The sequence below is a fragment of the Pogona vitticeps genome, chromosome 4 (genome assembly GCF_051106095.1).
Source record: "Pogona vitticeps strain Pit_001003342236 chromosome 4, PviZW2.1, whole genome shotgun sequence".
Classification (NCBI taxonomy): Eukaryota; Metazoa; Chordata; class Lepidosauria; order Squamata; family Agamidae; genus Pogona; species Pogona vitticeps.
Genome location: NC_135786.1, coordinates 48,027,720 through 48,171,898, shown reverse-complemented (window position 1 = coordinate 48,171,898; position 144,179 = coordinate 48,027,720). Strand labels below are relative to the sequence as shown.

Here is a 144,179-nt window from a genome sequence, read left to right as displayed (position 1 = left end):
TTTTTCAGCTTTGAAAACACAGGACACTGATTCTTAATTATCACTGTTTAGACACTTATTTTTACATATCAGCACCTGTATGGAAGGTTAGAACCAAGATTATTTTGTGGCACCTTAAAGATCAACAAGTTTTATTTAACATAAGCTTTTGTCAGAGCTTGGAGAAATTACTTTTTAGGCTACAAATTCCAGGGACATACTTGCTCACAGGTCCTGATGAGTTAAATGGGGCTTACTCTTGGGCAGGTTGACATGGATACTGCCTCAGTTATCAAGGGGACAGTAGCTTACACAGTGAAGCCCAAGAGATGATATTCACTGAAAAAACTGCTCATTTTTAGTGTATCACAGAAAGTAGCAGAAAGGTTTACATGCAAATATGGACCAGAGGAAATGAAGTTGCTTGTTCAAGGTCATATTACAAATGAATTGCATGACTGATATGAAAACATACAAGCACACACAGAACAAGGTCCCCTGACTCTCCTATTGGAGCTTTGCCCACTAGGTGAGGCATCATTTCTAACTGTGAGCATGTCTCTTTAAGCAGTCTGACACAAGACAGGAAGACTGGAGAGAGACTGATTTTAAGAGTGGGTGAGCTGTTCGAATAACATCTTTTGTGCTTTCAAAGCATACACACATACATTTGGTTCTGCCATTTTTAAATGTTTCTTTATTAGTGTGATTTCCAGTTGAAATCAGTGGCTTTTTAATGAGTACCTATATGACATTGTGGAGAGCCAATGCAGTGCAGAAGGCAGAAGGTTGCATTAGGACCCAAGAGACCTGGGTTCAAATCTTCACAGGGCGGGGTGTGTGTATGTGAATAAGAGGTAGTGTTTTCAAGATTCCTTGAAAATCACACATACCTTGAATAAGAGTTTTATAGGTTGCTGTATTAGGTCTTACAAGATATAGATACATGCCACAAACCTTACTGGGTGACTTTGGGCCAGTCACTCCCTCTCAGTTTAACCTACTTCACAGGATAATGGTGAGGAAAAATTCAGGAGAGTAGAACTATGTACTCTGAGCTTATCAGAGGAAATGTAAGGTACAGATGTAACAAAGAAAAGCTTCAGACAGTTACAGATGTATTCTAGGATTTCATATGTTTTGAGGTGCAAGTGATACCATCAGAGCTATAAAAACAGCAACATTAGGAAGAGCATACATACTGCGCCAATATTTAACTGATTATGATGATGTCTAAATATTTCACAAGAATATGTAACAATAACAGAACATACAACAGAAAACAAAACATAACATTAATACAGTATATGGTATCTACATCTTCTCTAAGAATAAAATTCCTAGAGGGCCAAACCAATTGGCAAAGTAGGAATGGCTTCAACCAGAACCTACATTTTAAAAAAATTATCAGAGTGTTCTGTATAGAAGATGCCACTATATTAAATGCCCTCTTTAAAAAAATAGTGCAAAGGAGGCACCAGGTGGGCATGGCACTGAGCAGGATAACTTCTCTAGATTCTAAAAAGAAAAACTGTGTTTTTTATTTTAGTCAGTTCTTGGTGGCGTTCCTGACCCAGAGAAGATCCTCTTTCTCTTCTTGTTGTTCCTCTCCCACTAAAGATGACCAGTTACAGTATTCTGATTTTGGATGCAGAAGTTCTGAACAAGCATTATTTCCTCAGCCGGTAAGTTCTTCTCCTCTCTGCAGTTCTTCTTCTATTTATTTTATGAAAACAGAACAATAGAAGTCTTGTTTCTGTTAGCTTCCCTCCTCTCCTTTAAGCCTCACAGTGACAGCAAGCTCCTCCAGGGGACCACAGAAATGCAAATGTTGGCATTTACTATCATGTGGAAAGCTTGAGCTGGTCTTTCCCTGCAAGGCAAATGAACTGCTCATGGACCACTGCCAAACTGAAAAATGCCTAATTTTTGGTCTTAAGAAAAGAAAACAAAACCCCTGGAACTTTTTTTTCACATGTTATGGCAAACAATGGTGTTCCATTACTAATCAGTCTTTGGTGGTGGAGCCATAGTACTGGATATTGCCACCCTGATTTTGCAGACACAGTAGCCATTTTGAGTTTGATTGGGAAGAACCATTTCTTTCTCTGGCGGCTTATTGTTATGGGCATATATAATTTCATTCTTACTGGAGGAAAGTGCTTATCCACAGGGTTGGGAGGAAGATATAGCTTACTTCATGGATAGATCCACATGTAACTTACTGTGCAAGGATTTCTGATTTTCAGTTGTTTAACCACAGCTGCCACAAAATAACTCCTTATCAACCACCTAGATAAGGCTTCTAAACTGAAAGAAATTTTGGTTGAGCAAGAACATGGTAGGTCCATGAATTCCATTCAGTTCTTGTACTCAGAATAAAATTCTGGACTCAGACCTCTGTGATTTTGTGTATCTTTTGCACCAGGCTTCAATTATACATCTCAGGGATCCGGGGGGTGGGTGGTGGGTGGGAAGGAGACTCTACAAGCCTGAATTTTGTCCACCCCTGCATTAGCAAACAGTTGTAATCTGAAAATGGGAAAATTATTCCCTATTTCCTTTAAAGAAGGTAGCCACAAAGCCTACGTTACAAAGGAGACCTCTTTATGTAAAAGTATTCTCAATGTTTGAAGTGTTGTCCTGTCAGTTTAATGTCAACTAGTATAGGTGGGCACAAATTGAAAAACAAATTGCAAAATTAATCAAAAATCGCTAGTTTGTCAATTTGTATTCATCTGAATCAATGCCCCCAATGAATACAAATCAATACATTTTTAGCCATTTTTGATTCATCAATTCATTGGGCTATAAAAAGGCCCCCCTAGGCACCTAGAGATGCCAAAATCATAGGGAAGCTTCCCGTGACTATCTTTTACAATCCTTCCAAGTTTGGTGAAGATTGGGTTTCACCAAGCTAGCTGCTGAAGGGCACTTTCCTAAAGGGAACCACCCTGTGGATGTATAACTTGGATGTGTGAAACTCAAACTCCACCAAATTTAGAGGGATTGTACAGGAGAGTCATGGGAAGCTTCTCTGTGATTTTGGTGTCACAAGGTACCTGAGGGGGACTGTTCTGGAGGGGCCTATTTGTGGGGTGTATAATTTGAACATCCAAAAGTCAAACTTCTCCAAGTTTTCAGGGCTTGCGGAGGAGAGCCAGGGGCAAGCTTCTCTGTTATTTTTGTTTCTCTAGATGCTTGAAGGGGGGCATTTAATTGGGCTTTAAAGCCAAAAAACAAATAGAGAAATTGATTCATCAGAAAAAAAATCATAAATTTGTTATTTGCAATTCATTGGCTTTGATGAATCACAAATCAAACCAAATCACCATTTTTCTAATTCAGGCTCATCTCTAGTAACTAGCCATTAAAAGGAAGGACAGGGGCTTTGGTAGTGCTCATGAAGTTAACATCAAGAACAAAATGTGAGCAGGCATGCAGACAGAGATGTTATATCTTGTTGTTTAGTCATGTCCGACTCTTCGTGACCCCATGGACCACAGCACGCCAGGCCCTCCTGTCTTTCACTGCCTCCCAGAGTTGGATCTCATCCTCCAGCACAATTCAAAAGCATCAATTCTTCGGTGGTCAGCTTTCTTTATGGTCCAGCTCTCACTTCCATGCATCACTACTGGAAAAACCATAGCTTTGACTATGCAGATTTCTGTTGGCAAGGTGATGTCTCTGCTTTTGAAGATGCTACCGAGGTTTGTCATTGCTTTCCTCCCAAGAAGCAGGTGTCTTTTAATTTCATGACTGCTGTCATCATCTGCAGTGATCATGGAGCTCAAGAAGGTAAAATCTGTCAGTGCCTCCATATCTTCCCTTTCTATTTGCCAGGAGGTGATGGGACCAGTGGCCATGATCTTTGTTTTTTTGATGTTAAGCTTCAGACCATTTTTTACACTCTCCTCTTTCACCCTCATTAAGAAGTTCTTTAATTCCTCCTCACTTTCTGCCATCAGAGTGGTATTCTTTTCCCGGTCTCCAATTAGAGAGAGGAAATCAGGGTAAGCAACAGCAGAGTAGAAATTTTTGATTTTTATGTGACACGTGGCGTTAATTTTACCCATTTCCAGCTGACACTGGGGTTTTGTTGGCTGAGCATGAAGATGTTTCCTTGAATGTTGTCCTTGGGCAATATTGATATGGCAAATAGCCAGCAAAAGGGGAAAGATACTCAGAAGAGTGGGGCATCAGGATTGAATGTGTGAGGCTCCAGGATTGCACAAAACCCTGGAGCCAGGAAAAAGACTCTTGTGAGCAACAACATGGGACCTGGAACAGACCTCTGTGCCATCAAAAGGGCTGTTCCATGGTTGAAAATTTTGTCTCTGCCACCTGCCAACCTGACAATTTTATACATACTGTCGATCTCCACAACAAAGAGTGAGTCAAATTACTTTTTTCCTTTAAATTAAAGCAATTATTCTTTATTATGAATCTGTACATCAGGATCAGCATATGCAAATCTCTATCCCATTTTGTCTCCTTGCTTGGTGATGTGTTACCTTGTTTTTGACAATGGGTGTACACGAAATATAAATGCATTCAAAACTATCTTTCAAGAGATGTCCAATTTTATTCCCCATTTCTCCATTACTTTCTTGTAAAGCAGTGGTGCAACTTCAATTATTTGAACAAAAGGCATCATATACATGTTGGTTAATAAAAATTCCCAATGAAAGGTGTTATCTAATTAGATCAGCTCTAGTTTCTGAAATATGAAAGGCAACCATGAAAATTCAGACCGAGGAAGAGAAAAACCATATCAGGATGGATATTTCTCACCTGATTGCTTAAAGAACAAAGGAGGCCTCTGCTGGCTAGACTCTGTTAATTGGATTACAGTTCAAATTTGGCCTTGCCCAGAGGGAGATAGTTCAGGGCTCAGATTTCAAGCCATTCATTAATAATGCCTGAGGCATTTTATTCGCCTTGCAACACAGACTTAATGATCTACAGTTGATCTCATTAAGAAATTTCCCCTTTATCTTGTCTCTCATAGTTAAAATTCTTATATTTACTCAGAAGATCTACTATACCTAGTAGGACTTATTCCGTAATAAATGTATCCAGGTTTGCAGACTGCTTACGTATCCATGTAACACCTACACTAATTTGTATTAGTTACTGCTAAAGAGGCACAGAGCCCCCAAAACCTACTGGTAGTCATATCCTGTAATAATTTGATTAGGAAATTCTCTTTTTGCTTCCCTCAGTCCACCTGCCTGTTTGTTTGCTTGTTTGTTTATGTTAGGTCTTTAAGAAGAAGAATGTAATTAACAATTGGTTAGTGCAGGTGGAGTTATTTAGACACTGCCTACTTGACAAGAAGGACACAGCAGTGTGGAATTAACTACCATGAGGTGAACCACTAATTTGATTGGTTGGAGGTAGTGTAAATTAAGAGGCTGGCTAGTGTGCCCTTCACAGTTCTGTTTTGACTGTCATTTTTTATTTTATTTTATTTTATTTTATTAGATTAGATTTATGCCCCACCCATCTAGACCAAAGGTCTACTCTGTCATGCTTACGTTCTGTCTATTTGACTGCTGAATGCCTATGTTTATGTTCCTGTGAGCACTATGTAAATATGCACAGCAAGTAAATATTCTCTGGTGTCTTCCTGTGTGCCTTACTACACTGGAGCTTCTGGTCCAAACCTTCGTCAGGAGAAAATTTTCTGCTGTGATTTAAAACTGCTAACAGTTTGTTTGTTTGTTTGTTTGTTTGTTTGTTTGTTTGTCTATCTATCTAAAATGTGATTTATACTGCCTCTTGAAGGAAAAAAAACCTTTTGGAGGTAGTTTGCAAACAAACAAACAAACCAGTATTAAATGCCTTTAAGTAATACACTATTAAGTGGTATATTAGTTATACCACAATATGTTATAGTGGGTAGAGTTATATGCACTGGGGCTCAGGAGACCTGAATTCTTCTTGCTCAGCCATAGAAACTCACTGGAACTAGTAAAAACTCTCCTAAATATTTCACTTACCTTAATAGCCCTATTAGGTTCTGACTTGACAGCACATTGTGCACACAGCTCACTAATGTCCCTCATACTTAGCCAGCAGCTCCGCTCATCTGCTTCCCTTTTCTTTGCTGCCTTGTTTTCATTTTCTCCAGCTGTGTACATCTACAGCTTTACTGTCTAACCAGCTTCTTCTCCCACACATACTGTACCTATGCAGTGCACATTTAAGGAACAGCAGCAGCCACAACTTCCGGCCAAAACAAAACAACAACATCTTTACTGTGACTATATGGTGAAACAGGCATGCAAAGAAGTGCTAGATGGACTGGCGCACCAAGGTTCACATGAGAGCAGGTTGAGGCTCATAAAAATTGACCCTGGTCTTCCATTACAATAGCAAAGTAAATTTTCAAGGTCCAACTTACTGGCAGATTGTCTTTTAAACTGGACTTTCTGCATGCAGAACATGAAAATGTCTCCAATGTACAGAAAATGTTACTGTGTTGGAGGCAAGGGCATCCTATGGCAAGTCACTGGCAACCCATAATTCAAGTTTTATCTAAGGCTCTCCAAACATGTGTGCTCTGGAATAACAGTTCATGCACATCAGTGATGATGTATACGTTAAATCAGTGACTTATAGGTTGAATTGGACAGAACACATTCTAGCAAGATAATGCTTTTCCTCCTCATTTTTCAATGTGAATAATGCATAGGAAGGATAATTGGGATAAAAGCAGTTCGCAGTTCTTTTGATCAAAACATAGTGAGTGACTCAAGACAAACAGCAAGGAGTGTGTTTGCAGAAATGCCTGTAAATTCCTCATTTATTACACACAGAGATGTTTTCATCTCAGAAGACCAAGCCTGGGAACTAGATCAAGTGACCAAACCCTGATTGGTCCCCTCTCATATAGCATAAGTATGTCTACAAGCTGCTTATATTATACCTCCTGCACACCTTTTCCTGAGCAGAAATGACATACAATGTGGGGTATGTATGTGCAATATGTGATTCTGATAATATATATGGCTGATCATACAGAAACAGCATTTTTAAAACAGCTGTTTTATTTGAGAGATAGTGTTGCCTGTGCTAAACTGAGCTGACAGTCAACATGTCTCTGGTCTTGCAGTGTCCTGCAAGTCAACTTATCATAGTGAAGCCAACATGTCAGTCAAGAATAGAGATCACTCAATTACACAGGCTTCCGAGATTATGAAGGAGGGCCTGGCTAGCTGAGACGTTTTGTTGCTTGAGGGAGAGCAGTAAAACACATTTGTCCCTCCCCCATTCAAGCCAGATTCCTAGTCCCTAAATCCAGCCAAGTTACATGAAGCAAAAAACCCATAAACACCTCTTTTCATTCCTGGGAGGAAAAAAAGACAGCAAATCAAGTAAATAGCATTTGCTTCCCATCACTGATACCCTGCATCTACTACCTAAAGCAGCAGCTTCACTCTGCCTAATGGTGAAGCTGGGTGTGGTACTGAAAGGTCAACCAGCCCCCCCTGTATTCTTGGTCAAGCAATTTCGGTTTCTAGAAATGTACCATGCACCTCAGACATGAAAGAGGCAGAATGTTTGCTTATGAGTAGAGATGAGATTATTACACAACCTTTATGGAATTACCAGACTTTTATCAGCCAAACAAATAAACCTGTTCCCCTGGTTAGGATGTTATTGATTCTGGAAAGGTGTCCACCACCTCTGCAAAGGGTTGTGAAGAGTGAAAAGCTGCTTTACAGATTTACATTCGCCTCGTGATAAATCAGTCTTCAGCCTTCACTGCTGTGCTCTTTCAGACTGCATTCTTAACCTCTGCCTCCTGCACCTTTTAAAAAACAAAACTGGAAAGCTTTCACATGCCTCACATCATTTTTGGTCACCTTTCTCTCCTTTTAGCAGGACTGCAATGTGTGAACTATGTCTGCCAAAATCAAAACTACATAATCCACTGTTAATGAGAGATGTTTTATTAAGCTTTTAAAATGTTCTCTCCCTTGAGTCAGTGAGGATTCATTAAAACACAAGCCACCTCTGGCAGAAGCTTATCTGATCTATTTTAAAGATATAAATCATGGTGGCATATGACATCTTATGAGCTTAGCTCTTCAGCTTTGATATACATAAGAAGGACCATATCGGATCAAGTCAAAGGCATCATTAGTCCCAAGTTCTGTACCCAAAGCTGGACAGGAGTTTGACAACCCTGTCCTAGTCTTGTTCCCTACCAACAAGTATTCAGAGACAGACTGTTCCACATAGTGTAGATAACCTACAGCTGTCCTTACCATTAACTGCAATAGCTTTATACCTCATGAATTTGTCTTGTCTCTTTTGAAAGCCATTCTTTTTTACAGTCATTGCTATGTCTTGTGGTTGCAAACTCCACAGTATGACCATCATCTTGTGTCAAGAAATCCTTCCTTTGATCTGTCCTCAGTCTCACATCATACACAGCATTAGTGATGACCTGCAATGAAAAAGGAAGAAAAAGTGCTCCCTACCTAATTTTTCTTCCATGTCACATATTATTTATACACTTATTGTTTATTTTATTGACTTACACCTCTGTTACGCACCTTCCTTGCCTTTTTTACTTTGCTGAAATCTGCAAATACTATTGTATCCTTCTCTCATAGAGGAGTTGCTCCATCCCCTTCATCATTTCTGCTGCCTTTTGATAGTCTTCCTCGGAGTCTACAATAGTCTATTTGACATGCCTTGACCAGAACTTTACTTAGTTTCCTTCCTAATAGCTCTGGTTGATCTCTTTCTAGAGCAAGGGAAAGAAATGTCCTGATCATATACTAAAGAAGACACATTGGATCAGGTTGATTGTCAATCTAGCATCTGATTTTCATAGTGTCCCATCAGATGCCCATAGGAAGGTTACATGCAGGTCACCATGTCTTCATTAAGACAGTGGCTGACCATGAGAAAGCAGAAAGGATCCTGTAGGAAAGGAGAAAGCACTTCCTCAGACATCGGAATGCCCATGTTAATGTGCCATATCATGGAGATATCTTCTCTATTCACACATCCTTTAAGCTGCCAAGAAGTCCTTACTTATACTGCTATTGACCAGACTGCACCTTAATTTCAGTATGCTGCTCTCGTGTATCTGCAGGGGTGCCATTGTTTCTTAATAAGTAGCAGCCGGTTGTTGTGAGTTTTTCGGGCTCTTTGGCCGTGTTCTGAAGGTTGTTCTTCCTCTGTGGCCAGCATCTTCAGAGGACAGCACTCTGTGCAGATATAGTTTGTGCAATGCTGGAAAGAAAACAACAATTTCACAGACCTTGACTGGAGACCTGTTCATCTACAATCTAAAATAGGCAATTTAATATGAAAGGAGAGATCTGGGTTCAGTGATACAGAAGCAAGGGTGAATAAAGTGAATAAAGGAACAGACGTGATGACACTGGCATACATGTAGGATTTTCAGAGAAATGGTTTAAAAGGAACAACTGAGTTGGCTTGCAAGAAAGGGAAATGTTCCTTGCAGAGAACCTTCCTCTGTGAGATCAGAGTGAGAGAAAAGAACAAAAGAAGGGTGAGACTACAAAGGATAGAGAATATGAAATAGCAGGCGCACAGGCCTAATGCCTGAAGAATACCTTGGGGATAGCCATAGGCACCTTTAACAACTGGGTATCCAGAGTAAGGGCCAAATTATACTTTACAGGCAGCCCATGACTATTAGGGGAACCCTGTTAATGTTGTAGAGATGTAATTAAGGTAGACATCACAACTTGAGCAATCATGCTGGCAGAGGAAGCCTGTGCTGATCTCCTCATGTTCAATCACATAATAAAGCAAGCTAATTACTGTGCTATTAATCACCAGGAAGTGGCCTGAAAAAGATAGGTCTCGACCTGAGGTCTCTGTTGTCCATGGTGTGATAAACCCCAGTCTGATGGCATGGTGGCTGCACATAGTGGCCAGGGAGGGTGCTGGGCATGCTGGGAGGCTGATGTTGGGGGAGGTCACAGTGGTGCTTTTGGGGGGGGGGTTGCAAGTGTTATACACAGATTTTGAACTACACAGGTGGTCTAGTGCCCCCAACCCCAAGGTTTTTGAAGGAAGAAAATACCAAATATTTTTGTGTATACGACCCCCCAATGTATAAGATGACCCCCTAATTTTGACCCTTGCCGGAGGCAGAGGAGCAGTTAGTGGGCGCCTCCACCTCCGTCTCCTGCTGCTGCTGCTGCTGCCTCCACTGCCCGATCACCTCCTCCATTGCGTCTGCTGGGGCTCACCTCCAGCTCCTGTCATCACCACCTTGTCCACTGCCTGAAGGGAGTGCTGGAGGAAGAGATGTGGTGGCAGCAGTCAATGGGCAGCAACAAGAGGTGCCTGAGCGCACGCAAGTGCTCCATTGCTGCCACCTCCTCCTCCTGCTGCTGCTGCCTCCATCACCAGATGGAGGTGAGCCCTGGCAGTTACACTGGAAGAGGCAATGGGTGGCTGTGGCGGCAGCAGCAAGAGGCGCCCAAGTACACGTGCGACTGCTCCTTTGCCTCTGCCTCCTTCCGTGTATAAAACGACCCTCAGTTTTTCCCCTAACTATTTTAAGAAAAAGTGTTGTTTTATACATGGAAAAATATGGTAATCTGGTTTCTCTTAAAACATTTTGGAAATGCATACATAATTAATAATGAGGCCATTGTGCGAAACTTTCACAAGTGTTGCTAACGCTTCTGTTTACATTTTAAATTAATATATGATTGCTGGCATTTTTGAGGTTTTCACAACCAACAGAAAAATGCAGCTGATGACTATTGATGGCAACCTCACAAGGCATACTGGGAGATTAGATTTCCTGTATGGCACATTTCCAGATTTACATTTCCAGTCATACCCTATGTTCCTTTCCTTATCTTATTCTTTATTGTGACAGCATTTTCAGCCCCAAATTTGCTTGACAGATTGGCTTTGATTATTACTTGTTCATGCTTGCTAAGTTCGCAGTGCCGAATAAAAATAATGGTTACTTAACATCAAAGGCAATATTGGCAACTTTACACACTTTTTATAAACAAACAAAAAACAAACAAACAAACATGGATCTCATTTAGGAGTAAGCATGTCCCCCACATGTATAATCTATAGATGACAAATGCACATTTTACTGCATGTACCTACACTTTATGTATACGTTCTTCCAGTGCTACATGCACTTTTTTTTACTCAATAAATATTAATATAGGAGAAGCATTGTTTCTAAAAGCAGTGCTGAAAAAACGTACCTTTGAAACTTTTATATATAAAGAAAACAAATACACAGGTTCACTGTTTGCTTGTACTCCCGGATTCAGCCCTGAGCTTGGATGCCCAGATCTTGGCAGTGGTCAGGCATGTGTTTGCACAGTTCAACCTAGTGTGGTAGCTGTTCCTGTTCGTGTTCTTGCAGAGATCTGATCTGGCTATAGTGAGTCACGCCTTATGTTCATCTCACTTGGACTATTGTAATGTGCGCTACACGAAGCAGTCTCTGAAGCAGGTTTGGAAATTTTGGCTGGACCAAAATGCAGCAGCACAATGGCTGATCAGGGCAAGTAATGGAGAACATATAGCTTCCTTGTTACAACAGTTGCAATGGATGTCAGTCCATTTCAGTCCATGGTCAGAATCCTATTAGTATGCCAGCAGAAGGCGAATTGGAGCAGTGAATTGCTGCTAGTCAAAATGCCAAGGCTTGTCTTGCTCATCATGCACCAGTTACATGACTTGGCACACAATGAGTAATACAAGCATCAACCTCCTATGCTGTGTACTATCAGGTCACATCTGACATACAGCAACTCTAATAGTGTTTTCAAGGTATGTGAGATATTTATGGAGTGATTTTATCAAGACCCACCCTCCCAGTGAATTTTCTTGACTGGACAGGAGTTTGAATCCAAGTGTTCTGATCTTTAGGACCTCTCCAGATGGCAAGTTACAGCTTAAAAGGTTATCTTTAGTGCAATCTATTTTCTCACTTGAGCGCCCCTACTATTTGCACCAATGAATGTTTCTTCTGCCATGAGAAGGGTTCAGAAATATCTTTGGGTTGATCCAATTTGTCCCCCTTTCAATTAATGACACTCCCTTTCCTGCCCCTTTCCCCGCCTTTTCCCATGTTTTTCATTGAGTAAACAGTGACAACTTTTCTTTTCTTTTTATTAAATAAAGTGATAGAGTGAAACAGTAATTCATCTACCAGGCATGCTACACATAATACTGCGAATATATCTTCTTTATTGTTCTTATTTTAAAGGAGGGAAGAGTCGGAAGGGGAGAGCACATGCAATTCATCAATAGTCTGAGTTGAGAAGAAAAGAGGCAGGCAAATCCCACCCTTCTCCAGCAGGCTATAACCAGACCAGCTATGCCAGCGTAAACTTGAAATGCACTGGTAAATCATCCACAGAGACAGGTCTAAAATCCCTTTCAATTGTGGTCCCTGACCATGATGCAAATGCAAGGCACTGTGATTTCAATGTGGGTAATCAAGTGTTGGTCTTTGGTCTAGTGAAACAGTAGTAATCTCCAAACGAGGTTCTTTTGTGGTGAAGAAAAAATACTTAGTGCTGTGAATTGCTTAACTGAAAGATCTAGACCTGGACGTAAGCCTAAAGATTATGATGCCAATAGTTTAAAACCGTATGTCATCAGAAATACAGTGGAACCTCTACTTAAGAACATCCCCACTTAAGAACAATCCAACTTAAGAACAGCTCCATTCGCTAAACTTTACTTCTACTTGAGAACGGAGCTCCAAGATAAGAATGAAAAAAAAAACTTTCCTGCTCTTTTTTTAACATTAGGTCATCTTAGGTTAAAAAAATTAACCGGCTTTGCATTAGTTCCTATGGGAACTAATGCTTCAATGTAAGAACAAAAAAACAGTCGGAACGGATTAATTGGTTTTCAATGCATTCCTATGGGAAATTTTGCTTCAACTTAAGAACGTTTCAACTTTAAGAACACCATTCCAATATGGATTAAGTTCTTAAGTAGAGGTTCCACTGTAAAGTGACTCCTACATGCATTACTTGAAAGTAAGGGAAAAGAGTAATGAATAGGAGGGAGAAAATGGTGATCCTGTTATTTGTTCAGGGAACTCTTTATTTCTTATTCCTAAGCACATATGCTGACTGCAAGTAAAAACACCCCTAACACAACAATTTCCATATTGACAAAGTTGGAGATTAAATTTAGGTGGCATGCTAGGCAGGAAGAGCCAGCTGAAGCAAACTATGAGTATTACCTAATGATTAGAGGATAATGGAGTCCTCTGTGTAGTGCAGTCTCTCTCAAGTAGTAGTAAATCTACTCAAGCTGGTGGTAGAATCTGCCCCAGTGGCAATTCATGGCAAAGAAGAAAAAGTGAGAGCAGCAATAATAAAGCACATATGACTCATGAGGAAAATCCAAAATCAGAATCAGATACCTTTAATGAATCTCTAGGATACACATGAAGTTGTTGTTTCTGTATTTTGGATTCTGCTCATGCACAGCTTGCTTGGTTTCTCTCTCTCTCTCTCTCTCTCTCTCTCTCTGTTCGTGCGTGCGTCCATGTGCATGCATGTGTGCATGCATGCTTGTTTGTTTGTACCAATATTACGCTGACTGGAGGATGTTGGATGAGACAGGGTTTTAGTTTGATGCAGCAGATCTCTTTTTACATTGTTTAATAATGTTATTCACTCCTTGCCTTATATGCCTGAGAAGAGGATTTCCTCCTCAACAGCTTTGACCCTCTGGAACACACAAATGCCATATTATCTTTGATTTTTTTTTTTAAATTAAACACAGAGATCAGAAGATGACTGAATAAATATTATCACTGCAAAGAGTAGGAAAGTGCAGATAAATTTATACTATGGGAAAACCTCTGAGTATTCTTCAAATTACTAAGGGGAAAGACATTTTTAAAAAATCAAGGGATCAAACAGGAGACAAATATGATTCAGGAAAACAAACTTCTCCAGCCAAAGAATGTAATAATTTTATGGCAGAATACTTTGCTATAAAAGTGTATTTTCTTAATGAGGAGAAGAGGGCATCTCACTGATGAGAAAGATCTGTAGAATATAGGCCAAATGTTGTCTTTAATCTTAAAGAACCTTCTTACACTACATTGTCTATGATAATCAAGACATTAATGACATGCCAGGTTTAGAATAGCATCACTTAGTGGTTACTATGATTGCTTCTTTTCTTTACTAACCTATCTGCCTCTTCCACTGAAACTCTCAGTGAAGATTACAGGAGAGTAAAACAAAACAGTACATTAACAACAAGAACAACATGCTATCAATTCAGTTTTGACTGATGGGTTTTCTAGGTAGTGAGTGCTCAGAAGTGTTTTACCCTTCCCTTCTTCTGGGGGTGATTGGAACTGAACAGCTTGCCCATGACCACACAGACTGGGTCTTCCCCTAGGAGGCACAGTGGGGAATCAAACTGCCAACCTCTGGCTCAGCAGCCAGATACCTAACTCACTGAGCTGTCCAGCTAAGCTACATAATGAAACCAGAGGTGAATAAAATATCAGCATAGGACCCAATCCATACCGACAATCCATTTAAAGCTAAAAGCCCAGGGAAAATATGAATGTTTTCACTAATAGTGAAAGGAGAACAGGTACAGCATCCGATAATCCTGCCTGGGGAGTGAATTCAAAATTGAAGCTCTGCCTCCGGTCAGATCATCAGCAGCAGTAGAACCTGATAGGAGTGACTGACAGGAGGCAGAATTTTGCTTGCTGTTCACCTCTTGCTCGACACTCATCTGTCCCAGCGACCCGGTTCTTCCAAGGCTGAAGACAAGTACTGGTCCGTGGCCTAGGGGCTGGGGACCCCTGGAGTAGTCCCTTCTTTGGGTTGTGTTCTGGGACCATGTTCCTTGCAGCAGTTTGGAAATATAGGATGGAACCTGCCAACATGCTCTTCTCATGCTTAGAGAGGGACTAATTATGTTCCATGACATGTACCTTCACTTTTTCTTTCTTTATACATCCACCACCTAACATAATATACTTTGCTGTCTTGCCTGTAAACAAGCAACAGGCCTGTGACAGAGGAACACTGTGTTTCAAGAGTGGCATGCATTCACATGCTGTTAAGTACTAGTCATGATTCCCCATCCAAGAGAAAATTCCAATGGAGGTGCTTGTCAGGGCAGGACTCTGGAACAGAAGAGAAGCAGGAGGATTCCCAGTCACGGCAGGTCTGGCTGAATGTATTTTGAAGCAAGTGAAGTAATACACATTCACATCGAAAGAGAACCCATAGCCCTGGAAGACAGTTGACTCTATAATGTAAAATTGCACAATTACTTACTGTTTGATTTCAAGGTCATAACAAGGAAATAACAAAGTTGCAGAGAAGTCTTCCCTTTAGGAAGATTGATTGATTGACTGATTGACTGATTGATTGACTGACTGATTGATTGATTGATTGATTGATTGATTATTGATTGATTGATTGATTGATTGATTCATTCATTCATTCATTCTATTTGTACCCTGCCTATCTGGTCAATACAACCACTCTAGGCAGCTTTACTGCTCCACGCCTACCTGCTTGCTTCCTATTTGTTCTCCTCAGAGCCTCTGTGGGGCAACTGAGAGTAGGTCAAAGTGGCTTCTAGCTGCTTCTTTGCACCAGCCTGGGCCTTGGGCCAATCTAATTTTACAGAGTTTGTGCTGGAGAGCTCTGCACTCCCGCCAAAGCCTCCTCACACAGCAGCTGCACACAGCCGGAGAGAAAAACAAAAGTCTCTGAAGGGAACACACACATACACACACACATACACACTGCAGAGCCTGTGGTTTACTCTCTGCCATGAATCTTGTTTGGTCCCCTTTGAACAGCTAAAAGGGAGACTGAGTAGAGCAGGAAGAGCAGCTACACAGAGGACCACCCCAGAGGGTGACGCTGATAAATTGAGAGAGCCTGCCCTCATCAGCTATGCCAGCTGTTCCAGTTCTCAACTGTAAAAAGAAAGAAAGAAAGAAAAAGCTTGCCTTGTGTCCTAACAGCCCGAAACATGGGTGGCCAAGCTGCAGCAGGCATGCCAGAGACAGCAAATTAAGTGGCACACCTGGACAGGCATGGGTAGGGTTGCCAGATGCCTGGCAAAAGGAGCACGTGTCCTCCTTTTTAGCCTAATGTCCTCCGTCCAGCAGGCAAAGCTAAAAACCTTTAAAATGTCTGGCTTTTGCAATATTTTATGTTATAACTTTGAATGAGAGTGGGAGAGGTGGAACGTGGAAAGCAGTCCATCAGAGACTGCTGATGTCTCTTAGTGAACCGACTTAGTGAACCATGTCACAATCTAAGACACCACTTCGGACTGTAAATCAGCCACGCCCATGTGGAGCCTTTGATTATGGAGATGACTTCCTGCTTCGTTTTGAGCAAGCTGCGTGTAAAGATTAGCAAGGAAAGGAGAGCAAGATATATACATACATATAGATACAAACACACCACGAGTGAGAGGGAATGGGCCAAACAAAAGGAGAGAGTTGAGAGACAGCGGCACCCGGAGAAGGGCAGGATCTTTTTATTTTTAAGGGGGGGAAGTTTGTGGGTTTACCCGGAGGTGTTCGAGCGAGCAGCAGGAGTTTAGAAAGGAGAGACGGTGGTGGCTAGAAAAGATTGAGGAAGGCTGGCAGAGAAGTGAATCTGCAGGAAAGGGGAGCCAGAGCAAGAGCGGGGCTCCGCGCCCAGCACTTGCCAGAGGGAGAGGGAGAAGAGGTGGCAGCCGCCACCACTGCAGCAGCAGCAAAAGGAGGCAGGAAAGAAAGGGGAGCCTTCTCGCAGAACTCAACTTGGTGCAAGTGAAGGAGCAACAACAGCAGGTGCTGGGATATGTTGTGTAATTAATAAAGATTATAAGGTAATAATTGTAGAATTGGCTGTTTAAATGTACCTTTTTTGGTACAGTATTTTGGAAAAAAGCCTCCATTGAATTTATTTATATTTTTTAACATGACTGTTTCTTGGTCAGTTAACTAGGAGACATTTATTGGCAGCTATTGTAATAAAATTGTATTGATTGTGGGTTTAATCCGGAATGATTCAAATGAAACATTCAAGATGTCCTCCTCTGTCCTCTTTTTTGTCTTTCTATGTCCTCCTTTTGGTACCCATGTATCTGGCAACCCTAGGCATGGGAGAGCCTATGCGACTAACTGCAGCACACTGTTGGTCCCATGGCAGCACATCCAAGAAGGCGAGTGGGCTGCTGTGTGTTTGAATACCCAGTTTTGCCTTTGGCTCTGCCCATTTTGGTTGTTGTGCCTTCCATATCACTAAGCATTTTGGTGACACTACAGCTGCTCCTGTTGTGTCAGGCTCCCATATCAGAAGGACCTGGTGGATCAATTTCCTCACATGAATCTGCCTCTGTACTAAAAGAGACATCCACAGACCTGCTTTGATGCCAATGCCTGCTTTACAAGGGCAGTTGTAAAGTTGACCTCAGCACCAACAGAAGGATGACAAATGTCTTTCTTACCCATAAGCAAACACAGGCGGACATGTATACGAACGGTTAAATTTTGCCTGAAGAATATGCCAAAAGGAAAGAGTTAATCATGCCTCTACCACCTGCACAATCTATTTCCCCTTTTTAAAATCCTGAAACAACCATGTGAAGTTTGAGACTCACCTCCCTGCACACCAGGGAGTGTATGAGTGGTGAATATGAGTGGACTGATGAATATGAGCCACCAGTGCAATGTGGCTGCAAAAGGGGCCATTGCCCTTTTAGACTGCATTAACAGAAATATAGTCTGCAAATCATGTGAAGTACTAGTCCCCCTCTATTCATCAATGGCTAGGCCTCCTCTTGTGTACTGTGTCTGGTTTGGGGCATCACACTTTAAGAAGGATGTAGACAAACTAGAACAGGTTCAGAGGAGGCAACAAGGATGATCAGGAAATGAAGTCTGTGAGGAAAGACTGAAAGAACTGGGCATATTTAGCCTTGAAAAAAGAAGGCTGAGGGGAGATATGTTAGCACTTTTCAGATACAGGTACTTGAAAGACTTTCATACAGAGGAGGAGGACCTGTTCTCAACCACCCCACTGAGAATCTTCACAGATCCCGAAGTGCAGGACACGTAATGATAGACTCAAGTTACAGGAAGCCAGATTTTGGTTGAATATCAGGAAAAATGTCCTGTTACAGCCGTATGACAATGGAACCAATTACCTCTGGAAGTGGTAAACCCTCCAACACTAGAGGCATTCAAGAGAAAGTTAGAGAGCCATCTATCAGATATAGTTTGATTTGGATTTCTGCATTTAGCAGGGGTTAGACTCGATGACTTTATGGGTCCCTTCCAACTCCATTATTCTGTTATCATAAAACAGCAGTAAGGTTGTGAGCAGTTCCTGACTGGGAGGAAAGCGATATGAAAAGATAGGCTGCTTTCAATAGGCTCCTAAAATATACTAAAGCCGGAGTCCAATGTACACCAGACAGGAGAACATTCCATGGGACAGGTACACCTGTGAAGAAGTCACATCTTTGTGTCACTGCCAAATGGAAATCTATAAGCTGTGGTACAGGCAACCTTGTGACCAAGGAGATTGGTACTGTACAGTATTAAGAACCACTGAAGTAATTCCTATGTGCACCTGAAACAGAAAGAGAAGACTCAGATCAGGAGAAAGGCAGACTATCCACAAGCTGAAATTCCTACAACCATCTAAAGAAGACTGGAATGGGAGAAGAGGTCATCTGTCTCTGCAGCTAAATTCTTTTTATTCCTCATATTATCATCATCAAGAAAAGAAGCCACTGAGTGAGCTTAATTTTTTCCCGTGAATCACTACTGGATATAAAAGCATGACAGAAGATGACATTTTAAAAAGTAGGACTAGAATGATACACATCTAAACAACCCAAAGACAGAAAGTTCACCTTTTGAGCTTGCTTTGTACAAGTCCTCTGAGATTTTATTACTGCCTGCATAAGCATTGATGAGATAGGTAGGCAATTTCCCAGGTCTGAGACCCTCTATGTGGAACACTCATGATAGGGCTGCGCTGCTCCCATACTGATGAAATTTTGAGGTTGCCAAGGAATTGCCACCAAAAGACCCTGATAAGTGTGGCAGCTCCCTGTGGGATAAAAAGCATCACAGACTATCCTTCTGAACCACATAATCCTGCAAGAAATACAGGAAAGAACAGCAAGAAAAGACAGACCATATGGCAAAACAAGCAAAAACCGAAGGCAAGAGGCCACGTTTGCTAATACAGCTTTGGAAGTGTAGATGGAGTGGGAGTACCACCAAGCCTGTCAGAAAGAGGCACAAGGGCTCACACATCTGATTGATAAGAAGATTTCCCGTAAGACTGTGTGAAAGCCCCAATACAGTGGAGGAACCAAGCCACCAGAGGAAGATACAAATCAACCATACTGCTGCTCAGGGAGTCATCCAAAACTTGCCTACAAATGATTCCCATGGTTGGAAACATGGGGTCGCTTATTTCTTATCCTCTGTGAATTATAATCCCCCAGTGCCCAAGTATTAGATCATGGACTGAGGGAACAGAAGGCAGGGCTCATGTATCACATCTGTTTATGTATGGAAATGATGGAATCGTGTCCTGAGCCACCTCCTCTTTAGAAATCATTAGCGTGCTAGTTGTCCCTTGGAATCATGGAGTTACATCATTACAAGGCCAGGACCTTAGAGAGGCAATAAACAAGGACATAGTTGCAGAAGCTACCCAGTCCTTGAAAAAGAAAAATGAAAAACATTTTGCAGTCAAACAAAATGTTCTAAACCCATATTTGCAATTCTGGGCCATCTGCTACATTATCTTGAGTTTTTTTACACATGTATCCCAGACATAGATATGATGTTTGCTTCAGGTAAACACTATGAGCCTGTTTATTGGAGTCAGTACAAATATTTCTCACTATGTTTATTCAGAAACATTTGCACCACATAAGCAGGAAGTGGTTGCAGAAAGCAAGACATTTCAGCAATAATGATCATTAACGTGTTGGCTCAGGCTCACTGTGAGAAATCCTTGGTGGATTAGAAATCAATATATTCCTCTCTGAGACCCTTCAGATTGCTGAGGACATTGCAGAATCTTTTCTGTTTCACAAGCACCATCATGCCCCATGAAGCCACACTGACCAACCACAAGCATTGTTCCAAAATGTGAAAAGAATAAACAAAAAGGAGGTTGATTGGTGGATGCTAACTTGGCACTAGTATATGCTGTAGAAACAAAGCCCGAGTCCTGTCACCAGTGAAATGCACAATCAGATAGCATATGACAAAAAAGATTTGCTATTGCCTGAGTTTATGATAGTAAGAATGACAAGACTTATTTTCCACCAGCCTCCCATATCAGTCTTTGGTACAATATTCTAATCTGAGGCAATTACAAGGGTGTGAAGGTACTATATCAGATTATACATTTCTAGTGAAAGACCTGTACCACATTGTTGTTGTTGTTGTTTCTTTCTTTCTTTCTTTCTTTTTGATAAAGATTAAAAAAAAAAAAGAACTCGTTGGTCTTGAAGGTGCCACCAGACCATAAGTATCAGCAACTCTGTGGATGGAAGAAGGATTGGTAAAAGAGGTTTTTAACCATGCTCCAATGGTTTGAAGCAGCTTCCTTTGACAAACAGTAAGTAAAATATTGACCCAGCCTTGGCTAACCTTCTACTCTGTAACTTCCTGACTGAATTGCTGTCTTAATTTTCATAAGACTCGTTAAACTTATTTCCCTTTTCCTCTTCCAGCCTTTCCTTCACATTCATTACCAGTATTTCTATGCTGCCCATAACAAATTTTTCTGCATGGCTTACACTGACAATAAAATATAACCAGGAAGTAAATTAACAATTAAACCTGAAACCTATTTAAAGGCCCAGGGAAAATGGTTCCAGATAGGATCAAAAAGACTACGAAGTCAGCCAATTTAGTACCTCAATAGAGGTTTATCTGTTGAGACCTTCAGTAGTAATTCTAGCCTACAAATAATTCTGGTCATTAAGACTAAAACTTGGAATACCCTCCCTCCTTCCTTCCCTTCCTTCAGGCCTGCCTATGGGAAAGAGATTGCTTTGGTCACCTTGGTGGATGACCCACACTAGGAACGGGATGGGGGGAGTGTGTCCCTATTGGTTCTGCTGGACCTCTCAGTGCATTTGATACCACTGACCATGATATTCTTCTGGGCTGTCTCACTGGGATGGAATTGGGGGGGGGGGGCAGTGTTTTCCAGGACTCTGGTCCTTTCAGGAGTGGAGATCTCAGAAAGTGTTGCTGGGGTGCTTCTGTTTGCCCTGGCTGTTGGCCTGTGATGTCTTTCAGGGTTCTGTTTTGTTCTCCATAGCTATTTAACATATTGTGGCATCCACCCTCATGCCCTTTTGCTTGACCTTCAAGCCCCAGAGCACACAAAGGCAAACACTCTCTTCCTTTACACTTGCTGCCACCAGGTGATCTCTAAATCACCATTTACTTCAGAAAGATTCAGGTCCACACTTCAAGTTCTTTTAAATAAAACTTTGGTTTATGGATTACATAGATTGATTCATGAATATCTTCAGTAGTTAATCATTCCTCAGAATTTCCCCAAACTACACACTCTATTACTCTGTCTGGCTTTTCCCTCCTGCCTGACTCTTACATTTCTCTCACTGACTCCATCTCACTGACTCCATCTCCTCCCTCTCTCTCTCTGACCCCGCCTTTTATAGCATCTCTCTCAGCTCCGCCTCTAAGCAACATGAATATTCATAAACCATTACCTAATACAACAAGAACCATAGATCTAATAAATGGAGAGCGCTACACATATATATGAAATACTTCCCTAGAAACCACAGGTGCACAGTTGAAGTGTGCTCCTGTATTCATCCCTGAGCCTGAATCGCCAGGAGTGCATTTGCACAGTTAAAACTGGTGCATGAGCTGCACCCATTCCTGGAGAAATCTGATCTGGCCACAGTGATATGTGCCTTCGTCACATTTCAGCTCAACACGCTTTACCTGGAGTGGCCTTTGGAAAGTGTTTGGAAATTTCAACTTTGATCCTTTTTAGGAAATAGGTGAGGTGAAAATATTTTAAATAAATAAAACAAACAAGCTCTCACAAAGCTGATTGGGCTGTTCTGAGAGCTGTAGTCCAAAACCATAACTTTTCCAAGCTTTGCATAAGACGTGGCGTTCTCAATTAACCACATAATAACAGGACTGGTAAACTATTGACTGTCATTGACTATATTATGTTAAACTACAGGGGAAATATATTTTAAATGGTTGTTGTTTAGTCGTTCAGTCGTGCCCGACTCCTCGTGACCCCATGGACCAGAGCATGCCAGGCCTCCTGTCTTCCACTGCCTCCTGGAGTTGGGTTAAATTCATGTTGGTCACTTCGCAGACACTGTCCAGCCATCTCATCCTCTGTCGTCCCCTTCTCCTCTTGCCTTCACATTTTCCCAACATCAGGGTCTTTTCCAGGGAGTCTTCTCTTCTCATGAGATGGTCAAAGTACTGGATCCTCAGCTTCAGGATCTGTCCTTCCAGTGAGAACTCAGGTTTGACTTCCTTTAGAATTGATAGGTTTGTTCTCCTTATTTTAAATGGTACCTGTACATAAAAAGCTCTCTGGATACAAGAAAGTAGCGAGCAAAGTTTAGCCTTTCTATTGTTTACTACATGCAAGCAATGTTGCAGTGGCAGTTCCAAAACGTACAATACCATTTCTCCACTGCCTCTGAAATGATGCAGTCGAAAATTGTTACCACTTAAGTCTATCACCTCATTCTATACAGACTTTTTCATCACTCAAAATTTGTGGCTACGCTGGCACAGGACAGAGATGAGTCATGAATTCATTCCCATTTGACAGAGGCCTTATAGCTGCAGCCTGCAAAGGAGCAGCAAAAGTGGCTCTCATATTCCAAGAGTAACTTCAAGACAAATCTTTGATTGTAAGCTCCGGAACTGAAAAACAAGTTAATCATTTCAATCTCAAGCCAGAATACGTGGATTCGGCATGGCAGTTCTAATTCAGGGCAAGATGGATCTAAACCAGGAACTGGATTTGAGGATCACGTTTTTAATAAGCTTCAATGCAAATATTTAACCATACAACAGATTCCTCTGCTTCTCTTAGACCACTTTTGTGAATTGTTTAATCTATTCTTCCAGTACTTCAGTATCAGGTAAAAGGGTGAAGCAATCAATGCTGTACAGTAGTAAGTTTTCCAGCACAGAGGAAACATCGGGGTCTCATCGAAATCTCTGATTTGCCTGCCAGAAAATGGCAGTTGTGTGTCCGATTGCAAGCAGCTGTACTGTGCAGTATGTGGACCAATTAAGGCTTTCTCTTCCCCACAGCTTTCTCTATAAATACATTCAGGGAGGGAATCTAAAAATTAGCCATGCTTCCTGATCTAATGTAACCATTATCCTAGCTACGTGCAATCTGACTGGTGTTTTTCATGGAAGATGGAGAGGTATTACTCACTCGTGATGCTATTCTGTATCACTTCTATAAATTCACATGTTCCAGGGCTGAGCCATGTCAGAAAACAACAAAACTTTTCCAGCTCTGAACCTTCACTCAAATTTAGCTTTGTCAAAAAAGAAGATGGTGGGTAGAGGAAGGAATAAGGTGCCCTAAATTGTATGGTGCAGCATGGTTATATTTTTAGCTGAAGCTTTGCAATTATCTGTAACAAACATCACATCTTTTTAGATACTGTTTGGTTATCAGAGAATAGGGAATATGTGTGGGGCAGAACCTTGAACATATGCCCATAATCTGCAAACCTCTTGAGGATTCATATCCATTTGGTGGAAATTTATGTCCCTTAATCATATAATGAAGTCACTGTTGGCTTTGGGACACAGCAATAACAAATACTAACCATGCCACAAGCAGAATTATCTCAATGTTGGCTAAATTGTGTTTAAAGATAATGCAAAATATATGTCTTCTTTCTTTAAAGCAACTGCTGGGTTGTTGTTGTTTTTTTCCTTTACTGGAAAAGTTAGTTTGCAGAGCTCTCCCAGTTAAGACAGGAGAACATTTCTATATACTCTTAAGAAAGTGTTCAGGAAAACAATGTCTGAAACACCCAAAAATTCTGCTCGAATTTGCTTGGACTGTCAGAATGGATCAATGTAATCATGAAGGCTCCCAGATGCTTGCAAGATGCAGGTCTCATACAGGCACCTTCTAATACCATCAGCTATTTCTTTGCATGTTTTAAAAGGCAGTGTAACACCAAAAGCAGCCTCTCCTTTCCACAGTCTGCTTTGGTGCATTTGCCATGCATTCACACTGGATAAATGTACATGGAAAGAATGTAAGTTTTGCCCACAAAGACACTCTGCTTTTTCCTGCTCCTGAGCAGCAAGGAGGACAATGATTGTGTGTATGCACATGCATGCATGTGAGCTATGTGTAGAGCATTTCATGCTTCATGGGAGTAGTAAGTGGACAGGAGAAATTGGGTAAAAGACACAACGCCAGAAGACAGGCAAGTAAGGACTGTGAATGATGTGAGGAGTGTGCAAACACTGTGAATTTTATGGCTTTGACCCACCCCACCACTGGCATGTCAGCTACCCACAAGAGAATGTGTCATGAGGATGAAATATGTTCCCCACCCTTGTCCTGACATCTTGTTTCTGGGCCTAGCCTTCAGTGTTTGCACTGATTCTCAGGTGTGTTCCTCTTTCTGTAGAAAAGGGTCACGTAATTGTTTCACAAGACTCTTGAGAGAATATTTGTAATTTGTTTGTTAAATGTCTGTTCCCACCTTTCTTACAGAAAAGGTGGGGTAGGGAGCACTCACGAAGACAAACTGTAATAACATTTATAAAAAGGAATGCCATTTAAACGTAAATGCATGATTAAAAACATATCAATAAGACAGAAACAGGAGGAAAAACCCCAAAACATTGATAAATGACCACTACTCACCTTTCTTCTATGTTTACTGTCTCAAAGGATCTCCACATAATTCTCCTTTTCTTTTCACTCTTCCTCTGGTGCCTTGCCTGCTTGCACTGCCATCAGTCTTCCATTCATTTGCCAAAGCTGTTTCCTTCTTCAAGGCAGATCTACCCGTTGTAAATCAGCCAAAAATTCTGCTCAGTCCAACTCTCACTCAGAAAAGCAAACTCACTGTTAAACTAATGAAGCTTTTATTCAGATTTATTTGCAACAAAGAGCAGCTAGGGTAGAACACATATAAGTGAAAGATTAAACCTCACTTCTCCTTGCAGCACAATTCTAATGGGAATGGATCCCTTTTGTGGTGGCTTTCTTTTATAAAGCAAGGGCATGTTTTCCTAAGCATGTACTATGTAGTTCAGAACAGAGGCTAGAACTGTTTCCCTATCTTTTTATATGCAGATGCACAGTTTAACAATGTATGGAAACAGGCAGCTCTTAAATATCTAGTTGGCCCAACATTGTATAACAATCCTACAATTTATAAGAAACTTCAAGCAAGGAACTTGAACTGAATGTCAGTGGACTGCATTGTGTCTGGGAAAAGTAAGGCAGAAACAATTACAGTGGTGCCTCGCATTACGATTGCTCCATTTGACGATGAAATCGCTTTACGTTGATGTTTTTGCGATCACAAAAGTGATCGCAAAACAATGTTCCCTATGGGGGAATTTCGCTTTGCGATGATTGGTCCCGTTTCAGTAACCGATCATCGCAAAGCGATGATTTTTGCACAGCTGATCGGCGGTTTCAAAATGGCCACCCGCTGTTTTCTGGCATGGATTCCTCACTGCATGGGTAGCGAAAATGGCTGCGCTATGGAGGATCTTCGCTGGACGGTGAGTTTGAAGCTCTTAGGAATGCATTAATCGTGTTTTGATGCGTTTCTATGGGCTTTTTAAAATCGAATGACGACGTTTTCGTTTCACAGCGATTTTCGCGGAACGAATTAACGTTGTCATGCGAGGCACCACTGTACTGGAATTTATAGGAAGAATTTGGTTTAGTTACGCTGTTTGTTGTTAAAGTAAATGGGGGATTTGCATGCTCATGTCCTAAGTCTTCATTCCAGACAAACTTCTTTTGTAATGTCTGTAATTGTCTATGGCTATAAGCCACCCCTTCATGGATCACTGTCTTGTCGTGGCAAAGGGGCTTGAGTAATTAAGAGAAGCTATGGGCTAGGCCGTGCAGGGAAACCTAAGATGGACAGGTCATAGCGGAGAGTTCTGACTAAACATGATCCACCTGGAGCAGGAACTGGCAAGCCACTCCAGTATCCCTGCCAAGAAAATTCAATGGACAGAAACAAAACGCTAAAAGATATGACGCTGAAAGATGAGCCCCTCAGGTTGGAAGATGTCCAACATGCTACTGAGGAAGAGTGGAGGACAAGTACAATTAGCTCCAGAGCTAATGAAGTGGATGGGCCAAAGCTGAAAGGATGTTCAGCTGCGGACATGCCTGGAAGTGAAAGGAAAGTCTGATGCTGCAAAGAAAAATACTGCATAGGAACCTGGAATGTAAGATCTATGAACCTTTGTAAGCTGGATGTGGTCAAACAGGAGATGGCAACAATAAACATTGACATCCTGGGCATCAGTGTACTAAAATGGACGGGAATAGGCAAATTCAATTCAGACGATTATCATATCTACTATTGTGGGCAAGAATCCCGTAGAAGAAATAGAATAGCCCTCATAGTCAACAAAAAGTGGGAAAAGCTGTACTGGGATACAATCTCAAAAATGATAGAATGATTTCAATATGAATCCAAGGCAGACCTTTCAACATCACAGTAATCCAAGTTTATACACCAACCACTGATGCTGAAGAGGCAATTCTATGAAGACTTACACCTTTTAGAACTGACACCAAAGAAAAATGTTATTGGCATTATAGGGGACTGGAATGCTAAAGTAGGGAGTCAAGAGATAAAAGGAATAACAGGTAAGTTTGGCCTTGGATTTCAAAACAAAGCAGGGCAAAGACTAATGAAGTTCTGTCAAGAGAACAAGCTGATCATCACAAGAGGCGACTCTACACGTGGACATCACCAGATGGCCAATACAGAAATCAGATTGATTATGTTTTCTGCAGCCAAAGATGGAGAAGCTCTATACAGTCAGCAAAAACAAAACCAGTAGCATGTTGGACAAGATTGTGGCTCTGATCATCAGCTTCTGATAGCAAAACCAAGCTTAAATTGAAGAAAGTAGGAAAAACCACTAGGCTAGTCAGGTATAATCTAAACCAAATGCCTTAGGAATACACCGTGGAAGTGAAGAAAAAATTTAAGGAACTTTATCTGGTGAACAGAGTGCCTGAAGAACTTTGGATAGAGGCTCGTAACATTGTACAGGAGGCAGCAACAAAAAACATCCCAAAGAAAAGGAAATGCAAGAAAGCAAAGTGGCTGTCCAACGAGGCCTTAGAAATAGCAGAGAAAAGAAGGGAAACAAAACGCAAGGGAGATAGGGAAAGTTACAGGAAATTGAATGCAGACTTCCAAAGAATAGCAAGGAGAGACAAGAGGGCCTTCTTAAATGATTTCTGAAGGAAATCAACCCCAAGTGCTCACTGGAAGGACAGATCCTGAAGCTGAAGGCTCCAATACTTTGTCCATCTCATAAGAAGAGAAGACTCTCTGGAAAAGACCCTGATGTTGGGAAAGTGCAAAGGCAAGAGGTGAAGGGGACGACAGAGGACAAGATGGTTGGACAGTGTCATCGAAGCTACCAACATGAATTTGGGCTAACTGCGGGAGGCAGTGGAAAACAGGAGGGCCTGGCGTGCTCTGGTACATGGGTTCACAAACAGTCAGACATGGCTTAATGACTAAACAACAACAAATAAGCCACCTTTCCATTATTTGGTACCCTCCATATGGGTTCACCTCCCATCATTATCCAGCATGCAGTCCCACTGACCATACCAACTGGAATATGGTGGGAATATAGCTCAACACATCTGGATGGCATCATGTTGAGAAAGACTATGCTCTCTGGCCAGTATCCTGCTATGTAGCTTTGCCAAAGTGACATCACCAGCCAGGGAAGACTGCTACTAATTAATTCCTTTTATTATTTCATGGTGCACATGACAAGTGTGCAATTATCCAAGATCACACACACCTCAAAATTAAAAAAAAGAAATTATTTAATTATCATTAGTCTTCCATGTCCCATGATGCCGCTTCCATTCCAGGTGGAGCTATGCAGCAGGATACTAGCTAAGGTATTTTATTTTTGTTTATTCAGGAAGAATGGGAATGCACAGATTGTTAACTTGAGAATCAGTGCTTTAGGTCATTCGAACAAGACAAGCCATTGGTGAAGATCCTCTAGAGACAAGACAGGAAAATGTTGGCTGTCAACATGACTTCTTTTGTTCAGAGAGGATACAAGTCAGAGCTGCATTATATGTTCCAGAAAGATGACTTCTATACACATTTGTTTGATGCAACAGTATATATTCAAAATACTACTTGCTACTTACTTGGTGTTGGTCCCAGGATAGTTTCTCAACCAGACATAACCTCTGCTTCTAGTTTCAGCCTAAAAAAACGATCTTGAGTTGTTCCTTGGCTGGTCAATCCCCTCTCCAGTCACATCTGTTTCCTTTGCTTATGGCACAAACCACATGGAAAGCAGGAATTGTGAGGAAATTGTGCCTTAGAATTTGTAGGGCTTTCCTTAGAAGGTTGGGGGTGGAATAGCCATGCTATTGTATTGTAACAAAACCAAAAGTTTAAAGGCCAATTAAAAATGAACCGGTTTTTGGCATAAGCTTTCTGGACCTGATACAGAGCAACTACAGTTTGCTAGTAACTTAGTACTCAATAGGGAATACAGGCTGATTACCCCAGATAAGCAGCAGATTATAAGGTTTACATAATAAGCATTCGCCTTTGCCCGTTCTTCATATAACCATAGTGATCACAGTAAGGGATTTTCTGAGGTTTTACTTTTCATGTAGAGGTATCATGTACATGCACAGATGATCAAAATGCATTTTAAGTATGCACCTCAGGGCATGATCATGTGCCAAACCTTTTAGTTAAGTCATGGTTAGTGCAAAGCCTATCAATTAAGAAAGAATATACTTTAAACCTTGAATAGAAACCTCATTGCTTGTCAGATGGAAAATCAAGCATGTGGCTGAGTCAGATATCTTTCAGAAAACCAGGTAGTGAGAGCAAAGATAGCATCAAGATGTGGGTGCTTTCACAACCTCCCTTCATATGTGGAGATTTAAAGAGGCTCCATTGTTACAGTACTTTGTGGCAAAAATATTTTCGCTTACATAATCCAGCCCACATATATCTGACCATGTCCAGACTGGTGCTTCTGGTGATGACTGGTACGATCTAAATAGGGCAGACCTGGGCAAAATGCGGCCCTCCATTGTGGAACTGCAACTCCCAGCAATTCTCACTATTGGCTGTGTGGACTAGGATTGCTGGGAGTTGCAGTTCAGTGACATCTGGAGGGCCGCATTTTGCCGAGGTCTGAAATAGGGTCAGCTGAGATTGGGGCAGGTGGGGAGGAGTGATATGCCATTTGGTGTGATCCTCATGTCCAAAAAGCATATTGACCTCAAGTGGCTCTATTTCTGGTATCCTGAATTGGCATGTTTGTGCAAATCTGGATTCTGGGAGAAAGGAAAATGTGGTGGGTTCGTGTATGGCTGGGGAATGGCACACAGCCAAGATGGAGGATGAGAGAGAGGCAAGCTACGTGTGGTGGCGGCAAGGGGAGAAAAGCAGCCAGTCACTGGCCAAGAGCAGACACCTGTCCTCCTTTGGCTCTCCTGAGAGTTTGGAGAGGGAGAGGCAGGCCGCGGAGGTGGAGAAAAAGAAGCAGGACACCCAGAGTGTGCCATCTCCCACTGCCACCCAGATCTCACCAGGGGAGACAAAAGAAAGGGATCCCTCCTCTTGCACTTTGTATAGTAAAACATGCACACACAAGCACCCAAAGAAGAGACAGGAATTGCTTGAAGGGCGCAAAGCAGTTTTTTTTTTAAAGGGTGTGTGCATCCGAACAAGACACCTCCCCAACAGGATTGCTGTGTCCATGTAAATAAAAAGAGACTCTGAACACCCTGCTGTGGACCCACTTGCCCGTCTCCATTCTCACTTTGCCTTCCAGTCACACTCACCTTTCCCACCTCTCTTTTGCAAACCTCCCCTGAAAAAAAAGAGGAGGGGGGGGGAAACAAAACATGCCTTTCTTTGCCTTCTTAAGTTTTCAATCTGCCAATATCCTAAAGCAGCCCGTTTATTAAGCCACTTCACCATACTGGAAATTCAAACAGGAAGGAGCTCTGGCAGCATTAGCAGCTGCAAGAATTGATTTTAGCGACTGTGTGTGCTGAGAATGGACAAAACGAGGGCACAACAACCCACACCAGAATTGTCGGAGCTCAAAAAGATGGGGACTGACGTGCCCTGGGGTTAAAATGAGGCAAAATAGTCCACTCATAGTGTGGTCACTGGATAAAAAGCAGACCAATCCACCCAGGAATGCACCAAATGGGACACAAATGCCTCTCTGGACATGCTCTAAGTCATTAAAATGTTTTCTTTCAAAGATAATGACTGTGAGACCCTGGATTCTGATAAAAAGAGGAACACCTACAGACTGTTCATGCGACACTAACCAGAGAGGTGGCCATATTTGTTTGTAGCAGCCTAAGACACTGAAGAGTCTTTGGGGTACTTGGAAGCCTAACACATTTATTATGTCATCAAGGTTTCAAGGACAAAAATGTCTATTTCACTTGAAGCATGAAGTCACCCAAATTGGTAAGTTCTCATGCACACAGAAGAGGGTGGAAGACAATGAGATCAGAGGGAAATGAAACACAGATGGTACAAACTGTAAGCACTACATTATCAGCACAGGCCATTCACAATGCATTCGCTGGTGGGAACACAAACATACTGGCACAAGGCAAAAAAACAAATAAAAAGTGGAGCCTTGATTTGATAGAATTAAGCCTCTCTGTAGCATTGCAATAACTTGATACAATGGTCACTGCCAGACATGTATTTCATTTCCCTTTTGCGCCTCCATTTACAATCCCATACTCCTCCAACACAGGACAATATTCCATGTGTTGAATGAAACAGACTGCAACCCAAACTTTTTTTTTTACTTTTGTATCCCATCTTTCCTCCAATGAGTTAAAGGCAACATACATAGTCACTCCCCACTTTATTTATATAGCCTAACAAGGTAGTGGAAGTGAGAGAGAAAAACCCAAAGCGACCCAGTGAATTTTATGTCTCTGGAGGTGTATTTTCTATGTCCTCATCCAAACGTGTACCTACCACACCAAAACATCATCCAACCTGCTATATTTTAAGACACACAAGATTCTCTCTTGTGGGGCTTTTATTATTATTATTATTATTATTATTATTATTATTATTATTATTATTATTATTATTATTATTATTATTATTATTATTATTATTATTATTATTGTAGTACAGAGAACTACATTTATTATTGCAAGAGACAAGGTTAGCCACAAGGGGAAAAAAATCCCAAATCTGTATTGTGATAATGCCTTTATTAGGTTAACCAGAATAATACAAAATGTGTGCAAAACTTGTCCTCCAGGAGGACAAGGGCCGGAATTGAGAATCCAGAGGTTCCTTTCCAGCTTTGCAGTTCTGAGATTATAACATCTAAAATGTCCTCTTGAAAGTGAACACTCTGCAGGGCCTGGCATCTGAGACTAGGCTTTCTGGCCCATCACTAGCAAACATCTACAGTACATGGCAAGCAGTAGAGCGGGATGTATGTATGCATTCATTCATTTATGGTGGCAACAACACATTTTTAGAGTTCTGCTCTTAGGAAATCAGTCACGCTTAAATAGTTGCTGAAAACATCTCATTCCACAAGGCATTTTGTAACTGTTTTTAAGTTTTTCTTCTGGTTTTGATGGCACTTTGGTTTCCATTTAAAAAAAAAGACAAAACTTCGTTTCACCTACTTTGCTATATTTTATATTCTTTTAAAATTAAAACAAAATTCATCTCATTAAGCTGAGATCTTTAAAACAACAACAATCAGAATTGCAGGGATGGACATAAAACTGGTCCTGGACTTCTGCATTCTGGTTTCAGAGGATTATTACCTTCCAAAACCTAAAACTGTATCTTCATGATGAGAGCATCATATAGGTATGTCCATTTGAAAAAGCATCACATTTCAGTGTCGTTTCATCTCTTTCCTTTGACAGTTGAACTTCACATTGATCTTGCACCACTAGAGACAAAGGCAATCTAGTGTTCTGGACTTTTGATAGCAAACCAGGACAGGACAAAGCAATACATTCAAGGCTATCCCACAAAAATTAGGCAGAACAGTTCTCATGACCCACAAGGCTCTCATTCATTAAAGTTGTTTTGTGGGTGTTTGGGGGAGGAGGGCAGAGAAGGCAAGTTGCACAGAACAAACCAAGACCAGTAGAATCTCTTAAGTGATCCTGCAGCACTTCAGCCAAGGCCAAGCGTCCAGTACAGGGAGTGGGTGAGAGAGGAGATGCATGCTAGCATGACAAAGGAAATTAATTACTGCTGGGAACTGCATCTTATCTTCTATAAACACAAATGACATTGCTATTCAGCATGAAAGAGCAGGATTATTTGAAACATAAAAGAAGCTTCCTATTTTTTACAAAATATGCACTGAAGTCAGATTCCCCACCCCCAGCTATCATTAGTGGAGTAATCATTTGCACGTTCTCGCCTGCATCACACTCCACTTAACTGGGTATCATATTCAGTCAGACACAAACCAGAAGGGAACTACATACACAGACATAGAAATCTCTCTCTCTCTCTCTCTCTCTCTCTCTCTCTCTCTCTCTCTCTCTCTCTCTCTCTCTCTCTCTCTCTCACACACACACACACACACACACACACACACACACACACACACACACACACACACACACACACACACACACACACACACACACACACACACACACACACACACACACACACACACACAAGGTCCATGACTGCCTTCTCAAAGGAAATCCCAGAATGCAGGCAGCCATAGTCATCCATCTCAATAAATCTGCTCTAGCATTGTTCATCACCAACAGGAGCAGGTATTTTGTAAAGCTAACACAACTTGTCAATTGAAGACCAAGAGGCCACCACAATATACATCACAGGGATAGCTCACAACACTATATTGTTGCTAATAAAATCCATCCGCTATCCCCTGCAAATGTGAGGACCACAGCAAAGCTCAAAGGAACAAGAACCTAACGGTGATGCCTAGTAAGAGTTGCAAATGAGTTGTTATGCAATGTTCCTTCAGTTTGGAACTGACTAATGGGGTTTTCAAGGTAACTCAGATACTGTATTTAAGAAGTGGTTTTACCAGTTCCACATCCCCAATGAATTTCCATGGCTGAGTGGTGATTTGAATCCAGGCCTCCTGAGTTCTCTTCCATCACTCTATCCACTACGCCACACTTGATAATTGATCCACTACTCCCAGCATATGGGAGGACCACAGCTAAGTCCAGAGGAACAGGAACCTAACAGTGGTACTGTACCTAGTAAGAATTGCAGATGAATTGCTCAGTCCCATAGCCCGAAGCTTTCAGCCCTGTAAATCTTAGCTGCAATACATTTGTTCACAAACTAGGGTTTTTAAAGACCTCAGCCATAATTTTCCAGCAAACTAAAGAAGCAAAAACAAAGGTGGTTGAAAAGCATCATACTGCCTGTCACAGTATTAATTCAGTTACTAAAATGGTAATTTCCCAACGCAGAAGGAATCTCAAAATGACGAGTTTTACCATACACTTAAGGGAAAAGTTTTTTCATCTGGTTCTAGGCATCTTTCCCCCTAACATAGACAACCAATGGGGAAACCTCATGTATTGTTATCCCTCCCCTCATCATCTCTGTTCTGGAGACAGGATTGATTAGTTCATATTGCCAAGCACCACAGAATTAAAATAAGTGATTTACATTATATAGGGCAAACATCTGTTCAGTGAGCAAATGATCTGAGGGCTATGCAGGCACACCTTTCCAGTCCAGGTTTGCTTGCTTCTTTACTAAATTTATATGCCCATCTTTCTTCTAATGAGCTTAAGATGGAATGCATGGCTCTGCTCCTCCTCACCCTGTTCTCAGAACAACCTTGCAAAGCAGGTTATCTTGAGAATTGATTGACTGACCCAAAGTCACAGAGTGCATTTCATGGCAAAGGAAGAACTTACACATCCAACAATGGAGAATAACACTCAACACATGTGATACAATGGGCTCTGCTGCACAAAAGTATATTGTTGTTGTTTAGTCATTAAGTCGTGTCCAACTCTTCATGACCCCATGGACCAGAGCACGCCAGGCCCTCCTGTCTTCTATTGCCTCCCAGAGTTGGGACAATTCATCTTGGTAGCTTTGATGACACCGTCCAACCATCTCTGGCATCCCCTTGTCCTCTTGCCTTCACACTTTCTCAACATCAGTGTCTTTTCCAGGAAGTCTTCTCTTCTCATGAGATGAACAAAGTATTGGAGCCTCAGCTTCAGGATCTGTCTTTCCAGTGAGCACTCGGGGTTGATTTCCTTCAGAATGGATAGGTTTGATCTCCTTGCAGTCTAGGGGACTCTCAAGAGCCTCCTCCAGCACCACAATTCAAAAGGAACAATTCTTTGGTGGTCAGCCTTCTTTATGGTCCAGCTCTCATACAATACTACTGGAAAAACCATAGCTTGGACTATGCCAACCTTTGCTGGCAAGGTGATGTCTCTGCTTTTTAAGATGCTGTCTACGTTTATCATTGATTTCTTCCCAAGAAGCAGGCGTCTTTTAATTTTGTGGCTGCTGTCACCATCTGCAGTGATCATGGATCCCAAGAAAGTAAAATCTGTTACCGCCTTCATATCTTCCCTTTTATTTGCCAGGAGGTGATGGGGCCAGTGGGCATGATCTTAGTTTTTTTATGTTGAGCTTCAGACCATTTTTTGCACTCTTCTCTTTCACCTTTATTAAGAGGTTCTTTAATTCCTCCTCACTTTCTGCCATCAGAGTGGTATCATCTGCATATACGAAGTTGTTGATATTTCTTCCAGCAATCTTAATTCCAGTTTGGGATACATCCAGTGCTGCCTTTTGCATGATGTATTCTGCATATAAGTTGAATAAGCAGGGAGACAATATACAGCCTTGTACTCCTTTCCCGATTCTGAACCAATCTGTTGTTCCATATCCAGTTCTGTTGCTTCCTGTCCCACATATAGATTTCTCAGTAGATAGATAAAGTGGTCAGGAACTCCCATTTCTTTAAGAACTTGCCATAGTTTGTTGTGGTCCACATAGTGAAAGGCTCTTGCGTACTCAATGAAGCAGAAGTAGATGTTTTCTGGACTTTCTGTCTTTCTCCATAATCCAGTGCATGTTAGCATTTTGGTCTTTAATTCCTCTGCTCCTTCGGAATCCAGCTTGTACCTCTGGGAGTTCTCGGTCCACATACTGCTGAAGCCTACCTTGGAGGATTTTGAGCATAACCTTGCTACCGTGTGAAATGAGTGCAATTGTACAGTAGTTGGAGCATTCTTTGGCACTACCCTTCTTTGGGATTGGGATGCTGACTGAGCACAAAATTATATGCCACCCTAAGAACTCAAGTTTTTAACTGTTAATGTATTGCATGCACACGTGCAGTAGTGTTCTGGCTGAAGTAACATGGAGCAAAGAAACAAGCTGAACCAGCCAGGAAGCTCAGTTGTGGTCTTGGGCTGGTCATTTTAATTCTGCCTAGTGTCCCATACAAAATTATTGTCAGGATAACGGTTAGGACAGGTGACAACCCTGTGTTCTGTACAGCACTCCTTGGAGAAGTACTGTATGACAAAAGTCTAATAAATAAATAGTACAAGTATGTGTGTGCACATATAAATCAATAGTGTGCTTTTTTTTCCTAAAGTGGGGCATTTCACATGCAGTTCAATGCAGGGGTGGATCTTATACCCTAATTTCTGAAAATGTAAGTTCCACATTTAGAAAATCTGTATCTTGTTGCCTTATTTCTAAACCAGTTCCCGTTTTTATTACGTGCTAGTTTTCATGACCTCCCAAAGGAGTTCCAAAACAGCCATGCTGTTCTTTGCAGCAGAAATGGGAGACTTGTCTCCTTACCTCTATAGTTGCTTCATGGACTGCATCAGCACTGAAATCAGAAGCCTTGTTATTCTGGGAGTGTTGTATAGCTGGTGGGCTTATAAAGGGGAGTGCTCTGATTGTACTAGTGCAGTTTATTAATGCTCCTTCTCCTCTTATTGACAATCACAGTGATCTGCGATTCTGTAGATTATAGGAGTTTTACACAGAAATTGCAGTGTACGGTTGACTATCTTTGCTTCAACAAATTAAAACAACAACAATTTATTTTCAGAGAGCAGTAGTGATGGTAGTGTATCTTGAAACCTTGTTAGGGTTGCCATAATTCAGAGGTAACTTTACAGCAATAACATCACAAATTTTGGTTAAAAGCATGGAAGAGATACAAGGATGGTATTTCTTACCGTTGTCTTTGTGACCTGAAAATATGAACAAGATACAGTGGCTGAAATCAAGTAGCAAGTTATACTTGTAACTAGACAAAGCCTATCAAATCAGTGGGGATTTGGTTTGTCAACACCTATGTAAATTCTACTGATTCAGTAGACTTGCCGACTACTGGATTTCAACCAATGCAATACTTTATTACTTCTTCAAAAGAAGACTAATTTCTATTCAAAAGTTTTAAAAGTTAGAATTCTGCACAAGGATCAGCTGGAGAAGGAAGCATGTAAAGTTCCAAAGTTCTGTTGCTAAAGTTTTACCCATGCTTTCAAGCTTTTATTTGTAGCCATAAGGACTACATTCAGCATGAAACTGCTTCTAAAGCTCACATCTTTTTCAGACTTATACAAATCATCATGATATACATCATCAAGAAAAGTTATATTTGGTTTTAGATTAAAGAGTAATCTCCTATAAAACCAAGACTTGGCATCATATAAGATATTGCATCACTTACTCATCTATTTATTTCCAGGAGCAGGAGACAGCATGCCTTTTTTTAAATAGGAACTCACCACATGTGTAACTACGAGCTTCTGTTCATGAAAATAATGGCAATGTATTTATAACCTTGTCTGACACACCTTGTTCAAGAACAAGACACATGGTAAATATGGTCAGCTTGAGAAAAATCCAGACAAGGGAAATGAGAGGATGGATGCAAGTGTGAGAAAAACAGGAGCAGAGGAAATGAACTGAGTTTGAAGAACAGTTAGGTAGCATCCATCGTGGATGAAGCCAGAAGGACAATGAGATAAGGAAAGAATAAGATTCAGAACAGGATTCCATCAATTCAAGGCCTTGGCACCATAATCAGGATTCTGTGTATTTTTCACTAGAAATATGCAGACAGGTTAGTAGGTATAAGCATTCAAATTCAGACATTGTTTGGAACATGCTTTGATTCTGAAGTTTAGTTGTCAACTTAATGAATGGGAGTTATGCTTGAAAACATGCAAACTGTCATGTGCAACTTCAGATCCAGAAAAAGACAGTGGAGTCTTTCTTAGTCATGGATGCAAGTAGACAAACTGGGTAGCACAAACCATCACTCAAATTCTATGTATCTGCATTAAACTATTATACCTCTGTACTTAGTACAAAGCACACACATTCCTGGCTATATCATAGTCACTGGCTCTACTATTTTATGGCACACAGCATTTGCTCCAGGAAATTTTTCATTTAAAAAAACTTCAAATGCTGGCAAAAATGGAAACCATGGATATGGGTTGGGAGCTTGAAACTGATTTGGAGGTGGTTGCAAGGGCAGAAGGATAAGGAAGTATTTTAAAGTGACATAGAGATGCATTCAATGCAAACCAGCCAGGTGACAATCGGTCTATTCCATTTTGCTTCATTTCTTTTTCAACAGTAAGTGGAGTCTGCTACATTCAGGGCTTCCACTGAGGCCAGATTTTAATGTGCTTGAGGACTCAGCAAAGAATCCAAGCCTTTGCATTACAAAGATTCTTTAACACAAGATTATGAAAGCTGATAACCCCAGGCAAAGAATCTAGGCCTGTTAGAGTAGACGATCCATTAAGTTTTATCCCATGAACGACTGGAAAAAGAGATGAAAAGGCCTGCCTCTTTCTGAGATAGGTCCCAATCACTGATGCAATAGTATCAAAATTATTGGTTTCATGGCTTCAAAAATCTTGGCTTGGCTCTTAAAAACTATCTTCAAACACTGCAAGCTACAATGAAAGGGTTTCTTCCCCTGTGGTTTTGAACATGTTGGGGCATATTTCTTAATTTCTTTGCTCCATGAGCCTCCCTGAACATTCCAAATAATCCACATGGAATTTAGCTTCTTTTTGTTTTTATATTCCCGTTGCCAAAACATGCTGGACTCACATGATCAAACATGAACCAAAATGCCAGTGCAAAAAAAGCTAGAGTATGAGATGGCTGCAGTCACAGTAAGAGCTTTTACAGCTGCCAGTTCAAAGTGAACAAGCAGAATGCAAACCTTTTTCTAATACAGAAGTTTTAAACGCAATTGACGATGCCCCTTCCGGCAGGAACAAAGCACAATTCTAAAGTAGAGCTATGCCCTCTGCTGCTTCAGAAGAGTATGCACACAGCTAAATGTCAGAAAAATCATTTCCATAACTTTGCTTTGCATAGCATTAATCCAAATGGAGAGACTGCAACCAAGAAATTAGAAGACTGAGATTAGGAGAGCAACAATAAAGGAATTAGAAAATATGATCAAGTGTAAGGATGTATCACTAGAGACCAAGATCAAGATCATTCACACTCTTCTATTCCCAATCACAATGTATGGACAGTAAAGAAAGCTGAAACGAAAAAAATACAGTTGAAATACAGTACATTTGAAATACAGTGCTGGAGAAGAGCTTTGTGGATACCCTAGACTGTCAGAAAGACAAACAAGTGAGTCCAAATCAATCCTGAACTAGAGGCCAATGTTGAAGCAGAGACTGTCCTAGTTTGGCCACATAATGGGAAGGCAGGATTCTCTGGGAAAGACAATAATGTTGGAAAAATGGAAGGCAGCAGGAAAACACCCAATACGAGATGGACTGACTCCCTAAAAGAAACCACGGGCTTGAGTTTACAAGAGCTGAGCAGGACAGGACATTTTGGCGATCACTCATTCTTCGGGTTGCATTGACTCAAAAGCAACTTGACAGCAAGTAACAACTTTTGAAAAAGTATTTGAATAGAATTTTTACTTATATTACAAAGACAATTGAGAATTTTATTACTTGTTGCCCAGTTCCCAATGTAAATTATTTTACAGAAAGCCAAGAAACAACTTATATTTACATACAGTATGTTGAAAGAAACAAGAGTAGAAAGTTATGTACATATATGAGATTTTCTCCCACAGGTTTTATCAAGATAGTTTTGTGGGCCTCAAACCAAAATGTTGCCGTGTGGATCCTTCCTTAAGAATATTCTTCACTGCTCTCCTTCAAGATACTCTATTCTAATTCCTACCCTGCCCCTTGAAATGTTTTTGCAGTCCTTTCTGGGTCTTTTAGTGATAAAAAAAAACACACCAAACTTCTGCAAACTATGTATTTCTGCAGTCTACCGATACATCCCTCTTGTGCACAGACACTTGTTATAGTACTTCTACCTCACCTGACTAGAGGTTTTACCAAACATTTACATTTTCTGGAAAAAAAAATGCCAACTTGTTTTAAGGTTTGTCACCTATTGAATCCAAACCCCTTCTGTCCTAAGTAGCACACATTAGCATCAACTCCAAAACTAAGGGCAGCAGCTAGGAAAACTGATGCCAGCTACTTTTGAGTATTAAAGGTGCCATTAGACTCTTTTCATTGCAGTTATCTAAAGTGCATCTTCCTTTCCAGCTCCATGTCTATCTGAGTATTCATCTTGTTTTGAATTTTGTTTTGGACATTTGGAACAGATTAGGGATTCTGCTGGTGTATCACCTACCCCTTTGCTCCAACGTCTGTGCCTGAACTAAGGGACATGGTCTCGGATTCGGTGTTGCGGATTCCATGAATACCAAGGTCACTGGATCTGAGGCAGCTTGAAATTTTATGGCTACCATGACAGCCATGGAGGTGCCCCAACATGTAATCAATCCAAGATATGTGGCAAGATACATGTGATTTTTCTTCAGTGAGGTCAAGAGGAGGATCCATATATGAGTTCAGCTCCTATCCTTTGTCATGGCCATATCATTTCCCATTGACTGGAACAGTGGATTATTTCATTAAAGTGCCCTAGAGGCTAATGAATTCTGATGAATTTCAGATAGATCTGAGAATTTTCCCCTGGGTTTGATTGTTACTTTTGTTGATGGTCTGGTCACTCTATGGAACATGGAGATGCTCCCAGTCACTTTCTGTGTTGCAGAACCCAGGTAGCAGCTTGGTATGTATCTGTGCTGGAAGCAATGAAGCAAGAGAGGTAACGGCTACAAAGCAGGTGAAAAAACATGCTGAATTTGACTGAACACAGCTTAGGATGCATCACTGAGCTTATTCTGGGGCAGTGAGGGTGGAAAAGAATCTCTTTTCCAACTCTCACTGCATCTTCACAATGTCATCTAGCAGCTCTTTTCAGAATAGTGAAGGCCTGTTACAATCCAGTCTAGAGAAAGAGCTGGAAAATAAGTTGCCCACATCCGTCACAACATGGTATTCAATATTTGCTGTAATTCTGGAATTTATCAGAACACTGTTTCGGTTATATTGAATTAACTTCAGTTGTTAAGGTCCAAGGATGCAGCTAAGGTATTTTATTCAGCCTAATATTTGCACACATTCTCTTCTTGGCCTATTAAATCCAGCAGGAAAGTGATGTCACAGAAGATCCAAGATGTTTTGAAAGAGCAGCAGTACCAGACCCTTAAAAGAGGCAGAATACAGGCTGCTTTTGAAGACACTTAACCAGAAAGTCAAAAACTAGACCTACTCTTCCTAGGCAAAATGCCTAAGCAAATGGGCACTGATTAACTACATTTATGTGCCAGATTTATTTCAATCCAGCTTCAAGTCTGGATTTGAAACTGAAACTGACACGCTCACCTTATGACAATCTGTTCTGGGAGAGGTGCTATATGACTCTGCTGGTTCCAAAACCTCTCCGTGACTTTTGATATTACCATCACATATCAATTATGGTTTTTTAAAAAATTGGTTTGTGCCTTTGTATGTTACTGTTATTTTTATTGCTGTAACCCCCCCCCCCCAGTTTTTTATATTACCATATCATCACATATCAATTTGTTTTTATTTTTATTATTGGTTTGTGCCTTCATATGCTGCTGTTACTATGGTTATTTTTATTGCTGCAAAATGCCTCCAGCCAGATGGACAGTATAGAAGTCAAATAAATAAAATAATAATAAATCAACCATGGTATCCAACTGGATAGTGTAACTGAGTTGAGTTGTGGAAGTACTTCTTTCACATTGCTCAGGCCCTGTGGTAATTGTAGTATGGGGATCCTCAGGGCTCCAGTGCATTCCCACATGACTTAATTCACTTACCCAAAAGCACAGGGAGAAAAGATAAAGGGTTGTGGTTTAAAAAGACAGGCAACACTCAGTTCTGCCCTTTCTTTCTTTTTATCTAATGAGGTAGCTAAGCTCTAAACAAGTGGTTGGACAAGATAATTGACTAGATAAAATACAGCAACTGGAGACTCACTTGAACCTAGACTGGAATAATTGTGGCTAACTGGTTAAGTGGCATCTAGTCTGCTTTGGATAAGGCTGCACAATCACTAAAAGAACAGATCCATAACTTGGAAGAACTCTCAGATCCTCAAAATTCAAGGCACAAGTCACTCAGACTGTGTTTTATCTACTTAGGCTCAAATACAAACTAGAATCCCAACTTCACTAAACAAAGAAAGCCTCGCAACTGTCTGGCTCCTCTTCACACAGCTGCCTCACACAGTTGAGTGTAGCTACCTCAGTGGCCTTGTGAAAAACTAACTGAAGAAGCTCCTCCTCCCATACCTACCTACCCAAACCCAAAAAATCATTATCTGAGATCCTTCTCCAGGTGCTCCTGCCTAGCAAGGTAGGTGGTTAAAAGAGGCACAGCATTTTCAGCAGGAGCAGTGACTGATTTGAAGGGGAGAGAAATGGAGGTGGTTGCAAGGATAGGAGGTATTTTCAACTGACACAGAGATGCATTCAATGCAAAACCGGCAAGATAACTGGCCTATTCCCTTTTGCCATCCCAAAAGTTAATCAAATGGCACCCTAGGAAAAGTCCATATATAAATAGATTGGGATCTAAGGCATATCCATTCTGTCACTTCAGATTTCAAATCTAAGCACAATTAACAAGGACGGAACTCCACTGACCACCAACTATGAAAGTGTGCATTCGGATTGCAATGCCATAGTGTGGAAACTACACACGAGTCTTAGTAGGTGACCTTCACTGTGAATCCTCAAAAGTGAAAGTAAACAGTTTAAACAAAGGAATTGTCAATTTACTTTCACACTACTAGTGATTCCCGAAAGTAAACACAGAACTAATGAGGGGAGATACCATGAGGTGGAAAAAACACAGAAGACATATATATGGGTTATAAAAGCCCTTTTATAAAGCCATTTTTAAACAAAACCAAAAAGTTTACAAAAGAAATTAAGATACAGAAGAATAAGTTGCTTAATATATTCAAAAAAAATTAAACAAGAGAGAGAGGGAAATATGAGGGGGACACAATTCCAACATGCTGAACAAGAAAGGGTTCTTTTCCATGTTCTCTTTTAATACAAAATACAAGCCAAGGATACACATACTTAAAACAGAGCTCAGGAGCAGATATGCAGTCCTGGGAACCCTTGAATAAAGCAAAGCAGGGATTGTTAATTTTGTTTTAAAACTGCAAGTACATACAGAGACTGGAATATGTAAAATTAAGTAGCACAAAAGACCATCACACAATTCTACCAATGCATGTTGCATCTATAATTCACGAACATGGTCAACAATGTCATGTTCACTTCAAACCCTCCCCCCTTTTAAAAAATGCATTTTTAAATAAAGCATTAATGTTACATTCAAACTGAAGTCCCAGTACCATGCTGCAAAATTCACTGTCAAGGGACAATGAAAACCCTATTGGTCATAATCATGATTGGTGATTCTGGCACCTAGTTTGAGAATATTCCTTCAGAAAACTGCTAGGTAGAAGTAGAATATTTCCGTCAGCTGTCCTTCACAATCACTCATGAAAAATGCAGGGGAGACAAAGAATCCAACAGGATAATGAATACCCAAGACAAATATCCACTGCATTCTATTTCACCAACTCCTAACCAACATGAAGGGCGCTTGCCCCACTGAGAGCTTTATTACTTCTTATATCTGAGAACAGTCTAGGGTTTTACTGTGACTTGATCCTGGTAAACAAATTACATAATTCTCTTATATACAACTTTTGTAATAATTGTTTCTGCAGGAAAGTAAAATTCACAAATTTCTAACACACATTAATTTGCCAGACAAACATCCACACATGCACACATATGCGTGCTCATTCCCACTCACACAAGATACTTGAAAGGGTTTCCACGTTGCTGCAACTTAAGATTGTGTGCTGTTTCTGCCCCAAACCATTTGTACCCGCCCCCATAAAAAATTCAGCCCGATATACAAAGTATATGCACAACAGTATCTTGCAGTCACATCAAGCATGCTCAAACTGATGGAACTATTACATTTTCTATAGCTGTGTACAGGGGCAGGTGGCAACAGGTGTTTTCCAGTAGCAGTCAACAAATCAGGTCTGCATACAGTGGATGCTTTAACAAATCTGAAAAGAAGTAACATCTGCTTTAGGGGTTAGAAAAGAATTTAACAGAGAATAATGAAGCCTGAGCTAGCCAATTAAGGAGAAAGGTTAGAAGGAGGAGGAATGGCTAAGGAAACTGTCAGCTTATGGGCCTTTCAATTATTACAACTATACCACATTCCCAGCTTCTGCCTTGTGGTGGGCACACAACCAAGAGGGGAATTTACTGTTCAGTTTCCATTTGGGACCTAGATTCTACAAGGAGTTTGTTCCAAGTGCAATGTCCAGGAAGGGGGAGAGGAGAGAAGAGGGACTTTTGTTAGGTTTCAGTAAAAGGTAGATCCCATACAGAGCATTACTGGATGAAGCTATTTAAGGGGGAAGGGGGAGAAAAATATCTCCCCCACAAAGTACTAATATCATTTCCCAATATTTAAAATCATGGGAATCATTTTCCTTTTATTTTATAAAATCATGTGCCAACATTATGATTTGTTATAAAAAATAAACACTCCACAGAAAAATTACATAAAGCAAAAGCACCGATTTGTACAGCTCATACATTTCCAGCATGTTAGACTTGTCACCATCCCCAGCTCCACTCCTTAGTTTAGCTGTTTGCTGTACTTGGGGTAATGTGTTTAGATCAGTTTAGAAGTACTTCCAATCCTCATAATTCATGTTTCAGTACTTGGCGCACATTACAATTGAGCATACTCAGCATTTCTATCAACTGGCTCTTCTAATGAATCAGGAAAACTTTTACAGACCATTTGAATCTACATAATTTGTCCATTTCTCCCAAAACATTTAAACGTTATTTTTACAATAGATCAAATCAATCACTACATCCTTGCCTTTGATCTGTCCTAAAACTTTAGTGAAGGGGAGGGGAGAATCACAAAGCATATATCTGGATACGCAGTTTTAAGGTGGACAGGCTGCTTCTCCAGCACTGTGGCAACATCTGCCTGGTTAAACCAAAATGTGTTGCAAGCACAGAAGCTTCTCAAAGCCTTGCTGAAATTTTGTCCATGCCCATGTTGCTCTCATAGTTGCTTGCTGAGCTACAGCTTATGATACACTGAACACATTTGATTTTGGTTTTCCAACAATTCTGCTAGAAATACTTTAAATTAGGATATTAAATAACTTGCCATTTCCAGGAAGCAAGTGATGTTAAGTGATTAATGTGCACTGGAATATCCTATGTGTTTTCCTGGCAATGCTTGTTCTATGGAATAAAGAAATGAACTGATACTGCTATTGCATCCCTAGAATACTGCACTCCAAAGCAATATAAACAGAGAGGCAGACAAGAAATTCCACAAATGTGAGCAGAATGTTTAAAATATTGACATAGTTTTGCTACTTTAAAATGAACTGCAGAAAATACTTTCTTCAGACTTTATACTAGATAAAGAATAGAGGGAGGGTCCTTTGCAGTTACTACTTTACTGTTTTGGGGCCTTTTTAAAATGTTTATTTATAGAGTGACTTATGTACACCTCAACAAAAATACAGCATTTTAGGCTTTCATAGATTCAAAGTTATGAAATCTGTTTGCCATCATACAGGATATCTGAAAGAACTGGCACAAAATTCAGTGTGACAACCAGTTCAAATAGCTGAAGAAAAACTCTTAATGGCTTCCCCGTATCTAATATGCATGACTATATATTTTAAAGAAAAGATATTGAAAGAAAAACATTCAATCAGCAGCAGAAATACAACGAACCCTAATATACAGGTGGATGCTTGCAGTGATATGAGGTCATCACCTGTATATTTGGAGCATCTTGGAAATGGTTAGATTGCCATCTTATTTATACTATGGGATAAGACTATCATTTTAGATTCAACACTCTGAAAGGAGTAACTCAATATTCATGCCTCCTGTACTGGTATCATTCAACATTTAAACTTTAGCTAATTGGCTAAGTGATCCAATCTAGACTGGCTTCTTTATAAGAATGCATACTCACTTTCTAGGTACTGTTCAAATGCACATTAACATCTAGATCAAAATTGTAACAACAAGCCAGAATGAACTTGTAATCTTTTGCAATGGCTTGCACAGATTTATATAATTACGTACACATGAATAAAGCTGCTCTGAACAGAAGAGCAACATAGCCGGCATAAGCCAAAGCTTAAAAATGCATACCTCTGTGTGGGTGCACTAGAAAGAGAGAAGCACTACGATACGTCACTGCTTATGCATGTTTTACTTTCATTTTCCAACACTAGTCAGGTAGACCTGATCTTTGAAGAGAATACAGGTGAACTACATCTACGAAGGTTTTATTCATGTACGCATGCAGGCATGTTTGTGTAAGAATGTGAAAACATCTTACAGTTTTGGCTTCAAAACTAATACCCAGCTTTGATTGGAGAAAAGGAGATTGTGGTTGAGAATGTGTGCTGCAAATGTACAAGATAAATAATATAAAATAGGTGGCACTCTAGCTTTCAATAAATACTGCAGTTCCTTTCCCTAAGACAGGAAGACAACATACGTCCTCTAAATTGACAATACTGATGGACAGCTTCAAATTTACTAAAATGCTAGCTAGCACACAAACCTCTCTCTCAAATATACTGTGCACTAGCAGAATATTGTATTTTTGTGAAACACCTAAGTTGTTGCTATATCCCTCATGTTTCCCTATTCACACCATACTCCTTGATTAGTCTAGGTACAGGACCTCTTCTATCTGGAGAACAAGTAAGACATGGCAGCAAAGCAGTATCCACTGCACGAGGATGAAGAATCAAGTTAAGCAACGAAGGAGCTGTCTAAGGGAAAGTTGTATTTTTTTTGTTGGTGGAACCTGACAAATTTTATTTTTGAGGATATCTAAGACATTTAAGCCAATGTGCATGGGCTCAAACACAGAGGCTGCACCATTACAAAAACTCTAGTCCTCTTCCCAGATAGATGTTCCAGCTTCCAGGATGTCTCCCTAAAGCAAGCATTATATTTTATACAAATATTTAAAGCAGCATGGAAAGATACAAACTTTGAAACATGATTTGGAAGAAAACTGTTGTGTTTTGGCCAAAAGGAATGCTACCCTAATTAGGAAGCAAGCATATCAATAGGATGAAAAGGGCCTTTGTAAAATGTGAAATGTAGAAAAGATCAAATGGTCATTAAAATTACCTTGGCTGTTAAAAATAGACTGTGGAACCCCAAACATTCAGAATATTGGAACTTTAAACCCTTGATGGAATTTAAAGTAATTCATATACTACCAATGCACTTATGTCAACAGAAATGCTGTAATACTAATATATTTGTTCTGCATTCTATTAAGCAACTTGGCTTAGATGAAGTTTCCAGTTTTGGAAAACTATTCTGTTTGCTAATTAGGACCCTCCACGTGTCAGCCTCAATCTTATTGCTTTACAACTGCAGTGAGCCTTCAAAAATATATATTTTGTAAGTTGTTAATTTAAATCTAAATGGCTTTCAGATTTGGTCGGGGAGAACAGAATGGCAAGTAGAGACTGTGACATCAAAACATTATTGTGTAAAGGTTTTCTTTTTTAAAAAATAGAAGAAAGAACTGTACTATTAAAACAGCTAAAGTAAAGGTGGCATTCACAGCCCATGAGTCAAGCCACAACCAAAACCACGTTCTACCCCCCTAAGTATATTCTGCTTTCCTTACTCTCTCTCAAAAAGTTTCTCTCCTACACCACCATTTAATCTTCACCAGATGGGACTTCATCTTCAGAGCCTTCATCCCCAGATTTGTCTGGAGGAGGACTAACTGATTTCTTCTTTGCTGGAGGACTTTCAGGCTCTTCATCGTCATCTTTTGGGGATGGGGTCTTTTCTTTCGATGTCTTTGATGCTGCTGGACGGCCTCCCTTTCCTTTACCTTTCACCGGACTAGGTGTAACTAGAGAAAGAAAAAGCACCAACATGCAACAAAGCATCTTGCAATCATGTATTAAGTGAGATAAGCCTCTGGGCACATATAACACACTTAAGTACAGTGGTGCCTCACCCAACGATGTTAACTGGTTCCAAAAAAATCAACGTTGTGTGAAACATCATTCTGTGAAACACCATTTCCCATAGGAATGCATTGAAAACCGGTTAATCCGTTCCAATTGGAACAGATTGCCGTCTTTAAGTGAAAAAACCCATAGGAAACATCGTTGAGTGAAACAATGTTTCCTCCATTGGAATGATTGAAGCCGACTCAATACATTTCAATGGCTTTGCGAAGTCCTTTTTCGCTCCTGTAAAAGTGCCTTACAATGTTTGGAACAGGTTTTAAATGCTTGCAATCGTTAGCCCACCTCCTGAACCCTATGCAAACTTAATTTGGTGTTGTTCTGAGTCGTCCTTAATTTTTGGTGATTTTTTGAATTTTCTCTCATTGGAATGCATTGAACTTTCCGTCCAATGCATTCCAATGAGAGAAAATTCAAAAAAATCACCAAAAATTAAGGACGACTCAGAACAACACCAAATTAAGTTTGCATAGGGTTCAGGAGGTGGGCTAACGATTGCAAGCATTTAAAACCTGTTCCAAACATTGTAAGACCCTTAAAAATGAGCAAAAACGGAAGAGCTTAAAAAGCACTGAAGCCGGCTTCAGTGCTTTTGAAGTCCTTTCCGATGTCCCTTTTCGCTCATTTTTAAGTGTCTTACAATGTTTGGAACAGGTTTTAAATGCTTGCAATCGTTAGCCCACCTCCTGAACCCTATGCAAACTTAATTTGGTGTTGTTCTGAGTCGTCCTTAATTTTTGGTGATTTTTTGTTTTCCCTATTTAAATGCATTAAACTGTCCATTCAATTCATTTAAATGGGGAAAATAAAAAAAATCACCAAATTAATGAAGACTCAGAACAAAACCAAATTAAGTTTGCACATGTTTCACAAGGTGCACTATGGAATCCAAGCATTTAAAACAGGTTTCAAACATTTTAAGACACTTTTAAATGAGCAAAAAGGGACATCGTTAAGTGAAATTCCCCCATAGAGAACATCGTTAAACGATGGGGGAAATTCCTCAAAAAAACCCATCACTGTGTGAATTCATCATTGTATGAAGCAATCGTTGTGCGAGGCACCACTGTAGTTTCTTCTCTTTCTTAACTCTAAGTAATAAAGAAATGAGACTTCATTAATATTTGTAAAGATAACAAAGGATAGTCATTAAACCTGACCTCCTTTTTTTTTGGAAATGAAGTGTGCTACCCTATATTTGAGGCCCTCTGCCCACTTTATATTCAAGGTGTCACTGTGACTGTTAGAAATGCTTGCCTTCTAATTTTTTATGAATGAAAGAGATTATGTTGATAAAAACTATTTTGATAGTAAACATCTGATACAATATGAGAGAAACACAGTATTTTTGAAGAATAAACAGAAGATGTGGCAGTTTGACAGGTCTACATACTCCTAAATAATGCACAACTTTTCGAGAGTAACATCTCATTCCAGGCTTGAAACATTGCTTGTGGACACATTTATTCATAAGTTTTCCACGGATATAAAACTAAAGACTAGAAAGAAGTGCCATATCACCAGGAGAAATGTAGCATAGAAATGAAATAAATATATAATCTATTTTTCTCCTAGAAACATAACATTTTATATTTAACCAACATGTCAAAAAGACTGTTATCAACAGAGAGATTAGATAATTTAATCCAAGTCACTCAATAGAAGTTTCCACCCAAGCTGAATTTTCAACTTTTCTAAATGCAAGACCTAGTTAAATGAGTATTTTTATCCTCATGTCTGTAGCTCTGGGTACAGATGGATTTATGTGAATGTTCGCCATCTCGTTTTCATTTCTAATGGAATGAAAGGAATTCTTCCTTGGGGATGGCAGACACAAACATCACCTGTTTTAATCAGCACTGGCAAGTGTTCTGAACATAATACTGGCAACCAAGAGAAGTCACAGAATCCCATCCTGAACTTTTCAGAAGCCTGGCTCTACCACATTATACAGGCTATCATCTATATTAATATGAATTTAAAGCTAGTTGGAAATTTTTGATTGATATCCTTTTAGGCACAAGAGCTGAAGTGCTGAGAAAACATAAGTACTTGCAAGCAAAACTCCATTATGTTATTCCTAACAGGTGCAAAGTAAGAACTTTTGAAGCAAGCTGAGCTCACCTGTAGCCTTTAGCCTTGGTTTAGGCATTTTCTTTTCTTTCCTTTCTGGTTTGGATTTCTTAGTCACTTTTTTGTTCTTCTTTTTTGAACTGCCATAATCACTATCATCATCATCTTCCACAAGGAAATCTTCATCGCTGCCAGAATCTTCTGTGCAGAGAGAGAGGAATGAAATGTCTCTAAGAGCTGTCCTTGTTGACTTGGAAGAGAGACAGAATGAGGAGAGAGTCTGGTAGGTTGATCAGGGGATAGGAGTCAGTTCTTGGCTTCTACATTCTGTAACATACGTGCTAGAACTTGGAGAAATGGCTTCTGTGCCTCAGTACTTCCTCATGTAAATCTGCTTTATGATTGGTGACAAGCAGCAGAGCTATTTAAAAGAGTGGTTGTACAGGCAAATTTCTCCTTCCCTCAAGAGCAATTACATGCTGGCTCAGCCTGACCATTTCCTATACCAGTTGCTGTAGGTTCTATATCAACGCCCTTCCCAGCCTGTCATGACTGTTCTCTTGTTCATTATGTTCTTCCATCTTGTAGTAAGCTGAAGAAGTGCCCTCTGAAGGCAATACCAGTAACTTATTATATATCTGACAGCAGTACTTTACTGCTTCCTGGTTTTGAATCGAGGTTTCCATCATTCTAGTTCCTCAGTTCACTGATTCACTGAGTTTGTTTATTTGTACACATTCACTGCAAATTTCGCATGGCTCCCCAACTTTCAACACTGTGAGCAAGCGTCTGTTAATACAACAGACAAGTTAGAAAACATAGCTTTATGTGCAGATATTTTAACACTTTTTGTTTTTAATCTTGCAGTCAAATTTAACCATGAACACAGGGGAATCGGAAATCCTTTACTGCATAATGAAGCCAGATAGGATGGTATTTATAATCAAATGGTTTGTTCAGTTTGTTGCCCAGTGCTGAAGATAAAACAGTGACGAATATGGCAAGTTCTAATTTACTGGAAGCAAGATTGCCTAAAAGCTCCCCATATATCCTAAAAGATTTTGTCCCCTCAACTTTGAGAGACAGTGTGTTTTCCTTCTCCCCTTTTGTTGCCAACAACCAAGCTGGACATGAGGTACATCAGTGATGTGACGTCTATTCAGTGTTCCTGAATCTCTTTTGCTTGCTTGGGCATCTTAAACTTGATACCACATATCAAACATGCCTGTACTTTGTCGAGTCTATTCCTATTTTCCATGGTGTGTATGCCACTCAACCACACTTACTTTCTTGAAATGATGTCTCCTCCTCTTCCTGATCTTCCTCCTCACTGCCCACATCATCCATCAGCATTTCCCGTTGCTTGGAAGCAGCTTTTGATGCTGCTTGTCGCTGCTGACGCACATTTTTATGGTCTTCTTTCTCATCCTCACTGTCTTCTGTTACAAAGTCACCAAAAGACACTGAAGCTCTACAGGACAGCATACATTTCCAAGAGTATACAGTACATGGAACAACAAAGGGGCTAGACACAAATGAAGGCTGTCTAGATTGTTATAGACTACGTTAAATTTTAACTGTAGTATCTATCAAAACAATCCTGAGGTCAGCAGATATAAAGTGGATTATAAATATTTTAATTAACAAATAAAATCAAATTATTGCATAATTGAGGCAAATTTTATTTTATTTTTAATCTTCAATCATTTTGGAAACATCCAGTGTAAAATGCCAATCAGTATTGTTGATGAAACATCTACTCTGTTTCCCCAAAAATAAGACCTAACCTGAAAATAAGCCCTAGTATGATTTTTCAGGATGCTTGTAGTATAAGCCTTACCCCAAAAATTAAGCCCTAGTTAAGTGAAACCCCGTCCTCCAGCATTGTGCAGCAACCAGAAGAAAATGACATGACTATCCAAATAAATGTAGATTGTTGTACGTGAAAAAAATTAAACAACCCAGAATGATTCAAAATTTGATATGGCAATAGGTAATAGACTGGATATTAGTATGTCATTGTCTTCCCTCTTCCTCACAAATCCCAATTCCCTTTCTCCTTTGTCGCCCCTTATGTTAAAAAAATTCAAAAAAACTGAAAAAAAAATTAAACAACCCATGAAAATAAGATCTAATGTATTTTGGAGCAAAAATTAATATAAGACCCTCTCTTATTTTCAGGGCAACACGGTATCACAAATTATGTACCGTTTTTCACCTTGTAATGAAATCAAAAGCAGAATACACTCTGGTCCCTGTTTTCCTACAAGGAGAAGTACCACTTGGTATAGAAAACCCCTGGTCTCTCCAGTTCCTCTGCTGTGCTCTAGTCCCTCTCACCCTTTTGTTTCACTAATCTTTCCCTCCCTATACAATAGTGCTAGTTCAGCCTCTCTCTTACTCTTCCACTTACTTTCCTTCTGTACCAGGCAGCAGATGCCTATCTACCTTCCTCTTAATTTTTTTCTTTCTCTCTTAAGTATCTGAAAAGCCTGGGACTCTACAGAGAAAAGCACTACTGGAGCTGCCTAGAGGCCCTGTGGAAAAATTAATCTTCTCAGGTTTCCCTCTAGCTCTGTTTCTCCTGGTTAAGGAAGGTCTGGCTGAAGATGGTATTCTGGCTAAATTTCAATTAAATAAAATTAATTCTTCCATTTGTAAAACAAAGTAGGCAGAGGTGGAGACACCCAGGATCCCCTAAATAACAATGCCACATTTGAGGCACCTAGTTTTCAGAATCTTGGAGCAATGATGCAGACAGAAACACATATACTCTCTTTTATAACAAATATGAATCCTCTTGGACATCCTAAACAAACAATACATGAAATTGTCCAAGTGAGTTTATCCTTGTTCTTGTCTTGATGTTATGCCACCCTGAAGAAGGAATGCTCAGTCTACTCTCACACTGTAGACTGCACCATCATAGCCTATCAAATGGCAGGGGTCCCTTTCTTAGAAGGGATGAGGAATCATTCTAGAAGATTCAGTTCTGCATCTGCTGCTGCTCTGCAGGGTGTTCCTCCACAAGATATCTGTGGAGCAGCCTCATGGTCCCAGCCTTGGACATTCATCCACCAATAACAGATAGACGGCCTAGCTTGATCACATCCAACTTTTCGGACAGGAGTTTTTTCTACAGTTTTGGAATAATACCCCCACTTCTGGTAAGTGATGTTCTCAGACTCCCCATTTGTGTGAGTTACAAAGAATGATGGATTGCGATTGTAACCACAGTTCTCTGAGAGATGATCTGTGAACTCACACAACCCACCCTCCTTCCTTTTCAATGCTTCAGAACAAGCCTCAACACAGGTGCAAACCTGTATTTGTGTGATTCACAGGGATCAGGAAGAACTCTGGAGTTTAACAAAGTAAGCAACTTAATTAACATAGTTGTTACCTGCAGCTCTTTTCCTGGATTTGGAAGATACTCTTTTGTTCTTGTCAGGTTTGGCTTTTTTTCCTTTTTTGTTCTTTTGAGAACTTTCATAGTCACTATCAGCTTTCCCGTCATCTGCTCCTAAGTCATCTTCACTGCCAAAATCTTCATCTGAGAGAAAATAATGGGAAGGGAATGACTCTTAGATATTTGTCTATCACAGGAAAGCAAAATGAGAAGGGTGTTAACTGTTCTAGATTTTAACGATAAAGACCAAGGCTCAAATCCTGTTACAAAATATTGCATGCATAAGGGCAATCCCTCAAGTAGTTTTAGGAAACTGCTGATTTGTGGTCATATGGCGTCAACTGCGCAACCACAGGATGAGCAAGTGTGCAACAGGAACATGCAACTGCATGTGCAGGCAGCAAAGTAGTGCAACTACTTTTAAGTGATCACATAAGGCAACAGGATTCTGGCCCAATAAATGAACACATGCCAAAAGGAAATTACAGTAGTAATGATAGTGCCTGAAAACAGACAGACTCTTGCCTGTGCTGTGCCATAAGAAAGACATAAATACACTACCTGCTGAATGTGAGTCATCTCGCTTTGTCTTCATGTCCTTTTCTGAGTCCTCACTGCAAAAATAAAGTCAAAGTTTAACACCTAGATATCATCACAAAGACAATTTAAATACTTCTTTCTCTGATGTGGGGGAGGGGCCAAGAAGGAATAAAGCAGCTAGATTGCAACATCTGAACAAGAACACGTACTGTACATAAATCTGTTTTGAATTCTGTAGAATTTTATTAGATCCTCCGGAAAGAAGAAAGCAACTTCTAAAGTACTTTTACACTATGGTTATAAAGATCAGGCATCACCAGCTTCCAGATGTTACATCATCACACTTAGTAGCTGACAAACTCTAATATGTCTCATGCTGCAACACAGAAAAAACACTCTATTGATACTCTCATCATTCATGTACTGTCAGCTTGCAGGTGTTGAAAATTTAACCCTTAGGGAATGCAGCCTCACTAGACGGGCTTCCCCTCCTCTTCTTTAACACACACACACACACACACACACACACACACACACACACACACACACACACACACACACACACTGTGTGTGTGTGTGTGTGTGTGTGTGTGTGTGTGTGTGTGTGTGTGTGTGTGTGTGTGTGTGTGTGTGTGTGTGTGTGTGTGTTGTTTCTCCCTTTGTCTAAATTTTGATAATCAATCCTTTTGTGCTGACAAATTGATTTTGACCCATGGTGACTCTCCCAGGATTTTCTACATCTAAAGAGCCCAGAATTTGTTCATCAGTGCCTCATTCTGGGACTGTACATCTTGTGCACAGGTACTGAAGTATGTACCTCATCAGCTATATATATGCTGTGTGATCTCAGCTGATCTCTCTGCCAGGGAGCACAGTGGGGACTCAAACTCCGTGCTCCTGGCTCCACAGCCAGGCACACCATCTCATTTAGCTATTTGATGCCATAACTCTGATACACTTTCCTTGCTTCACATCTAAATAAGAGTGGCAAAATATTTTATGCCTGGATTCTTTGCTTAACAGGATAAGGGAAGAAGCAGCTTATATTTCATATACCAAGATCCTAAATTGTGTACGGATTGTTTTTCAAAACTAGTATTTTTAATTTGATCCAGAACCACTATGGGAACCAGTGGAAACGGAAACACACTTGACCATAAAACTTAATACCTGATCTCAGGTAACATCTTTTCAAAATTTTACTCTGTACCAAGTGAAGTTTATATGTCTCATCTCTAATTAAAATATGATTTTAAAAGTTTAACCGTACTATAGCCAAAATCCTGGTGCATCTGTGGAAGACATGTAACGGCAGCTTCTTGCAGGCAATTAACACATCCCTGCTCATAATTTCAGATGCACAATAAGGCATCAAACTGGCACACACCCAAAATCCAAGTTGGGACTCATGAAGTAACATCAAAAAGCAACTGAGAATTACAATGTTTGCTTTCTTGGGGCATAATTATGTAAAAGGATTTTGGCGTATGTTTCAATGAATATATTGTATGTTCATTGAAGATCTACAAAACAAGCTAATCCCAAAAACCTACAAAGAGTGAAACCTGCCTCTTAAATAAGGGATTGCATACTTTAGAAAGAAAAGGTTTTCTCTTGTCTGCTTTTAATACAAATGATTAATGCAAGCTGTAAAGAGGCAGGCTCGCCAGCCAGTAACATATTTGCAAGGCTGTTCAATGAGTTCCATTGGCTGAGTTCCACAGAACAAGAGAAAAGACAAAACTGATATAAAACTTATATTTGTATTATTCACCAATTTCATTCAGTGGACAGCAACACAGATGTTATGTTGATTAGGCAATATTGAGTGCCCACAACCTTTAGCTGGCCTTGGCAGCAAAGCCAAAATTTGTACTCAGCAAGACCAAGTCTCTCCCCTTGTTCCTGATCTTAGGCCCAGAAAGACTTCAGGGACAAACCTATGCCACCCTCCCAGGTCCTACAAATCCACAAACCAATTCTGGAGATAAGTCAAGCACATCATTTATGGAAAAATCTTGAACAAATTTTTGAGAAATAAAAATCAATAAATACATTTCCAAAATAAACTGGCTGAAATTCAGTAGCAAATTGCAACTAGAGTAGGCCCACTGACTCAGGTGAACTTATACACATATTGACTCATCAAATCTCCACTGATTCAGCAGGCCTGCTGTTGTTGCAACTTACTACTGGATTTCTGCCACCTTATCTTTTGTCACCAACTATTTATGTAAAACTCATATTCTAGTGACCCAAATTAAGCTTGGAAAGCATATGGGCTCTAAGCACAAAGTGACCTATATAACAAATTCAACATAAGCGCACCTATCCTCCTGAGAATTCTTTCCAGACCGCCTCTTGCTTTTTGCTTCCCTTGGTGATGAACGGATTTTCTTGGCTGGTGGGGCTGAATCTCTGCCATATTCTTCATCTACATAATAAATGGGGGAGGGGTGCAAAGGGAGATCACGTTTGCCAGTTGATATAATTTATGTGGCACAACTTTGAGAACTTAGCATTTATGTACAGCAATCTGCTAAAACTACATGAACATTCAACACAACAGTGTAAGTGCTGAAATGTAAACTCAATGTGCTTTTCTAGATAGATACATGGTTTGTTGCCATACTATGGTACCATTTCTGAACAGATTGCATTTTATAATGTAGTTTGCGACTTCTGCATTTTATTATAGTACATAGCTTTAACTTCTGCAAGTTGCTCAGAGGGTACTGCCATGACCTGGATTATAAATTTGGGGTTGGGGTGGGGGTTTGACCAGTTGAAGAACATATGAATGATGAGAATGGTTCTCATACTGATGAATACACTCCCACTAGAAGTAAAACCGGTTTCCACTCTCTGCTTTTAAGGATAGAAGTGGATATATAATGTCTAATATGCTGTGAAGTTTTAAACTTTTGTATAGCTGATTAATAGTAATGGTTTTATGGTGTGGTCAGTTTTATTTGATTTTTATGACTGAAATTCTATTGTGCAGATCTCCCCATATACAATGAGAATAATACCATCTTCGGTGGTAAATCACTGGTCATTAAAGATTTCCTCTGGCAATTTCAGGGTGCATATAACCTGTATGGTGTTGCTATGTTTCGTTAAGTTGCCTCCATTCTGTGGAGACCCTATGAATGAACTATCTCCAAAATATCCTCTTCTCAACAGCCCTACCCAGCACCTGCAAACTGAACCCTGTGATCTCTTTAGGGCAGGGGTCCCCAACCCCCAGTCTGCGGCCCAGACTGTGGCCTTCCTTGAACTGGGTGGCAGACACAGATCTCTGGGACCCCCCCCCCCCGCATGCAGGGGGCGTGGCCTTGCGGAGGGGAGTGTCACACTCGCAGGTGGGTGTGTTGCGCTTGCAGGGGTATGCCCTTCTGCAAGCACGACACACCCATCCGCGAGTGTGACACCCTCCCACAAGCATGACACGCCCCATGAGCATGTGGGTGCCTCCCCCCGCACACAGAGCCTACACCCCCCAACTGGTCTGAGGTCCCAAAAAGATTGGGTACCGCTGCTTTAGGGAGCCTGTCTATCTGATATTTGGTCTTCCTCTTTTCCTGCTGCTTTCCACCTTTCCCAGCATTACTGTCTTTTCCAAGTAATCCTGTCTTATCATGTGCCTCAAGTAGGACAATCTGTGTCTCAACATTTTTGCATCCAGAGAGAGTTCAGACTTGTTGATCTAGGATCCACTTGTTTGTCTTTCTGGCAATTCAGGGTATCTGCCAAAGCATTCTTCTACCACCAGATTTCAAAGAAATCAATATTTTTCCTGTCAGCTTTCTTAACTCTCCAGCTTTCACACTCATATATGGTTATCAGAAATACAAGAGTGTGGATGGTCTTGGTCTCCAAATGACACAATGCAATAAAGACATGTACACACTGAAATTGTAAAGGAAATCTTTAATCAGTGGCAATTATTGAAACATGATTTCAGCCAATGATTCTACAGTTAAATTTGTTTTACAGGATTTTTATTGTCTTATGAAGACTGGAAGCCATCTTGACCACTGCTAATAGAAAAGCGGAATGTACATATAAATGTAACAAGAGCACTATTAATGGTGAGGGGGAGAAAAGAAAATGCCATTATACTTATGTCCTCCTTATAGGCTTTCTATAAAGATCTGGTTGGCCAAGACAGAATCCTTCTGCATTTTAATACTGATTTAAGTGATTTATGGTGGCAAATTGCTGGTAATTAACAAGCCACCACATGCATTCCTAGTCGCCTGCTATGCAACTTCCTATGCAAGTAGGAATATGAATGGTAACTCAATAATTAGTGGCAATTTGCTGCCATAATTCTACTAGTGTAAATCCAAATACAATTCTGTTTGATATACTTTTAAGGTGGCTATAAACTGCAACATACACTTTTTGGAAATATACCTTATTCTATAGCACTCCATCACCACAGGTTTCTTTAATCAAAGATTTTGCTGATTCTTTTTATTGCTTATATAAAACAGATAGATCACTAATTTAAAAGGCCAAACTGTGATAGTTTGAACTCATACAAACAGCAGTTTGGTTTTAAATGCTCTAATAAATTCTTGCTGTTTCTATTTTGATACAAATCTTGAACAATTTAAACATTAACATTTTATAACCAAGAAGGCAAAAAATCTAATTTCCAACAGAACACAGGAATACACCATATTTTGTTTTTACTAATTATCACCATAACAAATTCATTCAGCAGACAGGATCAACATGCCTGCTTTCCAAGAAAAAACAGAAAAAATTGTAATGTGTCCAAAAACCTTAATAAAATACAGTTGGGGCCGGATGAGAAGGAAAACAGTTATCAACAGCAAAGAAAGTTAAAAGTTAAAACAAGCTGGGGAAATCAACAATTCCAAAGGTTCCATTCAATAGTAAACCAGCAGCATCACTTCTTACTACATATGCGGTTTAAAACATACAAAATTCGGAAGCATCCTTTTAAATGTTTGTTGGCCTCCAATTCCAGTTCTATTTTTGTTTAAGAACTATAGTTACCTGCATCATCTGATTCCTGAAACTGTGAATAGTCCACCACCTTTCTGTTCCTGAACAGAAGAAAAAAAAAGACATTGGAACAGACTGAAGTTTCATAGCACCCAGAAGCTGCCATGCTTTAGCAGCTTCAGTATACCCACAATGTACAAACAGTACAAGAAGTTGTTCTCATTCTCCTGAGACTAGTTTAAAAGATTTAGTAACTTATTCACAGTCAAATAATGGCTCTGGAGATCAAATCATTAACATTTACAGAACTATGAAACAGGCATATGCTTTTCTCCATTTAATGTCTTGTTCATTGTGTATGCTGCATATTTTACTTCAATACATTTCATTCTTTCACCTGCTTTTTTTGAGAAACCTACTGAAAAGGACACCCAGAAAACTCAGAGGAAATTGTCCATTTATTGCCAGTCATCCTGGACAGTGATGCCTTGTCCCTGATTTGAAATTATAGCAGGTGGCTGGCAAAATGCTGTTACACTTGCCCATGATGTTGCATAATTAAGGTCAGGCAGCCCTCCTTCTTCACCTATTAAACAGTACTGTAAAGAAATATGATGGAGAAAAAACCCCACCCAACACTAACTTGCGATGCATAGGAACCACCTGCATTCCAGGCTTTATAAAGTATTGATCTAGGGTAAGTAATATACAATGAACTAATAGAATCTGATGTGAGGAACAATACTCTGCATGCTTTAAAAATGTGGACAGAATTTCCTACACCTATAAAATAAGATCCCACAGCCTCAGCACCATAGTCAATGATGGTCACATTTATAGCAAGCTAAAGATCCATTTGCTTCCCCTCTAAGTACAAACAGATAAAAATTCAAAGATTCTTCATGATCTAGAACAAACCACAGTTATTTCACAATATATGTAGTAAAATTTCAGTTTGTTTCAGAGGTGTCTGCATAACAAGCAGTTTAGCTACATCCAACGTAGACAGTACAAAACAGAAAGGGAAAGGTGTGTAAATATGTACAGTGGTGCCTCGCTTAACGAGCGCACCGCATAACGACGAAATCGCATAGCGATCCGTTTTTTCGGATCGCTAATGCGATCGCTTAACGTCTTTTGAATAGGGCTCAATTCGCTTTGCGAAGACCGGTAAGCGTTTCGCTTACCGATCTTCGCAAAACGAAGCCCGACAATCAGCTGTTCGGCGGCCAAAATGGCCGCCGGAAGCGCGGAAATGGCTGGAAAGGGCCCAAAATGGCCGCGCGCAGCGTTTTCGCGCCCTCGTTAAGCGAGGCGAGGGCGCGAAAATGGCTGCCGGCCATTACGAAGCTTCGTTGAACGGTGAGTATTTGGCCCATTTGGAACGCATTAAACCATGTTTAATGCGTTCTAATGGGCTTTTCTGTACTGTTTAACGATGCTTCAGCATAGCGAAGGTTAATCCGGAACGGATTAACCTCGCTATGCGAGGCACCACTGTATTTAAAACTTCGTATTAATGTGTATTTCAAAGATCATACTAATTCATTTTATAATAATTAAGGAAATATACTATGATAAGCATTCTGCGTTAGTTATGGCCCGCCTTATGGAACAAGTAGACCAAAATCTCTAGTTGTGCTCAGGTACCTTTCACTTTGTTGCCTATTGCTTTTTTTTTGCATCACTTAGATGAGATTCCTGAACAAAACATATCATTGACCCTTACCTTTTTCAGCATCTTTATTATCTTCTACTAGAGCAGACTGTCTACTGTACAGAAGACAATATGTTGTACCATATGTTTCGAGAGAAGCACTGATTAGACCTCCGTTGAAAAAGGTAATCATTAGCTCCCATGCTACATTTTATTAGTGGCCTGTTTCTAAGAGTGGATTAGATTGGGTCTTGTCTTTGTAGTTAATACACAGGATTTAAAAAAAAACTTTATTATTTGGGAGGCAAACCATTAACCTAACAGAGACAGCTGGGACAAGGAAGTACAAGCTTTTCCTGCCTGCTGCAGACCAGAAGAAAGCTTTATCTCAAGCTGGTAACTCTCTGGAGATAAATTCTGAATGCACAAACCTCTACTTGTACACAGGTGGACAAATTTCATTAAACAACTGGTCAGTATGGATGAATCAAGTTTGCTATCAGAGGAAACTACTGCACTGCACTCTGTTCAAAGCTGACTTGAAGACAGCTGAAGAGCTAGCTATTAAGTATGCAGATGTATTATACAGTTTGCCACACAAATTGTACAACATTCACTGTTACACAGTACAGGATAGGCAAATAAAATAAAATGAATTTCTAAATTTGATACTGGATTAAAAATAAAAATACCAAATATCTTTTAAAGAAAAAGCACTTAAATCTTAGTTATCTCTAAATTGATCAATGTCCATAAATTGAGATAAAGATGGCTTTTCTACACCAATTTTGAGCTTTTAATATTTTTCAGTTTGGAGACAAGTTCATTGTTTCCTTATTTGCCATTTTAAGAGAGAACTTTTAAAATTAAAATCAGACAAAATTGAGTTTCTATTTCCCCATTACAGTGGTGCCTCGCAAGACGATTTTAATTCGTTCCACAAAAATCGCTGTCTTGTGAAAAAATTGTCTTGCGAGGTTCCCTATGGGAACCTCGCAAGACAAATGAAATGTATTAGTCTTGCGAGGCATCTGTCTTGGGGGAAAAAGGTCTTGCGAAGCATGCTCATAGAAAAAAAACGTCTTGTGAGGCATCATAGGGATCACTAAACCAATCGTCTTGCGGGTTTTTTGTCCCCCAAGGCAATCGTCTTGTGAGGCACCACTGTACTTCAATCCATCAAACATACAACTATAAGAACTAAACAGACAGTCCACACCCTCACATTCACAGTGAATCGTCTCAATCATTGTTATAACATTATCACTGAGGATGGACAGATGTGAAGACTATCTTGTTAAACTGAAGCAGTTTGAACAATTCTCTTCTGCAGGTACTTGGAAGTGCATGAAAAAGGCACCCTGTGTTTACCTATCACTACATCCTACGAATGGGACATATATCACCTTTTATTATATGCTCACAGGCTAAGAAAATTCAATTTCAATTTCAAAAAATGCCCATTTTCTAGAATTGCTGGTGCACATGCACCTCTATTCTTACTTGGCTAAAGAAGTGAAGAAGCAGCTGATATCCAATCTCAGGCTAAATAAGTGCTTACTTTCTTAAAGCCAATTATTGCATAACGAAAACTACAAAATTGCATCCTAGACCACTTTGGAAGCATGTGAAATGCTGAGACATAGCAGATGGCTCTGCAATATAATTATATCCCATACTGGCACTGCTTCTCCTTAGGAGGCGATGGTGATACACTGAATAACCATATCACTAGCCTGTATCATGTAGCTTTGACTCTTTAAAAAATGTACCAGAAGCTCAGCAAATACTGTACTGTATAAACAGAACTGCACTTTAAAATCAGGCTGATTATTAATTTACCACAACACTTAAAATACATATATTAAAATGATAACTGCTTTAATCTAATACAAAACCAGAGCCCTTAACAATTACATTAGCCATGAAACAATTTCAATGCAAACTAAAATGTTTAAAACCTAACATTTGATTTTTACTGTATATTGTAATCTCAACTATCAACTAAAAAGAACAAAGTCATCAATTCATTCCAATCCAAACTAATTACCCTTACACAAACACATGCATATACATATACAGAGAGTATGCATATTAATACACACAAATACACAGTAAGTATATGTGTAGTAGGATATCATTATAACACATTTATAATAAATATTTATTTTATTTCTTGTAGGTTCCCTGATGAATGGCCTTAATAATTAAAATAGATTTAAAGTATGTCAGAAAAATAAGCACTTTTTCTATCGCATTTTTTGTCATTTTTGGTGATCTACCTGAGATTCCCATTATGGATTATATTTCATTTTTCCATAAACAGTTACCACATGTATTCTTCCTGAGTACAGATCTTTATCCTACAAAATTCTCAAGAAGTCAACTAATTTTAGATACTTGGTCAAGGAGCACCTTACTGTTATTTCCCCACTTGCTCCAACATTCTAGCAGTGATTAACATGTAAATTCAATGTACTGTTCCCACTGTTCATTTCAAACAATTTGCATAAAGAGCCTTTAAATAAGGGCTGGGCAACTGTGGAGACTCAGAAGGGCCATTTACCCCTGTCTCCTAGACAGGCTTGCAGGGCAGACTCTCACATCTGCCAGAAGTGACTAGAAGCTCACTCACTTTTCAGGCAGGTGTTTCTGCGGAAAACAAGTTGCAAGGTAGGGTGGGGGACTTTGAAGAAAATCACATTCCTAGTAGCGTATTTCCTTTTCAAAGCTTTCAAGATCCCACTTATTTTACAACTCCCACTGTTTTGTTTACAATTGCACAAATGGTCAGAGTGGCTGATGATTCTCACACTTTCCTAAAACAAAAATTCAGCATGTCCATCTCATTCTAAAGCCTCTTATTCATCACAATATATTTGCCTCCCCCATCGTATCTAAACTATGCATATTATTTATTTTGTTGGGCTTGCTTAAGCATCATATCCAATGATGGAAAAGAGGAAAATGTTTTTCTTGTAAGTCAAGAAACAAATCTGAGAATAACCTGAAGGAATCCTGTGTTTAGTCAGTTTAATGGAAGCATGAAGACACGTTTTCATCACTACAATTTGTGTCAAAGAAAAACAGCACATGAACCATTTCAATGAACCACCATTCACATACAGACCACTTAAGTGAATGACCATCTTCCTCGTCATGAATTTATCCAGCCTCTAGTTCTATTTTGCACAACATACATCCAGTATTCTTGGGACTCTCTTGGCTCTTTTTTTGTACTGTGCCTTAAAAGAAGAGCATTTAACCTGGTGGAATTAAGAGAAGGATGTAAAGAACTTTTTTCTCTCTCAAGCTGGTCTTTACTGGTACAGTAGGACCTCCATATTTGCTGTGGATTGGCTTCAAGCCCCAGTGGATACTGAAAACCATGGATAATAGCAAACACGAATAAACGACAAACAGCATGATAAAAGGAAAATAAACAAAGAAAATATATTTTACATGCATTTTACATGCCAGAACTGTCCACTAGAGGTCACCAGAGACCATGCTATATATTCAATAACATAGCACAGTCTCTGGTTCCCTCTAGTGGCCAGTTGTGGTAATAAATGTGAAAGCAGGTTTTATTTCTGAATTTTTTCTTTCAATATTTTTATAATTTTCAGACGGTAAATAAATAAATCAGTGGATACTGGTCCCATGGATCAGGGGGTCCTACTGTAAATCTGAATTTCCAAATCCACTCTTTACTACAAAGTTATCCCTAAAGTTCTTTCAAGTCCATGAAAACCAAGCATAAAAACCAGGAACTTATGAAAGGTGTATTATACAAAATAAATAATCTATGCAAATATCTTCAATATAATCAATGCATGCTTCTTTATGCAGAATTATTTATCTTTATGTGCAGCTCTACTTTTACTTAAAAAGATAACTGTCCTTGATACATGCCTCACCTCTAACACTGCTGTATCAACTTGGGTCAAACTGGACAAGAGTAATATGCTTTTTCAGATGTGGATAATTTCAATAAGCATATGTTTAGTAGGATATTCATAAGTATATTCAGAGATGCTGCCCTAAGATTTTAGATGAATTAATTTAGTTAACAGTACTGATGTGGACAGTTATTGGAATAAAGCATAAAAGAAAGGAATCCACAGAACATGATTCCCTTTTATCACAGATGTCCAGTAAAGCTAAAGAGCTCAATAGCATTTTTTTAAAGTTACATATTCAGAAAATCTAAACACTGTACTGCATATATGAAGCTCTGATAAACTTCCAGGTACAGTGGTGCCTTGCTTAATGATTACCTCGTTAAACGACAAATCCGCTTGATGAGGTTTTTGCGATCGCTATAGTGATCACAAAACGATGTTTTAATGGGAGAAAATTGTTTTACGATGATCAGTTCCCTGCTTCAGGAACATATTTTTCGCTTAACAATGGTTTAAAACAGCTGATCGGCAGCTCTCAAAATGGCCGCCCGCTGTGCAAAATGGCTCTCTGCTGTTTTTAGGATGGATTTTTTGCAAGACAGGCACCGGAAAATAGCTGCCCTATGGAGGATCTTTGCTGGACAATTAGGTATTTAGCCCATTGGAACGCACTGAGCGGTTTTCAATGCGTTTCAATGGGTTTTTTCCCCGCTTGACGACGATTTCGCTGTACAGCGATTTTGCTGGAACTGATTAATGTCGTCAAGTGAGGCACCACTGTATATGGAGCAGCAATCAAATCAGTGCCACTACAAGTTCCTCTTCCTCAGAATTTTGTCTTTCAGTGACCTCCCACAAAGAGTACAAATTTACAATAAAAAACAAATCTGTTAAAGCTTCTCAAGAAGTTAATATATTGAATACATTGTAGGAATAAACATCCCACAATTAAGGATATAAGGTACAAGATTTGCAGGAATCATACTATAACTTTATCGGCATTACCCAAAGCAGTTCAATATATTGTGCATTCAGGTGTAATACATATAACAGAAGTTAGCGAAACAGAGTCACTGCGTTGAACTTCAGAAACGAAACAGGAAGAATCTTTGAAATCACTTTAAACCATTCATAAAAGCAGTGGATATTGACAATATGGTTTTCAACAGGAACAGCCTGGATGTAAGCCATTCTTCCACCATTAACTAGCTGTGCTATGTCATTATCTAAATCTAATCTACCTCAGCAGACGATAATCAAAAGAGAAAACCTCTAAATTCTCAGAAAGGACTGCAAATGTAACAAGCAGGTCCCCAATTATGACATTAATAAGCAAGCATAAAATTGTGTCGAGCAAATTTCTGTAATTCAGTCTGCTGATTTGACAGACATGGCAGAGCATCTCCGATATTAAAGGAAGGCAGAAAGCATGCTGCCATAGCCTCCGAGGGACCTGAACAGTAGGTATGGAAACCACCTACAGATAAGGAATAGAGTTGCCATATTAGCAACATCACGTTCCTATTCTGTAAGATTTCTGGGCCATAATATTTAATAAAACAAAGGAGTAAGTACCTTCAAAACGCATTGTGAAGTGTGTGTTCATGTGATAGTTAACATGCATTTTGTGTAGTCCTTTTCCTGGCATCAAGTCAAAGCAGCAGCACCACAAGAGCCAACACACTCATCCCAGCACACTGGATATTAGGGAGGGAGTACTGTTTTATATGCTGCAAAAATTGAAAGAAAGCAACAAGCTGCTCAAGCATCTCTTGGCTCTTTTTCTTTACACAATGCTCCTACTGAGAAAAGCGTACAGTGGACCCTTGACTTACAGACGGCTTGACTTACAGACGGCTTGACTTACAGACTTCTCTGGCTGCAAAATTTAGGTTTGACTTGCAGACTGAGATTTGACTTACAGACCAGAAAAAAACCAAAATGGAACAAAAACGGCCTGTTACGGGATTAATCGGTTTTCAATGCACTGTAGGTCAATGGAGACTTGACTTACAGACTTTTTGACTTGAGAACTGACTTCCAATACGGATTAAGTTCTCAAGTCAAGACCCCACTGTACATTTGAAGAAATCTACATTTATTTAGATCATTGGTACACCATTCAACAAATAACGTCACTGGGATGTTTAGCAATAACATTTTTTCTCAAGCCTTGCAAAAGAAGAATACCTTGTTCTCCCCACTGCCATACTTCTTTGCACATGCTTTTAGGATGGGGATAGGAGGGAGAAGAATAGCACAAGGGAGAAAGGAAGTGTGATGCAACCCTCATAAATGAATATCTAATCTACCTCCCCTGTACTGTCTTATCTGGAAAACAATAATACAATATCTTTCCTAAAATAACTTTATTACATTACTTCTGCAAGACTCAAAGAATATTTTCATACAAACTTGACAGCTAATGTGATAATTTATTCTACAGACTCATCTTCCCCCAGATTAACAAAGAGGCAATGGTTCTCTCTGAAGCCCTTCAGACAAGACTGAATTTTACTGCTGTCCATATAAGGTTTGCAAAACTTGCCATGGCCATTTGCTGCTAATGGATGAAGTGCCCAAGCATATCAAACACCTGAATGTACATCCAAATTGGGTCCCATCAATAAACTGCAGCAAGTTACATAAACCTTATGTGAACATCAAAAGGATTTCTACTAGAGATGGGGGTATCTATATTCATATATGAATATCCCCGCACAGGTGGAAATAATGAGGGTCCAGCCCCATGAGGCTGGACAGTCCACTCACGATTTTACTGCTGCCGCCGGCTCTGCAGAGGCCTCCTATCGTGTTGTTGTCCGCAATCGATTACCCAGTCCTGGCAGGAGGCGGGATGACAAGCCTCTCTGCTAGGTCAAAGACTGGCTAATCCATTGTGGAGAACAGAGCAATAGGAAGCCTCTGCAGAGCCAGAGGCAAAATCATGAGTGGACAGTAATCCCCTCGTTATTTCCACCTGTGCAGGGATATTCGTATTCATATACCCCATCTCTAATTTCTACCAAAACGCAGAATCACTCATAACACGCAATCAAAGCATAGCAATAATGTTGATGAATCTCTGCATAGTCTACATCAGTGGTTCTTAACCTTTGTTACTCAGATGCTTTTGAACTGCAACTCCCAGAAACCCCAGTCAGCACAGCTGGTGGTGAAGGCTTCTGGGAGTTGCAGTCCAAAACTCCTGAGTAACCCAAGGTTAAGAACCAGTGGTCTACATGATGGTTCATTGGTGAGTATTGCAACACCTTCTCTGTGACATCCAGACATCATCTAGAGAATTGTACTAGCTGTACTGACTTGGTTTACATTACAACATGTAATACCAACCTTAAGCTCCATCTTCACATGTTGACTTAATTGTCACTACATCAGTTATCCCGCTAGATGATTCTACTTCTACTCCATTTGAACATCCTCCAAAATGCTGTCTCTTCAACAGACATAAACCATGCTTGATCTACAGCAATGCTTCCCAACCGTGGGTCCCCAAATGTTCTTGGGCTACAACTTCCAGAAATCCTGGCCAGCACAACTAGCAGTGAAGGCTTCTGGAAATTTTAGTCCAAAAACAGTGAGAGACCCAAGGGTGGGAACCACTGATCTACACTGATCCACTATTTTTGACTAGCCCTGGCAACAAAGCCGTAAACTGTGGTTGTCAAAGTCCAAACGTTCCCCTACTAGCTCGGCTGATGGTCGCTTTCAATAAGCAACACCAGACAACTCCTCCTTTTCTGACAAACATCATTGTCCTGCTACAGGAAGCCTCAGGATGAACCCTATTATTCAAAGTCATGAAATCTGATCACTTAAATAACACATTTATTCTGCAAGATACGCCACTTAGCAGTTATGTCCTGCTTTATGGAACCAAACCTCCTCGCTGTGTAACAGGGCAGAATTCTACTTCACTTTGTTCCCTATTGCTTCCTTCTTGATTCCATAGACAATTTTTTTCAATAACCTACCACTGACCATTATCTTCTTCAGCTTTCATTACCATTCACCAGAACAGCCTGCTCACAGAAATAAAGCTAGAGAAAGGGAAAACTGCAAGGAACATATATATTTATTTTTTATTAGATTTATACCCTGCCCATCTAGACCAATGGTCTACTCTGGGCGGCTTTTCTAACTTATTAACCCTGTCTCCCCCACTAATATTCCTTATACTTCTAACTTTAAGGAGTAGTAGTGGGGGAGGCAGGGTTAATAAGTTAGAAAAGATACATCCCAGCTAGTCAATCTATAAGTATCAACCTAAAATATTTATTATAGGATGATGAAAATGATATTCATATTATTAAAATTGGGACCCTCAAACTTTTGAAGTTTGCAGGGTCTGAAACTTTGGCCATTTTCTCCATAAAACAACAACAACAATATAGAACTTTGGTGTATCAGAAACAGACATGATATACACAACAGTTCGGTGACTGCAGACTAAATAGGCCCACACTAGAAGCTATTTCCTTACTCTGATGAAGGTAGCCATACTACTATAACCAAAATACCCTGACCTGTCAATCTAAAGACCTAAAAACAAACAAATTACTAAATCTTTCAAAGGGAGAGGGTGTCTACTTTATGCTCCACAGAAAAGAAAACTTTTGCCCAAACACCACGTAGAAAAACATATATATGACATATGTAAACAATCATTGGGCGAACGCACCAGTGTATTCCATCTATTTGTGTTCCAAACCTGTGAAGTTCATGAATACTGTGCAAATACAGAAAGAACAAGAAAAAAAGCTGTGTGGTCCACAAGATTACACAAATATAAAAGTGGGTGATACTTTTTTATTGGCAGCCTTTTGGTCTTAAGACAGGGGTGCAAAAATTCCAAACCATGCTGTAAGAATGGGGGAGACTACAACCTCAAGAGGTCTGACATCACCTCTCAAAGACATGTATCATCAAAATCTGGACTCTTGTCTTTAATTTTTCAGCACTATCCTTGAAGAGGTTGTAATTAGCCTGATGAAGTGGAATTTTTTCTCTATAAAAGCTTGCAGCTTGATTGATTTTTTATTGATTCAATAAAAGCAGGATGGATTTGATTTTTTAAAATTATTTTTGACAATTTAAATTTTAAAAATCTTTGATTTAAATCAAATTGATTTTTATCCACCCTGAATAAAAGGTATTACTCACTCTTATAGTGGTGCAACACTGTGCATGCATGCAAGGGAATGCACTGATGTATCAAAAACTAAATGGCTGCAAGAGTCACCCAGTTAATACCATAGTCTCAACATAAAACTACCGGTAAAGCTTTAATGTTAATTTTTTTGCTGTTACATGCTGTCAAGTTGCTCCCGACTTACGGTGACCCTATGAATTAATTATCTCTAATTTTTCTATGATTAAAAGCCCTGCTCAGTTTTTTCAAATTAAAAGCTATGGCTTTCTTTATTGATCCAATCCACCTCACATTAGGCCTTCCACTGTACCTGATGCCTTCAATTCCCAGCTAACACCATGGCAACTTCCATTTTTAATAGGAAGCTAGGCCAAAGCTAGGTCATAATACCATCAAGCTAGGCCTTTCTCCATGAAAGCAAAACGTAACTGCGTGTCAGTCTATCAGATGGAAATCCCAGAACAGAGAATTTTGGGAGATGGAATCTAAAAACCCTGCTTTGAACACTAGAGTTTTCCCAAACCAGAAAAGGACTACTATTAAGACCCAATTTCTTTATTTTTAATTTGTCATTTTCTGTGGTTTGAAAGCAACCCCCCATGCACCCTGGGGGCAGAAAATTTCTCCCACTAAAACAGTACCTCCTTGTACTGTTGTGAGGTGCTAAAATTCTCTACTCATTTAAACATCCAGAAAAACTCTTATGCAACTTGGATGCAAGTCTCATTTCACTGACTACAAATGTTTTTCCCCCTAAATAGTTGCATGTAAAATTACAGTTATAGCTCTGAAGGCTGTGGGTGGCTCCAATCTCATATTCAGTCACTTGGGACTAAACCACATTGCCATCTGTGGGGCTTACTTCAAAGTAAATACACAGGCTTGGACTAGGTGCAAGATCATAGGCATTGTATGCATTAAAAATCATATCCTGATCACAAGATCCTTCCAAAGGGAAAACTCACTTGCAGGTACTTTTGGTCATCTCCTAATTTTAATATATCTGACATGGAAATAAAATAATTGCCAAACACGTTTGGTACAGGCAGAAATCAGATCACATGAAGCATGAAAAAACAGTAATTAGAAACAGTAATTTTTACTTGATGAAGCTACTCCCGGAACTACTCAACATTTTGTTATGAGATGCAAGAAACAAAACTTTGAATACTTCCATATCTCAACAAAATGTCTCCTATTTTCCTGTTTTAGTAAACCAGCTTTATAAACATCACTAAGCATAGAAATTCTGATACTTAAACAGTTAGACCTGAATGGCTTCCTTGGAAAGAAAGGAGAAAAAGAAAAGATGGAATATAAAATGCAATTAGCTAAAAAAGAAGATGGGCCACTTACACTGAAACAGGCAGAACAAGAATTCAGTGGAATTGTGGTTTAGCAGCTGCAGAGCAACAGATTTTGTTTTACAAATGAGGATACAAAGAGGAACAACTGTGACTTGTAATGACAGAATTGTCACTACAACTCACAGCTAGGATGAATGTCCAAGAGAGGTAGTTTTGAAATACAGAGTGGCAAACATCCCTACCACAGAAAATAGAAGAAAATTTTAGATTAGTTTAAGATTGAGGGTTTCCCTAAATAATAGTAATGACAACAGTTTGACTCAGCATATGGCATTTTATAAGATCGGAAATTTCTACTTGGACTTCAAAGTTCTCATAAGAACTTAAACGGAGAAATCCACACAAGGACAAACTATTCACTTTCTCAATCTGAGAGAAATTGCTGAGTGTGTCCCAGACTGAAAAGGTATAGCAATGACCCACCTTACTACCACACCAAATAGAAAAGAAATAAAGCAAATATTCTAGGGCCAAGCATTAATAATTAAAGACCCAATCTAGCAGATACTGATACTGCTCATTCATTCCAAGAGTAGCTTTTCTATGGAAATGAACAGACATTTAGCAGCAGTTTATAGTAGATTTAAATTCTATCTAGTAAGACACCACTAAAATGTCATAATTTCTACAAGGATATTTGGAGGCAACATTTTTCAAAATTTAGTCAGAATAAAGGAGACAAATAAAAATTAAATAATGCTGAAGACAAGCACGCGAAAGCTCAGTTTCAGGCCCAGAACCTCTGGACTGGTACACCTCTTTCACAGGCAGTGAGAACTTGCAGGACACCTACTCCACATCCAAAGTCTGAAACATTCATACCTCCCTAGGCAATTCACATTTTCCTAGTTGCACAGTAGATTGCCACTGGTTACTACCACTCCTCTGGCTTAGTATTAAATTTAGGAGACCCCTTCCCCTTGAAAAATCTTTCCAGGTGACCAGACATGCAGCATGCTCCAATCTTCAATATCAGGACACACATCCTATACCTACCTAAGCTGCAAAGCACCCACTCATGGCCGCTGCTTTGATGTACAGGTACTGCCTTTTAACACAATAAAGCTGTGACCACCACCAAACTTACTTTTCCAGTACTGATTATCTGGAGAATTGTCTTCACATCCACAGGCCTGAGAATGCAGATTTCTAGAAAATCCCAGCAGCCCTGGGAGAGAACATGCTGGTTTGGCCAATGTACGTTGGAATAACAGTTTAAGAATTTCTTTGCCTCAGGAACAGAGGTGGGAAACATTCCAGTTTAGATATATAGTTGAAAGCCTGGAATGGCCTGGCCAGGCTCACACACTCAAGTGATATGCCTCTTTCCTATGGAGGAAGGCAGAGGCTTCCTTGATTGCTGTGTGGCCAAGATGCCCCAAATATCTTAGCTGTACAACACCCAAACTACCAGTGCTGTACAACCACTTTTGGTCATCTAGTAGGATTAAAGAAAAATGATAAACTCTGTACCTACCAGCTCTTGATATAATACTGTATCACTTAATGGGAAGTTGGAACCATCATTTGCCAGGTCTCTACATATACATGTGTCTACTGCATATGAAAGATGTGTACCATCATTTAGGATCGTGAGTATAATACTGAGGAGATCCTTATAATCTTCTAAAAGAGTGGGATAGGGATATACTGTACTGTATGCTGAATGCCAAACATTTAGTATCCACAAGACAGTGTGGTGTTGTTATTTGAGTGATGATGGATTGGGACATTGGGGATCCAGGAATTAATCCGAACCGTGCCATGAAATTCACTGGGTGACTCTGGGGCAGTCACTCTCTGTCGAGGTAACCTATCTTTTAAGCGTTGCTGATGGAATAAAGGAAGAGCCATGTACAACACCATTTGAAGAAATAAATAAATAAATAAATAAATAAATAAATGAGTGGAACAATAAGAACCAACCATCATGTGTGGAAACAAAGTACGGTATGTCCCTGCTCAGTTCTTAAGCTGTCCACTGCTGCAGGCAGCATCATTTCCCCCCTCCCCGCAAACAAAAAAATAGTTTCCTCATTAGGATGGACCCTTTGGCTATGGACTCTTTCTATTCTCGAGCAGTCAGCCTCTGCACACCGGTGTATTAGCAAGACTATAAGAAAAAAGGCAAAGCAAATGCACATCGTCCCCTCAAGGATGTAACAGGCAGACAGAGTAACTACAGTATTTGCCTCCGACTCATCCTCACTCATTCCCCCATCCGCCCCAATTTCTCCAGAGCAAAACGCAAACGGCGCTTCTAAAAGCGAGGCACGGATCTCGCTTTTACCCTGGCAATGTACACAGAGAAAAGAGCTTCGGATACAACCACCTTCCCGCTACGAAGACACGGAGTTTGCTTGCGCTAACCTTAAGGGGCAGCATTGCATCCTGGAAGCAAGGACCTGCAGGGCGGCGGCAACGGCGTGCGATAGTGCCCCTACTGCCGAGGAAGAGCACGCTGCATGCCTGCACACGCCCCTCCCCTCTCCCGCCATAACCTCCCCCCCCAAAAAAAAACTCCTGGCCGTCTCCCCACCCCCGCGTGGTACGAGGCCAGGTCTGCTCGCCTCTGCGCTCAACGGCCACGGGTGGCCCACGACAGGAAGCGCCGGAGCAGCCCTCCCCAAAGGCCTTTCTCCATTTGCAGTGGACTCACCTGACGGGCCTAGACATCTTGGCTGGTTAAATCGAGGCCCTAAGGCGGGCACTAACGCCTAGGGAGACAAAATAAGAGAGCAGGGTCAGCGCCGTTCTCGGTCTTCCCTCCGGGGTGGGGAGACAGTCCCCGGGTCCAGCGACTCAGGCCGCCACCCCGCGCCCCAGCCCTGGCTCTCTTCGCACCGTCAGTCGCCACCACACTCTGCTCCCCCCTGCAAAATGGTCGCACTTCGTCCAGCAGAGGGGATGCGCCGAGCTGAGAGGGCGGTGCAACCTAGTCGGCTGGTATCTCCGCCCTGTTTTTCTCATTGGCTGGTGCGCAGCACTCTTCATTCCCATTGGTGTGTTCGAACAATCACGGAATCGACGGCCCGCCTCCTCTCCTGCGAGCGGGAGGAGTGAAGGCGAGCTCCCTCGTTAAAGCTAATATGAGAGCTGAAGCCAACAAGTCAAAAGAACCTGGTAGGGTTTAATGGTGGCAGATTCGCCAGGACCCTTGCCGGAGTCTCTCCTTTCCCCTTCCATACACGTCCCAAAGCACATATCCAGGCACGTACGGTGTTGCCACAACGCTATTCTGTGCTTTCATGTTAAATGCCCTTTGAGGGGTTCGGAGGAACTGAGAGCAGCGCGTTACGGATGGAAAGGCGGGGAATACCTTTCCTCAGGGTAACTGCTTAGCAAAGTGAGAAGACTGGAAAGGGGAGGGTTTAAGTCCCTTTGTGCCGAATATCCCACATTTTAAAAATCTACACGTGAGAAGAGAAGTCAGGGCAGTGGTCTCACGCGGGAGAACACAGTCCCCAAAAGTAAAGCTTCTGACTCTCTCGCTTGTTCCGCCTTTGCTTTCTCCGTCAGGCAATTAAAACGAAGCATGGCATAACACATAGGGACGAATATTCATACACAGAAGACAAAAACAAATCTAGAAAGAACCAAATCCGAAACTGGGACTCGCACCACCCTTCTTACAACCTAACACCGTCGGCGCCCCCGCTCGCCTTTCGCTTGAGCGAGACGGTTGCAAGTTGACAGAGAATTTACACGCACTCATGCACACGTGATGAAAAGGGTTCCCTGGTATCAGCACCACCTTCGGTCAGAGACAGCGGCTTCTCTTTCTCTCCAACCCCCAAAGAAGCCTGCCTCTTTATGCCTTCCTTTTTATTTTATTTACTGTCACTTCTGAGTTCTTTTCTCCACATCTCCCTTCCGTGCCCTCGACTGTGGATGTCCCAGTGGCTTCTTATAAGCCATTCGTTTTAATGTCACCTCTGCATGTGCCAGATCTGAAAGCATGTGGAACAACAGGAGACGGGACACGTCGCCTAATAGTCCGCTCCCCAAATATAGTCGAGCAGGCGCCATAGATTTTCTGAGCTCTGTCCATACGCGAAAACTATGAGCTATAAGCTAAATAGCAGATCTAATAGCGAACAGTGGAGTAGGGTTTTGAAAGGGAAAATAAGCCCTGTCCCACACATATGTGGCACCTTTAGTGATGCTTGTATAGTTATGCTTGCTAATATCTTTAACTGTAGAATTTCTCCCATGTGGGGAGCTGGAGTAGTTGTTTCCGTGGAAAGAACAAGTCCTCTGGCAACTTAAAGGCTAACACACGATTCACATGCATAAAATATCCATAATTCCAGGTGCATATACAACACAAGACGGACTAGGAGACAGGTAGGTCAGAAACCAGTCACCAAAGTATTGACAGTGGCTATGAATTAAGGGTGCAAGAGCTATTTGTAAAACTGTTGTTGATAATATAAACTTGTGGCACTAGTTAAGCCTTTACTCAAGACAGTGATAATTGTATACAGTACAGTATATGACTCCCTGTTTTTGGCACTTCTTAATGAATTCTAACCCAACGGGCTCTGGCCAAGTCCCCTTTTAAGTTTCTTTGGTCCATGAAAGTTACTTTACAGCCAATGCTGAAGCATCCTGGAAAGTTGATGTCTCACTGATCATTGAATAGAGACATGTCAAATTTATGTCTATTTACTGTTTTAAACAAAGGCTAGCCTGTTTGCCCTATGCAGAATTTAGAAGGTCATTGCTGAAAGAAGTATCACATTGAAAGATAAGAAACTGAAAGGTACCCTCACATTGTGAGTAATATGTGTTAGGTCCATTATTCTATGATTACTGTAAAAGGTTTCTTTCCTGTGTTTGCATTCCTGTTGTTTTAAATAGCTATCTTAAATTAATACTTTTTGGGGGTCTTAGGGACACGATATACACTCTCCAATTTCAGCATAAGGGGTTACAAAAGCATTTGCAAGATACAGAGAGCCTATTCCCTGAGAAAACGTACAATATTTGCTTACTTGGAGGTAAATTCTACTATGTTTAAATAATGGGATGTACTTCTGGTTAAGGATGTACAGGACGGAACCTGGTTTAATAATGGAGAGAAAACAGAAAATACGGTACAGCTTCATTAGCAGAATATAATTTGATCACGTACGTGCTAATGTATGCTAATCTGACTCTCTACCATCTTCTTTATTTTCTCTCCATTATTTAAACTACAAATCTGAGCTCTTCTCTGATACTACCTTTAAGGAGGACTTTAGAATGATACTTCACTCCCACATTGTAATTTGTGTAGATGCTTAGAGGCCTCTCAAGTTACTTATCATGTAGCTAGATTAAACATTACTGCCATTAATGAGATTGTACAAAGTCGTTTGGTCAGATAATGCTACTTTGCTCACAAATAATTTTCCTAATTGAATGGAAATACTGTAGCCTTAAATCAAGTCCATGTTTTAGGTGAGGATTTATTATTTCTATGTTGGATTCATTATATCCACTATAAGTTGTTTTCAAGGTAGCTCACTTCAATACTTGGCATATAGAATAACATGTAATTAACTAATGTCTCAAAGTTGTGATGTATTTACATATTTACTAAAGAATTACACTTTTTTAGGTATAAAATGTTTCAAAAGTGATTAAAGTTTTTTAAAAAGACCCTTAAGATTAATACAATATAACAGAAAAGCAATTAACCAGCCAGGCAAATCAACCAGTCATGCTAAGCATTACTTAAAAGCCTGGACAAATAAAGTTTCCACTCTGCACTAAAGAAAATAAGACAAAATCAAGTGAACTCCAAAGGCAAGGTGCCACAATAGAAGAAAGCCCAGTCCTACAGCATATTTTCTTAACCTCAGACAGTTCATGGAATAGACACTGATTTGCCACAGAAATGCCAAACTTAGAACATGGGACAGGAAGTACATGCAACCTCAATGTTCTTTATTACTAGATTGCTGGATATGGTAAAGGCCAGAAGTAATCAAAATCAAATGAACTTGGGTTTGGTGTTGGGAAGCAATCTTGGAAACTCACAAAAAGTAATCTTAGAAATATTACTTTTATACTGGTGGTTTCCAGTCTTGGATAACCAAGGTGTTTAAATTGCAGTTCCCAGAAGCTTTAATCACCAGTTATGCTGGCTAGGGTTTCCAAGAACTGCAGTCCAAGAATACCTTGGTTACTCAAAGTTGGGAACCACTGTTTTATACCAATGACAACAATACATACACCGGCAAAGTCCTCATCCTTGCACAGCCTTGGTCTGCCATTCCTGCATCATTACCTCCAGACAGGGAAAGCACTCACCACAGCCCTAGGAGCCAAAGATAACTAAATTCTAATTTAATTTCTGACATCTAAGCTGCTTGCCCATTCCTGTGAAGTCTATTTACATGGTTATAGAACAAAGCAGGACAACAGCGGTTTAGGGATGGTGGGAAAAGTTATCCAAAACCCAAAAGGGGCTCAAATATCTTAAAATAATGGTTATATTAGGTATTGCTATATCATGATGTGCTCTTTATATCCTGCTTTTTTCCAAACTAGACTAGATACAATGAGAATCTAACAGCTCTTACTATTCTTATCTTCCATTAATCTATTTAATCCTTTAGTGAGGCCAAGTGTATTGTTGGTGATAATTGCATCTGAGAGAGCAGAACTCTTCAGAACTGTGTGCTGCTACATTTGACTGTAGAAGAAATATGCTTCAGCAATTGAATACTCTCCCTTTCTCCCCTAGACTTGTACCCCTCCTGTTCCTCAGAAATCTACTCTGGAAAGTCCAACAGTACTGTACTCTTAATATGCAGGAGAATATGGAGAAAGAGGGAATTGCCAGTCACCTGATTCTATCAACAGAAGCAGTTCAGCCAGTGGAAGAACTTCCACTGATTTTCACCCTTACCAACTCTGGAAAGATGATTTACATTGCAATTGTAAGCATGTTCACTCAAAGGAAAACATGATTGATCTAAACAGGGATTACTCCCAGATAAGCCTATTTATCAAGATCAACTGAACTCAAAATGACTTTCTTTTAACATACAAGTATTTTATGTTTTTTTAAATGTGCCTTACTATGAATTAATGACCTTAAAAAACTCCCTTGATTAACAGCCCTGCTCAAATCTCCCAAAATAAAGACCATGGCTCCTTTATGGAGTCAATCAAATATTTATACTTAGTAAATAAAGCACTATATAAATAAATTGTATGCAAAATCCGTGTATCTATGGTTATCTTCTTTCTAAATGTTTATTGACTTAGAAATTACTTTAAAGTCAGAGCTTGGAAAGCTAAAACTTCCAGATGCCCCCAACCAATATATCTATGACTGGGGGATTCTGAGAGTTATAGTTTTAAAAGTAACTTTTCAAAGGTCTGCTTAAATGTTAGGTATCAGCTGCAAAACCTTGCAACTTCAGACTTCACATCCTACTAATACGCTACAAAAATTATTCCACTAGTATCAGTATCTGCTCTTGCAATTCTAGTGTTTCTCTTCTGAAAGCTGATGTCCTACAAATAATGAAAGACCAAAGTTTGCAAACCGGAGCTAAGCAGTAAAGCCCAATTTTTTATGTGTTCAACTTATAGTAAATAATTCCTGTTGAACATATAAGTTTCGCATCAAAAATGATGTAGCAATCACTGCGCAACCATGTGCCCAAAGAGGCCTTTTGATGAACTGTCACTGCGTTTCAGTGAAACACGGCATAGTGCGCATGAGCTGTCCACGATAAAAGTGCCTCTGTTCCAAGCTCTTGATCAGATCTGAGGAAAACAAAAAGCAGCAATCTACCTGCTATTTTAACCAAGATTATAGAAAAACCTTACTTTGGACAGGATCTAGCATCTGCTCAGAGGATTGCCTCTGTTCTGACAGTCTACAGTACCCCACTCAATGGACTCCAGAAAGCTGCTCAACTGGGCTGTGACCTTAAAGGGGAACTGGTTTGCAAGCACCACTGAGTGCGTGCGTGCGTGCGTGCGTGCTTGCTATCTATCTATCTATCTACTGTATCTATCTATCTATCTATCTATCTATCTATCTATCTATCTATCTATCTATCTATCTATCTATCTATCTATCTATCTATCTATCTATCTATCTATCTGAGCTTTGCACAATTTAAAATTATGGGTGTGTATGAAATACAGATTACATTAAAAACATATTAAAATTTTTGAGATAGACTATTTTTGACCAGACGCATGTTACCTCAATAGCATTATTTCAATATTTGCTAGAGAATACAAGTACACATGGTAGGCCATAAACTGCATGCATATAAGTGCTGCATTGATTGAATGTCTCCACAGTCATCAAAATGTATTGAACATTTGATATAAAAATACAATTAAGGTATCAAATATTGCTATTAAAACTTATTCATATAAGAATCTATGTGTGTAGGAAAAATAAGTGAGATTCTTAGCCAACAATGGTTTTGGATGAGCTTCCAGTTAATACAGGCCAGATCGGTGGAATATGACCATGAACTCTCACTACAAGATGGAGGACACTAAGGGTCATTATTAGTGAGTGCCACCCAGTCATTGCCCTTTTTATGAAAGTTAGATGCAGAATTGCAATTGATTATCCATGAGGAGAATATGTAACACTTGGGAGGGGGAAACAATACTATTAATTGGATGGCATGACACAGCTATATGCATGACGAAGGCACATTTCTGAGTACAGTATACAATTTCTAATTGTTTTTTATTTGCACACTTTATTAATACTTTATAAAATTATGCTGAAATTCATACTAACATGCTCTATATGAAGGCACTGTAGCATGATTATGCAGTATTATATGGACACTTTATCACACATTTTAATAACATTTTAAAAAAGAGTTTTAAAAGTATTTTAACAGGCAAAAAATTGAGAAGGCAAGCAATGAAACACTATAACATGGTGCTTCCAAACCAGACACTGTTTTATTTACGTAGTATTTTAATTTGTGTTCAAATGCCTTCTAAACAGTACACAGTGGTTTTAAAAAGACAAAGGGCATTTTAGTACAGATTAGATGACTGGCTAAACAATGATGCATGGATAACATGGTACCAACTGGATAGGTAAATACTGTACTGAGGATGCACAGATGCTTAAATACCTGAGGATAGCTTAACCAATAAAATACATCATTAGTTATGTCACAGAAAAGCCCTACCTTTATTCATAGTCAGACATTATGCTATTCCCAAAAAATAAAACGTTGTATTTTTTATTTTTTTTGCAAGCTCGAAAGAAACAGGAGAACTATAGGGAAAATACTGATTTGATGAGAAGTACATGTAGATATCTTGGGAAATGTGACTGAGCAAAATGTGAAGATTTCAGAGTAAACATATCTAGAATCTCTCTTTTTCTATGTGACTGAAGAGCTGCCCCATTCAAGGCAACTGGAATAGGGGAAAGAATCAAATACTGTATCTTAATTCAGCAATCCAGTCTCCATAAGCTACCTAGTGCCCATGTGATGCCCAATCACATGCACAACACATGAGAAGAAGAAATATTCTACCCATGGGCAACAGAGTCTACATGAGGAAATGTGGTTATCATTGCACAATATACTATACCATGTCATATTTCACTGGAAGGGAGCAAGATTTCTGCTTCTTCTTTGAGCCTTAGAATACCAACTAATACAGAGAGACAGCAACACAGAAACATAACCATTTACAAATCTCTGGTGGCTTACAAGCCAACAAACAGCAATCTGATACAGCAATCTGAGTAAATAAGGCACAGTGGATGTATATGTGTAAACTCATTTCCTCATCACTCTAATTAAAGGGGCTTGGTTGCATACTAATGGGAAGTTCAAACAATTTCCCAGAAAAAATGCATAGTTTCCTTCCTTCTTCCTCTAAAAAGAAAACAGCTGCCATTTGAATTCATTTCTATTAAGTAGCTTTAAGTCTATCTGCAACTATCTTAGGAAAATGATATGAGTTTACACATGAAGCAATGTGAGCAACATGCCCTGTGACAATATTGTATACTATCTGAAGAATTATGTATATTTAAAAAATCTAAGCCAAGAAACAAGCCCATTATTAGAAAATCCATGTTGGCAAAAATTACTTTGAGAGCACTTGGGTCCAGGTCAGATAGGATTTTAAAATGGAGCCACCACTTGTTTTGCAAAGCACTGCCTTAATTTTAGAAGTATTGTGGTTTTGTGTTTGTGTTTTAATTATACACTTCATATTCCGGTTGGTCCAATCAAGTCAGTCCTCTGGGAAGTCAGCTGCCCAGGATTTTCAAATGTTCACAAACTCCCAAGTCTGCTTAACGGTGTTTTTTTTTGTTGTTTTTTAAAGATTGCTTGTGAATTAGCCAAAAGGCACAAATGGGGACCAAACTAATATTACTAACAAGGGTAAAATCATGTTGAACAACTTTGTACAGGTGTAACCCAGGTTGGGCACAAGAAGCATTTGATTTAAAAGAAAAACTTCCTACCCCTTTCCTTTTAGGTTCAGAGGCTCCCTAGCGATCCCGTTTGCCTTGGGGCAGCCTTGGGACAAGAAGGGTGGAAGCCTTTAGCAGCAAAATAATAATAGTAGTAGTAGTAATAAAAATAATAAATGCTGCTGGGTTGGAGCTACTGGCAACAATCTGGCAGTGATTTTTTTAAACAGCCATTTTATTATTAAAAGGCTACTACTCTGTCTCAAACCTCCCAAATACTTCCTCAGGGTAAAATGGAGGTGCTAAGGAGCCTCTGAACCTAAAAGGAGGGGGATACACCACAAAGTTACACCAACAAGATTTTGCTCTAAAAATATGCACTGATTCTCAAGTGCCAAATTCTAGATGCTTGAGAACGTTCACAGAGGCAGATATGGTAAGTCAGGCATTCTTATAGAGGTCTTTCCAAATGCTCTTACTACAGACAATCAAGGCAGCAACTCTGAGTCTCTATACAAGCTTATAAATGAAAGGCAGTATGCTAAGTATTCATGTTCTGAAATCACCAATAGGGCTATGTCAGATATTCTGTTTGAAACAATTTGGAAAGCATGCCCAAGTCATCTCCATTCAAATTACTAATATAATATTTTTTTGGCCAGACAGACATTCATTTCTACATTAGATATTGCTTTTCAAAAAACGGTATGAAGGGCAAGGAACATTTCTTTGTAATCAGCTGAAAAGTGTATAACTGTATCTCAGAAAGTTTGACAGTATCAGGTAGAGAGGTAAGGTTTTCCAGACAGTACTTATGTCTTATGACTTCTTTTTTTCTGATCATTTTCGTAATTGATTCAGGCAGAAAATTTGCACTTTACTCATACAGTGACAACTTGAGGCTTGTTTTGCCATTTCCCACTTCAAAAGTAGCAGGAAATATTTAAATGCACCAAACAACTTCTGGAAACTGTTGATATATATTTCCATAGATTCTGTAGAGTTGCTCCTTTAAAAAGTATTTAGCCTTAATTTCTCAGTGCTTTGCACTTTTGCAACATTTTTCAGAAATCAACAGACTTCATAATCTTTTTAAAATATTCACAATAAAAGGAGTCATCCAGAACAATGGCTACATCTAAAGAGATCCTACTCCCTAACCAGTTCTCACATTGTTACAAAGCAGCAGCTGATTCATATCCTTTATTCAAAAGATTATCACTCAGCAATGCCTATATTGCAAGGAAAGGCTAATTGGGGAATAATAGGTAAATTTTCTAGTAGTAAATTTTCTAGAATTTATAATGGGAAAATATGTGCATTACCCAACTGTTTCAAATTATCAAGCTGAAAATAGTGCCAGGTTTTAGCAGACTTTTCAGTTAAGACCTTAACAAGTCACTTTCTTTTAATCTCCTCAATAATTTCAAGGCTATCCAAACTGTGAGCATTTAATTCATATGTGGAATCTTTCATCTGTAAAACACAGCCTTCCTGACATTTTATTTTAAAAAGAAAAGATTAAAAATACAAACTTGCTAGTCTATGTTACCATTCTGTAGTTGTAACCATCTGTTTCAAAGTGGTCCATCTTTAAAAACTTTAAAATGTATAATATTGTATGTTCCACAAACACAAGAAGTCCAACAGCCATGATCACACACACTAAAAAAACAAAAAAGGAAGAGGGGAGGAAGCACCTGAGATTAAAAAGGCACAGAGAAGACTTAACTCTCAATTTTTGTCCTGCTGGGCCTCCAATTCTGTTTTCCCCCTAAGATCACTAAAACCCATAGGTGGGCTATCAGATAGCATTGCATGATGGCTATCTATAGCCACACAGTAGGCAGCTGAAGGGAAGTAATTCATCAGAATCTGAAAGAGGAAAATCAGACAATGTGAGGGAAAGGTTATAAAAGCAAAGAATACTGCTGGTCCTCTAATAAGGTGCATCAGTGTAAAGCATTTTACAGCTTTTGCCGCAATTCATTCCTGGGGTCTCTAGTACAAAGGCATCAGGAGAAGAGCTGACAACTGTATGTTCCACATCACACCGGGGGGGGGGGGGGAGGTCAGAGTGCAAAATACAGTAGGCTTCTCATGGCAAGAAATGGCACCTCCACATGAGCTGTTGTAAGACAATTGTGTACCTGTATTACACAGAAGGATAGTCACAGCCCAAAGCACAAACGGTATCTTAAAGGCAGCTGGTTTCAAAGTGCAACTGAAGGAACAATTTACAAGCATACTAGTCAAACACAGCTTGATAATGTTACTTTTGTTGTTGTTTTGTTTTGACAAAACAAGGTCCCAGCAATCTTTTTTCCTGACGTGGAATCTTTGATAAACTGAAGAGGTAACTTTTCTTCAATTGGTCCAGGGCTAGAATGTGTAAAATATTCTTGCTTTCTGAGCTAATCCAAGTGGTGATGCAGAACGGAACAACAACAGTCAACACCAGCAGCAAAAACAGTAGTTTGAGTCATATCTGCTAGGCTGAGAGATTCTCTCTTCCACTGCTGTTCACAGAAATTCAAACATTTCCTATTGCATTAAAAATTACAAATAAGTGAAAAGCACTCTTGACTTCTCATCTGATGAAGAACAACAAACAGTCAGCAGCAGCCCCAGTTGGATGTGGAGGCATCTTTTAGGTTGATGTAATCTCCACGGCCTGAAAGAGAGATATCTTTCTCATCCAAGGATATCATTGACATCATCTTCTCTATAAGGACTCTAAGAGAAAGCAGAATTAAGTCAGATAGAAAAGAACTTATAGCATCTTTTTGCAGCATCCTAATCCTGACCCTAATCCGAAAGACTAAAAACCAAACTACAGCTCAAGTCTCTCCCTTCTTAATAGTTCTTCAATTCAAGAGTAGAGAACAGCGTGGTTACAGGATTCTGATTACACTGAATCCTTTACGTGCAGATGTCAAAGGAAGGAATATTTTGATAACATATGAGGTTTCTTAAAATATTTGCCATTTTCTGTTAAAGGTATGGCTAGTTGAAGAAAAACACCCCTTTGACTGTCTATGTGGTATAGTGGTTAAAGTGCTGTACTGGAAACTGAGTGATTAAATTAGTTTTGTTCTCACTGAACCATAAAATTCACTAACTTACATTACCTTGGGCCATTATCTCTCTCTCTCTCAATGACCCACCTCACAGTGTTGTTATCAGGACAAGGCAGGGAGGAGTTCCAGGTACACTAACGTGAGTACACTGGAGGATAATAACCCTCACTACACTGCCAAAGGGCACCCAGAATGTGTTCCATATGTTCAAATCAGCAAAGTGATGCATACATTGTTGTGCTTGACATACAGTTTTCTTCCATCTAATGCTCCCTCACCATACATAAAGCCTCTATGAGGCAGAATTGTTTCAATCCAGTCCCCTGAAATCAAACAAGATGGTGGTCATCTTCTTAAAAATACAAAAATTTAAAAAGTTTCTTACTTATCCATACCCATACACTCCAAAGCACTGCTAGTCAGGCAATTCTGTAAGTTGTACTCCAAAAAAATTATAAAAAAATAAAAACAACAACAAACTGTTCCAACCTCTATTAAAAACTAATAAAATACAACAAATGCCAAGATCTTGATAATAGTTGCCAGTTTTCAGGGTACAAGTACACTGTAAAATTGCAGGAAATACTACAGGTTTGGAGTAGGCTGATTTGCATTTTGTTTTACATTGACCACATGATGCAAAAGGAAATGCGAATCAACCTGAAGTTTTTCCTGCCAAAACTTTAGTCCCCCTCACACTGCTGGGGCTTCTACTCTTTGGAAAAAAAAAGATCCATTTGCATTGGTTCAAATATGTGACCACTTGGACCAATGTAGAAAAGCCAGCACACAAGCACACACCCAGGGAACAGCAAGCAAAGCCCAATGGCAAGATTTTCTTTTTTTTTCTTCTTAAAAATCAGCTAATGACAAACAAAGCCTCTCTCTTTTAAAAAAAACTTACAACAAAGCTAATAAGAGGAGGAAGCCCTTATTTACAGCTTATTAATCCGTTTTCTTTTAACTGAACCTCTAACAAGGCCTGAACAGAGCTGCAAACAAGGCTTTTCTCCTCCATCTTCTTGTGTCCGCTTCCTGCAGACCCAAGGATAATAGACTTATGTGAAACTTTACAGTAAATGAATGAGAGTGAATTTTCACTTCCCTTGCAGTGTAGTCACACCCTTACTTAGCCCCAAAGCCACATTATATCCTGTTTCCCCCAAAATAAGACCTAACCTGAAAATAAGCTGTAGTATGGTTTTTCAGGATGCTCGTAATATAAGCCCTACCAAAAAAAATAAGCCCTAGTTAAGTGAAACCCAACTCTCCACCATTGTGCAGCAACCAGAAGATGACATGACTGTAAAATAAAACATCACCTGAAAATAAGCCCTACTGCGTTTTTTGGAGCAAAAATTAATATAAGACCCTGTCTTAATTTCTGGGAAATATGGTAATAAAAAGCTACAATTCTATTTCAATACATGAATATTATTATCACTTAGTCACATGTTAACAATAACAGAACTCCTAGAAACTATAATGTCATTGAGAAATGTTCAACAACTTCCATGCTGACTTACCTCATCGCCTCATTTACATTCTTGTTCTCCTTGACAGATGTTTCAGTCCAGCCAGTAAAGCCATTCTCTTTGCTGAACCGATCGATTTCTTCTCTGGTCACAGACCAGGGATAAAGGTCACACTGCAAAAAAAGAATTTTAGAAGGCTTGGATATGGAGCTCTTAGAGAGTGTTACTGGTCACTTAGAGCTGCCTGGTACAAAAGTTGGATCCATCATATGGCTGCCATCCACTTACTTTATTAGCCAGCAGCAGACAAGGGACAGGGCTCCCATCTGGCAACCTCAGCTTGCTGTCTAAATCCTGTTTCCACTTCTGGCAGCTGGTGAATGTGCTCATGCTAGTGACATCAAACATGATCACACAAGCAGATGCTTCCTTATAATATAGCCGTGTCATAGATGTGAAGCGTTCTTGACCTGGAGGTTGGAGTGAGAAACTGAGTTTAGTCATTAGGTTAAAGCAAGGACTCAAATTCTGCCACAATAAGCTTCCCCCACTTCATCTCAAACAAAACAAGATGGTACAAAACAGCCCTGTCACATCAGCAGACTCAGTCCTAGAATTTGGAAATACCAAGTATAAAGTAATTTAGTTACCTGTAACCAGTTCCTTTTGGGGTATTACAGAACAGTTACATTTCAAAAGCAGAAGAAGAAGCAGGGACATAGTTACTTTTCATGCAATAAGCAACCTTTTTATTTATTATCAAAATGTGTGCTGCTTATATAGCGCCCTATAGTACTTAAAGCACTCTCTAGGCAGTTTGCAATGTAATTATACATGTTACACCTTATCAAGTTACCTTTTGCGGGCATTTTAAAGGATCTAGAGGGATTTCCTCCCAAGTTTTATGTCACTCTTTTCAACTCTATCATAAGCTTTAAAAAAATAATAGAAAAAGCAACACACGATGTAACAGGCAATGTAACAAGTTACTTTTTCAACATAGCAACAAGTAATGACCTGGAGGTTTCCAAGCACTTCAAATGAGTTATCAAGAATGGATAACTTTCCCAAGCTCTGCTGACTCCTATTTCTTGCCTGCTGGCAAAAATAGTGGGTAAAAGGAGGAAACAGAGTCGTCCACAAAATATTTTAAGTTATCCATCCATAGTTTAAACCAGATATGGATGTAAGAAAAGAGGAAGACGGACACAACTAGTTTGCAAGAACCATAGAGGTTACAAAAATCCTCCTGGGGATCACATTCAGCCCACGGGTTGCATTTTGCCCACTTCTGCTCCACCTTAAAGTTAACCTACACGTTGGGCCACACTTTATAGGATATGGGAGGGGGTTGCAAGAATCTACCTGTTTCACTAGAACTGAGATATCCACTAACTGAACATACATTTTGAATTAAAATCTCAAAACATGGATGGGTAAAATACATCAAGGTTTGAGTCCCGCAGGACTATTGACCAGGGTGAGAACTACGGAGTTTGTCTGGGGGGCAGGATGAGAAACAGAAATTAAAATTGAAGAATTACGAGTTCAGGAAATTGTGCTAAGTACCAGTACTAAATGGAGGTCACTGTTCCTCCATACAAAAACCCATTTCTTCGTCATTTCAGCAATGTGATTTAAAGCAGATGAGAAAGAAGACATTTTTTGCCAATCTACTGCTAATCACCCAGAAATTTCAATCTACTTCCTGCCTACCTTGTTATACTTACTATATCTACAGGAAGAAGGTGGCAACATAAGTATTCAGCCTTAAAAGTGCTGCTCAGCCACTGCCTGATCCTCTCTAATAAGGCTCTGGTTATATGTGGAAAAACCACATCCCTCTGGCATCCAAAGAAGAGCAGGCGACACATTTGGCTTCCTGGTTTTACTGCAAGAGATTCCACTGTTGGCAACCGAAGCCACTATTTCAGCTGAACACCAGATTGTGTTTTTGGCTGTGCAGATGGCAAACAAAGCTCTGCATTTCCAAAGGGTTCTGTAACATCTACTCACACATTCTCTCTCTTTCACCAATGCACACTCACTATTAGATGTTAATTTCAATATGCACCAGTCACAAGCCTTTTAAAAGTGTTCCCTGAAATGGCCACTTCCAGACTAACAGTGAATTTTGTACAAATTGCATTCCAAAAAGAAGTGGCACATTGGAAATATTTTCCTGATAATGGAGGGAGTGGGAATTTTTTTATCTCATTGGTATGGATTTTAAAGATAATCTTTGGGAGACAGAAGACAAACAGATACAGTAGGTGGAAAGCAATAAACAGAAAAACTTGATCTGAAATAATTTTGAAAATCCATCTACCAAGAGGCTTCCCAAATTGCTCACCTGCGATGTCCCACAACTGCAGTCTCACTGTTTCAGATTCTGACCACTGCACCACCTTCAGAGCAAAATCCACTGAACAGGCATGGGAAGTAAGATAAAGAAAGAAGCAAAAGCCAGTCAGAGTCTGAGCAAAACTATTATGCAGGAACTGTCCCTTCACCCCTGAACAATTCTGCTTCAAGATTCATAAACGACAATAGGATGCCCAGAAGATATGCTTCAGTTTGATATGCTACTGCTTCCACGTCTCCACAGTCTTTCTACTTGTGAGAGACACTATACATAAACCACAATGTTACTTTAGTCGTGCTTACCTCGTAGATTACCTTATATTTATCCTTTAGTAAACCACACTGAGTAACCATGGAAACAGACAACTGCTAGCACTACACAGGTCTCATGTATTCCTCAAGAACATGGCACTGCGTAGTTCTTATGATGTTTATCTACAACACAGTCTCATTTGCTTTTAAGACAAGGGCAATGGCCTCTAGCAGGAGCTGAGTATATGTACATTTCTTTTTTCCACTATTAGTGCTGAACTTTAACATTCTAGAGGGCCTTGCTGCGTTGCCCTTGAGAAGCATTACACTGTAACAGTTCTGGTTTTCTTTGTAAGGTGAAATTATGTTCACAAGGTGGTACTGGGAGACCACCACCTCTGGCTTACAATGTGCCACAAGGTTCTGTTTCATTCAGTGTTTATAGTAGGGTGGGCAAGTTCTGTGGCTTTTTCCATACAGCCAGGAGGAGGAATTTGGAAGCATTCACTACCATTATCTGCAGGGAGCAACCTGATATGACTACAAGAAAGGCCTTTCTCCAGTATTATTCCCAAACTGCAGAATAAACCTCTTCCAAAAATAAAGGATGTCCCTACTCTTGCTGCTCTGAAAAATGCATTAAAATGTATGGTTTACATCTGGTCCTTTGAAGGCTTTTAACCACTGTTTGCTGTTTTAATGATTTCTACTTGCATTAATAATTTATGATTATTGTACACTGTTCTTTTTGCTCTTACAGAAGGCGTATATAGGTAATAATTAAGTAATTATAATGATGAAAAGATTTAGATCAGGAAATCTTGCCTTCGCCCTAAACCTGCGATGGCGAACCTATGGTACACGTGCCACAGATGGCACGTGGAGCTCTTTCTGCCGGCACATGAGCCATAAGTTCCTCCCCCCCATGCAGCCAAACCCGAGAAGGCGGCTGCAGTCGCGGCACTGGCGCTTCAGCAGGCGGATCCGGAGCAGCTGGTGCTGGCAGTGGATCCGGAGTGGGGTCTCGAGGCACCTCCATGCCAGGATTCCCCCTTTCGCTGCCACTTCCAGGCGGCATACTGCCCACTGTTTTTTTTCCCCCAGTTTGTGCACACGAACCCAAAAAGGTTCACCACCACTGCCCTAAACCAAGTAGCCTTAAACAAGCTGCTCCATCAACATTTGTTCTCCATGTGCAATATGAGGTTAATACTCGGCTGTCTTACAGTTGCTGTAACAATAAGATGATGGATGGACAGATGTCATGCTAAATAATGGTGTAAATACAGGGGGTGGGCAAAGTGCAGCCTTTCAGTAGTTGGAGGATTGCAACTCCCAGCATTCCTCATTATTGGCTAGGGCTAATGAGAGTCATAGTCCAACAACATTTGGAGGACTGCACTGCTCTGGTTTAGTGAAGAGGTGACTTACTCTGCCCACCAGGCCTCTTGCCCTCTCCTCACCTCCCATACAGCCAGAAGAAGGAATTGAGAAGCATTCACTTCCATTTTTTAATTGACCACAAATTCTTACATTATCCAGACTGACAAGCTGTGGCTAACATTAGCTGTGCTGCCCTTCACAAAGCCAATCTGAAGCCATGATTTCTAAAGCTTTGTTATTTAAAACTAACAAAAAGTCAAGATTATAATGATTAAAAGCCCTTAAAATACCAAAATTAAGATTAACAGCAGTTCCAGTTCTAGATGATATGGGCATCCTCTGATTCATCTAAAATCAAAACAATGTATTCAATATATTCGCAAAGGCTTTCACGGCTGGGATCTAATGATTGTTCTGGGTTTTGGGGGCTCTTTGGCCATGTTCTGAAGGTTGTTCTTCCTGACGTTTCGCCAGTCTCTGTGGCCAGCATCTTCAGAGGACAGCATCTTCAGAGGACAGACCAGAGTACAGGTTGCTGCCCTCTGAAGATGCCGGCCACAGAGACTGGCGAAACATCAGGAAGAACAACCTTCAGAACATGGCCAAAGAGCCCGAAAAACCCAGAGAAACCAAACAATGTATTCTTAGAGCCGGGATCCAATGGTTGTTGTAGGTTTTTCGGGCTGTTTGGCCATGTTCTGGAGGTTTTTCTTCCTAATGTTTCACCATTCTTTGTGGCTGGCATCTTCAGAGGACAGGAGTTCTAACTCCTGATATTATCATCCATTTTAATTGCTCCCAAATAACTAAGGCCACCTTGCAATGCAAGAGGAAAAGGTTATTCCACACACACTTCTGCAGCCTGATCCCTTTCTTAAAAGACAGGCTAGGAAGAAATGCAGCAAACAGCAAAACCTCTCCACTGACTGCACTGCAAGTGATCAAAGTGGAGTGAAAGTGAAAGTGGATCTTTTTTTACATCGATTCTCCATGAAAAGTGAATCCTACTTTAAGGACCTGTGACCTACTTTTCATTCCAGATTCTCAGGTGAAAGGAGAGCTAAGAGAAAACAGCATGAAGTCTGACTTCCGCATGTACTTTAATTATGTTCAGAGCCTGGGAAAATTACCTTGTCGCACTATAACTCCCAGTCAGTATAGCCACTGGAACTGTAGCCTACAAAAGTAAGATTTCCAAGGTCTGATGCTATTGCACAGAGAGATCATTTAGCCAAAAACTAGGTATTTTCATGAGCTTGCCCACTCTTGATATACAACCGAGAAGCTTTTTTAAACAAGTCATTTTCATACTCAGTGGCAAAATCTGGCATAGTTATGCCAGTGTAAACCAGACCTGCACTGGAAATAACAGATTTAAACAAATCCAAAGTTTCTTGTACTCCCCTGGCTGGGTGCATGGGGGGCGGCCAGGAAAAATTGTTTTGTTACTTGTGGTGTTTGAAAACTAGGAGGCCACAAACCCTATTTCATTTCCTATTCACACAGAGATTTTCAGTAAATCTACATGCCTTCTCGTCATTCCTGCATTATTCTACCTGCTTCTGATTCTTTCATAGAGCCATGAGAAATTTAGAAGAACCATAATCTTTAAAGCTACTAAAAGGACAGGCTCTCTACTGCCTTTGGTATCATTTTATTGTTGTTGTTTAATCGTTAAGTCATGTCCAACTTTCCGTGACCCCATGGACCAGAGCACGCCAGGTCCTCCTGTCTTCCACTGCCTCCTGGAGTTGGGTCAAATTCATGTTGGTTGCTTCGATGACACTGTTCAGCCATCTCATCCTCTGTTGTCCCCTTCTCCTCCTGCCTTCACACTTTCCCAACATCAAGGTCTTTTCCAGGGAGTCTTCTCTTCTCATGAGATAGCCAAAGTATTGAAGACTCAGCTTCAGGATCTATCCTTCCAGTGAGCACTCAAAGCTGATTTCCTTGTTCTCCTTGTAGTCCAGGGGACTCTCAAGAGTCTCCTCCAGCACCACAGTTCAAAAGCATCAATTCTTTGGCGGTCAGCCTTCTTTATGGTCCAGCTCTCACTTCCATACAGCACTACTGAAAAACCCATAGCTTTGACTACACAGACCTTTGTCAGCAAGGTGATATAGTTAAGGTGGTCAGGCACTCCCATTTCTTTAAGAACTTGCCATAGTTCGTTGTGGTCCACACAGTCAACGGCTTTTCCATAGTCAATGAAGCAGAAGTAGATGTTTTTCTGGAACTCTCTGGCTTTCTCCATAATCCAGTGCATGTTAGCAATTTGGTCTCTACTGCCCCTTTGAAAATTCACCCATTTTACAAATTGGAAACAGAGTCACTAGTTTAAATCTAATTGATGATCCTAACTGGAGTAGACCTAACAAATCAGTGAGATGTACCTAAATGTTGATCTGTCACTCAACAACTGATTCAATAGATTTGTCTACTTCAACTGGTACCCAGTATGGCATAGTGGATAATATATAACAGACTAGGACTCAAGAGAACTGTTTGAATCCCCACTTGGCCATGGAAACTCACTGGGGCTAAGTTTTACTGGTACCACTAAAAGCACTCCTTAAATACCTCACTTATTTTGAAAGCCCTTTTAAGGTCACTATGAGTTGATTCTGACTTGACAGCACACGACATCAAAAACTTCAGCTAGAACTAGCAACCATTGTCATCTTAGGAAGGCTACTTGAGGGAACTTGAAAAACAACAGCAACAGTACTTCCATCAATCCAGCATATTGGCTAGGATCCAAGGGCATAACTTCCACTGGATCTCACAATTTCTGTTAAAATCAACTCTCCAAACCCTCCCCTCTTTAAGCAGCCTTTGGTATGCTCTAAAACAGTGGTCCCCAACCTTGGGCCTCCAGATGTTCTTGGACTTCAACTCCCAGAAATCCTGGCCAGCAGAAGTGGTGGTGAAGGCTTCTGGGAGTTGCAGTCCAAGAGCATCTGGAGGCCCAAGGTTGGGGACCACTGCTCTAAAAACCTGCTTTGGAAAGTAGAAAATCCTCTGTTGGCACCATAGAGAGCTGCAGCAGGGGAGGGGGGCAGGGGAGCAGAGGAAAGCTCTAAGTTTACTGGTGGTTAATACCAAAATATATAATTCAGTCTTAGCCACTAACTGGGAAGGGTTCCATCACTTTAAATAGAACTGAATGCCCTATAAGATGTGTTTATGTATGAAAAACAAGAAAAGCAAGACAGTCATAAGATTGATGAAGCTACTTTCTATTTAGTGGAATTCATACCAGCATAACTCATTGGACTATCTTATTTATTTTTAAGTGTCTACAATAAATCAATGTAGCGGAAGCTGATTATCACTGAATTATTTAAAACTCTCTCTCTCTCTCTCTCTCTCTCTCTCTCTGTGTGTGTGTGTGTGTGTGTGTGTGTGTGTGTGTGTGTGTGTGTGTGTGTGAGAGAGAGAGAGAGAGAGAGAGAGAGAGAACAAACACAATGCCCAGTAACATTGTTACTTTTCCAGTGTAACAAATAATGTGTAGCAAATACAAGCCACTAAAATGTTGCTTCTGAGGGATATAGAAGGATGTTTATTTCTTAATTTTAAAGATACTTTTTTCAAAATCTAAAAAGATACTAAAGTGATGATATTTGCTCTCTGAGCAACAAGCAACAAATTACATTTGAAAAATAATATTGCAAGTTCTGGGAGTATGTGGCACAATCAGGAGGGCTTTCCTAACCATCCTCAGTTCTACATGTTACGCTGTAGCCATACATGTACTACAGCTCTAGTTTGATCATGTTAGAGAGTGCATTTAAAGTGATTTTCTGGTGAAACATTAACTGAAAAAGTCACACAGACACCACTGGGATTTATCACGTAACGAGGATGGTTGAGCTATTTATCTATGTTATCCGCAATGGTGCTATGCCTGGCCATAGAAGTACTGTACCATCAAATTCTATTGTCAAGACCAACAGATTATGATTAACAGCGTAGTCCCTATCTGGTCCTGAAAGATATTACACTTAAACACAGGGGAGAGTAGAAAAGGCACATCGAAGTCCCTTCATGTTGCTCCCGATAACTGAGGTCTCGCCCACCAGGTCAAATGAGACACTGCTTCACGTGAGGCTCAGGTTCCCTCCTGCTATTGCCTTCTTCTTTGCCAGAGGCAGAAGGTCTTTCTATGTGTGAATACTTGCATACGTACCTGCCTCTCTGTGTTTGTGTGACTATGTCCTGTCTGTCTGTCTGAATAGGTGCTGTTTCCCTTGGGTGTGCCTACCATTGGTTTACAGGCAGTTAGTTATCACTTTGCCTAGCTCTAGGATTTTTCCAGAGGAAGGATGGACTAGATTTGGTGGATTATAATATAAAAGCTTATAAAAAGTGCTAAGAAAGTACCCCCTAAATACTTCAGCAAGAATACACACCTGAAGTTAAACACCTTAATTGCAGCCTTGAATTGCAATTCTAAACACATGTAGTTTGATTAAAGGGGTTCTATTAAGAAACAACATGAAAGTACATATGCATAACCACATTTTGGAAAAGTTTGTTTTAAAATCACAAATCCCAGAATCACAAGGTGGATAATTATTGGCTGTGATCACCGAAGGATTCTGTTAGTGAAATCCAAAAAATAATTTTCCCAAATTCAGCCAATCCTGACACAATAATCCAGTGTTTTAACATAAACATCTCCTAGAGAAGAATATAAACTACATAACCCAAGTCTAGGTAGTAAACTGTAATTACTTAAGAACAGCTAGCATGACTGTAAGTAACTTTCAGTGCATTTAATTAAGACCCTTCAGTAACATACTGGACTTCTAGTTAGGTTGAAACCTTTTGCTACTCATCCAAATAGCTTCTTTAGTCTGAGTAGATCCATGATATATCCTCCACACTGGTTTCACTTCCCCCTCCTCTGACCAAGCAGAAGTGAAGCTATTCAGACCAGGGAGAAGTGAGAGCAGCGCATAGGATATATCAAGGGTCTTCTACCAGGTCTCCTCAAACTGAAGAAGCTACTTGGATAAGTAACAAAATGTTTCAGCCTAACAAGAAATAAGTCCAGTTGCTATGATTCAATTTCCAGATAACCTCACTGGGATGACTGAGAATCTTCACAGATTCCGTAGCATACTATTTCCCAAACTGACCGAGAAAACTTGGTTGCAACATAAATGAGACACAAAGAGGAACTGAGAAATACAACATCCACACCCCCCCCCCCAAAAAAAACCCCAGGAATAGAAACAATACCCTATCTTTAATTATTACTGCTGCCGCTGAAATAGGAGGAAAGCTTTTGAGTTTCACAGAGTTCTTCATCAGACTGAAGACTAACAGATAGCAAAACTTTACAGTCAACAAAACATATTTATATACAGGAAAAGCAAGGCTTGGCTTTTAAAAAAATCTTTATGGGGGCTGATCTTATACCAAATCGTTGTTCTGACACACTAACGGGTGAGAAACCTCACAACACTCACCTCCTACCGTAGATTTATAGTGCTTGTTGAAACTATCATTCGCATATCTCTGGACCAGCGACGTCTTCCCAACAGTGGCATCTCCAATAATGAGCACTTTGAACATGTGGTCGTGGTGGCCCACCATGATTTGGAACAGTTAAAAAAAAACAGGGCAGAAGAAAAGGAAACACTTTTATTTTCTTCCACGCGAAAAAAAAAGGAAAACTGGACACTTCGCTCTTCCCTACAGAGAAAAAAACCCTGCGCATTCACACGCCAGCCGCTAAAAAACCAGGAGGGCCCAACCTTAACGTCTCCAGAGTCGGCGTCTGCAAAGCATCTCTTTGTTTACAAAAAAAAGGAGACGTGGAGCACATAAGTTTCCATTACTGGGGGAAACGGATAAAAACGAATAGGCACTTTTTTCGCATTTAATTTTTCCTTTCCCCTTGCAGGCAGGGTTTTCGCTTCGCAAAGTTCAAAGAGGCAGTGCAGTGCAAGGGTTTCAGCCGCCCGCTCGCTCGATCCCAGCCAAGGGCTCCGAAGCCCTCTACTTTTCCGATCAGAAGGGCAACGTTTCTCGGAGGGCCCAGAACCAAGACCAGCTCGAGCGGCACCTTCGCCGGCCAGGAAGCCGGCGCAGCGCCTCTCCGTCGGGCAGCGAAGCCGCGCAGCTTGCAGGAAAGGCGTCTCCAAGTCGCGGCGGCTTTCCAAACCTGTGGGTGGGGGCGGCGGGGGAGGAGTTAAGGCGAGGCCCCCACCGCGAGGAACTTCGGGCCGCACTTCTTCAGCTCGCAAACGGGGCCAGGTATCCGCGCTCTTTCTTGGCCCCCGGGTCTTTTCCGCATTGCCCTGCCTGTCATGTGAGAGGGCAGGGTGGGGGCGTTGCAACACGTATAAAACTACATTACCCGGCATGCACAGGGGGAGCGGGGGTTTCTTCGTTCTTTGATCTAGCCCTGTGTAGGCAGGGGGGGTTGAGGTCGGGCGGGACGTTGAGGGGGTGGTCCACCTTTCAGCCGCGTCTGACATGGCAACCCTATAAAAATAATGACCTCCATAGTAGCCCCTGTTGTTTCCAGCCCTTCTCGGGTCTTGCCAATTAAAAAATCCCCCCCGCACTTCTCTCAATCACTTCATCCTGGGCATTTCAGTCTTCCTTTTCCCCTGTTGACTGTCTGCTTCTCTTATTATTGTTTTTTTCGGTGTGCCTTTGCTATCTGCCAAAATACTTATTCCGTTTTCTCGTTTTTGATTCTAGAGAGAATTCAGGCTTGAGTTAATCTAATACCTACTCATTTGTCTTTCTGGTGGTCCATCGGATCTGTAGGGGCAATCCTCCCAACAACTCAAGTTTTATTTACTGTCCCAGCTTGTTCACTGGTGCATGGCAGAGATGGGCACGAATCAGAAAAATGGTGATTCATTTTGATTCGTGATTCATCAATGTTAATGAACCACGAGTTTACATTTGTTCCGCCTGGCACCTAGAGACACCAAAATGACAGAGAGACTTGGTAGGATGCTGCTCTACAATCCTGCCAAGTTTAGAGAAGAGTGGTTTTCAGACATCAATGTACATGGGTCACCCAGGAAAGTGGCCTTTAACAGTTGGCTTGGGGAAACCCAATCTTCACCAGACTTTGGAGAGAGATGCTCGGAGCTCATTTGAATCCTCTTGTTAGGAACTATCCATGGACATCATTGTTATTATATTTTGGAGTTTCTCACTTGGACCTTGTGACTGATAGAAGATACAGTATATTTATGTTGTGATATGTATTACTGTTACATTGACATGTTACTATGCTATACATATATATGCATACTGGTTAAACTGATTTGTGAACATATCATTTAAATTGTATAATCACATACTGTATAGTGTTCAACTAACTGCATGGAGTTTTCTTTAATTGTATTAGTTTTATTCTGTACCATCCTTTATTTGTTGAACTTTGCCACAGTCTGGCATGTATTCCTCAGACGAATGGATTTTCATTTCTGTGTGGGTAGGTGGAATCCAGTGAGAACCAGTGTAGTGGATATACTGATATCTTAGGAAACCTAGGCTCACATCCCCCTTTGGCCATGGAAATTGACAGGTAAAACCACTCAAATATCTCATGTAGATTGAAAACCCTATTAAAGTTGCAATCAGCCAGATGTGACTTGATAGCATATAACATAATACAGGTGGAATCACAGGGAGCAACTCTGCTTGTTTGCTAGGAAGACCATTGCAAACTTTGGAGATTTTACAACTTCCAGGGCTTGGCCTTGGTACCAAAGGCAAATCCAAGGTTTATATTGCCCAGTAAGTTCTAGATGAGTAGAGGGCATCATATTCCATGGTCTTTGGGATGATTTCTTACAAACCACACAAGAATGTTCTCCACACGTCACTATTATAAATGAGAGACAAAGTCTCAGGATGTAGAAAGTAGAAACAAGCTCTTTATTCTGTATTTCTTGAGTTCTTAATAAGTTCTGGCTCAACGCATTTCAGCAAAGCCTTCTTGAGGAGCTGAGCATAATACAAGTTAATTCAAAGATACATTTTGTTGTTGCTTAGTCGTTAAGTCATGTCCAACTCTTTGTGACCCCATGGACCAAAGCACGCCAGACCCTCCTGTCTTCCACTGCCTCACGGAGTTGGCTCAAATTCATGTTGGTTGCTTCGATGACACTCCAACTATCTTGTCCTCTGCTGTCCCCTTCTCCTCTTGGCTTCACACTTTCCCAACATCAGGGACTTTTCCAGGGAGTCTTCTCTTCTAGTGAGATGGCCAAAGTATTGAAACCTCAGCTTCAGGATCTGTCCTTCCAATGAGCACTCAGGGTTGATACTACACCATCACTAATTCCCAGTGTTTTACTTGGGTTCCCCCCCTCCCTCAAGAGGATATCATCCATGTGGGCATTGTGTTTATTGCAGCAATACAAAGCACATGTCAGAATTTATAGATCCACAGAACAAAACGGTTTACACCTTGAAAGATTTCACCAACTGTAATACCAAGGGAATAATCTATGCTATAAGATGCCTATGTAGTAAACTGTACATAGGAAAAACCTCTGAAAGTACAAATGGATGAACACCTTAGTAACTTAAGAAATAAATGACTAGGCAGTACTCTAGTTGGCCATTTTACAGAAAAGAACCATGCCATAAAAGATCTGGTGTTCTGAGCCTTGGACAGAGTTCCTGGAAACTGTGAAAGGAACTAAAAAGGGAAATTGACTGGATCCTGAAATTGAACACCCTGGTACCTCATGGGTTAAATGAAGAAATAGACTTTATTATGATAACACTGCTGGGCTGGTTATCTCACCACCCTGCACAGCTGTGTACAAAGGCCTCCTCTCCTAGTGCCTGCACTTTTGAACACTTTCAATTAGTTTTGGAACTAATATAGACCAAAGAAAGGTGCAGAGAATATAAAGAAGCTCGGTAAGTGTTTGATATTTTATTGTGCCTATTGTGCTTAGTATAAATGCATGTATTTATATAAAGTTGAGTCACAAGCCTTTGTGTGTGTGTAATTTTTTTTAAAAAAAGAAAATGTGAATGATTCAATATCTAATGTGTTTTGTATTGTGCTCAGCTCCTGAAGAAGGCTTCACCAAAACGCGTTGAGCCAGAGCTTTTTAATGACTCAAAAATACAGAATAAAGAGCTTGTTTCTACTTTCTACATCCCGACACTTTGTCTCTCATTTATAATTGGGACTTTTGTGGGTGTACCAGTTCCTTTTGTTTTGTTTTGCCCCACACGTCACTAGTCAACACCAGAACTGAACACTCAGTGAAATAAAAATAAAAGACCAAAAGACATATAAATAAACGCAATTTTAATTTTACCAAATGTACTTTATCATTTAAATTGGCATCAGTCCATTCAGTTACAGCAACTATAAATTAGGGACTCCCCCCCCCCCCATTCTGTACTGAAAGTGTAAACCAATAGCTTCATCTTCATTTGGAGCCAGGTTTAAATATACATGCATTTGAGTCCAACCGGTGATAATTAATTATTCAAAGCTTTTAAACAATATTCTGTTTGTACACTCATTCTCCCAACTCATCCCTTTGTAGACAAGAAAATTTTGCGATATATCGAAATGGCACAAACTCCTCAGCTCTTCAGCTGAGGGCTACACCTTGCAACCAAAGCCAGGAGAGTTAAATTCTTAAATGTGATGTGCAGACAGACATTTATTAAGAAAACAGATGTAATGATGAAGAAAGGATATTGCAATGGAGCTTTATGTATGTGAAACTGTGGAAGTTGTGTGAAGTTGAAAAGTCTGATGCACCCAACAGAACAAGATGCATATTGATGAGATGGATAAACCTTAAACTGCAAAGCAAGTTTTAACAGGTGATAGGACAGAAGTCTCACTCGGGCTGTTTTGAATGTCACTAGACAATAGTTGTTTGGATAGTCGAACAGTTATTGACTTACAAAACTGAAGCACTGCATGTATTCTTAATTTTAATCTGAAGGATCCTTAAGTCTGAAGGATATAGTTTTCAGACTTGCAAGAACTGCCATTCACAGAAGGAAGGCAATCCATTTTAATTGCTCCCAAACAATTAAGGCCACCTTGCAATGCAAGAGGAAAAGGTTATTCCACGCACACTTCTGCAGCTTGATCCTGTAGGCTGTCTCTTCATATTCAAATTTGAAGGCTGCTGTGCTTACATCACAGTCTAAAATTAAGGTACTGAAGCCCAAAGGCCACCCCTAAAACAGCATCAGTTGACAAATTACAGACTTTATAATTGATAGTAATGTGCCACAATGTCAATTCCGACTGATGGTGACTCCTTTCAGGGTTTTCCCTGTACAGAATATCCAGAAGCTGTTTACTATTCCCTTCTTCTAGGACTGGCCTGGGACTGTGCAGCTTGTCCATGGTTACACAGGCTGGCTGTACTCACAGGAGGCACGGTGCGGGATCAAACTCCCAGCCTCTGGCTCTGCAACCAGATACCTAAATCACTGAGCTATCTAGCCAGCACTTTAAGAATTACCCTGGCCCAATGTCCCCATGAGGCACCATTATGGCATTAATATCCCTCCAAAGCTTTCATTTAATCACAGTGCAAGCCCCTTATTCCATTATAGCAACACTATGAAGCAACCAAAATGAATCTGACACAACTTCGGGAGGCAGTGGAAGATAGGAGGGCCTGGCATGCTCTGGTCCATGGGGTCACGAAGAGTCAGACATGGCTAAACGAGGACGATGTCTAGGTGTAGTTTCAGCCAGAGCCTCAAATCCAAATTACAAGAGTAACTATTGTTTATATCCAGATAATAGCTGAAGCCCAGCCATCTTTCACATTATGTTTTGTGTAAGAACAGGAAAGCCACATTTCTGAAAGAAAAGGGCATTCAATCTATACTGGAGACTGTGGAAACCAGACAGCCAAAATGTAGGGCCTGGTCCATTTTTACAAGACTACAGCTATTCAAGGCACACACTACTGACACTTTGCTTTCTTTGCTTTGATTTCAAGTAGCAATTAAAGTGAAAAATGTAAAGAACCAAACATCGTAAAATGATGCTCTCTTGCGGAGAAGCTGATACAGAAGCAAGTAATAATTTGAAAAAAAGATTTAGTAAAGTTTTGTGATGAGGAAATGCATTTTGAATAGTTTTCCTTACAAAAAGGAGCAAGTGTGACATACATATAGATAATAATTCCCAAAATTCTAGTTCCACTGTCAAATCCAATACCAAAGGAAATCCAGCACTACATTATTCTGTGCTACTCACAGACAGCCTGGGATCTTAATTGACATTCTTGGGATGACTGAATGAATCTCCTTTACACATCTTATTTTATGTAACTAATATGTCTGTTTTCATCTATGTGTTTCAAAGTATTTCCACAAGGCTTCAACCTGTCTAAGCAACATGTCAGGAGATGGAGCATATTGACATTTTGAGGACATAGTGCATACCACAAATGTGGGAAACAATTACTGCATTTTTTTTGGATAACAGCTCCAAGCATTCCTCAGCTGTGACCCAGTTGTTTGGAAGACAGGTAAGAAAAACAGGCCACAATCCTATTCAGGATTTACACAGGTGTAATTGACATTGTGCAAACTGGAATGGTGAATTGCTTCTAATTAATGAGTTGCTGCATGCATTCTTACTTGAAATTAGATGCTTCCAGCACCCAATTCGGGTTACACCATGCAAAGATGCACCAACAGGATCTTGCCCATAGGCTGGTATAAATCTCCAACAGGTTTTTATCCCTATTACCAAAATATAACTTATCCAAAACTGACTTCAGAACAGAAAATCCTTGCCCACAGAAAGTGATTGGTATCGAAGACCCCTCTCTGCTTACAAAATAGAACCTTTCAATAAACAGCTCAGTGTCCAGCAAAAACATGGTTGTGATCTCAGTTTCTTAGCAGCCAAATCAACTACATAACAATGAGACACAAATAAGGATAAAAGTTTCCCAGATAGAGATAGGGTAACTGGGCAAAAATTGACAAAATAATAAACCAAACAACATGTCTCAACAATGAGACACAAATAAGGATAAAAGTTTCCCAGATAGAGATAGGGTAACTGGGCAAAAATTGACAAAATAATAAACCAAACAGCATGTCTCTACATTTGTAGTTATAAAATAGAACAATTTATTTCAATATAATAAAACATCTGGGCTGTAGACAAGCAAAAACATGGTCTTTGGAAAATGAGATGGCTCTTGTTGTCATGTACTGCTTCGTGCCTGTACATGTCATTTTTTATGATATCAAAATGTAGACTGGGCAATGTGAAGGAGCCTAGGCTAACCTGCCTGGCAAATAAGCATACAAGTGAAGAATCTCAAAAACCAGATTGTATGGAGGCTTTCCATTACAAAACAGCTATTACTATGAATGGAAGATATGGATGAGACTGTCCATTGAGTTGATACTGAGGAGTATCCAACAGATATCCAATTTGAGATTATCCTCAAAATCTTGTGTTGATTTCTCTAGACCTTGAGGGAGGCAAAGCAACCATAGTAGACTTCAAATCATGGCAGCATGGCCCACCATCAGAAATTTCATCATCCCAGTTACCCCAGGAATTTAAAATTCAGAAACATTGACAGTATTAACACAATCAGTTAACCTTTTTACAGATCCATTTACAGAACAGCCAAAGCAGCATGGATGAGGCAACAGGTTTTAAAGGCAATAGGTGAGGTAAGCATCCATGATAGTTCAATGTAAAGCAGTAGGGAGAAAATCAAATTCTCTGTTAGAGAGAAGGGCAGTTAGAGGTATACTTTAATTTGTGTCAGCCTTTGTTTAAAAAATTGCCACTTTTTTTGGTAAGAGATATAGGTGCCATATAGCAGGAACAAACCTCACAACTGTCAGTCTCTTCAGGATATGGTAAACGAGGACTGTAACATAAAACAGTTACTTCACAATGTGCAGCAAAGAACAGCCAACATAAAAGGGCCAGGCACAGGGCCAGCATTTCCTCTCATGCCGTGCTTTCCTAGCCTCAATAGCAGAGAATGAATTTGGAATGATAGTTAATGATTATTTCAGATAGACTTCCCTTCTTTCAAGAGCTAGGAAGCACTCACATCTGGCAGCATGGAGCAGGATGCAACCCAACACAATTAGCTTTGATTTTGTTACCTACTAATTTGCCGTGACTTTTCCAAGGCCAGGAAGGCTTGCCTGTGATAAAGTCGGACCAATTACTAGTACAGACAGGAGGTGGGTGCCCAAAATATTTAATCTATTTCAGAACTGAATTGTGACAACAAGTGAGGAATCCTTGTGCCTAGCTGAATAATAAAGCAAACCTGAATTGCATCTTAAACATTCGCGCGCGCACATGGCCCTTTATATCTAGTGCTCTGAGTGGGTGCTGAATGAGGAAAGTGAGATTTCATTAAAATCTGTTGATCAACCATTTTCTATTATACCCTACAGTTCAGATTTTAACCATTATGAAATTGCACTTGGTGATTGTCTTTACACATTTTTTTCAACCTTCCTAAAACATTTTTTTTCTGTACAAACTTGGCTTGAAATATAAACCACATAAAATTCCCATTGAAAATAATGAGAATCCAGTATCAAAGTTGAAGTCCCAAAGAGACACAGGATGGGAGAAACGTTTTGTGGAAAGATGTAGGGGGAATGTCACTGAAGGAGACAAGCTGGGGAGCGGAGAAGCCAAGGAATGGTGGGTTTAGTCCCCCACGTCAGTGTCCCTGTCCCCAATGAGCCAGAGGATATGGAAGCTGAGTGCCAGGAGACCAGTCCCAAGCAAGTCACCTAGTGCTGTTAAATACGGTATGGAAAAGTTGTCAGGATCAAGCCCTCTGCCCCACATCCAGTGGACCATCCAGTCAGCAATGTAAAGAAGGATGAGAACCTAAAAGACAGAAGCAGAATGAGGACATTAGCCATCAAGCAAGGTACAAGACAAACAAATGCTACTGCTGTTTACTTATTCGTCTTCAATTGGGGCATCAGAACCAGCCCTTTTTGTCCACTGCACACAGTTATATGGGGTCAAGCTGTACATTACAGATAATCTGTCATTAGGAAAGAATTCCGAAGCAATTCCTGTGCAGGAAAACATTTGATTATCATAACAGGAGCTGTCCCCAGTTCCTTCAGTTTGCAAATTAGCTTGCTTTGCTTTGTGATTGGTTGTTAGAGCTGAGATTTCATTTGCAAACATGGCTTCTCAAAACTTTGCCTGAATCACATCTCCTGAACACTAACAGATTTCAGCTAACATATATTTTGTTCCAGTGTAACACAGACACAGATTGTCTAGCATATTCCTGTAAGAGCATCAGTTCTGATTCAGTACTAAAGGTATACTATTTATTTAGAACATTTATACTCCACAACATATCTATGATCTCTAGGTAGAGTATGGCAATAAAAACATTATGAAGTAATGCAATTTTAAAACTTTTAAGATATTAAAACTATATACATGCATTAAATCCTCAGTCAGGGATACCCAGTGTGGTATAGTGGATAGATTGATTGATGACTAAGACTCAGGAGGCCCAGGGCTCACTGGGGGTATGGAACTGGTAAAAACACTCTTTAAATGTCTCACTTATTTTGAAAGCCCTACTAAGTTTGCTACAAGTTGTTTTCGACTTGATGACACATAACAACAAAACCTTCATAACAACAAAGACGCTAAAGGCCTTCAGTTAACTTCGCACTGAAGTGAACTTAGTGTTGGCACTTGCCAAGCCTCTAAGGGAACAGCATTCCACAACCAAGGTGCTGCAGCTGAGAAAGCCCTCCCCTCTGTCTCCACATAATGAACCTTTATCCATGGTGGGACATGGAGGAGCCTGTCCCTCCCCCCACAGCAGATCTAAATTATCACCAGGTATATATAGGGAGAGGTATTCCCTCAGTTATCGAAGCCCCAAGCCATTTAGGCCTTTGTAGGTTATCACTTTGACCAAAAGAGTATTGGCAACCATTGCAATTTTTTCAGAAACAGTGTCATGTGAACTCTGAAAACTCTTCCAACTAGCAGTCTAGCTGGTGCATATTGCACTTGCTGCAGGATATGTGCCATCTTCAAGGGCAGCACTACATAATGTGCACTACAGTAATCTAGTTGGGAGGTTACCAGTGAATGAATTACTGCAGTCAGGTTGCTCCTGTCCAGGAATGGTTACAGTTGGTGGGCAAATCAAATATGGCCCCAGGCACTCTGAACCACTGCACTCACCTGAGTCTTGAGTGATAAATATTACTCAAGAAGTACCTCTAGATTATGTATCTGCTTTCTTCAGAAGGAGTGCAACCCCATCCAGAACAGGTTACCTAACTAATTCCCAGACATAGGAATCATCAAGCCACAGAACTTCTGTCTTGTTGGGATTCACCTGCACGTAGCCCATTACAGCCTCTAAAATGCACACGCAGCTGACTCTACTGACAAGGAGAATTTGAGTTGGGTGTCATCAGCATACTGATGGCACACAGCTTCAAATGACCTATCCCAGAATATTAATATTGAACAGCACGGGGGACAAAATGGATCACTGTGGCACCCCAAGGCTTCATTGCCATGGATGGGCATTTGTGGCCCTGGATCTCTGAAGATTGTGCAACCCCTGTAGTATTGTTACAGAATGCAGTCACCAGAAGGCTTGTAGGAGCCAAGTGTCCAGATGTTAAGGCTCTGTAAGGTTAGGGGCCTGGCTAGATAAAGAACTGTCTAGACCTGAATCAGTGTGCCCAAACTTTAAGATTAGCATCTTAGGCTCTGCTCTCTGATCTACCACTAAGATCTGTGTGAGTGGCAAATACGAAGGATGGACCTTTTTGGTGGTAGCATCATATCCTTGCAATGCTCTCGTCCCAGAAATATGTATAGCCCCCTCTTTGTTGGCTTGCAAGAAATTTTGAAATCATTTATTCCTGTTTGCATTTGCTTCCTTTGTAGTGTGCTTTCAAATATGCTGCTCTGCAGCAGAGTTGTATCTAACATGTTGTTTTAATTATTTCTGTACTGAATCCTGTTTTCAGAGTTTCATTGTGTACTTTATATTTTTAATTAGTTACAGTGTGTTTTGTGAAGTGTTTTACCCTTAAGAACACCTATAAATGTATTTTAATATTTACATGTTTACATCTTGGATTTTTGCATGTTCTATTGTTTTTAAATTTTGTAATGCCGCCCAGAGTAGACTATTTGTCTAGATGGGCGGGGTATAAATCTAATAAGTAATAATGGAGGTCATAACAATAGATTATCTTTAAATAAAATTGTGTATCTTGACATTTCTGATATACATATGTGAACATAAAACACCCACACATTCATCAATCTCTGCAAACTATATTTTTTTTAAAAAAAGATGTGTCAAATAGAAGCACATTGTTCTTAGACAAAACAAATGTCGTATATTTTGGATAATGCTTTCTCATACTATTCCTATTCCACAAACAATTACCAAGTGGTACTGAGATCTGCATGTCCAAATGCAGATTTACAGAAATTATTTCAAAATTAAACCAATAACTGTTTAACTACTCAAGGCTTCCATTTTCAATAACACTGAGCACAACAGAAAATGGTTTAAAAATCATTACACTGTGATATGTACCCACATGAAAACTGCACGATTGGTAGAAATCCTAATGACGGATGTAGCTATATTCAGTGAACAAAAATCATGTCTATTAATGATCCTGTGAAGAAACAGGCTACTGGTTTTTAGAAAGTGGTGAGAACGCACTGGCAATTAATGCCTAATTCTATAAACTGTATCTTCTCATTCATGCTAAATATACATTGTATGTAGCCCTACATAGATGTAGTTGAGAATTATTCCATAGGACCTTTTGAGCAGGCATATGAGTGTACTAACCTATAACTATAAAGAAAATACAACATACATAAGGTATGGATAGACAGACAAAAAGAAAGCACTCAAAGAAAACCAGGAATATGGAATGGATTATAAGGAATCATTTAGACCTCAGTTCAGTTAAAACCCCCTTTTTTACAGTGCCAAACAATGCTTAAGACTAGGCAATTTATTGCTAATCATATAATGAATATGGCCTCAATCTCTAAATCCAATAGTGGATTTTTTTTATGTGGCATACGATGGTTTTTCATTGATAGTTTTCATACGGAATGTATGCTTTACTTATTTGTAGGTTTCTCTGTTTGTTCTATTAACGTGTTACTGTAAAGATTTGTGATTGTCTTCAAAAAGCTTCTAGTCATTTAAGACAGGGGTGGGAAATCTGCAGGGTTTGGGGACTGCATACAGCCATCTCTGGATCTTGAAAGGCTGTGTCCACTCTCATTTCCTCAAGCACTATTTTCTTTAAAAAAGTTTGTTTGTTTTAACTTTCTAACTTTTAAAAAAGTCACCTTATGCCCCCTAGTGGAGATTTTTTCCCCCATGTTCTTTGCGTGGGGGTGAAGGTATCAATGGTTTTTTAAGCCCCTCCAAAAAAAAATTGCAAAATTGACCTCGCATGCGGGAGTTCTTCTTCACAGATAATGCAGCTGTTGTTACCCATTCTGCTGAAGAGCTCCAACAACTTATGAATTGTTTTAGTAAGGCCAAGATTTTGGACTAACAATCACCCTGAATAAAACGCAAGTCATGGGCCAGGGCATGGACTCACCTCCCTCTATTACCATTTCCACGCAATAATTGGAGGTTGTTCATGATTTTGTGTACCTTAGCTCAACGATCTCTGACACTCTCTCTCTAATTGTCGAGCTGGATAAACGCATCGGCAAAGCAGCTACCATGTTCTCTAGACTCACAAAGAGAGTATGGCTGAATAAGACGCTGACGGCATATAGCAAGATCTAGGGCTATGGAGCTTGTGTACTGAGTACACTCCTGTACTGCAGTGAGTCCTGGACCCTTTATGCATGGCAGGAGAGGAAGTTGAACACATTCCATATGCGTTGTCTTCGATGCATTTTTGGTATCACCTGGCAGGACAAAGTTCCAAATAGAGTAGTCCTAGAACAACCTGAATTTTTAGCATGTATACATTACTGAAACAGTGACGTCTACTTTGGCTTGGGCATGACGTGAGAATGCCTGATGGTCGGATTCCAAAAGATTTCCTGTATGGAGAATTAGTGCAGGGAAATCGACCCACAGGAAGTCCACAGCTGCAATACAAGGATATCTGCAAGTGGGATCTGAAGACCTTAGGAATGGACCTCAACAGATGGGAAACTTTGACAACTGAACATTCAGCCTGGTGGCAGGCAGTGCAGCATGGCCTCTCCCAATTTGAAGAGACACTTGTCCAGCATGCCGAGGCAAAGAGGCAGTCCCAGAAGCAGCAAAATCAGTGAACTGGACAGGGGACAGATTGTATTTGTCTTCAGTGTGGAAGGGATTGTCATTCTCGTATTGGCCCTCTCAGCTACACTAGACACTGTTCTGAGACCTCTATTCAGAGCACGTTACCATAGTTTCTCGAGAATGAAGAATCCCTACACATGCCCTAGAAGGTACGATGAGCTTTCCACCTGCTTATTTTTAAAAAATGTTTGGAGGTGTAGGGGTGCTGAGATCCTGCATTTGGACCCAATGGTAATTACATGCAGCTCACACATGTACATTGCCTATTCTGACTTAAGAGTAAATTTCATATACATTACACTATTGATATGTTTAATATCTGCCCTGTACACAATTTCAAATTTCAAATTGGAAAGTGTTTTTGTTGGCTGCTTTAGTCAGAACCCAGAATTTCACATTTTTTTTACTGGTGTATGTCTCAGCACTGTCAAAGTTTTGAAGCATTTTCTCATTAGTTAAGAAAATATGGAGGCAGACAGAGAACAAATGTTCTAGAATAGAGGTAGGCCATCTGGAATGTGCCAAATCTTTTGGGCAACAACTGGAAGAAGCCCTGACTGCTGAGTATGCACAGACCCAGTTTCTGTGGTGCAACTTCATCGTAAGTGAAGGTAAGTGAATTTGCATTTCCCTTGCTGTATAGCTGCACCTCAGTCTCATTACCAACATGAAAAGTCAAGCATCTAAAGCCAATGCGTACCTGGAGAAGTGCCGCAGTCATGTAGAAAACTATAAAGATCAAGGTGAGTGTTGTGTGGCCAGCCCTCATGGAGCTGATCGTATAAAGGAAAACTAAATGGCCAGGAACCACCAGGAGAAAGAGCACCCGAGCAGACCGGGAATTCAAATCTGCAAGACAGAAGACCAAAACAAACAAACAAACACAAAGATTTAACTATTACATCTGGCCACATTTTTGTACTTTTGCTTTTTCATGAATGAAATTATCATTTGCATATGTACTTTTGCTTTTTCCCATCAGGATGGGTGGTATGTTTTGTGTTAGTTAGCCTGATGAAGAGCCCAGAGTTCTGAAGCTTACACACCATTTTGTGACATTCTGATTAATCTCAATAAAGGTGCTCCCCAACTGTGAATACTGTAGATCAGGGGTCAGGGAATTTTTTTTCTCTTTTACCCCCCCCCAAAAATTATATACACCAACATTATCCTGCCCCCTCCCAGCACTGCCCCTCCGCTCTTGCTGTCCGCTGCTGACCCCCCCACCTCTGTGCTCACCCAGGACCTGCAGCTGCCACCCGAGCAGCCAGTCTGGAGCTGCTACGCTGCCGGGAAAGTGCATCCTTGGTGAAGGGAGCCAGGCACTGCAGGGTCAGCAGGTCCACCGGCCATGAGCTCAGGTGAGGTGGGGCGGGAAGGGGGCCTCCTCAACAGCGCTCACTCTCCCCGCGACGGAATGCCCGCCTACACACAGTATCGTCAGAAATAAAATGCCTGGGGGTAATGAGGAGGGTCATGCTGCCGCAACCGTCCTCATTACCCCCAGGATTTTCATTTTTACCCCATTTGGGGTAATTTACCCCTGTTCCCTGACCACTGCTGTAGATGCTTCATATGAAGAAACATGATGTCCTTTGCTTTTTAAAATTCTTGAGGAACCACTGGGTTATAGCATGTTAGAATGAAGCAGTGCACTATTCATTACCAATATTATTCTGTATACAGGACAGTTATAAATGCAGAGCCAAGATATATAGTACCTATAGAATTCTGTGGGCTGCACCAGAGTCAGCCATAACAACCATAACAGAAGCTAGAAGGCAATGTCCTAGTAAAAGAACTGAGAATTTTTGGACTTGCTAATGAGTTCTGTAGTACTAACAAGAGATTCAAATAATTCTGTATCTATGGCCTGTAATCTCCTGCATAATTAAAAAGCTTTAATTTAAAATACTGTATCAGGCTTAGTTACAGTCCATATTCATCATGAAGGGAAAGGATAAGCAAAGATTGACAAATAATGTTGCAGGATCAACATGTAATTTGTCTGTAGTATTTTGAACTGTACCTCCCAGAGTGTTCTACAGCCAACTTCAGTCATGAGGGACTCAAGAGTTGTAATAAAAAAATCACTTATCCAAGCTATTATCACACAAGATTCTCCAAATTATCTAGGATATGACAGCAGACCTCTATACAAATCTAAAGCAGTGGCTCCCAACCTTGGGTCCCAATATGTTCTTGGACAAAAACTCACAGAAACCTTCGCCAGTTGTGCTGGCTAAGATTTCTGAGAGTTGCAGTCCAAGGACATCTGGGAACCCACAGTTGGGAACCATTAGTCTAGAGGATCTGTGCTTACACTGGTTTGCAAACAGGACTAGAGGTGTGCATATTTAAAGCAGACCAATCAGCTTTCTTTTCCAAGATGTAGTGCCACCCCAATTTCAAGTTTTAAGATCCTACAATGTAAAGGGGATGTATTCAGATATGGTGTTGGAGGAGATCTTTCTGGTTATCATGGATAACCAGAAAGATAAATAAGAGGGTTCTACATCAAATCAAGCCTGTGTTCTCTAGACACAAAAATGACTAAAATAAGGCTATCACATTTCTTGGCATCTAACCCCCCTCCTTCACTGCTGGGAAAAGCTGAAGGAAAAGAGGAAGACCACATATGAGATGGACTGACTTGGTAAAGGGAACCACAGCCTTGAGTCTAGAACACCTGAACAGAGATACTATTGACTAGACTAATTCACAGGCTTGACCTAAGTCAGAAGTGATGTAATGGCCTGTAACAATAAAAGCAAATTCAAAAACAGGGCACATTATGTGCTTTGAGGCTACCTGAGCTGAAGAAAGTGCTGCAAGGACTTGGGCATTTCCGGGAAATTGTTTCTGGACTCTCTCCAGGCACCCCACCCATGTGGAGATAAGTGGAGATGCGACTAGCCTGGACAGCAACCAGATTGCCACCAACACCTGCAGGGATAAAGAGGCAGATCGCCATTCTGATCATTGCACTGAAGCTTCACCAACAGATGTCCAACATCAACACATTCTACAAACAGTTTTCATGCCTGCATACAGCTATCCCGTCTAAAATGTTACTTTCAAGAGACAACCATACATAACCCCTAACAGGACTGTAGCCAAGAGAACATAAGCTTTCCTTGAAAATTAAGATGCATTGGTATGTATTTTCTATTATTTATAATTGTGGGAATTCAGACCGGGGGGGGGGGAACATCACACTTCTGACTGCATTAATGGCATGAGATATATCACTTAGAGTTTCCTTACTCACTGGATTCACATCTTATCGCAACACAACACCAACAAGGAACTGGGATGAAGTTGAGGTGGTGGCAGTCCACACTGCAGTGAAATTGTCAAGAGGTGGCAAGAAAAACTAATACATTGCCTTATACTCCATTTTTTCAAGTCTTGATTTCTGTGCCAGCACATGGTGGGCGTGCTTTGTAATCAAATGATGTGTCTGCAGAAGGTATCCCTCTTGCTGGAAGGATGACTGCTTTCCCATCTTTTCTAAATGGTTTTCCCCTCCCCCCACATCCTTTTCTCACTTCTACTTTCAACCTCCTACTACCCAATCCTGCTGCAGAGTTTCCAAGCACCTAAGTCTTTCCTTTTTGTGTCCATTTTATTGGCTTAGGCCGCTGCAGCTACTGTGAGGATGGCATATATATTGCCCCTACATTAGGAATATTCTCTCTTTACCAGTCCTCTCGAACTATGCTCCTGCTCTGGGTTCAGTGCAGAGCTAAATCCATTCTCCTGCAAATAAGGGGTGTTGGTGCTGTCACTGGGACATGCCATTACAGTGACCTATGGACTGCCTATCCAAGGTAAAAAAAATTGATCCAGTGGGCAGCACCACTGTTTTGGGAAGCATCTATTTGGAAGTCAAAAGCAAACGGAATTGGTATAACATGTGCAAAGGGCTGTGTCTACAGAGAAGTAGTATCTGTTCACATGTAGGTTTTACACCTAACCTGTCTCTTCCAAAGGACTGCAAAAGATAATCCACTGAGAGTAGAAGACAGACCCAAGCTGAAATCCCTACTAAGCCATAAAACCCACACCATTAAGGGTAAAGCACAGAAGAGAAGAACCATGCAATTGGTCTTTAAATTTACTGAAGGAAATGCTGGATACACATCAAACTAAGAGCCTCTGGAGCTGCTTGCCCGTTATGTTCAAGCACCTTGTCTTCAGAAGAATATTTGTGTTTGGGGGCTCCTACTCATGTACCACAAGAGCTTTTCACAAGAAGCAAATACACCATACATCTTTTGTTTGCAAAGTGTTGTCCAAACTCATGACAGTACACTTGGCATGCTAGTACACGCTCACAGCACAGTCCTAGCTCAGTTCTGTTTCTGTTGACTGTAGAACCAGTTGGTAGAGAAAGTGGTCTAGAGGAATTGTACTATCCTAATGAAAAACTGTATTCTAGGTCTCTAGATGAATATCAAGATGCTGGTAGATGAACCATTTCAACAGAAAGCTTCTAGTCCCCATTTAAAGCGCAGCAGCTGAGCTATTTAAGACTCTTATTTTGAATCCCCTAAACCTCAACCCATCTGATGTGTGGTTGTCATGAGCAAAGAGAAACTCACCATTTATGACTGGAGTAAAGACTGCCATCCCTGCAAAATTTGGATCCGACACTGTTTTCCCCAATATCAATCCTCCAACACTACAAAGAGAAGCATTGAGGAAATCATTGAAGAAGGCAGAAGAAACATCAGCACAAAATAATTAAGTGAATTAAAATAAATAATTAGCCTGAGTATTAGTCAAAATCTTTGTTTTCAATAATGTCCAAAAAGACTGGATGCATACTAAAAGCACTAAATACAAACATACCAATTGCTTTTGAGGGATTGAGATATAATTATTTAAAGACTGGCCATTTAGAGTAGGTAAGCAGAGTCATAAGCAAACCTCTTCACAAGGTAGACTTCACTGGCTTCATACAATGGAGTCTCGACTTACGGTCGGCTCCACTTACGTACTTTTTGACCTACAGACTTCTCTGGCTGCAAAGTTTCACTTCGACTTGCGGCTGGAGAATCGACCTATGGACCAGAAGGGAGAGGCGGGGAAAGCGCTAAATTCAAATTTGGTGCTCTCCCCGCCTCCCCCTTCCAGTCCGTAGGCTGCAGGTCTAAGCCCCGAAAGCCCAAAGCTGACAGCGGGCGCAGGGTGGCTTTCGGCTTTCCAGCTTCCAAAGGTGCAAGCGGGGGGAGGCGGGGAAAGCCGAAAGCCACTCTGCACCGGCTGTCAGCTTTGGGCTTTCAGGGCTTAGAAAGCTGGACCCACTGGCCTCCCTCCTGTCCCCGGTGCCCAGTGGGTCCAGCTTTCTAAGCCCTGAAAGCCCAAAGCTGAGAGCCGGCACAGAGTGGCTTTCGGCTTTTCCTGCCTCCCCCCGCTCACAGCTTTGGAAGCCAAAAGCCGCCCTGCACCCACTGTCAGCCTTCGAACCTTAGAAAGCTGGACCCACTGGCCTCTTGCCTCCTGTCCCCAGTGCCCTCTGCCAGGCAGAGGGCACCGCAGACAGGAGACACCAGTGGGTGCATCTTTCTAAGCCCCGAAAGCCGATCTGCCCGAAAGCCGCTCCGCGCCCGCTGCCGGCTTTCCAGGCTTAGAAAGCTGGACCCACTGGCCTCTTGCCTCCTGTCCCCAGTGCCCTCTGCCAGGCAGAGGGCACCGCGGACAGGAGACACCAGTGGATGCATCTTTCTAAGCCCCGAAAGCCGATCTGCCTGAAAGCCGCTCCGCGCCCGCTGCCGGCTTTCCGGGCTTAGAAAGCTGGACCCACTGGCCTCTTGTCTCCTGTCCCCGGGGGGATGGGAGGCAGAGGACAGTAGGGACAGAAGGCAGAGGGCAGTGGGTGCAGCTTTGGAAGCCCCGGCCATTTTTCTTCAGCCAGTTACGGATTAATGGGTTTTCAATGCATTCCTATGGGAAATGGACCCTTGACCTACGGAATTTTCGACCTGCAGCCACAGTTCAAATATGGATTAATTCCGTAAATCGAGGGCCCACTGTATATAACTTGGGTTCTTTGATGTGTTAGCAGTTTAGCATGACAACTGGAAGAGACAGTACTTGTCTTGCCCTTTGACTAATACCTGGGTAGGCAAAGCTGTTGCCGGGCTGCATAGCCATTAGTGAGGAATGGTCATCATAGGCATCCTTCAGTCTCCAGAGACTATGGTAACATGCTCTGTATGGAGGACTTGGGCTCCGCATACGGCGTGAGGAATGGTGGAAATTGTAGTATTACAACACCCAGAGAGCTGCACTTTGCCCATTCATCAATTAAAGGTAAGGGCTTTTGCATGCATTTGGCCAAGATATATCAGTGAAAAGTTGGGTTTGAACAAGCATGTAGATTAAATAGATCTAAGTTTCAAATGGCACCTTTACATGGATGTCTTAACACATTTCAATCTCTGAACTGTCTTCTCAAGAACAGCTTAGATTAAGTAAAATGAAAAACATTTTCTGCCTCCATCAGTTTTATATTTTTCCTAACCTCTATTAGGATCACTGTAAGTCAGTTATGACATGACAGTACATAAAACACAGGCAGTTGGTTAGGACTGAAGAATCTTTGGCCTCCAGTCAGTTTTAATGGCTGAGCAGGGATTCAAACCCTGCTCTCAAGAGTCCTAGTCCATCACTCTATCCACTACACTACACCACACTGGGAATCCCAAAGGACTGTGAGAAGTATAGTTCATAATAACTGACCCCAAACTCCAGGAGAAGATAGTTTCAAATACTTAGATCTTGAGCTCCAGACATCCTTCCTTGTAAAAAGCTATTTGCAGCTTTCTTACCTGCTAATGGCCATGGCAATAATAACTGGTTCCCAGCCAGAGTAAAGGACCTCCCGGGCTGCTGGATTCCTCCTGGCAATGATGATCCAAAGGGGAAGCAGTGCAATAAAGAAAGCACACACCAAAGGATTCACATAAGGCTTGTCCTCTGGAAGAAAAAAGATATGCAAGAGGTCAGAGAACAGGCAACCATCCTACATCAGGAAACTAGATTCCACGCTCACTCAATTGACTTGCTTTTTGAACTAGAACTCCCAAATCTACTAACTAGAGTCTGTTGTAAAAGGTGGGCATTCAGAAAGAACAAGCAGAGTGCTTCTCTGAATAAGCATATTCTGAACTCAGAAATTCATGTAGAGCAGCAGAGGTAAGCTCATAGCCTTTTGCCACTTCAATGACCCAATTAACGTGAATTTTTAAAAATGATTTTTAAACCACAGGGAGTTGGAAATATTTGCTGACCAACTTTAAATCATTCAAGACATCTGTCAGTATAGCACCATCTACTTTCTGCCCACCCTACCTATGTTTTCTTTCATTAAGAGTGCATCTGCTGTGGTGGTTTTACTAATAAACATTTTTATACATATGCACCTAAATGTTTGTTGTAAGAGGTTAGTACAGTGGTGCCTCGACTTATGAACGTCCCTACTTACAACTATTTTGAGTTACGACCAGCTCCAGCTGCAAAATTTTGCTTCTGTTTGCGACCCGAGTTTCCACTTACAAACAGAAAAAGGCAGGGAAAAAAGGTGGGAAATTCAAATTGCTAACTGTAGGTGGCGACGAGGCTGCTTCTTTGTAGCTCTGAGGCTTGGAACTGCCTCCTGCTTCTGAGAGCGTGTGTGTGTATGCAGGGAGGCTTCAGGCTGCCTTGTAAGGTAAGGTGCTGTTTTCTGCTTTTTAAAAACTGTATTTTTGCGGTGTGGTTTTGAGCTGGGAGGGGTTTGTGTTTCTGTGCTGTGATGAGTCTTGGTTTTTTTTTGCTTCCCCCCCTTTCTGATGGGTCTTGGGGGGTTTGGTTGCTCTTTTGGAGGGTTCCCCATTTCCGATGGGTCCTGCATGCTTCCCTTGCTTTTGCCTTTGTTTTCTTTGCATTTCCAACCTGCCCCCTTTGTTCTCTGTGCATTTCCGATCTGCTCCGTTTGTTTTCTGTGCATTTCCAATGGGTCTTGCACACTTGATTGCTCTTCTTCCCCCCCTTCCACTTTGGCCAGAAGGGATTAATCGTGTTTCCTGAGTCTTGCAATGATTTTTTTTTGTGTGTTTTTTTTCTTCAGCCGGAACAGATTAATTGCATTTCAATGCATTCCTATGGGAAATGGTGCTTCGACTTATGACCATTTCGAGTTACGACCATCTTCTGGAACGGATTATGGGCAAGTGGAGGCACCACTGTAGTAGGAAATCCAACAGTAACTTACTGTCTAACCTCATAGACTGCTTGAATGCAACCATACAGATATTGTTAAAGCAGTACAACAGAATCTAAGTAGAAAAGACAAAGACCATTTTTCAGGCAGGCTTTTCGTAAATGACACCCTAATGAGAAATGAGGTGCTGTGGTTTTTGCCTATACAGTGGTGCCTCGCTTAACGAGCGCACCGTTTAACGAAGAATCCGTATAGCGATCCCTTTTTGGGGATCGCTATACAGATCATCCCCAATCGCCGCACTCGCTTTGCGACGATTGGGGCCTCCGGCGGCCATTTTGGAGCCGCTGAACAGCTGATCGGCGGCTCCAAAATGGCCGCCGCATGACCCGAAATGGCCCCTATCAGTGTTTTCGCGCCCTCCTCTTGCTTACGGGTCATCCGGCGGCCATTTTGGAGCCGCCGATCAGCTGATCGGCGGCTCCAAAATGGCCGCCGGACGCGAAAACATCGCTGGAGGAGTAAGTTTCGAAGCTTATTGGAACGCATTAAACTAAGTTTAATGCGTTCCAATAGGCTTTCCTTACCCGCACAGCGATGTTTTCGTATAGCGAAGGTTAATCCGGAACGGATTAAGCTCGCTATACGGGGCACCACTGTATGTTTCTAAATTGGTGCTTTAATATACTTTGTTTAAATGGGTTTTAATGTAATTTTTGTCTAGTTTTAAATGTACTACTTACACCTGTCCTTGTTTTAATTTGGTGTGCCACTTTTGGTCCCAGCTCTGTTAAAAATTGGATTTAAGTCGAATGAATGAATGAATTATAACTTACAGTGGTGCCTTGCTTAACGATTACCTCGCTTAACGAGGAAATCGCTTGACGATTAGGTTTTTGCGATCGCAAAAGCGATTGCAAAACAATGGTTTAAATGGGAAAAATCCACTTCACAATGATCGGTTCCCTGCCTCAGGAACTGATTTCTACATTACGACCATCTAAAAACAGCTGATTGTCGGTTTTCAAAATGGCCACCGGGTGAACAAAATGACCCCCTGCTGTTTTCTAGGATGGATTCCTCGCTTTACAGGCAGCTAAAATGGCTGCCCCTATGGAGGATCTTCGCTGGACGGTGAGTTTTCAGCCCACTGGAACACATTGAAGGGTTTTCAATGCGTTTCAATGGGCTTTTTTATTTCGCTTAACGAGGATTTCGTTCTACAGCGATTTAGCTGGAATGGATTATCCTTGTTAAGCGAGGCACCACTGTATCTCATATACTCAATATATAAATGCCTGGAACAACTACCACTTTTCCTATGGGCCTAAACCAAGAAGCAGTGTAGCAGTCTAACAGCAATGTAGTTTAATCCTTACTGAAATGGTCATTCAATACTACAGAAATAGTATAAGAAACTACTGAAATGTGAAGCACAGTCTGGCAGAGATATATTGCTCAATCCCTATAAGCCATGGTTTAGAAATTGGGAGCCAGCACTTCCTCCCCTTTCTCTTCCATTGCTAGCAGCAATTGAGAAATTACATGCACACCAATGCCAGTCCTGGCTCCCTTCTACTCTAACGTATGTGGTTAGGGAGGGAACCCAGTTAGCATGCTTTTGTATAGGTACACATGTAACTGTCAAGAATGGATGACACTGACAAAGGTAATGTCAAATGATAACAGGCTTCCCATGGACAACTGGGTGGCTACTGCTTGAACGGAATGCTAGACTAGGAAGGCCTTTGGTTTGCACTTGCATGACTCCTCTCATATTATTATATAGGCTCCCAGACAGGAAGGACAGGATAGCACACATTCCAGAGTACCTCCTGATTCAGAAAAGAATGCTTGCAGTGAGTCATCATTATGCCTGCGTCAGGCCACTACATGTGAAACTATATTTTAAGAACAGACTAATGGGAATAGATTGGCAACTCATAACTGCCATAGGCAATTAACATAATGTTTTATAACTGTTGGATAGCTCAGTATCTAGCTGTTTCCAAAGTCAGAGGTTGGAAGTTTGAGTCCCCACTGTGCCTCCTGAAAGGGGCTGGACTTGGTGATCCATAGGTCCCTTTCAGTTCTGCAGACCACACACCCTCCTCAAACTTACCCAGTTCTATGTAGAGACCCCAGCTGATGCCAGAGAGGAGAGCCAAGGTGATGAGGTCGCCAAGACTGGCAGCAATAGGTGTAGCCACATTGTCAGGGTTGATGCCCATCTTTCTGGAGCCAATGATCACACCTATCATGATCATGCCTAGAGACCAGAAGGGGAAATGTTCAATTTGCTGGAAAGACAAGCCACCCCCCTACCCTGCCCCCAGTTGTCTCTGCCCCTTACCCAGGACAAGGGAGGCTATGAAGGCTGTGGCCACACTGCTAGCACAAAGAAGAATGGCATGGCCGATGCTGAAGTGTCCATCTGGAATCCAGCCAAACACCACTGCAGCTATTGAGGCCAGAAAACCAACCACTGTTGCTTGAACCTAAATGATGCAATCAGGTGAAGAAAAAGAATCAACATCAAGTTCCTATTCCCAATGACACAGAACCATTCAGAGGGCTACCGCTGTTGTGTACCAGCAGCCACGAGCAATAGAACAGGGATGTGGCCCTCCAGATATTGTTAGACTGCAGCAGCTTCAATCAGTCCCAGCCAGGATAGCCAATGGAGAAGGGTGATGGAAGCAGTAGCACAATGTCTGAAAGGCCACCCATTTCCCACCTCTGCAACTGAAGTTACCTAGTGCCCTGGCAATTGCTGCACTGCCATAGCAGTTCGTGCTAAGCAGGTTCTTGACCAATTGGTTGCCAAGGACTCAGTCGGCTTTTTGCCAAGTCAGATGTTAAAAAAGGGATACGGCAGGAATGGCCGGCAATAGAGCGCTCACCCTATTTGGGATTATGACTACACAGCTGATGTGTTTAGAAATGATTTCCTTTGCAAGCTCCTTCCACACTAATAGTTATGATGCTCAAACACATAATAAACACTGCCAGAATTCACCTGTATTAGAGCCATGTTCCCTGTTATCATCCTCCAGAGTTCTTTGGGAGTGTCCATTTGTCCAATATTAGCCTGCAAAACAAATAAAATTAAAGAATACATTAAAAAATTTAAAAAAAGATTTTAAAAACCCAAGCAAGGCAAATGCAGAGTTTGTGTTCTTCTGAGCAGTGCTTGAAATCTACCTGTGTGGTGCACCTATATAACAACACAGAGTATAAGCGGGAAGCTGGCAAGCAGATAGCCCATTAAGAATCTAGTTACAATATTTTCAGTAAGACATCTTCCTCCTCATCCCCTCCATTCGACACACCTCAAAGCAAATCTAATTCAGGAGAAAAGGAAAAAGGAAAAAGAATTGTAATGAGAAGATAGCACTGCTTTCTGCAACAACCTCTCTTGCGTAGCTCAGTTAACGCTCAGGAAGACACCCGTATTAAAGTGGACTCAGTTACAGCTATTCAGATGGTAGCCCAGTCCTCTTTCTGAAGAATGGGAGAAGTCTGTGGCCTGCTTTAAGGTGGAAAATATGGAATATTGAACCGTGCAGGCATTTACAACTGACAGGAAGATTATATTATGCCACTTAACAAGTGCTGAGAAAAGCTATTGATGCAGTCATCTAACCTGTCAGGACTATGATGACTCATCATTTCTGTCTCATAAGCAGTTGATCATACTGGTTCGGCGGTCACATTGATCCAGTGGCTTGTGAAAGAGACTCAAGGGAGGGGACTAGTGGAAATTAAGAACCACATAAAAATCTATTGATTGCAAAATGAAGTGCCACATGAAGACCTACTGATTGCTAGGACACCTGGATCAGTTGAAATAACGTCCTCATTCCTACAGTATTTATGGTGCCGTTGGTTCTACAGCAAAGGATATGCCACTATGCTGCGTGGGCTTAGGAAACAGTTCTAAACTTATTGTGAAATTCCCCAGCATGTTGATAATCGAAATGCAGTTATGCTCAATAACACGTCAGGTACACAGGGGTAAACTAGTTCCGTCAAGCTTCTTCCAAGTGCAATACTGGTGTTTCGATAATTTCTGTTGGTAGGAATGGTAATACAGAAGAAACAAACAGAAGAAATGAAAATTTTCATTTAATTTCTTGTCCTCGGGACTCAACTTCACTAATTATTTACTTTCCTTACTTTTATGCAGTCTTTAAGGATGGGACACACACAGCCCCAAGGTGGGGCACATCATAGAACAATGTAGCAGCAGAATAAAATAGTGCTATGCCTAGCTTGCCACAGAGTGAGCATGTTTCTAATCATGTCATTGCTGAAGGGCAGTCTCGCAAACCAAAGAAGCTGCCTTGGGCCTGAGCAAGGCTGTTAGATATTCACGTCAGCTGAACTCAAAACCTGTTCGGCTGATGAAATATGCAGGTGTCAAACATTCAGAGCAATGTCAGAGAAAGAATAAAACTACAGTGGCTTGAATCTCACTCCCTCTCCAGAAGGAGGCACTCAATCATCTGCAAAAAGTGCTGAAACACAGATCTCGTCCATTATATGGAAAGGGATCCATCTGACGCAGGCATTCAAAAAGATAACTTTTGTCAAATGTATGCACAAGGGGTCTCTGTATTGTGTGGAGAGAAAAAACTTACACATGAACTGAGCATTCATGAATTCATAATTAAAATCATGAATGTAATTTGATTCTATGATTAGAACAATATTGTGCACAAAAACCAAACACTGTGACACCTTAAAATTAAATAGATTTTACCATGGGATTTTGTAGATTAAAATCCACTTCCTCACAGATAAGCTAGACAAAAAGCAATCTCGTCTCCCAAGAAGTTGTTGGACTATAAAAAGGTAAAGGTTCCCCTTGACAATTTGTCCAGTTGTGTCCGACTCTAGGCAGTGGTGCTCATCTCCATTTCCAACCCATAGAGCTAGCATTTGTCTGCAGACAATCCTCTGTGGTCACGTGGCCAGCATGACTAGACACGGAACGCTGTTTACCTTCCCACTGACGTGGTACCTATTTATCTACTCACATTTTGCATTTTGCATGCTTTCGAACCGCTAGGTTGGTGGGAGATGGGACAAGCAACGGGGGCTCACTCCGTCGCGTGTATTCAATCTTAATGACTGCAGGTCTTCTGACCTTGCAGCACAGAGGCTTCAGCGGCTGAAGGCTTTTGGGAGTTTTAGTCCAAGAACATCTAGGAACCCAAGGTTGGGAATCATTGCAATAAAGACAATGTGAGTCTGTCACATGAGAAGTGTTTTACAACTACAGAGGTGCCCCGCTTAATGATTACCCCGCTCCACAACGAATCCGCTTTACGATGAGGTTTTTGCAATCACTATTGCGATCGCAAAACAATGTTTAAATGGGTAAAATTCACTTTACGACGATCGGTTCCCTGCTAAATGATGATTTTAAAACAGCTGATCGGCGGCTCTCAAAATGGCCACCCGCTGTGCAAAATGGCTCTCCGTTGTGTTTAGGACTGATTCCTCGCTTAACAGGCACTGGAAAATGGCCACCCTATGGAGGATCTTTGCTGCACGATGAGGTATTTCGCCCATTGGAACACATTGAACCAGTTTTCAAAGCATTTCAATGGGTTTTTTACTTTTGCTTGACGACGATTTTGTTATACAGTGATTTTGCTGGAACGGATTATCGTTGTCAAGCGAGGTACCACTTTACCTTGATCACATATTTTGTGAACTGATTCTTTATCTTGTTTTCACTAGCATATTGATCAGCAATGGCTGTTTCAGCAAATGAGATAGATTTAATACAGCCCTAAACGTGGAAAGTTCCACTGAGAACAATGAGACACAAATAGTTTCAGCACTGTTAGGAATTAGTTGTGTTGAATTTGGCTCACAGGTTCCTTATTCCCTTGCAATTAGGTTACGGATCAACATAACCTAGCTTTCTAAAAAAGCAAACTTTTAATCCCTTGAACATGCAGGGAGAAAAAAGCTTTCGCTTAAATGACAAAACTATTTTGGAAGTTTTAAATGCACAGCTAATGAGAAACTGTACTAAGCTTCATTCCCACACAGCAAGCAATAACGGCCAAGCCTCCAGAAGGCTTACTTCAAGAAGACCCACTGCAGGTGGGCAATCTCTTAAATGCCTTTCCTTTAAGGGGAAAACAATCCCAAACCAATAAGTCCATGTGATCCCAATAAATGTGGACTCAAACCCGCTGCCAACAAGGTACAGTAGTTAAGGTCACGCTAAGCTCTGATAAACAACTTCCAAAGTACCAAAGTTAGCCCTCTGGGCACATCTGACTTCTTTCTATCTTGAGCTCTGTTATAGGATAGATTTTGAAAAAGCAACAAGATGACAGCCTCCCACCCCACTTGATGCAATTCAACGAAGTGAAAGGCTTTGCCAGCACAGCCTATAGGTTTTTTTTAAAAGTACTGTACATTTATTATTACTTTGCCTGCAAGTTTTCCCAGTAGGAAAAAAGCACCATGTCCAAACTTTGTGTTGAGCATGCAGTGACTGCAAATGGTTTCACTTCCTATATCATGGAGGGCAGCATGCAATCCATAGGCCCTCCGCACACCTCAGGACCTCCCCACTCTCCAAATCAGTTTAATTCCAGTTGGACAATATTTTTGGCCACTAGAGGGCATAAAATTAGGTTTATCAGTTAAAACCCCTTTTTTCAAAAAATTTTAGGAGGGTGGGGATTGTAGACATGACCCTCCAAAGTCCAGAAGTCAGCACGCGCACGCGCGCACGCACACACACACACACACTTTTGAGGTTGTCCAACCCCCATCTACACGTATGGACCTGTGACAAAAGTCATGTTGCCTTAAGGTGAGGCCTTAACATCAACCCTGATAAGATGAAATGATTTGACACCATTAAGGATGGCAGAATAGGAGATGGAGTAATAGGAACAACTCACTGGAAATCCTGCATATCAGCAAGGAAGAGCACTTGGATTTTCTGCTTCACCAATAAAGCTGGCCATACATTTTAAAAGTTAATATGATGCTACCATGTTTCCCCAAAAATAAGCCCTAGTGTGATTTTTCAGGGTGCTCGTAATATAAACCCTGCCCCAAAAATAAGCCCCAGTTAAGTGAAACCCTACCCTCCACCATTGTGCAGCAACCAGAAGAAAATGACATGACTGAATTTGAATAAATGTAGATTGTTGTACATGAAAATACAAAGCATACCCTGAAAATAAGCCCTAATGCATTTTTGGAGCAAAAAATAATATAAGACTGTCTTATTTTGGGGGAAACACAATACAATAGGACTGTTTCCCATTTGTGGACAGTAAATAGCAACAATCCTTGAATTTTCATGAGCCTATCTTTGGATTTGCTTCCTTGTCAGTCTGGCTTGCATTACAGAGATTTGGTTGGATGAAGCTGAGGGTGTTACTCTCACTCAGCTTCATCCACCCTTTTCTTCTGCATTGCAGGAGGCAAGGCCTAGGGGACAGGGAGGTGGAGCTACAGTAATCTATGACAATAATCCACCCCCCTCCCAGGTGTCACCTGTTTTCCAAATTTGATTGTGTACATCTGAAAGTGGGAGCCTGGGACAGAAAAGGAAATTCTGTTGATGTACTGTCTACCCACCTGCTCAACGGTCTCCCTCCCTGAGCTAGCCAAACTGGCTTTTGGGGTGGTGTGGGAGTTTTGCTGTGTTGGGGAACTTCCATGTCCATGCCAAGGCAGCTTTTTCAGGAGTAGCTCAGGACTTCATGTCCTCCCTGACAACCCTAGGTCTGTCCCAAATGGTATCTGCCCCTGCTCATGGCGCAGAGCACACGTTAGACCTGGTCTTCTGTACTGGAGTAGATGTTACTGATGGGAGAGGGTGAGTAAAAAGCAAAAAGCAAAGCGTGCTGCTTATATACCGCTCCATAGTGCTTCAAGCACTCTCTGGGCGGTTTACAAGTTAATTATGCAGGCTACACATCCCCCCCCCCAGCGAGCTGGGTACTCATTTTACCTACCTCAGAAGGATAGAAGGCTGAGTCAACCTTGAGCCAGCTACCTGGGATCGAATCCCAGGCCGTGAGCACAGTTTTGGCTGCAGTACAGCCGTTTAACCACTGCGCCATGAGGCGTGGAATTTTAGCAAGAATGGTTCCAACTGGCTAAGAGAATCTAGAAGAACTGAGTTTTGGTGAGTTCCTTGGAGGAATCAGGTGGGGAGAAATCAGTAAGAGGGTCATTTTGGAGTCTGGGGTCTGAGAGGGAAGTTGGAGAGAGTAGCCTGAGAGAAAGAAATTGAAGGAAAGAGGTTATAGAGAGAGTGATGGATTGTGCTGAAAAAAAAAAACAAGCCCAAGAATAAACAGCAGTCTTTTAACATTCTTATTTTAATAAAATCTTATTCCATTTAAACTCAGTGGTGCTGGGTTCAATAATTGAGGGCTGGCTCATGTGGAGAGTGTTATAAAAATGAAGGGGCAAATACACACATATAAGGGCAGCCAAAAGTTGACAGCAGCAAAAGAAGAAAAGGGGAAATAAATGAAGGTTATTAAAGAAGACATGTTTATTCCTGAGGTGATTTAAAGAGACCATTACCTCTGTAGTCAAGTGACAGGGCAAAGGGAGATTAGACATCAGATCAAAGAGAAGAGGTATGGCAGTGGCCCTATCAACTGTGCTGGCACCTATAGAGTATCATACAACAGCAACTTCGAAATGGCCCTATCCTCATATAGGCCCTTTCATCTCTCTTACTCAGAAACACTATTATCATCAGGCTTCCAACCACTATTTAAAATACCTCTTCACGCAAGCATTCTCTGATCATTACCACCAACACTGGACACTATGTTTTGATATTTTTAATACTTATAGCACCCTATTTTCTGATATATGTGTAATGCATTAAATTGCTTTGGTTTTTTTAAATCAAGTGATACAGAAGTGGTCCTAAATGAAAGAATGAATGAATGACAGGAGAATATTGAAGTCGCATAACTATCACTATAGGAATGCAATTAGTTATATTTTTTGCTCTGTGCTGATGGACACTAAAGGCAGCTATAAACATCAGAGAAAGACAATGATTAGAACAGGTAATTCCTTAAATGCTGAAAACATCTGTGTGCATAGCAGAATATTTCCCATTTCAAGTGATCTGCAAATTAGTTTGCTTTGTGACTGATCTTCAGGACTCCATGAGATTGCTCTTGAGTTACCATGAGAATGACTTCAATTCTGATTTTTCAGACACAGAAGAATCACATCTGTCCAACACTAACATGCTTTCAGCTCTAATCACAGTCATCCGTTTCTGTCTTAATTCAGCAAGATCTCATGCAGAGGTCTTTTCCCTAATATCTGGGAGAGATGCCCTAGCCTAGGAGATGCCCTAGCCTAGGAAATCTGGAGTTTTCCCACGTAGCATGCAAACTAGTTGATCTGTTAGCCTCTCCTATAATGCAGTCACAAAGAAGACTGTCAAAAGCTCATTAGGTGGTCTTTGATACTCAAGTAAGGACCCCTCACATTTGAAAATAGGACCGCAATGACCAAATCTGGATGCCAATTGTACTACAACAAGCATTATAATCTTAGTGGTAATAATACATCATCTGCATACAACAGTAAAGAAGCTACATTCAGAATAACAAGGATATGCTTTTCAGGTGGCATTTTGCATACACAAAAATCTGCTAATACTGCAACAATATTTGTTTCATTGTTGCATATACCCATGTATCCTAAAAATGAGTGAAGAAAGAGAATGAATGCATTCCTCAAGAACATTAGTGATTATGATCTCTCGTGCAAAGTGCCGCAAGGCGAAGCTTGATTCAAGGACTGAAGTTGACCTTCTAAGGTTCCTTTTATGGCTATGCTCCCCTTCTCTATGACAGCATCATTTCTTGGCTTTCCAGCTTTTCCATGGCTTTCCCCATACTTAAAGCCTGAAATGTATCTCCTAAAATCTTAATCACAAGTTAAGAGCTTCAAGCTACAATTTGCTGGTATTTTTGGTTCTCTCCTTTTGCTGTTCATTTCACCTGATGCTGCTTTGCAGTCCACCTTTGAAACTAAACTCAGTTCTCAGGCTGAAAAAGTTATCCGCCCTTGTTCTGGGTGGATGGAAAAGCTGGAAAGACATAGATAAATACCTTTATAAGCTAGAGTGCTGCTTGCCAAGTTTTGTTTTAAGAAAGCCAAATGCAGAGCAGGACTTTTCAACTAGGATAAGCTATAATTTCTACAATTATTAGTTGAGAGTAGTGTTCCGATGGCCCTACTGGAGCCAGATACTCTATAAACCAGGCTTTGTTGTACTGGCAGGTCCCAGGAGCAGTGGACTACAACTCCAATCGCTCCCCAGATGGTATGACAAATGCTGGGAAATGTAGTCCAAGTAGCTTTTCCACTAAATGTTTGATCAACCCTGCTCCCTATGTACAAGGGGCCTGCCAGTGTGGCAGGAGGAGGATGGGAAATAATAAAAGCTTTTGCACGCAGCAAGGGGGTGTATCATTTCCCTGCCAAGTCTCTCCTGCTGCCAGAGCCATTAAGCTCTGCTGGAATGCAGTAGAGGCTTAAGTTCTACAACTGTGAATCAAGCCTCATGGGATTCAAGTCTCATGTAGCTGGAAGCATGTTATTATAAGAAAGGAAACAGAGCTCAAGTCAAGGTCATCAGGTGAGAGAGACTGGGGAGACTTGGAAAATGTTGTGGTTAAAGGTTTTTGTGAGAGTGGTGGAAAACTACATGCCAGAGCCCTCATTTGTGGAGGCCTTTGGCTCAAACACCATGAATACACAGGGTGTATTAGGAAGCTTAGGTGTTGTCCACAATCTTATCTGGTCTTGTGACTTGTTCCAGTGCCCATCCAATCACCCTGAAAACAGCTCAGAACTCACTGGATACTTTCACAGGTAAATGCAGTATCCCTCCAAAGCTGAGTAACTATCTCAATAAGATTAAGCCTGAACTTTACCTAGAAACAAAAATGACTAAAATGAGGTCACTGTACTTGTTTATGTTGCGAAAGGACAAGGTTCATCAGAAAAGACAATAATGCTGGGAAAAGTTGAAGGCAGCAGGAAGAGAACAAGACCAAAGAAAAGATGGATTGACTCAACAAAGAAAGCCATAGTCTTCAGCTTGCAAGAGGTGATTGGGGCTGGTAACAATAGGACCTCTGGGAGTCACTAATTCATATGGTTGCCCTAAGTCAGAAGTGACTAGATTGCAAATAACCACATCCTGTTAATAAAGTATCTAAAAGCATTGGTGGCAATGGATCCACTGATACCTTCAGTTGGTGGCAAGGAGGGTAACTCACTGGTAAGTCTGCAATTGTCCCAACAATGAGAGTCATGTTCTAAGGAATCCTTGTCCAGCAGTTCAATTAATCTAAAAACCCTTTTTTGCCCTGCTTACATTTTTTGGGACGTGGGAAGAAAAAACATCCCAAACTGGCAGCATGCCCAAGACTGAATTATGGGACCCATTCCCAGTCTCTCACTTTATACTGCAAACAATAAGATCATCTCCTTTCTTTAGGCAATTGACAGAGAAGTGCCAAAGAAAATGCCAGGAATCCTCCACAGGGAACAGAATGTTAGCATACAGTTAACTGTTCATGATAAGCAGAGAGAGAGAAAAACGGGGAAAGGCTAAGCAAATTGTGCCCGAATGACAAGACTGAATGGCCAAAAGAAAACAATGGGATCAGATGGTTAGTAGAGCATACAACAGTGATCCTTCCACTTTCAGGTACTTTTCTCTGTTTTACCTGGGGATGGGATCACCATTTTTATTTTAGTTTTAGGATTCCAATAACACATAGGTTCAGTAATGTGCCACACTGCAGAATACATGCCAGGCATGGTAGTGTTAGTCACAGCTCCTTAACTAGAAAAACTTACAGTCCCACCAACCTGTTTACTGACAATGCAGAAATGAACGATGGAGAAGAACAGAGTAACTGAACTATGACTTTGGTGCTACGAACCATCGCCCAGACTGTTTTCCAACACTAAAACCTCACTTCTGGCTTTGCAGCCCAACTATATTATATTTTCCTCCCCAAGTATGCCCTTGTCAGTTTTCACATGACAATTCAAAGTTCTATTCATAAAAGCCATCTCTGATTTCTATGATAAGCCAGGGAGCTGTGGTAGAGTTGTCTGAATAACACAATACACTGGGAGCTATTAGTCAATATCTTATTTCTTAAAAAAAGAGGTGTGCTTTTCACTGGTACAACCTATACCATGAAACTTGGACTCCTCCAACTTAAGGAACTAAGGAGAATAAAGAGCACAAGCTCACAAATGGTTCAGCACATTCTGGGAATGTGGATGGCGAGTTGAAAACTGTTTCAGACTAGCACATACAATCAGTAAAGCACATGCTCAACATCCAGCCTTTCTTGTAAGAGAGAAACTGTGAAGAATTACAACACTAAGAACACAATATGTCCGGACTGCCAAGTCTTATTTCTCTCTGTAAAATATAAAACTAGTTGATTCTCTGTTGCCTTCCAAGAAACAAGGTAACTGCTATCTGATCATGGGTTTATCTGGACAACCTGGTGCATAGATGGAGACAGGCAAGTGAACATATGCTTGGATACTAAATTGCTCTTTTGCTCCCATGAAGGTAAGGGACTTCCAGCCAATCCCCCCCCCCTTCTGCAATACGTTGGGCCATTATCCCACAGCATTCCTATAATTTGTATCATCCATGATTACTGCCCATGCTGGCTGGTGTTGATAGGACATCTGGAGGACACCAGATTGGAGAAAGCTCTTAGGTCAACACCACTTCTACTCTGTATTAGTAAAAGAATGAAAATCCAAATAAGGCTTGAAGGCCACTCATTTGCCAATTGCATGACAAACTGCAAGAGCAAAATACTCACAGCTGTAGAAAGTCGAGAAGCTAATGTCATCTCCAAGTTGCCCTTCAGTCCCAGGAGCGCTGGAACCAAGATGAATACTTCAGTCACATATTTGAAGACATCCCAGTGCTGCAAAACCAAGAAAGTCTGTAAGGATCTATTAAGAGATTACTGAGAACGTAGCAGTTGTTTTTGACCTATGCAACCAAGCACCTGAGTTGTTCAGCATCTTATCAGGGGGTGCCAAAAGAGATCAGAGAAAGCATCCAGAAGGTAGCTTGTTTCCTGTTACTGATGTTCCCTCCTTGTAAAAGCTTTGGCTATACTTGGGACAGAGGATATGCAGAAGAAAACTGCTAGGCAAAAACTGCTGTAGAATGAGCCACAGAACCCTGTACTATGCACATACTTCTTGATCAATGAGCAGGGAAGGTGCCTTGGCACCTCAGAGAGGAAAAATGTGTGCTAGATATAAGGGGGAAAAACATTGCAGATGACAGATCTTGTTCTCTTTAGTGTTAAACAATCATTTATTGGCGTGAAAAGTAATGGTCCAGGACCAAAAAAGTCTGAAATCACTACAGTTTCAATCATATGTACTGTAAAATGACTTGAAAGTAAAGTCAACCAAACACTGTAGTAAAGGTAAAGGTAAATGTTCCCCTTGACAATTTTTGTCCAGTCGTGTTCGACTCTAGGGTGCGGTGCTCATCCCCGTTTCCAAGCCATAGAGCCAGCGTTTTGTCGAAGACAATCTTCCATGGTCACATGGCCAGTGCGACTTAGACACAGAACGCTGTTACCTTCCCACCGAGATGGTCCCTATTAATCTACTCGCATTTGCATGCTTTCAAACCACTAGGTTGGCGGGAGCTGGGACAAGCGACGGGCGCTCACTCCATCACGTGGATTCGATCTTACGACTGCTTGGTCTTCTGACCCTGCAGCACAGGCTTCTGCGGTTTAGCCCGCAGTGCCACCACGTCCCTTTTATACACTGTAGTACCTCTGAGTAAAAATGTAATACAGCCATTTCCAGCCCTTTTTGGCCACAGATGTAAACACCACATGAAAGAAATCTAGGCCAAATCAGGATTATATCAGTCACATAACGAACCTTTTGGTGGTGTGTGAAGAATTTTTCCAGTCTGTGGCCCCCTTTGAATGTGCCAGTGGCCCCCAGGGGGGCATATGCCCCCTGTTGAGAATGGCTGATGTAATGGACTCAATATATGTCCCGAGATTCAACCACTTGCTTTAGATTCCTAGACCATGGATGATAACAAGGCCATCCTCTCTCAAATCTATGCATTACAATCTCTTTTTTTCCAGCTAACACAGATGCAAAAGCAGAAACACTATGGAAACAAAAAGGAAGCAACTAACAATAAAAGTTCATTCTCCCTGTCCAGCGACCTGTAAACATCCTGTTGCTTCCAGCATAAACCCGATCACTCTGCCTAAAGAGGAAAAATATGGGTTTCTGAGACAGTGCTAATAACATAGCAAAGATTATATCATAGCAGGAAGGGAAGCCACAAGAACCACAGGTAAGAACTGCCTACTGATCACTCTAAAAGTGTTAATCGTGAAGACCAGTGGAGGTTCTTGACTCCTGACTCTGACTTTGACAAAGAAAAGTGCCCTGAAGCTTTGTGGCTAAATGATTATGTTCAGAAGTCACTGATTAAAAACAGCTTTCCATAGGTACTGTCGGTATCTTAATATTTGCACTCTATCCAATTTCTTGCAACAGCACAACAAAGGCCACTCTTCTCACATGTCTAATTTATGCAGGTGGGTGTGGTGTTCGCCTTTGTGGCCCCTGCTTGTCTGTCCCTCACAAACGCTCACGTCGTGTTTTCCTCTCGCTGCCACCAGTGGATTACCTCAATTCACAATATAAATGACGTTTTTCTGAACACTTGACTTGTGAAGAGAAACAGAACTTATTTATTGAAGTGAAGCAGATTGAATCATAACAGAAGTTTCTCAGATAAACATTATACACAAGGAAATCATCAACAGTTCTCTCAGTACATACTTCTTTTTTCTTGCTATATCATTACCACCTTCTCTACCTAATTTCCTAACCAGCTCTATCTCTCTCAGTATCTGTTCCCTCTCTCTCTCTCACTAACCAGCCCTTATCTGACTCCTCCTTTTCCCGCCAAGCCTCATGTAGCGAATGAATCTGCCTCTCCAGTCCTCAGAGGATCATGCAAATCAGTTCACGAATATGAATGGCATGAGTGTCACAGTGGTTATGAGAAAAAGATTGTTAAAATAATTTTTTGTACTATGAGTCCCATGCTGGCTGCCTGATTGTGACAATATTAGTCCAGAAAAGTAACTTCCCCAGGGTCTTTGTTTGGAGAATTAATGTATTGTGGGTTTAAGTGTTCTCTTTTTTCCAGAATGTAGAAACTAAAAAGGCTAAATGCTTTCCTTAACTATGGTTTAAGCCTTGATGTCCTCTTTCTCCAGAAGGTGAAAGATAATCTTTTGTGTGTGTATGTTTTGAAATGTTTAGTTATGCACTATACCATGAAGAGAGGAAGAAAAACCTCAAGAACACGGCCAGACAGCCCGAAAAACCTACAACGACCATCAGATTTTTTGTTTGTTTGTTTGTTTCTCTTAAACATATATGTGGAATTAGTCTAGTGAAAAGTTGAGATTGACAGAAGGAACATTCGTCACCCTGTAACTGAAACATTCTTTATCAAAAGTGAATGGGAATACACCAAATTTTGGAGATCTATAAAAATTTACAATTTTTTTTTGGTTCATATAGAACTTCATTCTCCAGTATGATGTGTTGTAAAGGGATGGCCACAGCTCTGTTCCGCATGTGAGACATGAAAAATGAAAGCACACAGTATTCCCGGTTAAAACTAGATGTAACTAACTGCAACAGGAATCTACGGTGATGGATAGACACAGCTGCGACTAGGACAGCTGCAAAATGGTAATGTGGAGACATTTTGCATGCTAATATACTAGACTAGAAGAAAAAGAAGAAGAAAAATACTGGGTGGAAATCATGACACAATATTTTACTTCAAGAAACCAGAATACTGCTGCCTTTCAAAAACTGGCAGTATTTTATCATAATGGTTAGAATCAGAATGCAGATCCTAATAGTTATAGGCATATCACTACTCCTACTATTCTTGAAGAACCAGTTCCTCCAAACCTTACCTACCCTGCTGTGCTAAAAATGGAACAGTAGCAGGGGACCACCTGGGGACATATATTCTTGTAAACTATTCTGAAACTGAGATCAGTTCTCTTTACCTTTCACAATTCCTCTCATGTGTCCCATTAAGAGTTTCTTCTCCAATCTGGTGCCCTGCAAATGTATTGGACTATAGCCATTACGTCCAACTAGCAGGACTGGGACATGCTAGTTGTGGATGATACAAATTGTTTTCCAACACATCTGAAGGGCACTGGGGTGGAGAAGGCTAGTTTAAATGGATGCCTGAAAAGCTTTATCTTCAAGACTGCAAAGACTGCATCAGGGTGCAGAAAAAAGTCATTCTTAAGACACCCCATTTAACTTGGCAACAAGAAAATCTTTTTAAAAACTGCTATCATTTGCATGCCTTTGATAAAAGAAATTTCTGGCATTTGCAAAGCCACCTGGGACCTGTTCCTCAGCAGCTTCTTCATGGGTCCCAAACTTGACAGACATAAAATGCATTTAATGTTTTTCATTTTTGGGACGTGCCGATAGCATGAGTTTGGAAAAGCACTGACAATTACTGGTATCACAACACTGATCCCAACTGCTCGCATTACTGACGTCATGGAGGGGTCTGTAGCCCTGTCTCCCTTCAGTCCTGAGGAATAGAGCATCTCTGAATATGCTATTTAATATAGGTTAAATCCTCCTCCCCAACTGGGTTTTATACACACAATTGTAACGCTGTAAGGTACTACCCAGAAACAGTAAGAAAATCTATTTGATGCAAAAGGCCCCGCAACAGAGTAAGGGCTTCTCCACTCTACTATATGTTTCGGATTGCTACATAGCAAGCCAGAGCTACACAAATGTATGGGTTGTAACTGAAACTGGAGCAATAAAATTCACACAGGAATGTTATCTAAGGGGTGTGGGGGGGAGGCTTCTTCCAAGGGGAAAAAAATACGACACTTCACTTAAGTCAGAAGACAGGATTCATGGGTGCCTGCCAAGTTCTTTAATAACATACAGAGGTCAGGATCCGTTGGCATATTTATAACCATAATGGGGACCTTGCTGGCTCTTGTCGAGAATGCCCTTTGCTTAAGAAGTCAAAGTGCCGAAATGAAGGCCTGCAACATTAAGTCTGCAATGCTAGATGTACTAACTGGGAGGTAAGCCCCACTGAACACAATGATAGCACCACATGGCTCTGAAAGAAGAAAGAGAGATCTATTTAGTGTCTTATGAGGGTCACTGTGAAAATAGGCACCCAAAGCAAGGAGAGAGGTAGAAAGCGGACACTAGATTCTGCACTATATGACCCAAAGTGCTTGGTCTATTCCTGTCATTGCCAAAAGAATGGTTTACTGGCAGCTCTGTGTATCCAGATCATTCAAGGTCAGTTCCTACCCCCAACACATAAAGCCTTCCGTGCATTTGACCTGACCTTTCCATGCAAATGTGCGAGATGGGTTTCGTACAGCATTTGAAAACATTTTTGAGTTTTGAAGTCAAGTTCCAGAACCCAGCCAGCTTCATCCTATCATATGCTTCATCCTATCCCCTCAACATTCTGAAACTCATCCTGAGAGGGGGGCATTTTCCTGCTCTTGGAACACATTATTCACACTGCTACTGTAAAGTTATAGGTCTGAATTTTTATTTTTGTATAGCATTTTAACAGTGCTTTTGTTCAACAATTTTTTACTATCTTATGAAGATTCGTATTATGACAGCCCATGCTGTACTCAAGTTAATGTAGTACAGACATGTGAAACATCAACCAAGTTGGAGAAAAAAAATGCATATTAATCAGGGATTCAAAGCAACTATTTCAAACCTCATCATGATTAAGTCTTTATACATAGATTTTGTTATAATGTCAGTGAAATCATGGGCTTCCACCCAGCAATTTAGAAAAAATAAAGCTATGACAGATCAAATAAATACTGTAGCTATCACTTGTACCCTTGGAACAATGTTCAACTACCATACACAGCAGATGCAGCTCTTGTACGCGAAGAGACTTCAAAATACTCTGGCTATTACACTGGTCCTTGACTAGTGTTGCAAAGGAGGTAGACAGTTTAGGCAAAATGGCCATTCTCTCCTCCACCCTTTCAAAGACTGAAGATAATACAAGAGGAATAAATACACATTCATCTTTACTTGTATCTTCATCACACTCCCTCAAGCAGACTAATCTTTTGTTGAGCATCGAGACACGCTTTGAACTCTTTTAAAAGGCCAAGGGGAAATTTGGTCACATGTTAAAACATTATTCCTCAGGAGCTCCAGTTACGATTTTCCACTGCAGTAATAATATTTTTAAGGTACTTTGTCCATTTAACACTGAAAATGTTAAGCAAGGACTGAAACATTAATGTATAAACAGAGTTTAGTGGCTTGTAGAGTCTAACTTCCTTGCCCAAGACACAATATCCTATGTCTGCTTACACTTTCTATAAGCATTGTTTGTTTTACACTTTTTTTGTCCTGGTTGGCATGAGGAAGCTCCAGGACTGGATGCGAAAATGTCCCTGAGACTCAAACACATTTTTACTGATATTTAACACAGATCTGCCTACATCTTAGAATCTACTGCTTCTCATTATCTTAATTTTCATTTGCAGTATTGATTAAAGTCTGCCAGCACATTGTGTTTTATGGCTATATAAGTTTGAAAGAGGAGGCTAGACAGCCAGGGTTATCTCTACAGTACATGGTTACAGCAGTTTAATAGCTGCCATGGCTCTATCCTGTAGAATTCTGAGATCTGTGGTTTAACAAGGGACAGGGCTTTAGTGCACTCTCCTAGATGAGAGCACTAGTCCTTTCTAGCAAAGAATGTGAAGTACATCACCATATAACAAACCCCAGGATTCCACAGGAAGGAACCTTGTACCTAAAAGTGGCATCAAACTACCATTGCTCTGTTGTGTAAATACACACTGCAACTTCTTTCACCTCTAACCCAGAAAAAGGAATTCACCTTTCATCTCACTGGTGAAGGCAGAAGAGAAAGTGGCAGACTGACCTATCACCCAGACTTCCTTTCCACGGACATAAGATGGGGCAGCTGTAGGATAAACTTTGATGATGCTGGGGAGCTGTAGAAGTCAAGCTGCTAAATAATAGGAATCAGGAGCTGTATAATAGAAACCAAGGGCTAAGAAAGAAGGCCATCTTTGCCTAGGGAAAGAAGTGCTCAAACATTTAAAACTAAAAACAAAAAAGTGAACATTTGGGAAAAAAAATGGCATTAAGTTAGGAAGTGCCAACATTTGAGAGCTGCATCTTTCTAAAGAATCTAAAGTAGTGCAGATTTCTGACTGAGGTATGAAAAAAGATCTGAAAACATGCTCCAGATTCCAGTGGAAATGAAGAGTGCATGGAGGTATTAATAAGAGCATTGACGCCAAAGAAAGATGGCCAATAAAAGCAAATCAGTCAGCTTTTATTTTCTTAAACTATTGGCTGTTAGTTTTCTATTTTGCCTTTGTGTAATTCCATTGTGAGGAGGACATTTTAAATGATGGCACATGCGCAAGATGCCCCAAAATGGCAAATAGCAGACACATACAACTGTTGAAGTATAGTAGCCATTTAGGTTTGAGATGCACTGAAATTGTGGGAGGTGTAGTTAAAAAAAAAAAAACAACTAACTTCCCCTCCCCTCTGATTTTGGTAGGCTTTTGCCCTGTAAAAAGGTCAGCCTTATACTTTATATTAACTTAAACCACAGAAACCATGAAAAAACACCCACTAAAAATTAGCTTGAAATGATACAGAAGAGTTTTTTCTTGAGAATCATTCTAGAAGAGGAGATATTCTTATACAACTCTTCCATTCTAAAAATAAAAGATGTCAACTAGTTTCTTACACATTTCCAATGCACACATACAAACACCATACAATCAACATCTGTATTCAATCTGAGACATCTGTTCCTGTCCCACCAGGACTTACTCAAGGATCCTATGAAATGTATCTGGAGGATCACCAAACTCAGGCTGGTAGAACACTGGTTCTAACCCATTGGCCCAGCACTCATACCTTATTTCTGAGGGGATCCAAGCAACATGAACACTTGCACAGAGATAGTTAATGTGAAATATACCATGTACAAAGATATATGGTTCACAATGTCCTACACTCAAATGCTGGCAGATGTCTGCTGCTGCCACTGCTTCTGAAAGTGTGCTGTGGTTTGGATCAGTATGCACATTCATACCATGTTTAAGTCTACTCAAACCATATCTCTAGCCAGCAAAGCCAAGTTCATACACCCAAGACTAAATCAGGGCTGCACTGTAGATTTCCTCAATCCAATCTTTTTAGAAAGTTCATTTTCTCTCTTAAGAAGTGAATTATTTAGACTTAAGTCATGCACTTCAAAAAACAAACACGTGCATAGTTGTCATTTGATATAATTCTTTACAAAGGCCTAGCCCATAATACAAAAATAAGATTAAGAACACCACCATCTTTAGGCAGGCACTAGAAATAGAACCCCTGACAAAGCCCCGAAATCATGCAAATATTTAACTCAGCATTCAAAAAGGCTTCAAGAAGTTGACGGTTGAGAGAAGGAAGTGTCAAATCCTTTATCTATTTATGGCTAAGCATTTAAAGTTGGCTACACAGTAGGCACTTTGATGTACATGGGAGACCAACGTGCATCTCACACAGATGCAGCAGCTAAAAGCCAAGTTTAGGCAATTATTTATATCATGTAGCAACTTCCTTCCACAGGCACAATTTAGAATCTGAATGGTTGGGTTCTGCCCAGAGCATTACCAACTGTGACCAGCATAAATGAGAGAAACAAGTCTAACAAAAGAGCTTTGGCCTTTAACATGACCTGCCAGTTAGCTAGGCTGCAGCCAAAGGAGCTAAGTGATACCGTAACTCAGGAACATCATTTGAGAAGCGGCTGAGAGCAGGAGAATTTCACATGACCTGGTTTTCAAGAAAACTCAACTGGAAATCTCCACCGCTCCTGGCATTTCTAGTACTGTATTTATTTCACAGAAAAAGGAGTTTGAATCTGGGCAAAACTCACATGAGACTACCTATAATGCAAGAACTCAAAACACACCTTTTCACTCCACTGCTGAACAGGTCTTTTAGCTGCCTAGCAGCCAATCTGATTTGTCAGTATTGATATCATTAACAGCCTTGGCCAGCAGCTGCACAGTTTTACTGCAGCACTCTGAGTCATTCCTAGATGAGTAAATCTCCAGGCGCATTCACCAACTCCAAAAGCACTACACACATTCAGAGTTAAGGTAACCAAAGACAAATTTTTATTTACTTAGAACTCTTCAGAGAAGTTGACAAGTCTTTAAAATCCAAACTCTCCAGTTGGAAGGAACAGAAGCTTAGTTTAAACGAGACACTGGACTTTATAGCTTATGTTGCTTAAATGTGAGAATTATTAGACTGACTGGGTGCTATTTAAAGAGCACTGATAAGACAGAGCCACTTTGCTATTGACCATCTGAAATGTGACCACTTACACCATGGAGAAACATTCCCTTATGTCAAACAAGTGTAGTTTACTGGCTAAGTAATTTTTTTAAAATCCCTAAAATTGCTAAGTATATAGCCTGATCATACAACCAGTCTTTAGACTAAAATGCTAAGCATTTAAAGTAATTAATTTATTTCATTTCTATGTCACCTTTCTCCCAGCAGTGGGACTTAAGGCAATTCAGTCCATAAGTAAGAGTGGAAGGAACAGACTGCTACTTTAATAGGATCCAAAGCCACCTACACACTCATGGAATCTGAGCACTGAAAATAAGACCTAACCTGAAAATAAGCCCTAGTATGAGTTTTCAAGATGCTCGTAATATAAGCCCTACCCCAAAAATAAGCCCCAGTTAAGTGACACTCCACCCTCCACCTTTATGCAGCATTGTGCAGCAACCACAAGCTGACATGACTGTATTTGAATAAACACAGATTGTTTTACATGAAAAAAATATAAAACTTCCCCTGAAAATAAGTCCTAATGCATTTTTGGAGCAAAAATTAATATAAGACCCTGACTTATTTTCGGGGAAACATGGTATTATACTGAAAACACTGAGTCTTACCTGCACAATGTCCAGCACCATCCCAGCAGCAACTGTCCCAAATCCTGCCAGCAGGAAAGGAAAGAGAACTTGCAAGCCAATGGAGAAGGAGGTCTCTTTGAGAAGAGAGGTTGGTTCTGGGCCCCGGTCTGTGCTGGTATCATCGCTCTCAGTAGTCTGACTGCCATTTTCCAACAGGGCATCCTCCTCACGTACTCCTTTGGCATTGGCCCGTAATTCTACCACCACCACCTCCACTCCTCTTTTGTCTTCAGGTCCTAAGAATTCAGAAGATTCAACAAGATGCTCCCGGTCAGGGCTGGAGAGGCAGTCTATAGGGCCAACAACAATGGGTAGCACTACTCCATTGGGGGGATGAGCCTCCTTTTGTTCCAGCTTGGATGTCATGTTGCAAGATTGTGTGGCCTTTCTCCACCTCTCAATATACTACAGAGGACAACTGTTAGGAAAAAACCCTTTGGTTCGGAGGTTAAGACAATGTGTCTTTTGGCATATGGATGCCACTCTCCTCAGGTCCAGAATTCTGTCCTTAGCTGCAAGGTCAGCTCCCCTAGCAAGACTCCCCATCAAGCACAATTCAGAACTGGAGACGCCAGCCACAGAGCCAGCAGAGAAACCATAACAATTTCAAGAGAGGTCAAAGCCACTCGAGTTCACTTTCCCTCTCCCCAGGCAAGAATCCTTGGGGCACGCTCCTTAAACAAGATGAAACGATCCAGTTCTTAGCTTCTTTGGCTTGTGGCTTTCTAGAGCATCATCTTCTCAAATTCGTGTCCTCCTTATTTTAGCCTCAGCTCTTATGGCAACAGCCAAGAATAGTTCAGCTGGCCTTTACAGCTGACAGGAAAAGGATTCTTCAGAAAGGAACTTTGTGAATTAAGAGTCTTTTAAAAACAGTTTGGGATAAATTTGGGCTTTAGCTTTTCAAAAAATGAAACAAAATAAAAATAGTCTAAACTCTCAATTCATCTTCCCAGCCAGTCTTTATTATCCAGAAAATTTGAAAGATCAGAGAATTGAAAAATAGAATTCCCCAAAGTATTTCTTCTCTATTGCAGAGTGGTATGCTCTTACTCTGTCAGGAAGACCGTGCTTTCATGAGGTTCCAGATAGTTATGAAGAGCTTGATTAATATCTCGCAATTGGCCCTCTTAATCTCTCCAACTCCCCTTTTATGCTTCTTGCACAAGAGCCTGGTTATTGGTGTGCTGTTAGAAGAGCCAGCCTCCTTCTCAGAAAGAAAATCTCTCACCTTACACCATGTGACAATGAAGATTTTTATTTAAAGCAACATGAGGACCCCCAAAAGGCTTGTACTGTGAACATGTCCAGGAGTTGCACTGGAAAGAAAAACCTTCTATGGCATCTTCGGAGATCACGCTGCTCTCACCCTGAATACAGAAGAGTGGAAAATACATGATATAACCTTTAGCAACTGGAGAATAACTCTTTCATTCATAAAGTCCCACCCTCTCATGTACTAGCATCTAACATCAATGGCTTTATTGTTCTTCACTATGCTGGTTAGAATAAGTACTAAACACACAGACATACGTCAATAAAAAACAGCTGTCAAGGAAGAGGCCCTTATATTTCTGTCATCACTACAGTATTGTGTTTACTCTTCCCTCCCAACACTGAATGTGATTCAAGATATTCACACAGAATCATAGAACATAAGGCTCAGATGAAGTCTATACAACAGACAAGCATCACAGTTTACTACTTTATAAGCCAAGGCAACTGTAGCCAATGAACACTCTTGACACTAAGCCAGACCAGCATGCTACACTTTCAGACCCAAAACTCAATCAGGACGGGCACACGTAGCCTTTTTTAGCTTCCAAAATCAAAAGCTGATGACTTCCCAGTGAGAAAGCAAAACATTATCTGACTGAGGCATGAATGTGTTAACGCATGTACACTACTGCCCTCTGCAGTGCTGTCCTCTTGATGCTCTTCGCATCCGACAGCTACATGGTGAGCACACAGGCAACAGAGCCTAGTCTAGCCGAGTGCAACAGATCCAATTCTGACTGGATGGGCAGGCCCAAATCCCCCCCTTGTTCTTGTTTAAAACTGTAATTTAATTTTGAGAGTCAAGAGGGCAAAGCATACTATCACTTAACTAATTTTCTCCACAGAACTAATCTCTATGTGGGGGAGAAGCAAAGGCTTTTTAAATAATTTACTTCTGTCTTTCTACACAGAATCCCACATGGGGCAAGCCACCTCAGCACACTATGCCCCCTTACCATAGCACATTCTTATTAAGTGCTACATGCCAGCAATGACTTGTGTGTGTTCTGTGCCATCAAGTCAGAACTGACTTACAGTGACCCTAATACGACTTTCAAGGTACGTGAGATATTTAAGGAATGTTTTTACCAGTTCTACTCCCTTAGTGAGTTTCAATGGCCAAGTGGGGATTCAAACCCTGTTTTCCACAGTCCATCACTCTATCCACTATACTACACTGGGAATCCTGTTAACAATGTCTATAATCACTAGCATGCTCACTGTATATACCATACCACCATATTCTATACACAGGATGACCAGAACAGGTCATGCACTCTAATCCCACCCAATTTTGGAAACCTAACAGGATTAGTCCTGTTTATGGTAATACTTGGACAGGAGACCACTACTTGGGATCTTCACAGAGGGCTCAGAACAAATCTTGCCCCAAACTCTAGAAAATGACTGTCAGTCAAAGTTAACAATATTGGGCTAGATGGACTGACCAGTGCTCTGATTCAATATAAGACAGTTTCCTATTTCCTGGTTAAGCAAAGAGTCCTGAAAGAACAAGAACCAAGAATTGTGGAGACCAAATCATACTGAGTAAAGCTTTCTTCAGGGGACTTCAAGCTGACATAGCAGTAAAGCTATCTAACTTTGCCTGAGCAAATGGGAGCTATTAATGTCTTCAAGGGAGTGAGGAAAAAGAAAGGATTTTCCCCATGACACAGAAAGAAAACACTGGACAGATACTTAGCCTTGAAGAGTTAGACAACTCAACTTTATTCATATTCGGAGAAATTAAGTGCTGTTACCAGATGAGTCAGGCAATGCTTTCTTCACCCCTATATGTCATCAAGATCAGCTCTGATGCATTTCAGGATTTTGAGTATTACCTACTTTCACAAGTCACAGACAGACTTGCTTCTTGAGAGCAATTTACATTCTTTCTCCCTGCCATGTATGAAGTTCACTGTATTTTCTCTGCAGCCGAGTGAGGCGTCCCATATTCACTCCCCACACCCATAACACCAGTTCCCTTTACTCCTGATCTTGTCTCTTCCATGAAAAAGTCAGAATCAGCTCATCTGCAGTGTAGTGAGATGCCTCACTGAAAGATCTTCCCCTTCTCCTCAGCCTGATCCATATCAGCAGCATCTAAGCATCTCTAGCCCAATACATTGTCAAAGTCCCTTATTGAGAAGGGAAACAAATCTATGTCCAACCACGGGTTCTTCTTAAACATTCACAAAGCCTGCTCAACAACACTGCCTTTAGCATACCCGAGGAATCTCCTCCACCCCTAAAGACAGACACCCCGACACGGAACAGCTGGGAGATCACACATGAAAAGCAACCGCTATAATCGTGTGCTAACGGGACTCCACTTCTCAGGCAACGGCAGCATTGCAAAGCCATTATCCTAAACCAGTTATTGTCCCGTGTTTAGTGGGGAACCCCAGAAGAGCAGTAAAAGGAAAACCCATTAATCCTTCTCGCCCCCCATCCCTTTAAAGGCTCCCTTAGAAGCCCCGGCGTTTTCCCCTCCAGTAACTATTAACCTACTTAACTTCCACAGGAGAAGAGAGAGACAACCCTACCTGTACCGAGTAGTGGCGGCGGCGGCGGCGGCGGCTGCCTTCTTGGCCCCTAACTCTCCGACTTCCTGAACCTTTTTCCTGGGTTCCAAGCCCTACCGCTTCCCCGGCCACATCGCCCGGTCGCTCCACTAATATTGCAATTGGACCGACGATTGAGAAACCGCTGCTGCAAGCGGAGCGAAGGAGGGGCGGGGCGCCTCTAACCTCCCTCCCTTATTCGCGCAGTTGACATCATTGGTGTCCAATGAAAGGAGGAACTTTTCCTTCCTGCTCCCCGCGGATTGGCTCCAGTGGCCCTGACGCAACGGGCAGACTCAAACGGAGGCGACGGATTGGTAGAAGTTCTGGCGAATCGTAGCAGGGAAGGAGGCGGACTTTGGGAGGGAGGATGGACTGCAGACTTGGCGGGGCGGGAGCCAATCACATGTTCTCGGCAAAAGCCGTAGCGTTCGTTTTTTTCCCCCTGGGTGGCTGTTCGGAAGCGGGGACGTGGAGGGCTCTCTATAGGAGAGGATTGGAAGGGAGTCAGTCAGGAGGAAGACTTGGTGTCGGAGATGATAGTCGTTCTCCTCGAGTTGAATTAGATGGTGGAAGGGAACACCTTAGGCTGCAGTGGAAGAACAACTCGCTTTGTCATAGCCCGCTAAATAAAACGGACCTCCCTGAAAGCAGAAAATTAGCAGAGCAGCGACAGGATAATATCGTCTCTCTATGGTGCTAGTTTTCTATTCGTACGGAGGGTTTGTGTTTTGTGCGTGTATCTGTCTTCCAGGAATCAGCGCTGAAAACAGTACATTCACCATGCAACGGGAACGTATGCGTCTGTATTAAGGAGTGCCGTGGCCCTAAATTACGGGAGGTTTTAAGAGAGTCCACAGCTGTAACGGGAAAAAATGTATTGCTTCTGAACAGTTGCATAAAACTTTAAAATCAAAACAATAATACATGCCTTTAGAGGGCCCTCTTAATCTGACGCTGTAAACCTCGGTTTACTTAGCTTCCGATCTGCTTGAAGTTAATACAGCCCATTCTATCTACAACCCTGCGATGTCACTCGATGTCACTCCACTGCTTACCTCGGTGAAGCTTCACCCTGTCTACAAAAGAAAGGACCAAATGGCTAAGAATTCACTTCCGAGTTTGATGCTGGTTATGATTTGCATCGAATGTGCTGCAAGGAGTAATAATAACAGAGTTAGAGACATAGACCTGTTACTTTATGTGTAAACAGGGTTTATAATGTGAGTTGAGAGTCAAAACTCCATCATGTGTTGTGCATTGTATATGATGACTGCATGTTCAAATATTTAAGAAGATAACTGTAATCATTACAGTTGCAATCCTAATTTATTTTATTTATTTATTAATTAAATTTATACCCCGCCCCTCTAGACCATGTCTACTCGGGGCGGCTTACAACATAAAATAAATCTATATAAAAATATATAAATTCAATTACAATATTAAGACAATTAAGTTAAGAAAGGAGTACCAAGATGGGATAGAATAAGAAGAGAAGAGAGAGAGAGAAAAGACTTAGCTGACTGGAGGGAAGGCCTGCTTAAATAGCCAAGTTTTTAAC

The 144,179-nt window shown here is 40.8% G+C and overlaps 3 protein-coding genes across 11 annotated transcripts; all 3 read right to left on the bottom strand.

Annotated features, from left to right (window-relative positions):
* Positions 1-42,654: 42,654 nt before the first annotated feature.
* NUCKS1 (nuclear casein kinase and cyclin dependent kinase substrate 1) lies at positions 42,655-73,975 on the bottom strand. Of its 9 annotated transcripts, XM_078391869.1 has the most exons (10): positions 73,856-73,974; positions 73,671-73,728; positions 58,961-59,010; positions 56,255-56,360; positions 53,948-54,000; positions 53,381-53,530; positions 51,264-51,416; positions 50,029-50,178; positions 47,550-47,783; positions 42,655-43,893 (listed from the first exon to the last, which is right to left on the bottom strand). In XM_078391869.1, the coding sequence occupies exons 2-9, from the start codon at positions 73,685-73,687 to the stop codon at positions 47,584-47,586; spliced, it is 879 nt and encodes a 292-aa protein (XP_078247995.1). In that variant the 5' UTR covers positions 73,688-73,728; positions 73,856-73,974; the 3' UTR covers positions 42,655-43,893; positions 47,550-47,583. The 9 variants fall into 9 exon arrangements, with proteins under 9 accessions (XP_078247995.1, XP_078247999.1, XP_020653350.3 ...); XM_078391873.1 differs by lacking the exon at positions 50,029-50,178 and having other exon boundaries at positions 73,856-73,975; XM_020797691.3 differs by having other exon boundaries at positions 42,655-47,783.
* Positions 73,976-79,710: 5,735 nt separating this feature from the next.
* RAB29 (RAB29, member RAS oncogene family) lies at positions 79,711-96,076 on the bottom strand. Its single transcript, XM_020797731.3, has 5 exons — positions 95,478-96,076; positions 88,352-88,423; positions 86,287-86,468; positions 86,050-86,171; positions 79,711-84,179 (listed from the first exon to the last, which is right to left on the bottom strand). Exons 1-5 carry the CDS (start codon positions 95,602-95,604, stop codon positions 84,059-84,061), a joined length of 624 nt encoding a protein of 207 aa, XP_020653390.1. The 5' UTR covers positions 95,605-96,076; the 3' UTR covers positions 79,711-84,058.
* Positions 96,077-99,296: 3,220 nt separating this feature from the next.
* On the bottom strand, positions 99,297-142,808 carry SLC41A1 (solute carrier family 41 member 1). Its single transcript, XM_020797742.3, has 11 exons — positions 142,598-142,808; positions 138,753-140,143; positions 129,477-129,584; positions 119,588-119,659; positions 118,922-119,066; positions 118,691-118,837; positions 115,196-115,343; positions 112,964-113,043; positions 111,168-111,302; positions 109,057-109,205; positions 99,297-103,888 (listed from the first exon to the last, which is right to left on the bottom strand). The coding sequence occupies exons 2-11, from the start codon at positions 139,137-139,139 to the stop codon at positions 103,703-103,705; spliced, it is 1,557 nt and encodes a 518-aa protein (XP_020653401.3). The 5' UTR covers positions 139,140-140,143; positions 142,598-142,808; the 3' UTR covers positions 99,297-103,702.
* Between the last annotated feature and the right edge of the window lie 1,371 nt (positions 142,809-144,179).

Bases quoted from the DNA above. Each gene is read 5' to 3' on its own strand.
- NUCKS1 (XM_020797691.3), bottom strand. The intron at 54,001-56,254 runs GTGCGCTTATGT...TTATTTTTGCAG, and splicing joins AAGAATTCTCAGGAGGATAG to TGAGGACTCAGAAAAGGACA. The intron at 47,784-50,028 runs GTGAGCTCAGCT...TTCTTTCTCTAG, and splicing joins ACCAAGGCTAAAGGCTACAG to TTACACCTAGTCCGGTGAAA.
- RAB29 (XM_020797731.3), bottom strand. From the start codon at position 95,604: ATGGTGGGCCACCACGACCACATGTTCAAAGTGCTCATTATTGGAGAT. The intron at 88,424-95,477 runs GTGAGTGTTGTG...ATGCCTGTTCAG, and splicing joins CTATAAATCTACGGTAGGAG to TGGATTTTGCTCTGAAGGTG. The intron at 84,180-86,049 runs GTAAGTCAGCAT...GCTTTCTCTTAG, and splicing joins AATGTAAATGAGGCGATGAG to AGTCCTTATAGAGAAGATGA.
- SLC41A1 (XM_020797742.3), bottom strand. From the start codon at position 139,139: ATGACATCCAAGCTGGAACAAAAGGAGGCTCATCCCCCCAATGGAGTA. The intron at 118,838-118,921 runs GTAAGGGGCAGA...TCTGGTCTCTAG, and splicing joins CATAGCCTCCCTTGTCCTGG to GCATGATCATGATAGGTGTG. The intron at 109,206-111,167 runs GTAGCCTCAAAG...TCTGTCTTGCAG, and splicing joins CAGCACTTTCTTCAGCTCAG to ATTTGAATTCCCGGTCTGCT.